This window comes from Mauremys mutica, chromosome 1 (genome assembly GCF_020497125.1).
Source record: "Mauremys mutica isolate MM-2020 ecotype Southern chromosome 1, ASM2049712v1, whole genome shotgun sequence".
Classification (NCBI taxonomy): domain Eukaryota; kingdom Metazoa; phylum Chordata; order Testudines; family Geoemydidae; genus Mauremys; species Mauremys mutica.
Genome location: NC_059072.1, coordinates 60,893,513 through 61,027,102, shown reverse-complemented (window position 1 = coordinate 61,027,102; position 133,590 = coordinate 60,893,513). Strand labels below are relative to the sequence as shown.

General features: G+C 41.2%; 1 long non-coding RNA gene across 1 annotated transcript; it reads left to right on the top strand.

The window, feature by feature from the left end:
* Positions 1–14,689: 14,689 nt before the first annotated feature.
* On the top strand, positions 14,690–97,952 carry LOC123351897. The gene is made up of 3 exons (XR_006574077.1): positions 14,690–14,868; positions 94,267–94,397; positions 97,098–97,952. It is a non-coding gene; the product is annotated as an uncharacterized LOC123351897 (long non-coding RNA).
* Positions 97,953–133,590: the final 35,638 nt, after the last annotated feature.

Sequence of the window (133,590 nt, the reverse complement as noted above, 5' to 3'; positions counted from 1 at the left end):
CACCTTTGTAACTGTTGTTCTTCGAGATGTGTTGCTTATATCCATTCCAGACCCGCCCTCCTTCCCCACTGTCGGAGTAGCCGGCAAGAAGGAACTGAGGAGCGGATGGGTCGGCAGGGGTATATATTCGGCGCTATAGCGGCGCCACTCCAGGGGGCGCCCAGCCGACCCACCGAGTGCTGCTAGGGTAAAAAGTCTTCCGATGAACGTGCACGCGGCGTGCGCACACCTAATTGGAATGGATATGAGCAACACATCTCGAAGAACAACAGTTACAAAGGTGAGTAACCGTCTTTTCTGTTTCTCTGACATCTATAATCAGCCTCTCTTCCTGTGAAATGGTGAATGTTTTGTGCTATCTGTGTAACTCTTTGCTCTCTTCTCTGATATTTGTGCACCTTCTTACTCTCTTTCCCTCTGTTATATATTGCGGAGGAGACATTGTCCATTAAGACTTCCTTGACCAATTTGAAAGCAGTTATTTACACTCCTAGTTCCATTAGTACTTACATCAGTTAAAGTGCCTAGAAGATCAAGATGAACTGTAAACCAAAACCCATACTCTCTTGTTTGAAAAACTACCATGTGTACTCTTTCCTTTTTTTCTAAGGGTAATTTTAGGAAGAGGATCAAATAAATAAGAGGACTGAGCCAGAAGGGTGAGAGCAGCGGCTGCATTGTGCTGTGCTGTTTAGGCAGATCTGTTCAACTATAGAAGAACCCGTCTCAGAAACCTATTTGCCTCTCCTGTGATGAACAAGTCTGTGAGTTATACTATTTTTCAGAGAGGTGTGAGTGCAGATAGAATAAACGGGATTCAAATACTCTGAAAAGGATTGTGCATGTACATGGAAATGCAATTACTTTGTGTGAATGTGACAAGAGGCAACTGAATGTAAAGTATGCTGTACAAAGCCAATATAACTAGTTTCCAGTGGGTTGTACATCTTTTTATAAATCTCCCACAATCTGGAAGAAACCCAGGTGTTTTTGAGGTCTGAGATCCATATACCTCGCCAAAATATAATACTTTTTCTTGAGGAAAAGAAAGACAAGGTTGAAAATATCTAATTAAATCCCCTAGGCCTGCTATCTCTTCCTACCTGCAACACTTCCATCCTCTGCCTGAAAGAATCAAAGTCCCAACGAGTTGTTGAGGCATGAATCCTGATTAGAAACATACAACAAGGAAAGAAGACAATACCAGGTGGCCAACTGTGACCAGTTGCACAGCCCGAAAGTGAATTCCAACTATCAAATACTCCAAGCAATCTTCTCAACCAAGAGTTCGCAAGCAATCCATAGGCTGAAATTTCTCCAGAGAATATTGTTGAACACATTTGAATAATGAACAAATACATTAAAATTATGATTGGCTCACAAGCAATTTAGATATTTGTGAGGATCGCTGGAGATTTTCAAAAGTGCTCAGCATTGGCCTAACTCGGCTCCCCATTGAAGTAAATGGCAAAACTCTCATTGACTTCAGTAAGAACAGTATCAGACCAACATACCTTGGCTTGGTTTGTGCCACAGTTCTGGTTTATCAAAGCACACCTCTCTATACTATATATTTCAAGAAAGTGCCTCCGCTCTACAAGTGAGATAAATGTGCACACTATGCTGTTTATGGTTGTGAAGTTTTTAAGATGAATTTTTTTAAAAAAATGAGGTCCTTTCTGCTTGGAATAGACTCAGAGGGCTTGTGTATATGAACACTTAGTTTGTGGCAAGCTGGAGTGTAAATCTACCCCACGCTAGCCAGTTGTGCGCTACATGTCCATGTAGACCCTGCTGCTATGCACATACAGATCCCTAATGTTCTTTGCTCTACTTCACGTGAGGGCGCGGTTAATGCATGGCAGGCTAGTGCAAGATAGATTTATACCCCAGTTTGCCATTAACTAAATGTTTGTATAGACAGATCCAAATATTCCATTGCATTTTCAGAAGAGGAGGGTTTTCATCCAGTGTATCTGGCCAAAATATCTTCCCACCTCATTTGTCGCACAGTGAGTTGCACTCCAGTTTGTAGACACCCTGAGCCCCAGAGGTAGCTGCATTTCAGGGGTGAAGTAACTATACGTTTGTGAAGTTTTTTGGAATGTTCTCTGTTGAAAGGAGCTTTATAAATGTAAAGTAATAATCTCTCTCTCTATGTGCATTTACCCATGTTCACATGCACTTTTAAAAAATTCTAGACATCGACACTTTTGTGTTCCTATTTAATGAGAAATATTGTGCTACTTTCATTCAGCACCTGGTCTTAACTGTGAGTATTGATAACATCACGCTGGTGGTCATAAATGACTCCAGATAGATATACTCTAGTGGGTTATGAAAATGTGAAATGTCCTCAGAATATTTGGTTCCTGCACACATCACTGGGCTGTCCTTTTAAGTTAGTAATATCCTGTGACTGAAGACCTGGCAAGCATTAGGCTTGCTGCTCCATGTACTGGGAACAGACATCGAATTTTTCCCTTGAATTTCCCTCACAACTGAACTCTGGATTAGGAATATGTATTAGATGTTAAATAATTACTTGGACCAATCCTACTGAAATGTAACTTCCCATTGTAATAATGCATTACCCACTGGCATGAAGAAAAATTGCATTGGGTGTGTGACATGCGGTAGATCAGCAACTAGAAAGATTTACTGTGCTATCACCTGATATATATGTATTGCAGTTGTACCAGGTGGGTCACAGGTATTGGAACAGAACAGTCCCATTAAGAGGTAAATTTCACCCTCAGTACATATGCATATATCCAACTACTATTAGTGTGACTTACGTGCACACAACAAGAGGACAGTACATCTATTACTTTCCCGAAGGGGGAAGTAAGTAGCATTGACAGGGAGCTGGAGTGAGCTTCACTATATTATTAATGCAGTGGTGCTTCCAGGACTGATAGTAAATTCCAATATTCTAGTTTATTTCTAACAGGAATGAATGTAATTATGAACTCTGTTTCTGGCACTGTCTGTTGTAAAGATAGTTCCCTGCCTGTGTGGTGCATATGCTTTTGCATTTTGAATATTCTTTACACAGCTTTTTTGCAAAATAAAATATTTAACAAAATCAATTCACTTTAGTTCAGATATGCCAGTCAGAAAGGATGCAGATATAATCAACATTTCCCCGCTCCGTCCCTGAACAGTGGTAATATGCTGTAGTCATCTTCAGCTAGGGCATAGCTCATTGGTGTCTGACCATTTAAGAATTTAAGAATCTATCTTATCTGATTCAGTACTTTTCTGAGCACTGAAACGGAACCATACCACCACAGTATTATTACTCTCTTCTCTGAATTACTCAGTGTTCAAGCATTATGCAATATATTGTTATGATACTGGAGTTTCAGTTGAGGAAATCAAATGTATATAGCAATTTAATGGGAAACAGAGGTGTTTAAAAATGCTGAAATAGGTCTATTCAGACACAGCTTAGAGTAGAATGAAATGGTAGCAGTTTTCAAAATGGGATTCTCACTCTATTAAAATGCAAATAAACAATGTTTTTTTCTTCAGACACCCCTGTCTATGTATAAAATAATAACAGTAGGAAAAACCTGTGTATTGTCATCTCTGACATTTTTGTATATACTTAATTTGTTCATGAATTAGAACATCCTACCATTGCTGTTACATGTGTGAGGTGAGTCAGATATTGCTTATAAAATATACTTTTAAAGAATTAAGAAATCTGGCAGACATTCAGTGGAATATACAAGAAAGGAAATGGGTGAGGAGAGTATCATTTCATTAATGCGTGGGTGTGCATGTATTTACATATGTATATAGAGAGACTTAAGTGATATAGCACTAGAACAGGTTGAAATGTTTTGAAATACATTTTTTTGAGAAAATTTCATATTTAAACAAAAAACAGATTTTTTTCACATAAATTTCCCCATTTTCCCCCCATCTCTATAGATCACATTCACGTTTTGAGCATATATTTGTAGTTATGTATACATGTGCTGATCCTAATTAAATTTTTATAAAGGGCGCAATTTACCCATGGTGCAGAGTGGCCATTCACAAAAGCCTCTGCACCCCTGTGTGCTAGAAAAGAGGCCTTGAACAAGCTGATACAAAGGGTACCTTTCAGATCCTGAGGTCCCTTTAACCCTGATAGTCTATGATTCTATGAATTCCATGGATCAAACACCCCTAACACCCTGCATACTGGGTATGGGAGATACTATTGCACCCAGGGTAGCTGCTATGAAAGGGATGTCTTCTAGAGCAGCTGCTGGCATAGGAGTTGAGGGACAAATTTGGTTTCATTTCTCCTGTTTAGTGTCACACACAGAGACCTTTTGTATGGGAAGGCAGATGGATTGGCAGCCTCAAAGTCTGAAATTCAGTATTTAGCCATAGAAGCGGTATAGCATTGGTAATGGCAGTATAAGCTTTTCCAACACTGCCCTGTCAATATGCTTCAACCCTCATCTGAGTGAAGCTCAACTCTTCTGTCAAGATTGCCAACAGGGCTAACAATTAGTGTCAATGGTCATAGTGTATAGGAACTGGGTAGTACCCCTTTAAATAATTTGTGAGCCCTCAATTGGGCTTCCTTGTCTTCTGCTGTTGTAGCCACTATAGGTACATCTACACTGCAGCTGGGAATGTGCTTCCCAGCTCAGGAAGCCAGATGGATTAACTCTGCTCTTGCTAGCATTCTAATAAAAGCCGTGTAGCTGGGGGTGGTAAGAAAGAGGGTCAGGCTTGCCATCTAAGTACAAATCCACTCAGACCCCCTGCGTACATAACTGGGTGGCTAGCTTAAGTCGCCACTCATGCCACCACTGACTATACTGGTATTTAGTGTGCTAGCTCAAGCAGACCTAGTGCGTGTCTGTTTTCCCAAGCTGGGAAGCATTCTCCCAGTTTAAGTATATACCATAGATATACCTTATAACCCTGCAGGGTACATATGTATCTAGGCCTGTATATTTGTATATAGTTAGTAAACACTATTATTTAGAACCCAACAGTGTCTGTTTGGTTTCTGATCATTATTAATGTGCAGAAAGCAATAACACAACAATGGAGACTGTATTTTTTACGGATGCTTGCTCACTAGGTAACTAGAAACTGAACTGATACTTCAAACTCCTTTCACTGAGATCAAGAAACCCATCATTTATTTTTAATAAATCAGGGCCTTTCTCAGTGTAATCATAATGAAAATAACTTCTATGAAACTCCAAGAAGCAAAGAGCAAATTACATTTACATGTGTGTATACATGGGCAGCTGGTGACCCAGCTGTTGGGGGAGGCTAGGCCCTGGCTCCTCCCTTTCTGCCAGAGGCCCCTCCTCTTCCCCTGTGGCCCCTCACCCCCACAGGATCCCAGAGCACGCAGCCTCAGCCCCGGTGTGCTGGGCAGCCGGGTGGTATGGCTGGAGTGTCCCCAGTCCTGGAGCACCAGGTGGTCAGGTGGTGTGGTCCAAATGCAGAGAGGCCATAGCGGCAGCCAGGGCAGGGCAGGGCATAGCATCAGGAACTGCAGGTGGGGGCCTCCTGGGGACGGAGCATGGGTGGGGCCACACCAGGCTGTTTGGGGAGGCACAGCCTCCCCTGGCCTATGATACCTCAAGATAGGGCTTATGTGGTGCATGGGCCTTTTTGCCGTCCTTCTGCACAGAGGGGAATTTCACCCCTCTGCACAGAATGGAGTTGTGCTCCATGGGGCTCTATCAGCAATACTGCAAATGGCATTTGGGGAGGCTGCCCAGGAGAAAGGGGTATAGTGACTTAGTGACACTAGCCAAACATCCATGTGGATGAGGCTGTGCAGCGGCTCACAGAGGCTAATGAGTCAAGTTCATTGGCTGTAGTAACAAGCACAGAGTGACTCTGCTAGGGCTCCACAGCCTGGAGACCAGCCTCGGGCCCAGCTGAGAATCACTGCACTGAGTCTGCTTACTCTGGCTTTCCACAGGGAAGGTGGATTTAGCTGTCAGTTACTATCTGTGGCCTTAACTGTTTTGATCTTTCTTACCTTGCCATAGAATGGACATATTAATAAACATTGACATATCCTCAACTTCACCCTTATCACGTGGGCACCATTTTAGACCATACTCTGCCCTGCAGCAGGGAGGAATTGGTTTGTTCAAACTGAAGAAGAGCAAATTTAAGCATAGTTTTGATGCTAGTCTGTGGACAAATGTACTAGTCTGAGTCAATTTAAAGGCCAAATTCAATACCGAAGGTATGAATGAACTATTGATTTAAAGATTCTGGGAAATTACATTGGCAAGATAAACCTAAATGCATCTCCTGACCTTTTGATGTTTGAGACATGGAAGATCCAGATAAGATTTTTATTTTCTTTACATGAAAGCAAGTTTAGACTAATAGTATTGACACCAAGCCTGAAATCTTAATAAAACATTTAAAGTCTGCAGGTGAAATCTTGGCTCCAGTGAAATCAAAGGGACTTTGCCATTTAATTCAAATGGACTAGGATTTCTCTCTGTGTTCCAAGCTAGGTAATAAAAATTTGGCAGCCACGTTCTGACTGGAATTCTGACTGGGTGTCCATCTCTCTAGCTGCATCAATAGCTTCAAAATATAATTTTGGATTTTTCAGTGTGGGCATAATTGTCTATACTTCATACCTATGCTCCATTTAAAATGTGGGCAGGATTCTCTTCTCAGATCTGAACAGTGGTGCTTGAATCCAATATTTTGTTCTCCATTGGGAAATCTGTGCAACGTTGAGACCCACCAGATGGCTCTGAGAAACAAATTTTACCATGCACATTTTTTAGCCCTATAAAACCTGGGTACTGGGTATAAATCTCTCCCAGTATTATTATAACTAAGCCTTAAAATGCCATTTACAAACTAAGTATTAATTGGAGTGCTTAGGAAGATGTATATATCTTCAGTCTCCAGAAGATAGATTAATTTAGTAAGATACAAGCTTGGTTCAAGATGGTTCCTCACTTATATTCAGTTTTCAGAGACTTCAACCCTCCCCCACATATCCCTTTGTTGAAGGATCCATCTTTCTCATCTTGCAAGAGTTCTGTTCCCCTGTCTGCATAGTGATGGAGGCCAAAGATGGCTTCTATCTTTCCTTCTATCTTCCAAAGTTCAATGACTTTGTTTCAAGAGGCAGGATGACCTCATGCTGTTCTTCTCATCCCCATATATGTAACTGGAACTTCTGTTGTTTTTGGTCACAACTTTCTTAATTTACATAGGAGACAGGTAAATAGCTGCTTTCTCTTCTGTCTGGGAGGGAACCTATTTCTCCATGTTTTGCCACAGACTTTAAAACATAATATAATTAAATATCCATATTTCCTCATTTAGCGTTAATACAAGCATTTCACAATGATATTAATCACCAGTGTGTCATTAGATTTCAGAAACAATCTCACTTGATATACCTTTATAATACACTAATATTGTATACAATCAGTTGATTCAATTGGTTATCACTTGAGGTTCAGGATCCCTTGTCTTTGTATACCAGTAAATGTTTGAAAAGGCAAAGTTTATTCAAACTGTGAGGAAGATGACATGGAGTCTGGTTGTGAAGAAAGCTCCATGCTCTTTCTTCTCTCATTTGTTAGTTTAAATGCAAATTGTTCTGTTTCCTGACATCTCTTCCTACTGCTGTCTTGATGGTCCTTTTTACTGCTTACATGCAAATATGGGTCTTCACTGTCTTTGCCTGAAGATGGGGCTGGCCAGAGAATCAAATACACATTTCTTTGTCTAAGGCAGATGTGTTTACCATTGCATAAGAACGGCCATATTGGATCAGACCAAAGGTCCATCTAGCTTAGATACCTGTCTAGCTCAGTCTTCTGACACTGGCCAATTCCAGGTGCCCTAGAAGGAATGAACAGAACAGGTAATCATCAACTGATCCATCCCCTGTCGCCCATTCTCATCTTCTGGCAAACAGAGGCTAGGGACACCATCCCTGCCCATCCTGGCTAAAAGTCATTGATAACCCTATCCTCCATTAATTTATCTAGTTCTTTTTTGAACCCTGTTATAGTCTTTGGTCTTCACAACGTCCTCTGTCAAGGAGTTCCACAGGTTGACTGTGCATTGTGTGAAAAAATACTTCCTTTTGTTTAAACATACTTTAGTCATAATTCTAGTATATATCCATAACTCTTAATATCCATTGTGTACATACATCACACAAGAATGTTAATGATTAGTTATTAGTTTTCAAATGTTACATTACAAGGCATATTTTCTACAAAGATTATTATAGTAGTGTGTAGGGTATGAATATCAGGCTATTTAGTGTCACATTGTCCTCATCCATAACAATTTTACATTCCACATCAAACTTTTTGTCTAAATCATGGGAACAGGATGGCTCCCTAATATCCCAGCCTCTTCATGGGCCACAAAACATGATATTTTTATATCCTCTGGACAGATGACCTAAACTCCCTCATAAATTTGCACCACAACCACCACCTACCCATTAAATTCTAGAAGACTTCCATACTAGCAGCTTCATCAGTGGAATCCTACAAACAACTACGTACAAGAAACCAATGGATAAAATCACATCTAACTTCACAGATCCTATAACTATGCCAAAAACACAGGGAAATTTGTCATCTACAGCCAGGCACTCAGATACCACAGAATATATTCTCAAGGAGAAAGCTGGACACTCCACCAGAGAAGCAGATTGTATCATGGAACAGGCCATGAAACTACCCCAAGAGAACCTGTTTCAATAGTAAAACAATGAGGAATCCTTCTGGCACCTTAGAGACTAACAAATTTATTTGGTCATAAGCTTTCGTGGGCTAAAATCCACTTCATCTGATGCATGGAGTGAAAAATACAGTAGGCAGGTATATATATTACAACACATGAAAAGCACATATTTTCATGGGCTGTAATATATATACCTGCCTATTGTATTTTTCACTTCATGCATCTGATGAAGTGGATTTTAGCCCACAAAAGCTTATGCCCAAATAAATTTGTTAGTCTCTAAGGTGCCACAAGGATTCCTCGTTGTTTTTGCTGATACAGACTAACATGGCTACCCCTCTGAAACCTGCTTCAATACTGATGCAGAAATAAAACTGCCTCTGATCACACACCACTAGTTGTCACCTACTACCCCACACAGGGTATCATTAAACAATTACAACCCATACTCAGGACCACATCCTGAAAAAAAACTTTCCTGAAACCCTCTTCTGGCCCCCATCCAAATTTCACCAAGCTCATCATCAGAAGCAAGCTCCCCATAGACTAGGACACATCAACTTAGGGAATGTCTATACTACCCGCTGGAGCGGTGGGTAGTGTTCGATGTATCGGGGATCGATTTATCGCATCTCGTCTGGACACGATAAATCGATCTGCTAATCGACGCCCGTACTCCACCTCGGCAGGAGGAGTAAGCGGAGTCGACAGGGGAGCCGCAGCAGTTGACTCACTGCCGTGAGATCAGACAGGTAAGTCCAACTAAGATACTTTGACTTCAGCTACGTGAATAGTGTAGCTTAAGTTGCGTATCTTAGTTCGAATCCCCTCCCCCCCGCTAGTGTAGTCCAGGCCTAAGTGGCACCAGACCCTGCCAGAACAACAGATGCAAAACCTGCAAATGTACCTCCACTGCTACAATGATGAACACCCCCCACTTAACACCTTTCATGATGCATGATACTACAGGTGCCTATCACAACCTGTGGTGTAACACATCTAGTGCACTAAATGCCCGAACAATTATGTTGGTGAAAGGAGACAATCAATATGCTCTCCAATGAACTCACACAGAAAAATGATAAAAGACAAAAACACTGTTATCACCTGTAGGTGAACACTTTTCACAAAGCAATCACTCTATATCTAACCTATCAGTCCTTGTCCTCAAGGGAAACTTGCCCAACACCTTCAAAAGACAAGCTTGGAATCTTAAATTCATAACTCTGCTAGACACTAAAAATCATTGACTGAACAGAGACCCTGGATTTATGGCTCATTACAACAATCTATAACCTACTGACCCCCATCCATGCTTTTTTTTCTCTCTTCTTTCCCCACATTATTGGAGAGGTGTTAACTGGCCACTTCAACTTGAATGGTCCCTTGAAATATCAGTTAACTACTTACGTATAACAATCTCCTTCTACCTTGCACTTAGCTGTGTCACTCTAAGGGCAGGTCTACACTGCAAAATTAAGTCAACTTACATTACGTTGACGTTCAGCTACTGCAGTAATTAAATTGGTTTCTGCATGTCCATATTAGCACCTTCTGTTGGTAGTGCGTGTGCTTACCAGGAGCTCTTGAACCAATTTAACTGTGGGGCACTGACAGCCAGAGCCCTACTGCCCGTGACTGATAGCCTGAGCCCCACTGGACTGACAGTTGGTGCCCCGCCACCTGTGGCTGACAGCCAGAGTCCCGCAGGGATGACAGCTGGAGCTCCGCTGCCTGGGGTGACAGCAAAGTTCCCTGGCCTATAGAAGAGCTCTGTGAAAGCTTGTCTCTCTCACAACACTCTCAGCTCGAGGGATCCCAGAACTTGAGCCTGAACCCTGCAAGCCCAAGTAAGCTGACACGGATTAGATGTGTATGTTTTATTGCAGTGTAGATATACCCCTACAAAAAGAAGTTTAGGCCCTGATTCAGGAAAGCACTGAAGAATGTGTTTAACTATAAGCCGGGGTGAAAGTAAGTTAGGCCACTTACCGGTATGGGCTGGGGAGGGGACTCTGGCCCCTGGAAAGAGCAGGGCCTCAGGCAGAAGGGGCAGGGCTGGGGGTCAGCATCCCCCAACCAGCCCTTTCAGGCTGCCCGGGGCTCCTGTGTTGATTTAAAGGTCCCAAGGCTCCGGATGCTGTGGCAGCGGCATCTGGAGCCCCGTGCCCTTTTAAATCGCCGGCCCCTTTGCCCCGCCCCTCCCACCCGTTGGAGGCTGCGGGGGTGGGAGGTCAATGAGGCAGGGACATTAAAGTGCTCCAGGGCCCTTTGCCGTGGCAGCACTTTAATGTTGCTGCGCCCCCCGCTGACCGGGGTGGGGGGATGGGCAGTGACGTTAAAAGTGCTGCCGAGGCAAAGAACCATCCATAAAGTGCTGCCATGGCAGTTCTTTAATGTCCCTGCCCCTTTTGCCTCCCCTGTCGGTACCGACCCTACCGGCAGGGCCGCCGACAGGGGGAAGGGGCAGCAACGTTAAAGCACTGTCACAGCAGCACTTTAAGGAAGGTCCTTTGCCTCGGCAGCACTTTAACGTCGCTGCCCATCTCGCCCCCGCCCCCCCCAGCGGACCTGCCAGTACGGACCCTACCAGCAGGGATCCTGACAGGGGAGGCAAAAGGGCAGGGACATTAAAGCACTGCTGGGTATGGGTCGGTGCGGGTTCTTACCGGTACGGAGTAGCGCCCTGTACCGGCTCACTTTCACCCCAACTATAAGTATGTGCTTTAGACCCAATAAGACTTATGCACATGCTTAAAGTTAAGCACATGCTTCAATGCTGCTCAAAATATGGATGTTTTCCTAAATCAGAGCCTTAATTGTTATGAGCATGCCCACACGCTCTATTTCTTCTTTTTTTCCTGCTGCCTCTCATTCACTCCCATAATCCATTCCAACTCTTCTCTGAATTTACTTTCACTCACCAGAAACACAATTCTAAGAGTTAAATGAATCCACTTAGGGAAGTGAAGGATACCATGTGTCCAATTAAAACTAACTTGTCAGTTAGAATATCAGCCATCAAATACTCATAATATACTAGCTGCAATCAATCTACAGGCCAAGAATTATTTGGTGAAATTATTTTGAGTAATTAATAAACCTAAGGAAATCCTGATTTTCTGGCAGATTTTTTTTTTTTGCAAAGAGAAAATATGGTGAAATTTGTTGGATAAATTATTCAGTGTATTTTATTAATTCAAATCCTTTCTCCACAGGCTTTGAAATAAGTATGAGTACAACTTTCCTTCTCTGAGTTAATAGAAGTAAAATTTCCAAAGATTTGGTGCTTCTATCTTCTCTGTCACTATAAACGTCTTAAAAACAAAAACAAATCGTCACAGCTTCTTCATGTTGCTTTTCAACTGGGCACAGTTCTGTCTCTTTTTTTTCAGATACCTCTTCAACAGAGCACACAAAGAACATCTTTCACTTGAGGATTTCAAAACATTTCTCAAACATCCATTTATCTTCACTATATCCTTGTGAGGTAGGTAAGTGCAGCAGCTAGTGTGAAGAAGGAACCTATGTTACATGTATCACCAACCGCTAATTACGATTTAAATGGTACTGAGATTCTTCTGTGAGGAGCCATAATTATATGGCTGTATCTTTTACACATTAGAAAAGATAATACCAGTGTCCATGACAATCATAGTGCCTGTGACACAGCTTAAGTGTTGGTATCACAATGCTTAGCCACAGCACCCCTGACTTCCCACAGAAACATGCCATCATTCATGTCTGCCAGTCCTCCCACCTGTGCTTCCTGGGGATATCCCCTCTGGTCTCCTGGCTAAGACTTTGGAACTTCTGAAGAATTCCCAACAAAGAATTAATTCCCAGCCTTCACATTGAACTCAGTACACTCTATGGGGGGAAGTCCTGGCTCCATTGACTTCAATGACAAAACTTCCATTGAGTTTCTGGAGACCAGGAGTTCAGGGTTCTCATTCTCTGTTGCTGATCTTACATAATCATTTATGCTTTTGGAAAAGTGGATGTAAAGCACTACATTTCTAACAGTAGCCTTTTAAGGTTGTGTAAACAACTACACAAGGAACAATATTGTATGAATTGTCATCTGTAACAATATAGTGTAGCCTTGATCAACAGAGCTCTTATCTTATTATTTCCCTACTGTGTCACAGCACTTTGATTTAAGGAATTCCTCTGTAACCTGAGACACAGGACTGCCCTCCATATTAGCTGTGCTGGGATGGTCAGGACTAGCAAGTGCTCTTTGGTACCAGTGCTTGGAATTACTGCTGCACCTTAAGATAAGGAACAGGAGGGAGTTTGAACTCCACGTAGCAGTGGTGCAAATTACAGGAGACTGCGGGGGAAGGAGGGTAAATGCCCCCTCCAAGGTTTTTGCACTTACTCAAAGTTCCATAGGCTGTGGAGCCAGGGTGTGTATATTTGGGGGGTGGGGGGAGGAACGATGGAGATGACCTGACCATTTTAAAACATTGTTCCCTTACTAAATCAGAACAGCTGCTTCTGGAGTGGTCCAGAGCATTACCCTGGTGGCATTATCACAGTGCCACTGAGATGTGACCTGGCCGCCCTTTGGTGCACATGGACCGGCATTAGGGCAAAATTTCAGTGAGTGGTGTTGTGACCTGGTGTATGGGGTTGTAACATCATGCAAATTTGGCCCACCTGCCCCTCCGTCCATATGGAGGAGTGGAGGGACTAAATGGTATTGCGACCAGGCAAACGGGGAATCTGTTCCTGTACAGTGGACCACAGGGGAGAACTCGACACCTGGTGGCACCAGCTCATGCTCTATGTGGGTAAGAGAGAAGGGGAGACTCCCCAGACAAGGAGAGGGAGGGTTGGGCAGAAAAACAGGGACTAGATGGGGTCCCTGTTGGGGATGGGGACTCCAAAAAATACCTGAATTGGTGCCTCTGGGGTCAACCTCTTAAATGAAAATAAATGAGAGGTTGTTTACTATGTATTTCATTGGTAACTTGCACTTTTTGATTTGATTAAAAATCACAGGATATTAAATGGGGTAGGGGCAGGAAGGGGAAAGCTATCTGCCATCACATCTTGCCTTTGTGTAAATATATCAGACAAACACAAGGAAAGAAAAAAATTGAAAAGCTACCATTAAACTAAAAAGGTAAATAATCCCTATTAGTTTAACTCTTGATCAAATTCTGTACTATTCTATATAAAAGAAAAATACTTGGCAATCATGTAGAGCCTTTCACCGAGGATATAAATGCACTTTATAAAGATTCATTAAGACCCACAATATATCTTGTATTATTATCCTCATTGTACAGATGTGGAAATGGAGGCACAGAGAGGCCAAAAGTCACATAAGTTGAAAATAGACAATCCTTGATCCCTAGCCAGTGCTCAAACTACTTTACCATGGTCTTTCCCCGTACTACTGCTGTACTATTCTTAGCATTGTCCCTCAAGAGCTCTTGCTAACCTTGTACCTCTAGTGGATGTAAGTAGTCTATGTAAGTAGTTGCAGGGGCTAGGAGTTCACCACTCAAGCACCAAGATGTTTATGTTTTGTTCTACTTCATGATTAATATCTCATGCAGATTTACAGACACACATTGAACGCTTATATAATGACAAATACAATGTTAATGATCATTTCCTAATTCCAGCTGGCTATAGGCTGCTAGCTTCCCTACAAATTCAAAACTAGGACCCTATAAAGGAGTGGCCATGCAGCAAGTAAATATTACCCCGCCAGAACATTACATAGTTTAGTAAAGAAAACAAACATGGGTTATAGTGGTGGTATGCAACACACAGGACAAGCATCTTCACCAGAAGCACCTTCCTTGATAACTGCCTGTTCCCTATAAGCCTTCCTTACTACAGATTATCTGCCTTATACAAATTTTGTAACACAGACATGTTGGGGGCTGGCCCTTTAAATTTGGCAAAGAGCAGCTGCAGCTCTAGAGTAGCCATTTTACAACTGACTGTTGCTTGCTAGATATTCTCTTTCAGTCAGTAAGAAATACTCATAATATTTCCCCCTTGTTTTCCCAGTATTATTCCTGAGGGCATGGCCCTTTCTCTCAGTATGGAAAGTCTGCAGTTAAATAGGGTTTTTATCTACAATCTACAAAACTGAGGAGCAGCACAACTATGGTATGTGTGAAAAATCTATTGAGTGTAAGTCCTATAAATATAGTGTTTGCTTGTGATTATTATTATTATTGCTGAAAAAGATGGGGGAAGGAAATGATAGAGATAAGTCAGAGTTTCATACACATATGAGCTCCCAGCAATAAACAAAACTTGAAAAAAAGTGTGCATAGGGTATTGGATCAACATTTTTCCAGCATTCAGTCACATTTTTTCAATTAATATTCTCTGCTTCTTCCCCAGTGCTTTTATATGAAATGCTGTAAGTGAAACTAATGTGGATAATGGCCTGTTTGTTTTGATGTGTTCCTTGTTGGTATGTCCTGCAGAGGTGAATTATTTCGCTGTATGTCTTGTTACCCTCCTTGTCTTATATTTGTATTAACTGTGCTAATATTCTTTTGCTATTGTTTTCTTTCTACTGGTGTATTATTTTACTTTATAAGAAAGAAATGAAAAGTACCTAACCGTGGTTCTAGGTGATTTAAAATATATTGTTGTATGGTAATTTACAACTCCATCCATTTACCAGACCACTGTGACCAACAATGGCTAGGGAAGAAAAGACTACATCACTCACTAGTGTCATTATTTTCTTCTTTTATAAATGATATCAATTAGAATAATATCACACAAGTGATTTCACCTGAGCAGAAGTTGCTCTAATTGAGAAGTTAATGGGAATACCCATGTAAGTAAGGGTTTTTAGGATCAAACTTGTCTTTGGATAAGCAGGCTTTGGAATTCACACCTAAAAACTGAGTTTGTCACCTCCCTAATATGCAAGTGCAAAGACAGTTTGCATGACAAATCTGGCTGTTTGTATATGCAAAACCTTAGAAGTGAAAACTTGTAGAAGCACAATTTTGAATGTGAAGTTTTAGAGATTGCATTTGACTATATGACAGATAGATTTAACAGAAGAGAAAAAGTGTGCATACAAAAGTCACTGTTTAAACTCCACTACCATAAGTTCCCTCTATTTGCTCACATATCCATCCCTGTTTTATTTCCCTGAAAAACAGAAACAGCTGGAAACACCTGGGTGAAATTATCTGTACATTATCAGTTTCCTGATGTTTATTTCTGTCACTGGGGCTGCCATATCACTTGGTCTTTCTGAGTGACACTTCCCTTTTGTCACTGTCAGCATTGGTACTGGTGCCAGAAACTCTAATGCAGTGCAGCGAGGGAGTGGCATTGCAGTTCAGATAAGAAACTTTTAAATCCTGAGCTGTCAAGTACATCTTGTTTTCCCCCTCTACAGTTTCACTCCCTATGAAATATAATGTTTAGTTCCTTGGCATGTACCAAGAATCACTGACACCAATTCAGTTCTCTGTAAAAACACAAGAAATAAATCAGTGCAATTCATTCTTATTATAAACACAAAATAAGTGTTTCCTAACTTTTTGCTTCCTGAGTTTAACACTTCTTAGTCTTCCACTTCTCTCACTCCTAACATTTCTGTTTTTGTTATTCATTCTTGTATCCATCTTTTTCTAGGCTTCCCTTCATCTTTTTAACATTCTATTTCTCTCTTGTACATTACCTTACATTAGTCTGTTCTTTGCTTGTATACTGCATTCTGAATTTGCCCAACTTTCCCCTGTTAATACTGCTCTCCAGTGAGCAAAAATTAATTAATACCAAATTGATGAGAAAAACAACAACAAACAAATGAGGTCACTTTTATGAGCAGGGAAATAGCTTTCCTTGTGTGGGTGCTCCCAACCTGTTCTTAGATGCTAACAACTCAGTCTTTTGGAAGCACTGTAAGTTAAACAAAATGGGTATAAGTGGCGATATACCAAAAATGAATTGAAATGCAAATTTATTTTACCGCGTGATAAAAATTTAATAAACAGACATAAACATGAAAAAGACTGTTATATTTTTATGCTATTACAGTAGGAATAGTATTTAACATACACCAAGAGGCAGATTTTGCTATCGATTTATCATTTATGGCCTTTCTGTTTAACTTTATTTTTCCTTTTTCTGTTTTTCATTATTTTACCTCTCACATTATCTGATTTCTATTTTTTGTTTAATTTGCTCTCTATCGCTTTCTCTGGCTTTTTTGTTCATTCATTTCTCCATTGCTTCTCTGTTCTTTCTGTTTGTCTGGTGTCTGGTCTGGTCCCAAACTATGCATACTTGATCTATGCAAAGCTCCTGTTGCCTTCAATGGCAGTTTTGTGTGAGTAAGAGGAGCAGGATTTGCCATGGTAGTTGTTCAATTTCTTATTTCAGGAACATAACAGCATGCTTATTTTAACATAACAAGCTAGGAGGAAATGAAAGTAAGGAGATCCTGATTTTAATCAGAATTGTGCCCTTGCCCCTAGTTTATGATACAGACACATTTGTGATGAGAACAAGGTGACTTCTTCCATTTCTGAGAGGATTAATGTTTCAGAAGAACGTATGACTCCCAAGTAGCCATAGATATTAAATTTCCATAACTCCACCTTGATGCTTATATGCTGGAGATCTGAGAGTATAGAATACATTTTCTATGTATATTCAGAGGCCTATGACAGCCAGTCTGGCTGGTACATAAATCTGAGCCCAGTGAAGGGCCCACATCCATGTTTCTAGGTGCCCTTCATTCCAGGAAGGGACCTGCATTTTTGGTTACTGCAAACAACTGTCCTCACTTGTGTATGCCCTTAATCTAGTCAGCAATGACTCCCAATGACATTTTAGGTGGAGCACAATAAATGGTATATATGCTCATTGATGGCATGATCCTCTGAAGTGCTGTGCACCCTCAGCTACAGCTAAAGTCAATGCAAGTTGAAATCATCCACTGACTTGCAGGATTGTACCCTATGCAGGGCACTTATTCATAACTGTCAATGCATCTTGCATGACATACTAGCAGCCCTTTATCTAGTGTTTCCAGCACTTGTGATTTTATTGTGAGAATCATGATATTCAATGGTTTTCTCTGGGAGTCAAGTGGTTTTATGACTCAGCATTCCTTTTTAAAAAAGCAGATTTCTAGCAAGCATGGCTGTGGAGAAAAACTTGTTTAATGTGACTTGGGAGAACCTTGAAAGCTCAGAAACCAGAAGCCAAATAAAAAGAACCTATAATTGATTATTTTTATAAAATCTCATAGAGTTTTAAGACAATCTCCTGATTTGGATTTCTGAATGGTTGGGGTTGGCAATGCTGCCTATCGCACCTCCAGTCTGGATTCTCATGCAGCTAATGGAGCTGCAGGGAAACTTTCCCCCCAGAGTTGCCTCTCAGCCATCAGGGGCTGCTATGATGGGAACTGCAGGAAAGCACAGTCTACCTCTGCTCTTACAGTACTGACAGGTGCAAACTGGAGAGAGCTGGAGGTCATAGGAGACCAGGGGTCAGCAATGTGTCCATACACGGACACAAGTCTCCGTGGTAAAAATTTTGAATTCCGTGGTCATTTAAAAAAAAACATTGAATGACTGAATGACATCCTCCCCCTACCCCGCCCCAAGGCCTGTCACTAACTACGGTACTTTTGTCAAGTGTCTGTCACGCAACATGGTGGTGCCGATCCCTGTAGGAGACAGTGGTCCCTGAACCCTACTTCCCTGATGAGGAGAGAGAGATTGGCCTGAGATAGTACTGGGGAATGAAAAGGACAGGCAGGGGTAGTGAGTTATATGGGCCTGTGGTGCCTAGGCTCCAGCAATATTCAGGGCCCGGCAGCCCAGCTCCACCAATGTTTGGGGCCAGGTCTCTCTTAGGGGCCCTAGGAGCACGTGCAGTGACAGTGGTGTGAGGTGAGTGTGCTGCTGGGGGGGACCCCTCCCACACAGCTCACTGCTGCCGGTGGGGAGATTGCTGAAAGGAGTCCTCCTCTCTGGCCCCAGCCCCAGGGCAGCCTGCCTGCACCCCCAAACTCCTCATCCCCAGCCCACCCCCCCCCCGCACATCAACCCTCTGCCCTAGTCCTGGGCCCCTCCCACACCCCAAACCCTTCATCCCCAGCCAGAGCCCTCATCCCCCCCTCTACCCTTAACCCTCTTAACCCTCTACCCCAGCTCTGAGCCCTCTCCTGCATCGTGAACCCCACAGCCCCACCCCACAGCCCTCACCCCAACCCTCTGCCTGAGCCCCTCCCACACCCCAAATCCCTCATCACCAGCCACACCCCAGAGACCTCACATTTTTACATTATTTAAAAATATATATATCAGCTTACAAGGCAGGTGCCCAGAACAGGACTTGGACCTGTTCTGGGCACCACCAAAAATTATACAAACCTGCCACCCTTGGGGACAGGAACTGAAGGAGGAGAAAAGCACAATGGGCAGAACATAGAAGGCTGCTACAGGCTCTCCTCAAGGCTTCTACATATAAGTCCCTGCCTCAGGGCCCTCTAGTAACTTTCCCACATTAGTCCCTACTACTTACCCCCTCAAGCTTCTTGGTGTTCCATGGCTTCCTTACTCCCTCCACCTTCTTTTAACGGTGCAGACTAAAAGGCTTCTTCCTCCCCTCCCGCCACCCCACTCCACCAGCTGGTTCCCATTGTATGAGGGACACTGAAGCACTGGCAAGAAATGCCACATTCAGAGCTGCACCAGCCAGAGCAGTTATGCTTTTGAAAGTGTCTCTTAGCCTTTGCTGAGGCTGCCATGTCAGTGCTGATGCAGGTTTGGAACTCCCTGGTGAGATATGGATGAAACAATTTGGAGACCTGGTGTCTAGGACCAATTCAGCCCTGGTATAAGAGGTCACATCACAATAGGGCTGTTTGGGAAATGATGGTTATACATGCCAGAAATTTAATCTAAAGCACTATTTGTTTTCATTGTTTTGTCTTAATTTGGTGGCATTTGTTGGAAAACTGGAATAAAAACCTAGCAAAAACAAAATATTTCTTTTTAAAATCAGCAAAATGTCCTAGTAAAAAGTTGAACCATGAGATGAAAAGAAAAACAACTAAAACCCTGTAACCTATAAAGATAAACAAGCAGCGAAGAACCAGAGCAAACAAATTAGTTTAGCTTGTCTTATAATAGCAATAATATTAATAGCATCGAGTGTACTTGCAATTAACAGCTTTTGTAATTCATCAAAAGCCTCAGCTTTGCACTGGCATTTAACGAAATCAAAGAGCCATTTACTGCTATGTATGCTATAATACCATGAACATTATCCCTTACATAATTCTCTTATTAAATCTAAATGGGTATCTGGGAAACTGAATTTAAAGCATTAATGAAAAAGATATTACATTTTTGCTACACAAGTACTTAATTTAATGGGTCTGTAGATTATACTCAGTGGGTTATCTACACTACTTAATAGAGATGTTCCATGGGTATATTAATAAATAGCTAGGTGCTGTCGTGTTCTGTCTCAGACACTGGTGGCAAGATCCCCCATCCCATCCTGCAGAGAGGACTGATGGGGTGAGTCATGGGGGAAATTCAATGACATTCCTCATTGTGAAGTTTTTCTAGGATCAATCTTGTTGAGAGTGTTGAGCTTGCATCTACACTTGGAAACTTGAGAGGTAAGGCCTTGAAACACGTGACACTTTTGAGCCCCACACAGGTCTTGGGATCTATACTTCATGGCTGCCCCTCGGGCACCGACTCCTCCACTTCATCAGCAATGTGCTTCCAAAAAGATGCTGGTGCCAGGGACTCGTTCACCCTTTGATGTCCCTGGAAAACCTCTCTATAATGATGGAAGGATCCATGGTAAAGAATAAGATAGGTTCTATGCAAAAGTGGAATGGCACTACTATCCCAAAAGGCACTGGAAATAAAGGAGTGAGGATGGACCCATCACTCCATTCCTGCTCTTACAAGCAATGCTGGCTGAGAGCAGGGTAGAGTGTGGGAGAGCTGCCACTGTAGCATGTGCTCTCTCATTGCCCCAAGAGCTCAGTCAGCAAATGGGTTTACTCTTTTGGCTCTTGTTACATCATGGACCCTTCAAATACAGGACTGTGCCTTTAAGACACAATTTAGCCCCATTGTAATTAATTCTTTCTCTCTCGCGCACCTTTGTATATGTCTTTCTGTTTGTAATCTATGTCCTTGGTCCTTTTTACCACTGAGGCAGTAAGGAGTGTCATTATTGCTCTTGTTGGAGGAGAGGACAAGTTCTGGTGCTCAGTTCCTGTAATTTTAGTCTGTTTACACACCATGTAAATAGCTCATAAATAAAACTCTTGTAATACATAGTATTTATTAATACCAACAGAAAATAGTGAAAACATTCTGGCTCATTGGAGTTCATATTAATTGCTTAATATAATAATCCAAGTTTACATGAAAAAAACTCTTACTCTATTCTATAGCATTTTGGGTCTAAGACTGTGAGACGCCTCATTCAAGAATTCTACAGTTTGTGTTAGTGCCATTTATTTTGTTTGAAGGTCAGATTACTCAGTGGTTCTACTTAGTCACTTAAACTGACAGACTCGTAATACTTTTTTCTGAAACTAGCTTAAAAACTGTGGGCAACTAATAATGCATTGCAGTCAAATTCCGTTCTGTAAATGGTGGGACATAAAGCTTTTCTCCCCTTTTGATTATAGTTACATCTAAAAAATGAAATTGAATGAGCATTGTAACTAAGAATGATTTTTTGGATGGGTTTTTTGTTATAGACACATTTTTCAAAGGACCTTAATGAACCAACGTCTGCACACATAAAAAATATCATCAGTGAAATGTCACCCAGGAATAATGTGTGAACTAAAAGGATTATGATTGAACTATACCTGTGCTGTTCAGATTGCTGAATTTAAGGTTGTGTCACCATTTCTATTATAAATTTCCATTTTCAGACATTTTAAACTGAGGTGTAAAGAATTCTCTGGCTATAATGTAACATACAGTGTTTAAGCCAAGAGTAGTTTCTCTTTGTGATTTAAGAATTTTCTAAACTGGTTTTACAGGGAACATGTAATGACAGCTTTCTCTTCTATCATTACCGCTAAGCCTCTGCTCTATACTTAATTATTGTTTATGTTGACTAGATCTGAGCTTGAGTCTCCAAGTTCATAACCAGATCTGAATTTCAATATGAAATTTCCCAACATTCAGGGATGTTTGGATTCCAAGTTTTGGTACAGTTCATAATAAAAGTGCAAATCAGATGCAAAAGGCTCAATCCTGCAAAAACTTGCTTTTGAGCACAGTGCTTACTGCAGTCTTTGCCCAGTAGTAAGTATTTTCAGGATTGGGCCCAAAGTTTGTATCTGTATCCACATGTGAACTTTCCCAGGGGAATCAGGATCATGGATTTCGATTAACATTAATCTCTAATCTAATCTATTGCAAACCCAAATTGTTTCCCTACTCTAGTCTATCAGCTATGCTGTTATCAAGATCATCTCTTCTCCTGCCACTCTGACCATATCTTTCTCCTTTTTAAAATCACTTCATTGCCTTCCAATTTCTTTCCACAGGAAGTTCAATGTTGTGCTCTCTCTCCATCTTCTCTTTTTGTTGCCTAACCTTGTCTATCTCATACCTAATTTTAAGGCTTACCATAGCTATCACTGTAGACTCTAAATGCTGCCTGGGTAAGTAAAATCTGAATAATGAGGTCCCTAGTGTACTTCATTAAGTCCCTTACCTGGATTATATAAATATTGTGTTTGTGTCTATATAAATACTACATACACACCATTTCAGTTATGTTGCAAAACCTCTTTCAAAGAGGAGGAAGCTGCAGCATGGTCTAAAAGGGATACTATTCTGGATTAGGTAAATCTCTTCATCATTCCATAGCTGAAATTCCTTGATAGAGAATTATTTATCACTGACATTCATTAATTACTTGCTACATTTTTGTAAACTGCATTGTCTTAGAATCAGGCAGCTGTCTTAGTGGAAGATGGATGAAAATGTGGTCCTTGGGATAGTAAGAGTCTGACCTGATAAAGGCTTTAACATCAGGGCTATGTGAAACCCATAATTTCCTTGTGGGAAAAGAGATCAGGTGCTAACACATCTCTTCATGGTCTATGTAGAAGTTGAGATTGAAAAGAAAGATAAAAATTGGGGGATTTTGATCGTAGGCAGGGCAGGTGGTCCATTAGTTGTTCAAGGATATCAGCATGATCTTCATTTGGAGGTCTGCACGGCCCAGAACTCCCTTATTATTCTTGTTTTCCTCAAAGGAACTGTGATCATGTGTAGTTGTAAGACTAGTTTTATGGTGTATTCTTGGTGGATATCTTCTCATACCATGCATAACTGGGTTTTGAGAGAGTGATCAATATCTGAGGCCTGAGTTTCTTGAAGGGGATGGGTTTCCAATTCTCCAAATTCCAGGCATCTGGCTTTCGTCCAGAGAGTCTGCCTAGTGTTCATGGAAAGGGCAGAGTTGTAGGAGAGTTCTGAATAATTGTGGTGTGGGGGCAGAGGCATGTGTATGTGTTTGCACACATGCAGTAAGAATCAATCATTTCTTTCCATTTTTCCATGTGGAGATGGGAAGGCAGAAGGCAACCTTGTACCTTTCTATCCATGGTTCTGGGATATGGTCACTATGGTGATGGCATTTACCACTCTGTGAATGCTCAACTGCCCTGGTTTGGTTGTGGGTTAGAATCTCTTCGGGAGGATATATTACTTTGATCTCCTTTGTTCACCCTACTTTCATGCTTTCTTTTCATTCCATCTCTCATGCTTTTAAAGTTTGGAGAGTTAGGTACTGTATGTAACTGAAAGGGCATGCCATTCTGTTTTCTGTATACTGCACCTTAAAGAACAGCTGCCATTCTGAGATTCAATTCAGGGCAAAATGTTACAAAGTGAGTCACTTTGCCTTCTCTCATGAAGGCCTCCTACTTTGATTTTCTTTATTACTGTTTTCCTTAATCTCAAAAATCATCTAATCTGTAAATACATTTTGATATTCGTGTATGGGAAAGTGTAACAAAGCTCTTTCCTCAGATCCTGAAAAACTCGCTGTACTGTGAAGCTTTCTAGCTGTGAGATCACACCCTGCTGTGTGTTGCTCTGTATTGTACTCAACTGTTTTACCCATTTGTGTTTTTAGACTGTGAACTCTTTAGGGCATAAAATCATATCCGCTCATAGTACAGCTCTATGTACACTTTTGATGCTATCGATGTATAACTAAATGATAGTGGGATGATAGTTCCCTTAGCACACTTTTGATGCTACTGATGTATGAATAAATGATGATAGGATGATTGTTTCCTCAGCAAACAATTGAAGCTCATATTTGTAATGAGTTGGTTGAAGTGCAAAGATGAAAATAATATATTTTGTTTAAAATATGAAGATATTCTCTCAAGGATTCTTGACTATGAAATTACTTTACAAATGCAACATCTTCTATGACATGAGACAGTGTGAAGTCTCCAGGGAGTAGATGCTGCCTGAGTCAATGGTATGGACACTAAGAAGCATTTAAAGAATTGACCAGAATGATTCCTTTCTTTTCCATTATTTTACATTGAGTCAATAACTACATACCGGTAGTTACATGGTAGCACATCTGGAGTAATGATTATGGTTATTTAGGTCAATAATTAGTGTTTTAAAAAGTCATTAAATAACTATTTATGTGATAGATGGTAATGGATCCTTTGGAGCAGTAACATGTTATTTCTTATGTATAAGTATTACAATAATGGGAAAAAACACTACTTAAATATTATCACAATATTTAAGAGCACCGTTTTGTGTGGCTTGATAGAAAATTAAGTATGTTTAAGGTGGGGATCTGAAATCACCACCCAGATTTCTCACTTAATCCCATTATTGTCATCCTGGATGGCTGGTTGCTTGCATGGAGCTCATGTATTTGAATTTTTTAAAGTTCATTCTTTGGTTGTGCTGAACTATATGCTATTAGTTCACTGAAGTAGTATTTGCTGGGGATTTTTTTAGGGCTGTCAATTAATTGTGGTTAACTCACGCAATTAACTTAAAATTAATCACGATTAAAAAAATGAATCATGATTAATCATAGTTTTAATTTCACTGTTAAATAATAAAATACCAATTGAAATTTATTAAATATTTTGGATGTCTTTCTACATTTTCAGATATTGTATTCTGTGTTGTAATTGAAATCGAAGTGTATATTATTTTATTACAAATATTTGCACTGTAAAATGATAAACAGTATTTTTCAATTCACCTTATACAAGTACTGTAGTGCAATCTCTGTCATGAAAGTGCAACTTACAAATGGAGATTTTTTTTGTGTTACATAACTGCACTTAAAAGCAAAACAATGAAAAACTTCAGAGCCTACAAGTCCACTCAGTCCTACTTCTAATCCAGCCAATCACTATGACAAATAGGTTTGGTGTCATTTAGAGGAGATAATGCTGCCCTCTTATTTACAATGTCACCAGAAAATGAGAACAGGTATTTGCATGACACTTTTGTAGCTGGCATTGCAAAGTATTTATGTACCAGATATGGTAAACATGTGTATGCCCGTTCATGCTTCGGCAACCATTCTGGAGGCCATGCTTCCATGCTGATGATACTCACTAAAAAAAAAAAATGTGTTAATTACATTTGTGACTGAACTCACTGGGGGAGAATTGTATGTCCCCTGCTCTGTTTTACCCACATTCTGCCATGTATTTCATGTTATAGCAGTCTCAGATGATGACTGGCACATGTTGTTCATTTTAAGAACACTTTCACTGCAGATTTCACAAAATGCAAAGAGGGTACCAATGTGAGATTTCTAAAGATAGATACATCACTTGACCCAAGGTTTAAGACTCTGACGTGCCTTTCAAAATTTGAGAGCAATGAGGTGTGGAACATGCTCTCAGAAGTCTTAAAAGAGCAACACTCCAGTGTGGAAACTACAGAACCTGAACCACCAAAAAAGAAAATCAGTCCTCTGCTGGTGGTGTCTGACTCAGATAATTAAAATGAACATGTGTTGGTCTGTACTGCTTTGGATTGTGATCGAGCAGAACCTGTTGTCAGGATGGACATATGTCCCCTGGAATGGTGGTTGAAGCATGAAGGGACATATGAATCTTTAATGCATCTGGCATGTAAATACCTTGCGATGCTGGCTGTAACAGTGCCATGAGAACGTCTGTTCTCACTTTCAGGTGACGTAAACAAGAAGCAGGCAGCATTAACTCCTGCAAATGTAAACAAACTTGTTTGTCTGAGTAATTGGCTGAACAAGAAGTAGGACTGAGTGGACATGCAGGATCTAAAATTTTACATTTTTATTTTTGAATGCATTTTTTTTGTATATAATTCTACATTTGTAAGTTCAACTTTCATGATAAAGAGATTGTACTACAGAACTTATATTAGGTGAATTGAAAAATACTATTTCTTGTCTTTTTTACAGTGCAAATACTTGTAATAAAAAATAAACAAAGTGAGCACTGTACACTTTATATTCTGTGTTGTAACTGAAATCAATATATTTCAAAATGTAGAAAACATCCAAAAATATTTAAATAAATGGTATTCTATTAATGTTTAACAGTGCGATTAATCGCAATTCATTTTTTTAAATCTCCTGACAGCCCTAGTTTTTTCAAATAATAGTAACTTATTAAGTTCCTGACTGAAACTAAGAGATGCAAGAGAACTCAAAGTTAAGGCTAACACTGCATCTCATCTTGTGTTAAGACTTGAAGTAATCACAGATCAATGTGTGGAGTTTGCATTTGTGGATCTAAACTGCTGTTGCAAAGCTGTGCATGCAATTATTTTCAGTGACAATTTCATGCCCACAAAAATGAAGCCTAGTTTATGATAGGGATAAATATTTTATCCTTAAAAAAAAAACCAAGTGATTCTAACTAACCAAATGTGTCAACTATGATGCCAATAATATCAGTAGTTCATTTATTTAGATACATTACCAGTAGATAAGTAATAATAAAGGTGTTGAGATGAGATAATTGATAATTAGTATAATTGCTGGATTTTATTTTTTGTAACAAGATTGTTGCTTTTCAGCCCAGAGTTTTGCAGAAAGTTATTAATGGCCTGTGTTGTTGCTAGGTATAGTATATAATGTAGTAAAGACTTAAGAAGGTTGCAGACTGTATTATATATTCCTTTTTTCATCAGGACTTTGTGACTTAGCAATATTTTTATGAGTAGAAACTTTGTATACAAGGTTTCACTGATTAAACACTTTTCTTAAATTTTCAGAACACTGATTTTTTTTTAAACAATAAAGTTATGCCCAGTGGATGATATTGCCTACATTAAACCTCTAGTTATGCAGGCAGAAATTATACATTCTGAGAACATTCTCAAATGTTGTAGTTAGAGATTATGAGGTATCTGAAACTTTTGACTCAGATATTACAAGAGCTGCAGGCTTGTCTGCAGAATATCTAAACTTCATGGGACCAAACAGGAATAATTCTGCCTGTGAACTCACTGGAGGATCTTATACCCTTAATAGAATCTGAAACAGAAGAATTGGGGAAAACTACAATGTAACTTGCATTAGAGCTGTTGCATCAACAGTTTATAAGGTGTACAGGCATAGAAGTCTAGGCCACTCCAAGGTGTTAAATCTTGGCCATAAAGGTTCTATAATAGTCAGATTGTGGGCATTTCAAAGCCTCTGATCCTTGTAAATGGCCAGAGTAGTAGACACAGATTACAGATAAGTAAGATGAGTCTGCAGGTTTTATATGGGATGATTTGTACCTGCAGACTTTGAGCTCCATAGGAATGACTGCAGACATTAAACAGTGATAAGTCTACAGACTGTGGTCCTGAATCTTCACGCAGTCTGTCGTAACTTCACTGAAGTCAATGGAGGTACACCAGTGTAAATTAGGAAAGACAGACACTGCATCTGCATGCCTTGTTCTATAGCCAATGCCAGTATTGCCTTCTAATTACCTCACAATTTACAAAAAGCTAGAATGCTTTTTTTTAATGGAATTTTTTGTCAGATAGTGCTTACAAATCCTGCCCATTGTGTCTGCAAAACAGATAAGTTCCTTGAACAAGACTATTTACAGATGACGAATATGCTGCAGAGTTTGTGATCTTCTTGAACCAAAGATGTTCAGTGTATGGATGTTAAATACATACACCAGGTGTCTAGAAAGCTTTTAAATATCCTGATCAGGACTATTTGGTTTACAGAGCAGATAATACGGCTATGCCTGTGAGGTTTGTAATCTTCTTTAATCAAAGCTGTTCATCTCAAAGAATCACAAGGAAACCCTGAATGGGTCTGCAAAAATGTTTGTTACTTGAACCATGTACCATGGACTTTGACTTATACATCTTAAAATCACTGCTCTCTACAAAACGCTAAAATCCAATGAATGGAGAATTTTCCATAAAGCATTAATAAAAATGTTCCACTATACTAGCGCTCATTGAAAAATAAAGTATGTAACAAATTAAGCTTTTAGATTATGCCAGTTTTAAGATGTATTTAGACAAAAGAAGTTAGATTTTTCAGAAAGTGACAAATCACTAATTGTCTGGCTATACCAAAACAAGGACAGGAGACACTTGATATGGTTTTAATCAAGCTGCAACTTTATTATTAGATGTCTGGGACTAACCAGGAGATAAAAGTGTACAGTGCAGGTAACTCCATGTCCATTCAATAACTACTTTGGGTCTTCCAAAAGCCTCCTTCTCTTTCCATCCAGTTCCCCCAGTCAACCCATTGCTGGGACCTTACTCTTCCCCCACCCTTGAATGAGGGTTAAGGTGGGCTATAAAAAAATGAGGGTTGTCTGCCTGCCATATCACCAAACCCGGCACCTTCTGTATTCTGCTCCTTAAACCAACACCTCCTTTTAAGTCCTGTACCAAACCATTTATCCAGTTTCTGTATCCCTTCCCTATGGAATACCTGGACTGGACATCCACCCCACACTTATGTAGTGAGTTGCCACATCATAGCCTAACACCTTTTCCTACTCACCATAATAAGCCCTCCCATTCCAAACATAATGTGAGGAAGGCAGAGAAAACTCCACTCCTCCTGGCCAATCTGGTGGTGAGGGAAAAATTCCTTCCCAGCCCCCGTAGAAAGGAGCAGCTAGCGCAATGCCCACAGCATTGTCCTGACCAAACCAGGTATTTTACCATCTCCAGAGGGAGGATGGGTGCTGCTTCACCTGGTCTGGGGAAAAGGGACCATGTTTGCCCCTTTTGAACTCCTCAGCCCTTCCGGTCCCTGGTGTAGCCCGATCTCTAGATTTTTTTTATATATAGGGCTGTCGATTCATCACAGTTAACTCACGTGATTTACTCAAAAAAATTAATCATGATTAATCAGTTTTAATCACAGTGTTAAACAAGAGACTACCAATTGAAATTCATTAAATATTTTGGATGTCTCTCTACATTTTCATATATATCTTGCATTCTGTGTTGTAATTGAAATCAAAGTGTATATTTTGATTACAAATATTTGAACTGTAAAAACGATAAACAGTATATTTCAATTTACCTTATACAAGTACTGTAGTGCAATCTCTTTATCCTGAAAGTGCAACATACAAATGTAGATTTTTTTTTATGTGTTATGTAATTCAAAAGCACTCAAAAGCAAAACAATGTAAAACTTCAGGGGCTACAAATCGCAAGATATTTATGTGCCAGATGTAAATGCTTCAAATATCATTGCAGGGGACATGCAGAATGTGGGTAAAACAGAGCAGGGGACGTACAATTCATCTCCCAAGGAATTCAGTCACAAATTTAATTAACACATTGTTTTTTTAACGAGCATCATCAGCATGAAAGCATGTCCTCTGGAATGGTGGCCAAATAATGAAGGGGCATACGAATGTTTAGCATATCTGGCACATAAATACCTTGCAACCTTGGCTACAAAAGGACCATGCAAATGCCTGTTCTCACTTTCTGGTGACATTGTAAATAAGAAGAGGGCAGCATTATCTCCTGTAAATGCAAACAAACTTATTTGTCTTAGCAATTAGCTGAACAAGAAGTAGGACTGAGTGGACTTGCAAGCTCCAAAATTTACATTGTTTTATTTATGAATGCAGTATTTTTGTACATAATTCTATATTTGTAAGATCAACGTTCATGATAAAGAGATTGCACTACAGTAATCGTATTATGTTAATTGAAAATACTATTTCTTTTGTCTACAGTGCAAACACTTGTGTAATGGGGTGACGACTCACCGCTGCGGCGCCTCCTGATGGTCGTCCAGGGAATTAGCTTTTTCCACTCAGGAGCGCCCTCTGCAGGCTGGTGTCCTGCTTGCTGCTGGCCCCGGTGTCCCTCCCAGATCCCAGTGCCCCTTACCTCAGGGTTCCACCCCATGCAGTATCCCAGTCTTCCCTGGGGATTCCCCAACCCCCTATCCCCACCTCACCTCAGCCTTTGGCTACTGCCAGTCACCATCTAGCCCCCACTCACTGGAGCAGACTGCAGTATAATTGCCACTCATCATTGGCAAGGAGGGTTTGGACCTGCTGCCTTTGCCTACCCTTGGGCTTCCCCTCTTCAACCCCAGTACCTTTCTTGGCTTTTAACAAAGCCTGCAGCCTGGGGGTTTTCCAGGCCAGAGCTCCCCAGCTCCTCTGGCCTTTTCCCAGCCGTGATCCACTTTAGGTGCCCTGCTGAGCTCCCAGCAGCCCGGCCCATCCCTCTCAGCATCTAGAAAGAGACTCTCTCAGCTCCAGCCTAGCGGCCCCTTTAGAGGGCCAGCTGTGGCCTGATTGGGGCGTGGCTCAGCTGCGGCTGCTTCCCCAATCAGCCCAGACTTACTGGTTTCCCGCCACAGCCCTCTCGCAGGGCTGTTTTAAGCCCTTCAGGGCAGGAGCGGGGTTACTGCCCCGCTACAACTTGTAATAAAAAATAAAAATAAAGTGAGCACTGTACAGTTTGTATTCTGTGTTGTAATTGAAATCAATATATTTCCAAATGTAGAAAACATCCAAAAATACTTAAATAAACGGTATTCTATTATTGTTTAACTGTGTGATTAATCATGATTAATTGTTTTAATCACATGATTAATCGCATTAATGTTTTAAATCACTTGACAGCCCTAATATAGATTAGATCAATTATTTAAGAATCCCCAGTTATCACTTTGAGGGTTGACAGGTTCTTGTCCCAAGATCAGGCTCAGTATTTTATTTAAATTATTATATAGGTGGGAACTCCAATGTGCATAGTTGTAACACTCACACTATAGGAACTCTTCTATATGTACAAATAGTTTGTTTAATACGTTTAGCAATCACAAATACCCCAACTCAGTAAGGTAGATAGAGATACTACAGAATGTACATCAGAACATCAATATACTCACACGTTGCCTTGCAGAACAACCTGAAATGTTAGTCATCATTCTCCCTCCTCACCACTAGCCACCATTCTTGCACCTCCCCAAGATTACATCTCCTTCTCCTACTGCCCCTAGCCTGGGATGCAACTTTTATAATATGATATACTGATGACTCTATGTTTGATGCATATTTAGAAGGGGATTTTCCCTTTTTCCTTATTTGTATATCCTTACCTTACTAATTTTGGAGTGTCTGCCTTCTATAGGTTAGTATATCAATCTCAACTTACCATCATATACATCCCTTTGTTACCATGGCTTTTTTATTGCTAGGTATCTGCGGATGTAGCTTATGTACCAGTTATACACATTACTTCATTGCCGTTACACTTCTGTGGTTCGATCATGTATCTGTTGTCAGAACTTACCCTTAAACACACTATATTCAGCTCTCCAATACTTTTTAAAAAATAATTGTGATCCCAGTGCCAACTGACTGAGATATGGAGATTTCTAAATGTCTGCACAAGGTTTTTACACCTGTGCAAAGTGTATCTAAACTGCTGCCATATCAAAACACTGTAGCTATGTAAGTTGCGAGGTAGTTGCGATTCAGATTTTTGTCTTTTCATGAGAAGATACCCCTATAAAAGTATGAGAAGACTGGCTTATCTGTTCAGAAATATGGGGTATAACTAATTGATTGCTCCAAATTTTTCTATAAATTTAATAGCCAAGTACCACCAACACATAGCTATTTAAGACTGATAAAAATAAGCTATTCTTGCCCTTCCTATTGGCTGGCCAACACAAGTCTAATCAGCCAAGAGACAACCAACATATATATTTTGGACTGTGTAAGCAACTATAATTTCTTTGGAAAAAACAATAAAACAACTGATTCAAAAAAAGAAAAGAAAAAGAGAACTGGATAAATTCATGGAGGTTAAGTCCATTAATGGCTATTAGCTAGGATGGATAAGGAATGGTGTCCCTAGCCTCTGTTTGTCAGAGGATGGAGATGGATGGCAGGAGAGAGATCACTTGATCATTGCCTGTTAGGTCCACTCCCTCTGGGGCACCTGGCATTGGCCACTGTCGGTAGACAGGACACTGGGCTAGATGGACCTTTGGTCTGACCTGGTACGGCCGTTCTTATGTTCTTAAAACTAATAGATAGAGCAAGCGAAAATGCACTTCTTGCTTGTGCATGTCCATGCATAGACAATAACTGTGGCTCTTTACTGTAGCTGGTACTCTGATAGCTGAAACATTGTCATGATTAGGGCTGCATGCTGAGACAAATGAGTCATATGTGAGGAACATGTCTTGATGATGAATCACCCATTTACTTCAAAAATGTAAAATATGAGCAGAGTGAATGTGCATTTGAATGAAAGAACAATTTCAGGAATCAAAATATGGGGCACCCTCAGACTTGCAGAAGAAAACAAACTCGCAACTACAATAAACTACAAAGTGCCAAATACTGCAGACTTTTACTCAGGCAAAACTCATATTGTTGGCCACCGGAGTTTTGCCTGGGTAAGGGCTGCAGGACTGGACACAATGAAATTCTGAGCTATGAGAAGCCTTAAAAAAAAAAAAAAAATCTCAAAACAAACAAACAAAACCCCCGAAGTCCAACAATATACCCTAATTTGTGCTGAGGATTAGAAGATTTAGTAAATAAACATTCTATTTTGATTTACATTATGCAGCAGCATTTGTTGAAAACAGGAATTCCCAGCGTAGTTTAGACAATGAGTTGGGATTATAATGGATGTCAAGGTTCAAATAATATATTGAACCATTTTAAAATCAGAAAAAGCCATGTTCAGTACAGCCCAAATTAGAGGTCCTGTTTTGCTGACAGTTTACATTGAGGTTTTCTCTGGATAGAGCATACGGTCTATAAATGAGAATTTACCACTCATCCTTCTCTTTTCTTTCTTATTGATTTTTTTTTTTAATACCATAGAGGTTTCTCATGCTTCTGCCAGTGCATTTCTGGAAAGAACTGCAGAGATCTTTTGAGTAACAAATACTAACAATTCAACCAAAATGGGATTATATGGTCATGAGAAACAGCTTCTAAAAGCTCATTTGTATTTCCTTTGTTTTTTAATACATTTTCTCTTTACTTTTAATTTTTAAATATGTATGAAACTCCAGTCTATTTTCTGTTGTTGTTTTAAAACTCTACAGGCAAAACATTGCAATTGATTCATATTTTCTAATGCAATGTGTCATTTGACTGGAAACATTACTTTTAAGATTATTTTGTATTATTTTGCCCCATTTAGGTGCTCTGGATAACCAGGAGATATCTGTATGTGTGTGTATATTATATATTTGTAGTTTGTTTGTAGATTATATTTTGCATGTACAGGGTATGTGCCTCAGTTTACCTGATTTACAGTATTGCAGGGGTTCTTAAACTGGGGGTCATGAGGTTATTACACTAGGGGCCGGGAGCTGTCAGCCTCCACCCCAAACCCCGCTTCACCTCCAGCATTTATAATGGTGTTAAATATATAAAAATGTGTTTTAAATGTATAAGGGGGGGTTCGCACTCAGAGGGGTCACCAATACAAAAGTTTGAGAACCCTTTCAGTATTGTGATTGACTGCTTGGAGTTAAATCAAAGAAGGCTGTTATGGGAAGCAAGCAGGAAATAAAACAATGACACACACAAGGTATTTCCTGGGAGAATACCTTACACTGTATAACTCTTACAGTTCCGAGTTAGTGACTGGAAAAATCCCTGCCTGCCTGTTACTAGAAGGCCTATTCTGTGAAGGCCAGAGACTATGATCAAAAGAACATTAAATGGTTAAGTGTGGTGGAACTCAGGCAGGGACTGTGCAGGGCTTACCCGAGACAGCAAGCAGCAGTTCTGTGGAACTAAGGCACCTCCGCAGAATGTGCCTGAGACATCTGGGCTTGCCTAAGCTTTGAGAGAGGTGATGAGCTGCAGGTAAGCAAGCTCCAGGTGTGTGGGTCCTTTGGGGATGTAAGCCTCCTCCCTGCTTGCTGTGTGCTTTTGGGAAAATAGTCAATATGCTGGAAGGAACTGTTCTGAGTCATTTTAAGCAGCTGCTGATCACAAGTAGTTGAATAGGGGTGTCTTGCAGGGAACTAGTTGCAGTTGGGCCTGTTGTGTTAAATGTTGAAAATATGATGCTGCTCCTTCCCCCAGAGCCAGTCTGAGTGTTAGAGCCACTCAGACTACCCAGAGAGAGGTGAGGGCAGTGAAAATTGTCACCTGAGGAGGGGCATTTGTGAGGGAGTGCAAGGTTGTATAAGGCACCACTCACTGTGTAACCTTGGCAGGATGGTGGTGATAGGGGTGTTATAGCCTGATCATACAGCCTAGAGTGGAGTGAACTGTGGCATTCCACTCTGCAAAGAGTGCATCTCAAGACAGGTAATAGTAATGGGGGATTCGATCATTAGAAATATGAATATCTGGGTTTGTGATGACTCGGAGAACTACATGGTGAATTACCTGCCGGGTACAAAGATCTCTCAAGACATCTAGACAGGCTTATGTGCAGTGCTGGGGATGCGATGGTTGTCATGGTCATGTAGGAGAGAGGTCCTGGAGGCCAAATTTAGGCTGTTAGATAAGAGATTGAAGTCCAGGACCTCCATGGTAGCATTCTCTGAAATGCTTGCAGTTCCACGCACATGGCCAGTTAGACAGGCAGAACTGCAGCATCTCAACATGTAAATGAGGTGATGGTGTAGGGAGGACGGAATTGGGGAATCTTTTAGGAAAGGAGGAGCCTATACAGGAAGGATGGGCTCCATCTAACTGTAAATGGAACCAGACTGCTGGCATGTAAAATTAAAAATGTTGCAGAGGAGTTTTTAAACTAAGGGCTAGGGGAAAGCTGACAGGTGAGAGGAGCACATTGTTTGGACAGAGACATCCCTTAGATCTACTGATGGGTATTCTCTATATCCAATAAGGAGAAGAGGATGGAAGTTGATAAAGTACTTGTAGAAACTGAAGAGAAACAGTCACATGAAAAAGAGTCCCATTCAATTACATCACATAATGGCAGACAGCTAAAAAGTAACACATTTTATAAGTTCTTATATACAAAAGTTAGAAGTCTAAATACTAAGATGGGTGAACTTGAGTGCCTGGTATTGAATGAGGATATTGATATAGTAGACATCACAGAAACTTGGGTGCAACAATGATAATCAATGGGATATAGGGATATGAGGGTACAAAATATATAGGAATGACAGAGTAGGTCGTGCTGGTGGGAGAGTGGCACTATATGTGAAAGAAAGCATTGAATCAAATATAATAAAAATCTTAAATAAATCAAACTGTACCATCTAGTCTCTATGGATAGAAACTCCATACTTGAATAATAAGAACATAGAAGGAGGGATATACTACCAGCCACCTGACCAGGATGGTGATGGTGATTGCGGAATGCTCCAGGACATGAGAGAGGCTATAAACATAGAAAACTCAATAAAAATGGGGGATTTCAACTATCCCCATGTTGACTACGTATGTGTCACCTCAGGATGGGATGGAGGGATAAAATTTCTTGACATCAGAAATGACTGCTTCTTGGAGAAGCTAGTTCTGGAACACACAAGAGGAGAGAAAATTCTTGATTTAGTCCTAAATGGTGCACAGGATCTGGTCCAAGAGGTGAATATAGTTGAACTACTTGGTAAAAGCAACCATAATATAACTAAATATAACATCCTTGTGGGGGAGGGGCTGTGAAGAAGGCAACCACAGCAGCATTTAACTTCAGAAAGGGGAACCACGCAAAAATGAGGAAGCGAGTTAAATGGAAATTAAAAAATAAAATGCTAACAAGCTGCATGGAAACTCTTTAAACATACCATAATAGTGGCTCAGATTAAATATATACCCCAAAATAAACAGCAAGAGGACAAAAAAAAAGACACAATGGCTATACACCAAAGTAAAAGAAGCAGTTAGAGGCAAAAAGTGGCAGGTTTCAGAGTGGTAGCCAGGGGTCACTACAAAATGAGCCACCTTGATTACATTGGCCTCATTAGCACTACAAAAGTTATTTTTCCTTCCTTGGTATTCACCCCTTCTTGTCAACTGTTGAGAATAGCCCACTTCCACCATAATTGAATTGGCTTGTTAGCATGCCCCCACCCCCCACGTGGTAAGGTAACTCCCATCTTTTCATGTGCTGTGTATTTATACCTACCTACTGTATTTTCCACTCCATGCATCTGATGAAGTGGGTTTTAGCCCACAAAAGCTTATGCTCAAATAAATTTGTTAGTCTCTAAGGTGCTACAAGGACTCCTCATTGTACAGGCAAAAAGGCATCCTTTAAAAATTGGAAATGAATCCAACTGAGGACAATAAACTCTAGCAAGTCAAGTGTAAAAGTATAATTAAGTTGGCCAAAAAAAGAATCTGAAGAGCAACAAACCAAAAACCCAAAACTAACAGCAAAAAAATGTTTAAGTATATCAGAAGCAGGAAGCCTGCCAAACAGTCAGTGGGGCTACTGGATGATGGTGGTGCTAAAAAAGCATTCTAGGAACATAAGGCCATTGCAGAGAAGTTAAATGAATTCTTTGCATCAGTATTCACTGCAGAGGATGTGAGGGAGATTCCCACACCTTAGCTATCCTTTTTTAGGTGACACATCTGAGGAACTGTCCCAGATTGAGGTGTGAATAAATGAAGTTTTAGAACAAATTGATAAATTAAACAGTAATAAGTCACCAGAATCAGATGGTATTAACCCAAGAGTTCTGAAGGAATTCAAATATGAAATTGCAGAACTAAATCAGCTTCTGTGCCAGATGACTGTAGGATAGCTAATGTGATACCAATTTTTTAAAAAGTCTCCAGAGGTGATCTTGGCAATTAAGGTCAGTAAGCCTAACTTCAGTACCAGGCAAATTGGCTGAAACTACAGTAAAGAACAGAATTATCAGACACATAGATGAACACTATTTTTGGGGGAAGAGTAAACATGGCTTTAGTAAAGGGAAACCATACCTCACCAAACTATTAGAATTCTTTGAGGGGGTCAACAAACATGTGGACAAGTATGATCCAGTGGATATAGTGTATTTGTACTTTCAGAAAATCTTTGACAAGGTCCCTCACCAAAGTAAGCAGTCATGGGATAAGAGGGAAGGTCCTCTTATGGATCAGTAATTGTTTAAAAGATGGGGAACAAAGGGTAGGAATAAATGGTCAGTTTCACAATGGAGAAAAGTAAATAATTGTGTCTCCCAGAGATCTGTACTTGGACCACAGCTGTTTAACATATTCATAAATGATCTGGAAAAAGAAGTAAACTGTGAGGTGACAAAATTTGCAGACAATACAGAATTGCTCAAGATAGTTAAATCCAAAGCAGAATGTGAAGAGTTACAAAGGGATCTCACTAAACTGGGCATCTTGGCAACAAAATGGCAGATTAAATTCAATGTTGATACATGCAAAATAAGGCAATTGAAAAACATAATTTCAATTATACCTACAAAATGATGGGGTCTAAATTAGCTGTTACCACTCAAGAAAAAGATCTTGGAATCATCATGGATAGTTCTCTGAAAATATCTGCTCAATGTGCAGCAGCAGTCAAAGAAGCTAACAGAATGTTAGGAACCATTAGGAAAGGGGATAGATATTAAGACAGAAAATATCATAATGCCTCTATATAAATCCATGGTATGCTGGCACCTTGAATACTCTGTGCAGTTCTGGTCACATCACCTCAAAAAGATATATTAGAATTGGAAAAGGTACAGAGAAGGGCAACAAAAATGATTAGGTTTATGGAACAGTTTCCATATGAGGTGAGATTAAAAAAGAGTAGGACTGTTCAGCTTGGAAAAAAGATGACTAAGGGGGAATATGATAGAGGTCTATAAAATCACAAATGGTGTGGAGAAAGTGAATAAGGAAGTGCTATTTACTCCTTCACATAACAGAAGAACCAGTGATCACCCGATGAAATTAATAGGCAGCAGGTTTAAAACAAACCAAAGGAAGTATTTCTTCACACAACACACAGTCAACTTGTGAGGATAGGTCCATCAATGGCTATTAGCCAAAATGGACAGGGATGGTTTCACTAGCCTCTGTTTGCCAGAAGCTGGGAATTGGTGATGGGACGGATCAGATGATTACCTGTTCTGTTCATTCCCTCTGGGGCACCTGGCATTGGCTGCTTTCGGAAGACAGGATACTGGGCTAGATGGACCTTTGGTCTGACCCAATACTGCCGTTCTTATGTTCTTATGAAACTCGTTGCCCAGGGATGTTGTGAAGAGCAAAAGTATAACTGGGTTTGAAAAAGATCTAGATTAGTTCATGGAGGATATGTCCATCGATGGCTATTATCCAAGATGGTCAGGGATACAACCCTGTGGCCTGGATGTCCCTAGCCTCTGATTGCCAGAAGCTAGGAGTGGATGGCAGGGAATAGATCACTTGATAATTGCCTGTTCTGTTCATTCCCTCCGAAGCACCTGCCATTGACGACTGTTGGAAGACAGGATGCTAGGCTAGATGGACCATTGGTCTGACCCAGTACTGCTATTCTGCTATTCTTATATTCTTAAGGGGTGTGGAATAGAAAGGGATAATTTAAATTTTTTGAACATCTAGTACTTTTATTTTAACACCTGCTAAAATATTTAGTTTAGAAAAACAAGAAATAGTAGGTCAACTCTTACTACCTGCCCACTCAGAGGCGTGACTCACTATTTTAATCACGGGAGTTCTTTTACATACCTTAGGGGGCACAATTATTAAGGCCAAATGAAATAATTATTATGGTTAACCATGGCTATTTTAGTAAGAAAAAAAGGAAAAGAAAATATTAAAACAATGCAAATGACAGCTTAGAAAGGATGCACTGATTGAAATGATACACGTTGTCTCAAAAAAGATATATTATATTCGATTTCTTCTGTATATTTCTCTGTGGAAGTTTTTAATAAGATTACACTCTTGAGTGAGTCTGACTTTGTGGGGGTGGGGCACATTTCTCGTGGTAAATTGAGACCAAGGTCCTGTTTCCCAAAATTATCATGAAGCCAGTCTAAATTTATCCTTAGATAACTAAGAATGTTTATGAATGGGCAAAATAATTTTGTTTAAGGAAATGTTTATCCTGTTGTTTGTTAATAATATCCAGACAGTTTATAATTGGCAAAGTAAGCAATTTTAATTAAATATTATGAAGTTGAAGAAAATATATAAATCTGTTACTTAGAAGAGGTCATTTAAGGGGCTGTTTTTAAAAAAGGCTAATTACAGATATTAAGAATCTTAAATCCCACTCGTTCTCTGTTTACCAGAGTTTAGCCCCTGTCTTCTCTCCAGGAATCCCTGGTCTAACCATTTGGTGATTAAACAGGACAAACTGTTAGAGTTTGAAGTTATAAAAGCATTTTCATATCCCTGTGAAATCATTACAAGAGTTTTAGATTTAATCCCTTGGCAGTGTCTTAGTGATCTTTCTCTCACCAATCCGTGTTGAAGTTTTGGAGGAGTTTCCTTGTGTTGGTGTCTTCTTGAGTCTTCTCTGTTCTTAGCTGTCATAGCAATTTGCTTGTGAAGATGGAATGAGTAAGTTGTCTGCTTGTTGTTTACGCAGGGTAGCAGAGGGTGTAGGCATAAGGGGTGATCAGTTTAGGGTTCTTCTCCTTCCTATTTCCATGGAATTATAGGAAAGGACACCTCTTTCAGGACTGTTCAGATTTGAAGTTGGTAGCTGTTTGGATTAGGTAACACCTTCAGCTCCTGAAGAGGCAGTCTGTCTAATGAATATTCGACATTTCCTTAATTGCCTTTGTTGTTCTTGTGGCAGGAAAGTATCAAATAACTTTTAAAGTTAGTTTTAACTCTTTCTTTTTTTTCAGTCCATTTTCGGAGATATGCTTCCATGTTTATTAGAGTTTGACAGGAAATTAAATTTGTTTTTCAAAATGTCCAAACACTCCTGTTCTTTATATAAAAGTTCTCAGTTTTTAAGTCTTTTATTATTAATTCCTAAAGAGAGTCTTTAGCTCAGATAATTGTTGAAGAAGTTGTAAATTCTTTATAACAATATCTGGAAAGTTGAATTTCTGATCTTCCTAGGTTGTGTGAGGGAGTTGTTTGAGTACTTCCAGTAATTAATCAGTTCCCCATTAATATAAATAGTCTGTATTACAATAGTCAGAGAGGTGGCCGTGTTAGTCTGGATCTGTAAAACCAGCACTCCCAGTTATCTCCGTGACACCATTGATTTCCTGAGAAAACTACAATGCATTGGTGACCTTCCAGAAAACACTATCCTAGCCACCATGGATGTAGAGGCTCTCTACACAAACATCCCATGCACAGATGGAATACAAGCTGTCAGGAACAGTATCCCTGATGATGACACAGCACAACTGGTTGCTGAGATCTGTGCCTTTATCCTCACACACAACTATTTCAAATTTGATGACAATATATACCTCCAGATCAGTGGCACCGCTATGGGCACCCGCATGGCCCCACAATATGCCAACATTTTCCTCAGCTCTCGTCCACTCACGCCCCTTCTCTACCTACACTACATTGATGACATCTTCATCATCTGGACCCATGGGAAGGAGACTCTCTGGAAAAATTCCACCATGATTTCAACAGCTTCCACCCCTCCATCAACCTCAGCCTGGACCAATCTACACGGGAGGTCCACTTCCTAGACACCATGGTGCAAATAAGTGATGGTCATGTTAACACCACCTTATACCGAAAACCCACCGACCACTATGCCTACCTTCATGCCTCCAGCTTCCATCCCGGACACACCACATGATCCATTGTCTACAGCCAAGCACTGTGGTACAACCGCATCTGCTCCAACCCCCCAGACAGAGACCAACACCTACAAAATGGAGGGCATGTGACCTCCTCAGTGACCCTCCACATGACTCCTCCCCGCCCCTAGCCCAGGCCCCTCATGCTCTCCCTGTTCTCTCCCAAGATCCACTCCCCTTACTCGGGGGGGTGGGGGGGGGAGCTCTGTCTGCCTCATGCTGTGCCTTCAAAACCACGCCTGGAGCTCCACTGGCGCGGCTGTACTGCCCCAGCCCTTCCATGCAGCGTCTCCCCAGTTTGTACAGCAGCCTGCTGGATGGCGGGGATGGGGGTGGTACAGCTGTGCTGGAGGAGCTGCGGGTCTGGGGCTGCCTGATGTCCCCACATTCTGCTCCTTTCCCCACTGCACTTCCCAGGAGAGCACTGAAGTTCAGGGCTCTCCTGGGAACTGCAGCGGGGAAGGAGCAGAACTCTGGCAGCTCCTTTGGCAGGGCTCTACCACCTCCAGTCCTGTCCTCTGGCAGGGCTGCCGTACAGACGGAGGAGACCCTAGTGGAAGGGCTGGGGGTGCTACAGCTGTGCCAGGGTGGGGCCACTCAGAAACTCTACGCTCTGCTGCTCCTCTTTCTGGTATGCCGTACCAGCTATAAATATCTTGCTGGTACAGTGTACCGGACCGTATCGCCCTACTTGCACTGTTGGCCAATACATTTATTAATCACAATCTATGATTTTTATCATTGTAAGAATAGAACTGAAAAATAAACACACAAAACATGATGAATAGGCAAATGCTCAGAAGTGGATTTACTTAGTCCATTCGTACTTTGTGAGGGGTGTGTTTGAAGCAATACCATTTAAGAATCCAGATGTGAATTAGAACAATTACAACTATTTTTTATTTAACATCTACACTTAAGTGAAACAGCAATAAATGAGCTAGTGGGGACTCTTTAGAGTTCTGGCTATAGCTGGATCTGAAGCAGTGATGAGCTGCCAAAATCTTAACAACGGGTTCCCTATAAAAAGTTCTGATTTAAGGGATGTTCGTCCACAGTATGTATTTTTGTACCTTTTCTCCATAAGAAATGGCAATGCATTGAATCATTGGAAGTCATACTTAAGAAGAATAAAATATTACATTTTTATATAAAAGTTTCATTACACTAGTAACAAAGTATTGCTTTATTACATCAGAATTTAAAATACATTTGAAAAGAATAAAATATATAAAGATGTAGGAGTAAAGCAAACAATAATAAAGGAATTAAATTGCCTTTTCTTGTATTTTAATAATATTACATGTTGAACTACTTAAAGTTACTCAAAACACTAGCTCTGATCTGGCACACACACTACTACCACGGAGGTGCGTCCCACTACAGCACACCCCCTAACTAAAAAATGCACAATGCTCTGAGCATGGGGGTTGGGGATGGGGAGAAGGTTGGAGGTCAAGGGGGGGGGGTAGGGGGACATCCTCTTGGGGGCAGGGGCGCACCTAGTAGGGCCTGGGGCAAAATTGCCCCACTCACTCTCTCCAACCCCAGGTGGGCCCCCGAAGCTCGCAAGCAGGCCCCAACTTACCCTTACTTGGTGGCCCGCTCCAAAGCTGCAAGGACACAAAGCTGGTGCTCCACTGAGCTTCCCAGATGCCAGACGGGCTTGCCACTGCGGCTCTTCGGGGGGAGTGGGCAGGGGGGGCATCCTCGTGGGGCAGGGGGCCCCTGCAGAGGGCTGGGGCAATTGTCCCACTCTTGCCCCTCGCGGCGGACCCTGGAGCTCGCAGGCCCCCCCCTTTTTGCCAGCGCTTCAAAGCAGCACCAAGGGGACGAGCTTGGAGCTCCGCATCTATCCTTAATCATATTCATTCCCGGCTGCCTGGTGGCTGGCCTCTGCGGCGGGTGGGGGCAGGGCGGGGGTGGCATCTCCTGGGACAGGGGGCCCAAAAAAATGCAACAAAAAAATATATATATAATAATATAAATAAAAAAAAAAAAAGGGGGGGGGCCTGGGGACAAATATGCCCACTTGCCCCACCGGGCGACCCTGGAGCTCGCAGCCCCCACTTTGCCAGCCGTCAACCGCAGCATAGACAAGCTGGAGCTCTGCTGATGGTGCCCAGCTGCCCGTGGCGGTGATGGGGGCCTCTCGCTGGGGGGAGGGGCGTGGGCGGGGCGCATCCTCATGGGACCAGGGGGGGCCCCTTGCAGGGCCTGGGCGGCAAATTGCCTCCCACTTGCCCCCCGGGCGGCCTCTGGAGCTCCCAGACTCCCCCCTTACCTTGGCGGCCGCTCAAAGCAGGCAAGGACTGGAAGCTCCTGCTGCAGGTGCCCCTGGCTGCCTGCGGCTGGCCTCTGCGGGGGGAGGGGGGAGGGGGCTGGGGCGGGGCGGCATCCTCATGGGACAGGGGGCCCAGGAGGGCCTGGGGCAAAATTGCCACACTTGCACCCAGGCGGCCCTGGAGCTCCCAGCTCCCCCCTTACCTTGGCGGCGATGCAGCAGAGAGGACAAAGTTCGGCTGGTCACTGCGGCTCTGCGGGGGCCCTTGCTAATGGGGCGGGGGGCCCCTGCAGGGCCGGGGCAAATTGCACACTTGCCCGCGGCGGACCATGAAGAGCACCAGTCCACCCTCTTACCTTTTGGCGGCCGCTCAAATCTTCAGCATGAAAATGGAGCTCAGCGGAAGCTGGCGGATGCGGGCTGACCACCTTGCGGCTCTGTGGGGAGGTAGTGGGCAAGGGGGAATCCTGTGGAGAGCTGCTCAGAGTGGGAGAACAGTGGCCATCATCCCGGCCAGACAGACACAGTGTTGTTTTCCTTACTCTGCCTGGCTCTTTAGCATCCGGTTCTCTGTCCAGCGTCTAATTTTAGCAAACGGTTCGTGCGAACCGTTGCGAACCGTCTGCAGCTCACCCCTGATCTGAAGCTTCTCCAAAGTTCAGGGGTGTTTGGACCTGGTGTTTTGGCTAAGCCCAATAATCTTGTTTTGATGGTTCCAGTGAAACCCAAAACACACAAACGTGTCTCAGTACAACATGGAATGGCACTGAACTCAACAACTCAATGAGATGTAAAACAAAAGTATCACATCATTAGAATGTTCTTATTGACAGAATTTATCTTGAGAGCAGGATATTGTTATGCAAGAAAGAGCTGGCTTCACAAATTGTTTTTCATGAGTAGTGCATATTTGTGGGTGCATTAGCCATAGTACCACTTCTTAAAAGTACATGATGATACCTTGAACTAAATCCAGTGATACTTCAACAGAAATTCCATTGAGGCTCTTAGAAATTTTACTTCTGCAAGACTAAAAACTGCAGAATTTGATATTAAAAAAAGGAAAGGTTAAAATCTGTAAAATTATTTTTCTTGTGTCTTAGAAGTGTGGTGGTCCAATTATATAAATGTGTTTTCAACCAGGGAATAAGTTTAAAGTGTCTCTTTGTTTTGTTTTTCTCCCCAGTGAATTGAAAAGTTGAGTTATATACTCAAGAAATTCTTTTGAAACTGAAAATAATCTTGATATGGATTTCTGTTATGTTGGAATTTCCTGACAGTCTCTCATTTTCACAGGCCTACCAAACCCCATTATAGTGGGTCAGAAATGACTCTGAGGGAAAAAATGGCTCATTTAAAACTTCCATCCAGGCAAGGGTCCGCCTGCCTGTGTCACTTAGAGTCTGCTAATGAGCTCATTAATAATAAAGTAGTCTCTCTATTTTTATCATCTAATAAAGAAATGAAACGATTTCATGCGTCTGATGAAGAAAAAAGTACAGAGGGGGTTCACTTGCTTTCCGCCATGACTATTTTTGTTCTTCAGAATAAAACATCTATATTGCTTGCATTAACTTAGGTTCTTTTTTTAACTCATTACAGATACACCAAATTAGAGCAGCAAATAGAATGAAGCTAAATAAGAATTAGTAAATGGATGAAATTTGCTTAATTAATCTGCAAAGTTGTAATTAACCTCTCTAGTGGTCCAATTAAAGTGCAGGAGATATAACTGAAGATATTCTTAAAATGGAACTAAAATTACTTTAAATTGCTGTTTATTCCACCAAGCAATTAGTTTCATTGCTGGTTTAACCAGCTAAATTAGAAACATCAAATATGAGGGGGGGGGAACTCAAAATATTGTGAAAGCAGCTTTGAATAGATGAATATATGCACAAATGGCTCCAGCTGGAAGGAAGTTCCATTGCAAGGCTATTATAAAGAGATAAAAGTACTTTAAATGAGGCTAACAGCTAGTCATTCAAATCCTTCACTGCAGCCACACTGTTACCATGCTGAGAGATACTTGGTTACACCACAGTCCCAAGACTAAATTTTAAAATACGGCTTGATTTGTCACAAAAGTAAACCATGTTTCAACAATGCATCTGAATTGTGCTATAGCTTTGGGATCAAATTCTGCTCTGTTTCACTAGTGTAATCTGAAATAATTCCAGTGGAGTTATTTTGGATTTACACTAGTTCAATTAAACAGAAATTGGCCCTTTAATTTTATCAGAGCTACAGTATGTTTTGGGAACAGAGGTAAAATAGAATTACAGAAGGTAAGACTGTAGCTGTTCTGATTGCTAAATTAGTCTTGAAAAGATTAACTCAGTGTAAGTGAAGCAGAGAGTTGGAATTTGTTTAAATCAAATAGTCAACACTGAAAGTTTCAATTCAGGCAAATTCTGATGAAAAATTATTTCATCTGAATTTTTATGGCCACATCTAAACAATTTTCCTATTTATCAAAGCATGGTAGCAAAGAGAAGGAGGATCATGTTATGAAGAGCTGCAGAATCTTCAATGACTGACTTCTCTTCTGTCCCCACAAAAGAGTGGGCTGGAGGAGTACTGCCCACAGTCCTGCATCAAGAAGCAGCCAGGCTCAGGGAGCCTACCAGAACTCAGAGTAAAGGGAAAACCAAGCTCAAAAAGTAAGCAGGCCATATGAGCTTCATGAGAGGAAGCCAACCCTGAGGAGCCCAGTAGAGCCCATGAATGTATTCAGACTGCACTGAGGGAAACCAAGACCAAAGAGCATTTGTGATCAGGTTTTGAAAATCTGCACAACTACCGCAAATGGCATTCCATGTGGGCAGAGATTATTTTGTGAGCAGAACTTGGATGAATACCATGGTCTTTATATTTTCTTATCTGATTTTGAATGAGGAGGAGAGCAGGCAGACTTGGTGCCTGGGATTGGGACATTCTTTCTCACATAAAGGGTATCAGGTAGAAAATAGGTGTAACAGGGGTTAAAAAATAGAGAACTCATTAATCAAGTGGACAAAGGCATAATAACATATAATGGCCTGAAGCTAGATAAATTCAGGCTAGAAATAAGGTGCACATTTTTATTGGTGAAGGCATTCAACCATTGGAACAAATTACCTGTTGATGCTGCGGATTCTCAATGACTTGATGTCATTAAATCAACATGAGGCTTCTAAAAGGCTTCAACTGGAAACTATGGGTTTGATGCAGGTGAGGTTCTATGGCCTGTTATGCAGGTCACTCTGGGTGATTATAATGGTCCCTTCTGACATTAACATCTATTAAAGAAATGGCGGGGGAGGGTAAGGTTAGCATTCTTGGAGAAGAGAATGGTGAGACTGGAGATAGGGAACGTGATTTGAGACATAGGGGCCAAGGTTTTCAAAAATAGAACGTCAATGGGAGCTTCTTGGTGTTCAGAATTTCTGAAAATCAGGTCTCTAATTTATGTACCTAAATATTGATTAAGCTCCTGTTGCAGTACATTATTGACAGGCTGGGCAAAGTTGTTCAGGGCCTCAAGGATGAGAATGAGAAGTTTAATCTTGGCATGATGAGTGTAGTATCTTCCCAATGAGCAGACCAGTATCAAGATAAACCCTTTACTTGACACAAAACTATGTACAGAAATAAGGAAACAAACTGTCTGCTCTTGCACTATTTTGGGCTTCTTTTTTTCTACCTCAGCAAGAAGTGTGTCTTAGAAAAACAAAGTCTGAACCTAGAGTGTACAGGAAGAGTGGCATCTCTACATTTCCTGGAAGATTTATTCTATAGCACATCTTCCCTTTTTTAGATCTCTTCCAGAATTTCTTTGCTGAACTAAAACACTATTAAATTAAACTATTACAATACAGTAACTGATTTAACAACCCTTTAAGTTGTTCTAGCACAACACTGTGTTTTTCGGCAATCTTCCTGATCTACCCTATTGCAAACTCTTTTTAGGTAATTCCTTGTCCTTTCCCCTTTTGTATTTAAGTGTCCGTGTGCACTCTCCCAACACTGGAATGGTTCCTCCATTATAGTCTTTCACAGATACTTTTGACTTGTTGAATTGTTATGTGCTCCTTACAACTCTCTCTTTCAGTTTATTACATTTACTTGGATCCCACTATCTATCTTGTATGTCACATAAGCACCATTTGTGCACATATTAATTAGCCGATCTTTTCGGTATTCAACCTTCTCCATTATTGTGCTTAAGAACAGCTCTTCCTCTTCACTTTAAGAATCAATTTTGGCACATAATACGTGCACATTCCTACTTTCTCTGCACATTTTTGCATAATGGTTAGGTTTATGGATGTTTCTACATATTTGCCTAAATACTGGGCATTTCCTGTACTCATGATGGTTGTCATATCACTAGCATTGTTTCTTGCTTTCCCATTTTTTGGTCCCTGGCCAATCTAATTTCTGTGAACTTTTCCCTCGCTGGTTTAGCTATAGTACTGAGTCACAGCTCTGTGCCTTTCTCTAGGCATTTTATGTGTATTTGTTTGTTCTGCTGCTTGGCATATACATATTGCCCTTTCTAGTGTGAGATCCATCTCCCTTAGTAACTGTTCATAGACTCTTTTATTGTTACATCCCAGGACAATCTGGTCTTTAATGACAGAGTCTTTTAATATTTCATATTTACAGGACTGACTTGTTAATTTTAAGTCTCTGACAAAATCCTCCATTGTTTCCCCTTCATTCTGTGCTCTCATCCTGATTGTATCTCTCGTAAGTAACGTTATTTCTATGGACTCAGTGATCCTTAAACATTTTAATTATTTCTGGAAAGCTTTCCTCTCTTTCCCCACCATCATTTGAATGGAGTGCATTGTATACATCTAGGGTGTCTGTGCCTGCCACTGTTAGGAGTAGAGCAATCTTTTGCTCATCCTCTAGTTTATTTGCCCAAGTGGTTTTCATATACAGCTCAAATTGAACTGTTTCTAGGCATATTCAGCATTTCCCCTGAATCTCAGAGCTGGTGAGGGGAGTCACTTGCAGTTGCGCAGGCTTTGTAGCAGCCATTGCAATCTGATCTCTCATTGGGTCTTCCGGCACATTGTGCCTTCAGCTCTTGGTACCAGGTAGTATCTTACTGATGAGGAGAACAGCATCAAGAAAAATGTTTACTATGAACATTACTATGTATAGGAATAAGGTAACAAACTTCCTATCACTCTGTGTAGCTACAGCCTGTGACTGCCATGTCCAGGGCTTCTTTGTTTCTGCTCCCAGCAGGACATGTCACGGGAAAACCAAAGACTGCATCTCTACACTTCCTGGAGGACTTATGTAGTGGGCAAGGAGAAGCCAGTGAAGGGGAAGTGATGTGCTCTGCAGTAAGTAATTTGGAACCTGTGTTGGATGTTCTGGATGCTCCATTAATAATAGAGCTGGTTTTAAAAAAAAAAACTACAGAACAGTTTTCTATCAGGAATGTACTTCTACTGAAATTGAAACATTTCACAGGAACATGCAGCCTTCAACAACATTTTCAACAGATGGAAATCCATTTCGACATTCTTATTTCAAATTTCTTGTTTTGTTTTGATAACATTTTGTTTTGTTTTGACTTTACTATTTTGTTTTATTTCATTTCAATTTTTATTTTTTCATTTTAATATCATATTATGTGTATTTAATATTTTATGCTATACTATAATATTTTATGTTATCAAAACAAAGTACACCTCCACCCCGCTATAACGCGACCCAATAAAACACAGGTTCACATATAGCGTGGTAGCAGCGGGGCTCCGGCAGCGCTTTAAAGGGTCCGGGGTTCCGGTTGCTGCAGGGAGCCCCAGGCCCTTTAAATCCCACTGGAGCCCTGCCACCACTACCCCGTGGCTGCAGCAGCGGGGCTCCCTGGTGATTTAACGGGCCCGGGCTCCCCGCAGCAGACGGAGCCTGGAGCTCTTTAAATCACCGCCGGAGCCCTGCCACTGCTACCTCGATATAACGGGGTTTCAGCTATAACACGGTAGGGATTTTTGCCTCCCCACCACCGCATTATAGTGGGGTAGAGGTGTATTTCAATAGTTCCAAATAGACTTTTTAAAAAAATTTCTTCTGTCAGAAATTCTGACAGAATCCTGTTTTTTTGTTCTAATTTGGAACAAAAACACATTCCAAAATATTGACACTTCACATGGAACAGAAATTCCATTTTCCAACCATCTCTAATAGTAGCCCACAATCTATCTTAATACATACACTCACAAATCCCATTAAAGTCAATTGGAATTGTGCACATGTGTCTGAGTTAATTATTTAAATACACACACTTTTGCTACAGGGCCATTCACAGTTACATTGATTTGTGGGGACATAGCAGGGCATTCTTTTATGCTTTTTACTCAGTCTTTAAATCAAGTGTTTTAAAATGGAATATTAATTGTAGACTTAGAGTCATAACCTGATATAATAAAACAAATGCTTATTAAATATATGTACAGCTATAATATAATGAATAATAAGTACATTACGCAGATTTTTAATTTACTTTTCTATCATTTAATGTAAATAATATTAAATAGGATGATGGTTTCTAACAATTATTATGGCATTTTCTGAATGGTTAAAACTGGTTATTTATTCCTCATTCTTAGCATGTGGTAGATAAATCCTAAATATTCAGTTTACTGCAGTTGCCAGAGGTGGGAACAGGATAGGCATGGTGGAACTCTATTGTTCTATCTTCTGTGTTTCTTTCCTTGTTTCATTATGTGCTGGTTTAAAACTTGAACTGTATCAAGAGAGGAAGAAAAGTCCTTTTCTTGTCAATGTTTTGACTGAAGCCTTTTCCTTACCCTCTTATTCTCTTCATTGCTAGGGAATAGACAGCACTAATGAATATGTCAACATATGTCTCAGCAGCACTCTAAAATGCTATTATTATCCCTGAATTATACACTTTTCTTTTTACAATATACAACAAAATTTAATTACAATACAAATTATATGGTTCAGCCATGAAGCAGTAAACAAAGAACTAATTTGTGTTCCTTCTGCACTTATCATTCGTTGACTAATTAGTTTCTCTATGAGACTCCAAGTGACTCTTATAAAGAAGAACCTCCTGAGGACACAAAGGTTAATTTTGAAGTGATTACAAATATTCTGCTAACATTATAATTAATAGTCATGCTTAAAACACAGCAGTCATATGCAGCACCAATAAGTAGCCTCTGTTAATTAGCCCAGAGTATTGGACTCATTCAGGATTCTTTAACTTTTCACTGTTCAATCAAATGGACTTTGAAGCGGAATAATACTGGTTTAAACAATGAAGCTGATAGTTGCTTTAGTATTTGAAGAGGTTTAACCTTTCTAGCTAAATACATCTTACATTTAAATAGTGCTTTTCATCCCGATAGATCCCCAAACACTCTATAAATGTCAGGCCACCTCCTGCTGTCATTTACATGGATGTAAATAGATCTTACACAGATGTACTTAAAATACTTCCTCCACCACTGAAATGCAGCTAACTTGGGAGGGAAATGTAGGAGCTGATTAATCAGAGCAGAAAGGATAGATTACAAAGGGTAAAGTTATATTGGTATTAGGCACAATTTGTTAAAAAATGCTACAATCGTTTAGTTTGCAGTGATGTTGCAGCTGTGCTGGTCCCAGCATATGACAGAGACAAGGTGGGTGATAGAATATCTTTTATTTGGACACCTTCTGTTGGTGGAAGGGACAAACTTTCAAGCTTCAGAGAACTGGTCTTCAGGTCTAGGAAAGGTAATCATCATCAGCGATCCCTCGGGGTTGAGGATGATCTCTTTCACAGGTTTTATTTTTCATGGGTATTTCAATGGCTGAGGAGTCCAATCCTTGAGCCACAGGCTCATTGGCAGACCTTGCAGGTGGTGTTGGAATATAGAGTTGGGCTGCGATTGCTGTGTGACTGTTGTCTTTCCTTTCTTTTCTGGTGTTTTTCTGCGACCAGGGCAAGGCAATTTTCCTCAAAAGTGGATGTTCCCTTTCTGACAAGTCTTTACCAGTTATCCCTATCCTGGGCTGCTGTCTCCCAGTGTGCGCTGTCGATGCCACTTCTCATGATGTTTATCTTGAGGGTATCTTTAAAGCGTTTCTTTTGGCCTCCTCGTTTCCTTTCTCCTTTGGTGAGCTGAGCATACAGCAGTTGTTTTGGTAAGCATATATCAGGCATCCACACAGAGTGACTGTTCCACCTCAGCTGGTGCTGGAAAATCAGGGCCTCAACACTGAAGATGTTGGCCTCTGTGAGGACACTGACATTAGTGTGTTGAGGATCCCACTTTATGTTGAGGATCTTTTGAAGAAAGTGCTGGTGCTGACATTCCAGGTTTTCCAGGTTTTTTCTGCAGTCACCCAAGTCTCACAGCCATAGAGGAGAGCTGGGATTACCACTGCTTTATAAACTAAAAGTCTAGTATGTGTTCTGATGTTGTGACTGTTGTACACCCCGTGAGACAGTCTGCCAAAGGCGAGGCTGGCATGGCGAATTCTGTGCTGAATCTCCCTCTGTGAGAGGTGGCTGCCAAGATAGGCAAAGTATTCTACATTTTCCAGTTCTTCTTTGTCGATGTAAATCTTCCTTGCTGGGTCTGATGATTGACCAGGGACTGGCTGGTGAACTTTTGTTTTGCTGATGTGCAGAGTTAGCCCTAGGCTTTTGTAAGCTTCAGAGAAGCAATTAAGGGCTGTTTGAATATCCTCCTTTGAATGTGCAACTACAGCACAATCATCTGTGTACTGGAGTTCAGTTATTGTTGCTGATATTACTTTAGCTCTGGTATGGAGACAAGAAAGGTTGAAGAGGTTGCTGTCAATCTGATATTGGAAGCCAATGCCCTTTGGCAGGTGGCCTTGGGTTAATGTTTTCATAGCTGCTAAGAAAATGGAGGAAAGGTTGGGTACCCAGCTTACAGCCTTGTTTTCTGCCAGTTTGGATGACAAAGGGCTCAGAGGTAGAGCCACTGCACAGGATGGAGGCAGCCATCTGACTTGGAGGAGTCTTACGATGGTGATAAATTTGCTTGAGCAGCCAAACATTGACATGATTTTTCACAGAGCCTCACAGTTGACAGAGTCAAAGGTTTTGGTTGGATAAATAAAGGCCATATACAGTTCCTGGTGTTGTTTTTGACATTTTTTCTGGATCTGCCTGGCTGCATAAATCATGTCGGTTGTGCCTTCTGATGATCTGAAGCCACACTGCGACTCTGGAAGTACTTCCTCTGCAAGAGGGAGCAGGCAATTCAGTAAGATTCTAGCAAAGATCTTCCCAGCAATGGAGAGGAGAGCAATACCTCCATAGTTGCCACAATCCACCCTGTTTCCCTTTTTAAAAATGGTGATGATGATAGCATTACGTAAGTCAGCAGCGATTTCTTCAGTGTGCCAGATTTTGAGGAGCAGCAAATGAAGCTTGTTAGTCAGTGTTTCTCCCCCCACTTTCAGTACTGCAGAAAAGGACCTAGGGGTTACAATGGATGAGAAGCTGGATATGAGTCAACAGTGTGCCCTTGTTGCCAAGAAGGCTAACGGCATTTGGGCTGTATAAGTAGGAGCATTGCCAGCAGATCGAGGAACGTGTTCATGCCTCACCAATGCCAAATAGAGAGGACTCATTTGGAGTACTGTGTCCAACTTTGGGCCCCACACTAAAAGAAGGATGTGGAAAAATTGGAAAGAGTCCAGCAGAGGGCAATAAAAATTATTAGGAGGCTGGAACACATGACTTATGAGGAAAGGCTGAGAGAACTGGGATTATTTAGTTTGCAGAAGAGAAGAATGAAGGGGGATTTGATAGCTGCTTACAACTACCTGAAAGGGGGTTCCAAAGAGGATGGATCTAGACTGTTCTCAATGGTGGCAGATGACAGAAAAAGGAGTAATGGTCTCAAGTTGCAGTGGGGGAGGTTTAGGTTGGATATTAGGAAAAACTTTTTCACTAGGAGGGTGGTGAAGCACTGGAATAGGTTACCTAGGGAGGTGGTAAAATCTCCTTCCGTAGTGGTTTTTAAGGCCCGGCTTGACAAAGCCTTGGCTGGGATGATTTATTTGGGGATTGGTCCTGCTTTGAGCAGGGGGTTGGACTAGATGACCTCCTGAGGTCCCTTCCAGCCCTGATATTCTATGATTTTATGATACTTCAGCTGGTATGCCATCAGGACCTGGTGCTTTATTATTGTTCATTTGTTTAATTGCTTTGCAGACCTCCTCGGGTGTCAGTGGTTTGGCAAGAGTTTCTCAGATTGGGTGCTGAGGGATGGAGTCAATGGTGTTGTCAGTCACCATCAATTTTTGATTTAGAAGTTTTTGGTAGTGTTCCTTCCAGTGCTTTTTGATGGATTCGTTTTCTTTAAGAAGGTTACTACCATCTTCAGATCTCAGAGGTGTGAGGCTGCATGAACTTGGTCCATACATGGTCTTTGTCTCACAAAACAATCTCAAATCAGACATTAGGAATGGCAATATACAAAAACCTGTAGGAGAACACTTCAACCTCCCTGGCCACACAATAGCAGATTTTAAGGTGGCCGTCCTACAGCAAAAAAACTTTAGGACCAGACTTCAAAGAGAAACTGCTGAGCTCCAGTTCATCTGCAAATTTAACACCATCAGCTCAGGACTAAACAAAGACTGTGAATGGCTTGCCAATTACAGAACCAGTTTCTCCTCCCTTGGTTTTCACACCTCAGCTGCTGGAACAGGGCCTCATCCTCCCTGATTGATCTAACCTCATTATCTCTAGCTTGCTTCTTGCTTGCTTATATATACACCTGCCCCTGGAAATTTCCACTGCTTGCATCCGAAGAAGTGAGTATTCACCCACGAAAGCTCATGCTGCAAAATGTCTGTTAGTCTATAAGGCGCCACAGGATTCTTTGTTGCAAAACAATCTCCGCATATCATGTCGGTCAGCGAATGTTTGGATTTCTTTGGCTTTGTCCTCCCACCATTTGTTTTTAATTTCTCGGATCCTCCTTTGAACTTCCGCTTTGAGCTGATGGAAAGACATCTGCTTCTGACTGGATAGTGGTTTTGCCAGTCGCAGAAAGCTTTATAATCCAAAAGGGCTGTAATCTCAATGTTGTTGTTGTCAAACCAGTCCTGATGGCGTCAGGTAGCAAGGCTAATGGATTCTTTGCAAACCTCATGGATGGTCTGTTTTAGGGCTTCCCAGTCTTGTGTTGCCATTTCCATGTGTGTATATGGCCAGTTTTTCACTGAGGAGTGTTTGGAAGTTCTCTTGGTGCACTGAGGATTGAAGTCTATGGATGTTGTATTGCCATCTGTGTGATTTGGATTGCTTTCTATGTTTTGGTGCAATCCTGATGGACATGATTGACCTCACCAAGTGGTGATCAGTTCAGCAGTCATCTCACATGACATGGGTGATTTGGACATCTTTTAGATCCTGTGTTCTTACAATGACGTAGTCTAGGCAGTGCCACTGTTTTGAGCAGGGATGTTGCCAAATTGTTTTGTATTTGTTGCTTTGTCTGAAGATTGTGTTTGTGATCACAAGGTCATCCTCTGCACATTTGCTGATTAGAAGGATACCACTGGAATTAGTCTTGCCTGCTCCTTCCTTCCCAATGGTGCTACTCCATACATTAGAATCTCAGCCAACTCTTGCGGTAAAGTCCCCTAAAAGGATTATCTTATCTGTTTTTGGAATCGATGGCAAAATTTAATCTAAGTCAGTGTAGAAGGATTCTTTCTGTTCTTCAGCATCAAGAGTTGGTGCCTATGCACTGATGATAGTGGCAAATGACTTATTGACCAATTGGATGCAGAGGGTCATTGATGCCAACAGGGAGCTCAGTCAGGCAGTTGACTAGAAGGTTTTTGATTGCAAAGCTAATACCATGTATTTGTCTGTTGCTTGCTGGTTTTCCTTTCCAGAAAAAAGTGTACCCACTGCCCTCTTCCCTCAAGAGGCCTTCATCTGCATGTCTTGTTTCACTGAGAGCAGCAGGATCAATGTTGTATCCTGAGAGTTCTCGGGCAACAATTGCTGTTTTGTGTTTGGGTCTTTCACTTTTTGATTCATCTAGTAGGATATGGATATTCCAAGTTGCAAGAAACATTTTTGTTTTTCGACTGCATTGGGAGTGATCCCTCTGGACATGGTTATCCAGTCAGGTATGGTGGGATAGCCTATGTTTGGGGTACCTTTTCTAGCCCCTTCCCCATATGGGGTGAGCAGAGGGGTTCCTAAAAAGGCCTGCTCAGTCATGACTGGTGCTGCAGAAAATGCCCCCCTATCCCAGTCCAGGGGCACATGACGACCATCTTGTGGATCTGTGACTAGGGACTCTTGGTGATCACTTCACCTATCCCCATCGCCACTTGCCTTTTGCCGCAGGACTTTTATGAGTGGGGTGGGGAAAAAGTTCTTCCTGTGAAAGAAGCCTGCATGTGAGTAGTTTAATGTAGGGGGAGCTGTTGTGCACCAGTGTCCATACAAATCTTGGTGGAAGAGGCACCTATGTCTGGTGGCAAAGAGGTCCAAGATGACCGGGGGTTCTCCTCCTTTGCCACCTTCATCTGCCTTCACAGCCATTGAGAGGTGATCCTGCTTCATCCACCTGTTCTGCCACTGAAGTCTTATAATGGGTTGTATTGTGCTGGGCTGCACTTTGTCTGGTACCTTGCCTTTGACCTTACTGCCATGGGTGACCCTACCAGGAGTACAGGACTCCAGATGGCATCTCTCTTAGGGTCTTAAGTATACACAAGCTTCTTTACCACATCAAAGTGGCAGCCCAAGGAGAGGTAACCAAAGTGCCACAGCAAAATACAAGATGGAACACAATCTTAAGCATAAGGAGTTCACAAGTGTTGTAGGAGACCACTTAAAATCAAGTGGGTAATTAATACCTCTGCAGTTATAGGACAAAGAATGGTTAGTAGGTAGTAGGGTGTCTTACAAATTGTTGTAATGAGCCATAAAACCAGTGTTTCTGTTAAATACATATTTTTTGGTGTCCAGTAGAATTACGAATCCCTCTAATCCTTCACCATAACTTCAACAAGTACCACCCATCCATCAAACTCTCAACATCAGCATCTGCTTCCTGGATATCATGATCAGCTTCAACAATGGAATACTACAAAGAACTATATGGAAGAAAACACGGATCACCACATTTACCTCCACAGATCCAGATATCACCCCAGACAAACCCAAAAAAGTATCTACAGCCAGGTACTCGGACACCACAGAATATGCTCTAAAGAGAAAGTCTGGGAGACGCATCTTAACACATTGAAAAGTGCCGTCACCATAAAAAGCAGATCAGATTCTGCAATGGGCTAACCCAATAATATCCAAGAGAACCTGCTTCAATACTGAAAAAAACTCCCACCAATTGCACACCCCTAGTAGTCACCTACCTCCCCACACTGGAACCCATATGGGATATTATCAAGCAGTTACAACTCATACTAGATGTGGATCACATCCTGAAAGAAGTTTTCCCCAACCCACCTCTTCTGGCCTTCAAACACCCCCCAATCTCACCAAGCTCCTCATCAGAAGCAAGCTCCCCACAGACCAGGACACACCAATTAAAAGCAGTGTTCCCAGAACAACAGATGCAAAATGTGCAGACATATCTCCACTGGACCAATAAAAGATCTTCCATGACTTACCTTGTGTGAGAGAGACAATAATTTAGGACAGAAAATGAAGAATACTGCATCCAATTGAAACTCTCTGTAGGAAAATGAAGAGGAAGAATGTAAATATTCAAGCTGGAACTTACCCAAGATAATAGTTTTAATCATATCAAATTTTTGAAAAGTGTCATGGAATCTCTGATTACAAACTGTTCAATTTTTATGTACTCTGGGTCTCAAATTCTGCTCTCAGTTATGCTTGTGTAAAACTGAAATAATTCCATTGCCTGTATTTAACAGCTTGGTTATTGTGCTTATGGCACTAAAGAAAATACATTGTGGGTTATCCAGTTTGGTTTACAATGTGAACTGAAGCTCTAATTCTGACTGTTAGCTCTTAATATTGTCCTTCAGTGCTGGCTATTGAATATTCAGTTCTTGGATGCTGAGAAAAAATCTTTGGCAATTTAAGCTGTTTAAAATTATTGTTCCTTAAACGAGCAGTGGGCGTTCACCATAGTTATGCATCAGAGGGGTAGCCGTGTTAGTCTGGATCTGTAAAAGCAGCAAAGAGTCCTGTGGCACTTTATAGACTAACAGATGTATTGGAGCATGAGCTTTCGTGAGTGAATACCCACTTGCATCCGACGAAGTGGGTATTCACCCACGAAAGCTCATGCTCCAATACGTCTGTTAGTCTTTAAGGTGCCACAGGACTCTTTGCTGCTTTTACATAGTTATGCAGTTATTCAGGCCATTGTAGTGAAAAGGCTTATCCTGCACCTGCACGGAATTAGAGGCACATTACAGTAAAACAGTCAGTCAGCAGATGTGTCCACAGTTTGCAGCTACTTTCTCTATTAACATCTGTCATGTGTGCATTTTGCTGATATCTTGAATATTTAACTCTGTTCATGAGAACTGCTTAGTTCCTCTTATTTACTGTCATCATCTAGCTAACAAGGAGGCTTGAACTAGAGAATCTTTAATGTGCCATTTTCTTAGTCAGCTGTGAAATCATGAGAAAAGGAGGTGCCAAAGGTCACTTGCAATGGTATTTTTTCCCTTTTATGTCCCTTGCAGTATAAGAAACAGGTACGGATGGTATGCATGCAGGACTAATATGAATGTTACTGTAACCTTTGAGTGGATAGGTCCTTTTCTGATTAAAAGCAAATCAATTTGAAAAGGTAATAATCTTTCTTAATGTCACATAAAAAGATTAAACTCCTAACACACAGTATTTTTCTGTAATGTTTTAAAGTTCAACGACAAACTGTAATCAATTTCATAGAAGGGCATTAGTTTCAAAATTCAGTTTCAAAATCTTTTCCAGGTTTTTATCTAATATGTATATGTATTTTCAATGTGACTATGAATGCTTGAGAAATGATTGAATACTTGTATAATTAGGAAACAGAAATCAGATCAGCTACTTTAAGAATAATGGAATAATTAAGGTACTCATATGTTAATTATTTTGGTGATTAAAAATGTATGCAAGCCATATGCCAGTAGTTGCCCTTTTTAAAATAAAATGTGTTTTGTGTTACATTTGAATCATGTTGAATTGTTTGTTAATGCTAAAAATAGAAGAGTGGCTATTTCCATTAGGGGATTAATTATTTATTCCAGCATCCATATACATTCATTTATAATCCAAAGATTTATGTATTTGTTCTAGCCTTTTGGAATTACTGTCTTGTATCTCTGTCTTGGCATACAGGAACAGCTGTTGGGTCTGGAGATTTGATTTTTTTTTCAGGATGTTCAGCTTTGGAGAAAGAGAGTGAGATGTTTTGCAAAAGTGCATGTAGCAGGTGTTCAGCACAGCTACACAATCTGATAGGGCAATAGGAAACACTTCCCTCTTCCTCGCTCCCCGTGCTATCCCCCCATCTAATGGACCTTACCAGCTTGGCATATTTTAATAAGTTTCATGGAAATTACAGTGCCTTCTATTATACACAGTGAAAAGTTTGATATAAAACATCTTTATAGTGATACAACTTACATGCTCACTGAGGTAGTTGTACCACTTTAACTGTACAGTCATAAGTTAAAGTGGTAACACTTTTGTGTGTAGACAAGGCTTAGGCATTATGTCAGAAATAATACTAAAGATTAGACACTCTGTTTTGATAAATGCAGAATTTGGTGAAACCTGGGACAAGTTTGTAACCTCTTATGCCCACTGGTGACGCCCTGAGTGGTCCCATTTGTTTTTATAAGACTAATTGCTCAAGGATAAAAGTAAGAGGTTCATAATCTGTTTTTTGATAAAATGAGCATAAAATTAATACAGGTTCTCAATTTGCTTTTAGCAGACATATATTCAGGATGCCATTATATCAAAACAGAGTGTCATCCTGGCCCTCCATGAATTGCACCGGGAAGGCAGAAAATGTTATAAATGTGGCTCTTCAGATAACATTGAGATGATGTCTGTTCAGCAGTTCTTCTGCAGAAGCAGAGAACATCCATAATCAGTCAAATGTGGCCTTCTTTATAGGTAGATCAAAGCAAGTTCGATATAACGCGGTTTCACCTATAACGCGGTAAGATTTTTTGGCTCCCGAGGACAGCGTTAGATCGACGTAGAGGTGTATTACCTTACAAGTGGAGAACCAGTGTTGAAAGCCAATTCAGTCAGGGTGGATGTGGTCCACTCCCAATAATTGATGAGGAGGTGTCAATACCAAGAGAGGGAAAATTGCTTTTGTAGTGAGCCAGCCATTCCCAGTCCCTATTCAAGCCCAAGTTGATGGTGTTAAGTTTGCAAATGAATTGTAGCTCTGCAGTTTCTCTTTGAAGTCTGTTTTTGAAGTTTTGTTGTTGAAGCATGGCTACTTTTAAATCTGTTATTGAATGTCCAGGGAGATTGAAGTGTTCTCCTACTGGCTTTTGTATGTTACCATTCCTGATGTCTGATTTGTGCCCATTTATCCTTTTGCTCTACGTAAAGAGCTACAATTCATTTGCAAACTTAACACCGTCAATAATAAATCTGTTAGTCTTTAAGGTGCCACCAGACTCTTTGTTGTTGTTTTTGTGGATACAGACTAACACAGCTACCCCTCTGATACTTGAAATCAACTCTTAATCACTAAACAACATAATCTGCCAGTATCCAGATAAATCTAGTCTGATGCCAAAGTTATACCAATTGTAAGTATCAAGGTCTGAACAATTAGCGATTTGGGATAAAATCAGCTGAGGTGGTATTCACAAGGAGGACTTACCTTTCAGAACCCTGCTGTCTAGAGGATTTCACAACCTTAAGATAGGCACCCAGGCACTCTCTACAATTAATGGGGAGAATTACTCCTCAGAATGGGATTCACAAAAGCCAGCAAGCTGAGTGGGGAGCTGTCCCAGATCCTAGCATGCACCCCTTTCTCACCACACACAAAGACCACTAAGAGGGGAATTCAAGCTTTTGTGTTCTGGATCCCCAGGGTGTTTCAAGCTTCTGGAGCTTGAACTAAGTCCAGCCACTGCCACAATCTTGGAGTCCCTAGGCATACCCTTAGGGCACAGAGCTGCTTTCTGCCCCCACTCCCTGAGCGTTGGAACCTGCTGTCCAGCCACCTAGCCCTTCTGTGTGCAGGGCTGACTCTGAACTCTCCAGTACTTAAACACATCTCTCCCTCAGAACTCCACCCCGGGTTTACAGTCTCACTCTTGCAGCGGTATGCAGCAGTTGTGAAGCAGGCAACATATATGCACTTTGTACAGTCTAACACCTTTATGCTCTTGACTTCACAATAAAGCACAGGAGAGTACAGATCATACAAAACATCCTAAATGCAATGTCCCTTACTTGCTCACCCTTCCTTTGGGTTGTCCTTGGGGATCATCCATGTTCCATCAGGGGCAGGCAGACAGGCAGGGTCCTCTGCCCCCTTGCCTACCCTGCCCCTGCAGGAATCTCCCTCATCTTAATCTGGTGCAAAATGTCTGTTGCCTGCCATCCCTCAGGAGTCCATTTATAGTTTCCTGCTGGTGTACAGGGAGACTTTGGCAAAACACTAAAGTGCTTGAAATCACTATGGCTTATTGTTAAAGACAGCCTAGTCAGCAAGCTGTAAATTGGCTATTCAGCAATCTCAGCTAAACCAAGGCAGGAGGTGAGGGGGTTTTGGGGTGCCACAGAAAGGGCAACTTGATCCCATGTCCTTCCTGATAAGAATTGTGTTGAATTTGTTGATACATGCATTGTAAAAGAGCAGGATGTGCCCCAGGAATGTCTCTTGGGGTCTCAAGGCTGCAAACTCTGGAAAAACCCACACCTGGTTAATCAATAATCAGAAGGAACCTCTTGCTTGATCATTGAAACTGCTTACTTAACAAGGTTTCTTTAAGGGACATGCCATTCTATTACTAATGTATAAATAAGGGGGGAAAGTTTGAGGTAGCGGGGACTCTTCGGGACTGGTCTCTCCCTCTGGATGCATCTTTTGTTCTCCACTAGCAGACAGGCTGCCACTGTGCCACTCGAGAGCCACACTCAGCTTCGGTAATTATCAAGGGTTGGAGGTGTGTTACTAACCTGTTGCGGATGTGTGTAAGTGATTGAGACTAAGTAAAGTTTAGCTTTAAGTGAAAGAACTCTTGTGTTGTCCCATTTGTGCCAGCCATCTATCAGTCAGACGGCTGTGTCTCCCCTGATTTATTTCCTGACACCACCTCACACAGAATAAAAGTTACCAAGAGCTTTGGGTTTCAAGAACCTCGGGTAACACTGGTTTCACCTATTTCTTAAGTTCTGCCTTTAGTAATTTTCTGTTCCTGTCAAACTGCCTCCTCTTCAGACAAGAAGAGGAAGAAGTGTCTTCTGATCACTCACCATTCTCTCGGGCTTGGCAAAGACATGACACAATTCTGTAAATTCAATGGGGGATCCACATACATAACTTTCTGTGACACAATGGTTTCATGATACAATTTCATTTACAATTCTGAAGTGGTACAGACAGAACTCCCAATTTATCACACAAGACTGCTTGGTTCTATGCCTGATTCTTTTATATTGTGTGATCTTAAGCAAGTCACTTCACTGGACCTCAATTTATGTGTCTATAAAATGAGTGTAATAATACATATGTATCTCAAAAGGCTGTGAGGGTTAATGGTTTGTAAAGTGCTTTGAGATCTTCCTATGAATAGTGCTTTATAAGAGCCAAGTATTATGATTCATACATTGTCTTCTGAAGGACTTAACATGAGGATATTATCATTTGATTGCTACTGGTTATATACATTAATGGAACTCAGAACACTTGAATGTTCCATGGAAATTATAGTGCTTTCTATTCTACTGGGTGGTTTTACTTTTGTAAATTCCATCAGTTTTTCAGTCAGTTAGAAAGAGAAAAATGTAAATGCTATCAGAAGGGAGAAGCTAAATATGTTGTAAAATTAGAATATTCTGTATTCTACAGGTGTGTGAACCCACCTGAGTCTGACTCATCCACCATTGTGGAAAGTTTCCCATCAGTCTAGTTCTCATTCAGACTGTATGCTGTAAATTTCTAAATGGCTTATGTTCATACAAATGGAAAACTCACTGCCTTTTTCTCTTCCCTTGTCCTATCCTTTAGTCTGATGGCATAATTGAACTCAGATAATCAAGGGAATTTCTCCTTGGGTAAGCAGAGGACAATTACATCTTGCAAAATATTAATTGATAATGCTAGGTCAAATTCCCACTAACTAGGGGATAAGCAGGCAACAGTGTGTGCTGTGGGTGGCTGTTCAGGAATAATACATTACGTCTTAGTTTGAGGGCACAAGAGAATTCAGATTCCAGCGAAACAATAAATTTCCTTTTGTAAAAGAAGGAAACATTTATGTTAGGCCAACTTTAAATGGTAAGAATACTAAGATACTTCCCTCTGATTGGGGATTTGCAGGAGTAGCTGACTGTGTGTCAGCTTCTGTCCGGGAATGATACAGTGTAACAATCAGGCTGCTGCCACAAGATAACTTAGATATCAGTGAAACAAATAAATTTATCCTTGTAAAATTGGGAGATGCTCATCTCAAGGTAAATAGAAAATAAAATAAGTTCTCAAAGGAATTGCAGAAGGTAATAAATGTAGCAGGCAATTGCCTGCTGGAGTCGGACACAATGCTTTTATTTTTTCCTAGGTTTTTCTAGCTGACCAGAGAGATCAGTTTAAATGCAGCCTGCCTCTCTTGAGAAATGATCTCTGAAAATGGCTTCTGCAGAGCTGAACTGTACCGCCTCATCATAAGGGTTAGACTCACCCAGTTAGGAATATGAGAAATGCTTTGTGACTTGCCCCATTTGACACATCCCAATGAACAAGTTTCAAAGGCAAAACACACTATGAATATCAGCCTAAAAATGTTTGGCATGATCTGAGAGAGAGAGAGAGAGAAGAGATGCAGAAAGTTCCTATAAACAGTTTGGCAGAGAAAACAATTGATCGTGTTATTTGGGTGGGATTCAAGGTTGGACCATGGCTAATTTTGAAGACTTCTGAGGTTCATAACTGTTGATACCTTGCTAGTAGATTCTTTGGTTAATCTGCTTTTGCTGTGGAGGAGAGAAAGTGTATTGTGTATAATACAGACAATTCAGTGTGCGTACTTTCCTGCTGTTCACCATAATCCGCAAGAAAGCAAAATGTCACTCATGCTAAAAATAACATGAACTAGATGTACTTCACTTGGGACCACCTACAAAACACTACTGCTTAGTTGCTTAAGCCCTTCCAGGTCATTGGTATAGAGGGGCCAGATACGATGTTTCTGCTTATCACCAGCTCTTCTATTTATATTCTGATTTTATCTCTTCGCTTTCCCCTTTTCTTTTCTTTTTTTATTGTTTACATCCTCTTTATTTAATTTTCCTTTTATGGTATTTCTTCTTTCAACGAATTTGCCCCATATGAATAGTTTCATGTAGTTGAGAAAGAAAACTGGTATTTTTCTAGGGCAAGAAAAAATGCTATGTGCTCTTCGTTAAGCTTTACATGCAAGGATTTGCTTGTGTGTATTTCTGTATTGTACTCAGTTCTTGTAAAAATAAATGACGCTTTGGGGGAAGGATGGAATGAAACCTTGCATCTCATGAGGTTAGTCAGCTGAGGAATAAATATATTAGATTCTGCTCTTAAATTTCTCTTTTGGAGATAGGCCAATGCATTAAAAATGAATTACTATGGTTTAAAGGGAAAGTGGGGTTTAAAAAGGAGAAAGAACCTAGTTGTCCTCTTCATGGCATCTTTTCCACAATAGCAGGTATTAGCCCCCAGTGTTTTGGCAAACTTAAAAAATGGATAATTATATCCTGCCTTCTCAAATTCCCCTCCAGCTTCTATTTTTCTCTTTCTCACCTGAACTATTATGCAGATGATGATATACAACTCATAGAATTTAAGGCCAGAAGGGATCATCATGATCATCTAGTCTGACCTCTTGCACATTGCAGGTCACAGAAGCTCATCCTCCCTCTCTTGTAATAGACCCATAACCTCTGGCTGAGTTACTGAAGTCCTCAAATCATGGTTTAAAGACTTCAGGTTACAGAGCATCCGCCATTTACGCTAGTGTAAACCTGCAAGTGACCTTTGCTCAATGTGTCAGAAGAAGGCAACCCCTCCTCCCCCCAGGATTTCTGACAATCTGACCTCAGGGAAAAGTCCTTCTGAACCCCAAATATGGCAATCAGTTGAACCCTGAGCATTTCAGCAAGACCCACAAGCCAGATATCAGGAAAGAATTCTCTGTAGTAACTCGGAGCCCTCCCCATCTAGTGTCCCATCTCCAGCCGTTGGGGATATTTGCTACTGGCAGTCACAGATTGGCTACATGCCATTGTAGGCATTCTCATCATACCATCATCTCCAAAAACTTATCAAGCTCAGTCTGAAGCCAGTTACATTTTTTGGCCCCATTGCTCCCCTGAGCTGTTTCAGAATTTCACTCCTCTAATGGTTAGAAACCTTCACCTACTTTCAAGCCTAAACTTGTCGATGGCCAGTTTATATCCATTTGTTTTTGTGTTGTTTTTCCATGCATAATTTTCATAAACCATTTGAAGTCTTCCATTGTGTAGAATGCTGCAGCTGGCTGGTATTTCAATTCCCAGCTTTTGTGTAAATCCAGCTGCAAGTTCGTGAATTAACACATTGGCAGCAGGTAGGCCAAGGGCTCATGAATTAGTGCTAATGAATTTCACCTGAATTTTTCAAGGAATTCCCTTCCAGCTCCCAGTGCCAGAATTAAATGGGCAGCTGCATGCACGAATTCTTTTCTAGCCATTGCTGCATGTGTGGTGCTGTGGCCTTACACATGATAAAGGAGTGGATGGAAAGAGATGGAATAATGACTTGGCACTTATAATGAAGTGTTCTCTACATTTATTAAAAATACTTCTGTGTGTATGCACAGGCCTGTTACCCAGTCTTTCTGTTCTGAGACTGTGCAGAAACCCAACAAGTAATAGGGAAACATGGGTTTTGTAATATCAGACAAATAAACACTTGTCTGGGGAACAAATTGTGTTAGCAAAAGCTCAGATAGTTTAGAAATAATAATGATTCTGACTATGAGATTAAGACTAATGACATTTGGGGTTCAGATCAATTAATTAAAGTTCCAGAGGAGACAGTGTGCTTCTAAGTATCTCCTGGGATTGAATGTTGTGCATCACTATATGGTACATGCAAGATAAATGCCATCCAGGACTCCACTCACTGAAAACTGATAACCAGTTGTGAATAAGATACCATTCTGTGGCCTTTTAAAATCACTGCACAGAGCAAACAAAAGCTAAGGAGGCACAATGAAGTCAGATAATATCAGAATATGTTGTCTACATAGGTGACTGTAGTAAATCTAAATCAAGTTTAGGTACAACAGAAATATTATTATTTTAAATCTAACTAAATAAGACACCTATCCCAGGGCCTAAGCACCCTACCATGGGATCATGGAATAAATACAATTAAATTAAATCTCAGCAGCACTGAATTCAGTTCTACTGGAACTCAACTAGCCAGCCAGTCAGTCACCTATTTCCTCCACAATCTAATAAACATACCCTCAGCTCTCTATCGGGTGTCTCTTTCAGCATGTCTGGAAAGTCACCAAATTCAGGCTATTTGGACCAATGGGTTGAGATGCATCAAATACCTGAATTTATCAATTTAAATGCTCAGAGGTCTTCCCTGGTCCTGCTTTTAAGCGAGGAGGTGTTTCTATTCAGAGTGAAGCTGAATACAGGTTGAGTTGAACAAGCTGAACTTTATTAAACCCTGTGGACTTCTCTGTCTTCCTCTGATCATGATAAAGAGGTTCTGTACATGACCTAGGCCTAGCAGCAGTCAGTCTGCAGCCAGACAGCCTAAGTAAGGTGGGGTGAGTTGTGCCTCTCAGTTTGAGGGAGCAGCCTGCTTTGTCTCTCTCTGTGTTTGGTTCCTGTGTGTTATTGTTCTGAATTATATGAAATAAAGTAGTGTTACATTGCTACCTTCCAGCAAGAGTATTTATAATTTTTTTAATCTGCGTGTATGCTATGAACATAACATGGGAGCAAGTTTCAGAATCTTGGGTTTGTCACAGGGATCACACAGCCACTCCCCACTCCCATCATTATAGTGTGGAGATCCGGCTTAAGTGTGTCTGCTGACTGCAGCTGTGGAAGTATGGCATGGGAAGAGAGGCCCAGATCATTCAGGGCTTTATAGGTCATAACCAACACCTTAAACTTCATCCAGAGACCAATGGACAGACAATGCAGATCCCAGAGCACTGGGGCCATGTGCTCCCAGAGAGCTGCTGTGCTCTCAATAAGTGAGATGCTACATTCTTCACCAGCTTCAGTCTCTCAACAGTTTTAAGGTATAACCCCATGAAGAGCACATTGCAATGTAGTCTAATATTGAGGTGATAAAAGCATGGATAATGGTGGTAAGGTCCACATCCAAATGGAAAGGTTGTGACCTCTTAGCCCAGACATAAATGACAAAAAGCTGACTAGTTTACTGCTGTAGCATCATCAAACAGAAGAGGTCTAAAATCAAATCTAAGTTGTGGCAAATACATTTCCTCAACTGAAGGGGCTTGTACTATTTCTACCATCTCCTCTGACTGCCTCCAGCCACCATTGTCACCTCAGTTTTATCTAGGCTGAGCCTCAGTCAGCTGAGATGCTGAACTGCATCATCCAAATCCAATGAGTTAGGGATGTGCATTTGGGTGTCATCAACATCCTGAAAAGATCTCTTCCCATGCCTACGTAATAACTCTTCTAATGACCCCGTACACATTGTGAACAGGAGTGGTGACAAATTGGGACACTATAACTCTTTGGGAAGAGGAGCAATTGCCTGTAACTACCCACTGAGATCTCTGAGAAAAATAGCAATGGCTGAAAACAGCTGGCAGGCTGGCTATGGTGTCTGAAATAAGTAAAATTTTGAGACAGTTCTTATTCTGGCATCTGATAGATCAACATACAAGGCACTGATTTATGAATTAACAAATGACGCCTTCAGTTACATCCAATATGGGTTCAGTTGTGACCTCGGTAAGGAGTGGTGCAAAGACACGCTAGTGGCTGAGCAGAAGTTTCTGCCTGAGGTATAGAACCTCAGGCAGGCACAATGAGTCTGGGGGTGAAATTCTGGTCTCGTTGCAGTCAGTGATATTCCCATAAGCTTCAGTCCCAGGATTTTACTTTCGGAATTCAAAGGGAGCATAGCCACCTTGTCTTCCTGGGAGAGAGGATGTAGTATCCACTGTTTCTGCTGCCGGCCAGATCTGCTTGGTTTTGTGGAGATGGGACAGGACCATTGTATCTAACATAACGTTATCTAGGTTGTAATACTGCAACAATCACCATGGTATATGAGCAGCTCACAAGTTCCATAAAAATATTCATAATTCTTACTTGTTACCTTCCTCCATAAAATGAGTAATCTGCATGTCATTTTTGGATTTTTAAATATTATTTATAACTGAGCCAGAAGGATTATCTTGGTTCTAGACTCTGTACCAGAAATGAGAGAATAATAACAAGGCCTATATTCTAACAACTGTACATGCATTAATTAGTTGTAAATCTTCCTGGTTTTACTTCTTGTGGTGTCTTTGTTTTGGTTTAATATATCGATATACTGTGGAACCCTGTTTGTCTGATCTAATTGGGTCTGGGGCCAGATCAGATAATCAAAAACCTGGATAATCCAGAGAATGGGCAAAGACCTGTCAGCCCTGGGTGGTGGAGCTCGGGCTGTTAACCCTGGCCTGTGGGGCTCGGGCTTCATCTGAATTCCAAGCCCCACTGCCTGGGGCTGACAGCTTGAGCTCCAGTTCAGTTAATAGGGAGAGCCAGATAATGGAGGCTCAGTTAAACGGGGTTCTACTGTATTTTTAACATCTAGGCTAGTATTCATGGCTGTTGTAGAAAGTAATGGCTGTACAGCTGGCAGGCCAATGCTTTCTACATCAGGTATAATTGTCTAATTGTTCCAACAGATGGGAGGAACACAAGGTATTGGTTTGTGTCTCATTATATACTTAGATTGTAAATTCTTTGGGGCAGAGACCATCTTTCAGGGACTGTGACAGGGCCTCTAGGTGCTAGCCCAATACTACTACTAAGTACTCTTCTGTCACATGATGAATGGGAAGGTAATGCCCCTTGAAAGGCACTTGGGTATTACAGTGTCACGGCAGAGTCACTATAGTTAAGGTTGCATCACGACTTCTGTTTAAAGGTTGATCTTTCTAAATCCTCTCAAATTGACATGCTAAGTCAGATTCCTTTGAAATTTAGCGTGCCTCAGGAGGGTGCAGCATAGGGTTAGTGACCCAAATGTAGGGTCATTTGAACCAGGAGTTCCAGAGATATAAGCCCTGAAATAATAACCATTTTCCAAAAAGTTTCTAGATGGATATTGTGTGTGCATGTGCAGAGCTAGAGATCAACCTATTGCTGTGATGCAGGTCAAAATGGTCTCAATCAGTCAATTTTATCCAGGGTAGTGCATGGCACTCACTAAATCTTTGGAGGACCCAAATTGTGAACATTATTTAAGAAAATACTCACTTCTTTGCTTGCATAGATGTGCAGTCTGGAGGGAATGCTGTGAAGATGTGCCAATAAAGAAGAAATCCATGAGAGGGTTTCTGTGCAGCCCCTTATGCTTATTTGTGTTGCTTGAGGGAATGTGCCAACACCCTGCCACTGACTTTTCTAGTCTGACCCTTTGAACACCTGCACAATAGATTTAATAACTGATGTTGCTTACTACAAGTGGTTTCTGTTATAGTATGGTTTTATTTTATGAGGAGCTTTACTGTAGACACAGCAGAATAGTCAGTAGGCAGTCTAACCAAATGTTGTGTTGTATTGGGTGGGGAGGAGCTGGAGACAGACTGTGTGTGTGTGTGTGTTTTGAGAGGTCAGGACAAGGAAACAAGGAGAGGGGCTGTGGCTGTGGAAGGGGCGGGTAATGAAGATGGGTGGTAGGCAATGCTTGGTTCGGTTGTTTAAGAAAATCTGTATTGTAATAGCCTCTCAGGGAACGGGGCAGGGTTGTGGCAAGAGGTTCCTTCTTGATTTCAGCGCACATTAATGTGGTGTTTCAAAAGACCCATAGTGTGCAGCTCATGTACCTTGACCACTGAAGGAAAAGAAATATGCACACTGCCATAGGTGGTTAGGGTCACATTATAAGGTGTTGCCAATGTGTGGATTCTGGATGATTCCTGGCACAAGGTTGTAGAACAGCAAGTAGTACACCATGACCTGGGGATTGCTGACTACAGGCTAATTTGGATTGAGGAGATGGCCTGCACTGGCACCATGTTGTGCACACTTTGCAAAGTCTAACTAGTGACTATGGTATATTGTGGTGATGCACTTGGGTGGAAATGATCTGGCCTCATTCCTTTTTTTAGACCTCATGCAATGTATGAGCGCAGATTTGGACTAGCTCAGAGATTTATATCCAGGAGCTGTGATTAGTTTTCTTTGATTTGGCTGGGTGTCTGGATAATTGCTACAGTGACAATATGAATGCTATTAATAAGAGTCAGAAGAACATTAATGAGAAAATTGGAAGTTTCATGGCTGACCAGGAAATGTGTATTGTATAGCAAGCTGACACCTTGCTGTTTCTCAGAGATGGGGTATGGGTAAGAGGATCTTTCTCTCAAATGTAAAACTATCAGTATTTTGGAACAGAAATCCTGTCTGTGATTTTTCTTGTTGGCCCTGCCATAAACTCCACCTGCCAACCATTCTGAAGCATGGTCCAGGCACTGCATGTGAGTTGGATTATAGCATGGGGGTGGAACGTTTATAGAAACATTTATATACCAGAGAGTGAAGACTTCATTTCCTGCTTGTGATGAATGGGGGTGGGGGTGGGGGTGGGGTTGGGTACAGTAGTGGTGATGTGGCCAGGTTGGAGTAGGGAATGCAGTGAATGGGTTGGAATGGTATGGCTGGAGAGGTGTTTCAAAGCAGGGCTGCTGGGGGAGGGGAGAGCTGTCTGGCCTGATATGCAAACTGTGGGACAGGATCTGTACAGCTGCCTAACCTCCTACCAACAACATAGTTTTTTCCTGTTATAAAAAAATAGGAAACTCAATGGCAAAAACTACATTAATGCAGAGTTAAGGTTGCTTATTGGTATGTCATCCCCTTGCAGAACACTGAATTGAGTAAAACTTAAACTTGTGAAAGCCAGGAAAAGACCAGTTAACTGCTCTTTTCCAGCAGTGCTCCAATATCCCCCATTAGCACACATACCTTTACTCTGCTAATCCTATGGATGCTAAAATGTACAAGCTCTTCACCACCTTTTACAACCCATTCACTCTCACCCCCAGGATTTCATCTAACACTCTTAAAGGACAAAAGGGGGAGCACCTTACCACCTTCCCTGTACCCTCTTCCAGCAATGCCTCACTATGCACATAGCACACACTTGCCCTGGCCTTTGGCACTATAAGATTCAAGAGGTTCCAGATCCTGCCATATAGTCACACATTTATCCAAATCTGCAGAAAGAATATTAGACATGTATAACTTCAGAACCACTTCACACCCTTTTACAATCCCTTACCCTTCCTCACAGAATACCACCTCAACCTACACTTTCACTTAACCATCATTAAAGTATTAGAATATTCTTGCATCCCAGCTTCCTATTGACAATACCCTTTGAAATAAAACCCCGTGCCTACCAAATATATAATGCAATCAGTTCTTCATTGAAATGATGCATATTGTATCCTGAACCTTCAGCACATGCAGCAATTCCCTTTGGTGTCTCACATCAGGGGATGCAAAACATAGATCTCCTCATCCTCATCTCCTTTACCAAGAAGGCCCAGCTTCTGCCTCCAACTTTTACTGTCTCCAACTCACACTGACTGCACCTGGAGTGTATGCAAATATTTCCCATTGGCTACTGCCAGCTTCAGTGGAACAGAGAGAAGGTGGCCTGGGCAATCTTTTTTTCTTCCCCTCCTTTTCATCCTTTAATAGTGTTGGATGGAATCCTGTAGATGAGAATAAATGGGTTTTAAAAGGAGGTGAACAACTTGTACATTTCAGCAGCTGTGGGGCTGGTCGAATAAAAGTCTGTGTGTTAATGACCATTGCTGAAGAAGGTCAGAGTTAAGGTTGCATGATCAACTTTAACTGTGTATTTCCTAATTTTCAGAAGTTTGAGTTTTGCTCAACTCAGCGTTCTGCAAGGGGACAACATACCAGCAAGAAACCTTAACTCTGTGTTAATATAAGTTTTTCACCGTTGCTTTTCCTGTGTAGTTTGGAACCTGCAGAGCTTCTCCCCATTATAATACAACCCTAACTACCTCTTTTTCCAAAATATGCCATCAATTGCCTTTTAAACAACCATTTAAAAAAAGTTTTATGAAACAGTGAAATAATTTGAAGTATTATGTGCCCTATTTTAATAGGATTTTTAGTTTTGTTTAGTTGGTGGGGCACAGTTTGGAGAAGGGAACATCTTGTTAAGGCCTGTCAACATTTGGAACACAAGTGTTAGCACCTGTTCATATCTTTTGTAAACATGTTGGATATAATTACAATGCCATATGTTACCAATGGTTGACATAATATGATTAATATACAGTACTAGTGCCAGTCTTCTCACACCACTCAAGTGTTATGTAGCACTTAGCAACATTTCACTAAACATTGACAGCCTGCTTATTGCCTCTAGGACATTTAAAACTGAAAAAGAAAATATATGATCATTTGGTAAGATGATCTTTTTACTATTTCTTATTTTTTACATAACTAGGGTCAAGAACAGCAATTATTTTCCCTCTACTGAATTCCCCCACCCTGTTTTTAGAATCCAAGAATAAGTAAGCACAAACTGTCAATGATTTGATCCCACAAATCACTTCTGTCTGGTATCAGTCAGACTGCTGGCTCCTAGTGACTATTTGATCACTAAAATTACTCATGTAAATGTACTTATCTTTATGATTACCATTCCCTCACCCAACCTGTGCGTGTGCTTATCCACCTGTGGCATCTTGTCAAAATCCTATGCTGTGAACTCTCTGGGGCAGAGACTATCTTTGTTTAACATCCCACCTAAGATAAAGGGGTGCTGATTGTGATTGGGGCCTCTGCATTACTACAGATTATAAATAAGTTTCTAAACACAGTAGATAGTATGAAAAAGGCATGACGATGAGACTAACATGATTTAAAAGGAGCAATTAAGTTAGATAAAGAGTACAGGGAGAAGCATGTTGGAAAGGAAGGTACAACAAAATTCTGAGAGTCATCTGGTGGACCAAGAAACCCATGTAAGGTCAAGTGTATTTTTTGTGACTGTCTGATTCATTTAGAACTCATGTGTCTCATGGAAAACCTATGGTTGTTGCTAGGCATGTATAGGAATTTATGAGAGTTGGGTCAGCTGTGAATTAAAGGCTCTTTGGATATTTTTGAAGCTGAAACTTTGGCCCTATTTCTTATTTTATGCTGGAAATAGCACTCCTCAAAGCACTACTTCTTGAAATGATTTTGCGATTTCAGTAGAACTAATTGGATGGTATTGTGCAACAGCTGTTAAGTGTATCTGCAAGGATACACATAGCATTGGGTTGTGTCAAGGCCTGGTAAGGTAGTGACTATTTCACTCCTGCAACATCTCTAACCATAAATCCCGATTAATGTGAATATCCTGAGTGAGAATACTGATACGAAAATAAAAAAATCCCCTAGCTTTTATCTTGACATAAAACTCAAGTTTTCACTGAAAGCTTTTTATCTGTCATCTTTTTCTCATTCATAGCCGTGATCTTTGAAGAACTGTCTCTGTAGTGAAATGCTACAGCACAGAGTGAGAGTTATCAAAAAGCAATGTTTGTTTATTGAAATCCTTATTAACAGAACTTTGGAGAAAGAAACATTTTCACTCTGAATTCTATGTCTGAGCAAACAATTCATATTAGATTTGGAAGTGATGAATAATGTCTACTATAATAGGTGTTCATCTGCACACTTCTCCCCCACCCCAACTCCCTAAAGGATAGAGAACTCCACCTAAACCAGAAAATAAAACTGCCAGCTACCTCTAGCAACTAAGTCTCATTGTTTAAGAAAATATCTCCTACATAGTTAAGTCCCACTTGTTTTTGCTGGGGAGAAAGATATCTTTAGCCTATTAAAATGAAGATTATTTAAACAAGTGGTCATCCCCTAGACCATGTTAAGATTATATGTTAAGAGTCATACGAGCATGAAACACTGTTGCTAAAAGGAATCATCTCCTTCTAACTGTTGCTCAGAAGATAAAATGTCTCACCATCTGGTTGCTTTTTTTTTGTGAACTGTCTCTATACAAACCCTTGCAGGAGGTGTCAACGTTTGGAATGTTTTCACTTGACAGAAGCTGCTTAGGGACACAAACAGCTGGAACTGGCTTTGCCACCTTGACAAGCAAAAAAAAAAGTTTGAGTTTTTATATGCAGAACATTTGATGAAATAATTATTTATTTTGACATACATCTTAGGTCAAGGACAGCAATTTTCTCAGAGCACTGAAAAATCAAGGACATCTTCTAAGAATAAAACACAGTGCCCATTTTTATTCCTCTGTCTAATTTCAGTATTAGTAGCTCTTCTTGCTTACTGATGTGAGTGATCTTACTGCCTTCTACTGGCTACTCATGTGAGCTACTCTCCTGGGGATACCCAGGCAGATGGAGACCTTGTACTTCCTTCAATATATTGGGAAGATCTTCCTAAAAGTCCTTTAAATTATAATCTCTGCTCAGTAGGCAGTTGCTCTAAAGTTGTCCCCACAGAGCTTTGAAGCGAGTGGCCTGTTCAGAACTTGTACAACAAGCTTCAATTAGAAAAGAAAGATAATTTCCAAAGGTTCCTGAAATTATTTACCGTACCTGAAATTCTCATTCCAGTGTCAGAACTAAGTAAGAAGCACCTCCCGCTTAACAAATGGTGTTTCTGAATCAGTTTCAATTAATTCCTTGAGCAATAATGAGGGCTTTCAGTAGTTGAAGACATCTTCATTTTTCAAGAACACTGCTAAATCTTTTGCCACAAAAATGGATAATTTTGGCTTATTACTCATCAAAGTGTATCACATGGGTGCTGTGACTAGTGTGTCCAGAGTCTTTTGTAATGGAGGAAAAAGAAAAGAGCTATACAGGATAAATACATTTGATAATTTTCATTTTTTACTACACTGTATAACATGTACTAAACCATTGGGGTATCAATGTCCATCTTTCCTGTTAAAACTCAATAATTGTACTAAGCAAATTGTCCCACTATAACACTTTTGTTTATGGCCTTCAGCATTCTTTCCTACTTTTTGTTTGTTGTTTTTGCTTTCCAAATATAAATCATAGTCCTGAAGTCAGCAGGAATTTTACATAAGTAGGAAGGGCTAAGAAAAGATTACAGGACTGGGAATTTATTGCATTAATTCCTTAGCATCCACAACTTTGTACAGAAGGAAGTAGCACAAATTTCAAAATGTAAAGACAAAGGGAACTCCCAGAATAAAATAGAGTTGCGTGAACTGGCTCAAATAAAGGCAAAACAGATTCAGATCTATTCCCCAAGCTGAAATTGTGTTTGAACTTTACTGACATAAAAAAAAATTGGCTACCATGTTTTTAAAAGGTTTATTTTAGGTTGTCCCATTTCTGACAATGTGGTTAAAGCACTGCACTAGGTCTTAGGAGCTCTGGGTTCAGTTCCTAGCTCTGCTACTTGACCTACTGTGTGATCTGTGGCAAGATGCTTAATCTCCCAATACCCCAGTTCCTCATTTCACACATCTGGAACCCAAAATAAAACATGGATCACCTATTTCACAGGGGTAATTCATTTTGAGTTTATGAAATGTTCAGATGCCAAGGGGATGGGGACCATATAAGAATGCAGAGAGATTCATTGGTTCCCGTTGGGACTGGATTCAGAAAAGAAAGATATTGTGTGAAATATTTTGCAGGATTTTAAGTGCAACTGCAGCAAACCTCTCTCTCCCACCAGTAAAATAATGCACCACAACTGAAAATGCTGAAGCCTGAGAGTGCAGCTTGACCATAACCAGAAGAAATGGTAGGTCTGTATTTGCAACCTATTTGTTTCAAGAAATCATTCTGGAGTCATTGACACTATTGTAATTTCTGAGAATTGTAGTGCAACTCTGTCCTGAATAATAGACCGTTGGCCTAAATGATCTTCTTGGATGCTTCACTAGCCCAAATTGAGAAACCTCTTGAAAGACAAATTAGGACCTGAGAGATGGAAGAATACAACCCTAAATTTGAATGATTTCATGAAGTATAATGGAGAAAGGTTTTGTAGGTCTGCTTCTAAAAACACAAATCCCACTAAGCACAGATATTCATATTTTGTCATGCGTGAGAAAATGTGGGGGAGTGGGGAGAAGGGAGAGTATGTGCAAAATTGCAATATTTTCAAAGCAAATATGTGGTGTTCTATGCAAGGTGGGAAAAATTGATGGTTCATTTTAATGTCCATGTATTTCTACATTTTTTAATCTAGGTATTCTCCTAAGCAATCTTCATCTGTTTTGGGGCAGAAGTCGGAGAGGGGGATGGGGTGGGTGGGAAATGAGAACATATTAGTTCATTGTCTATTGTTTTTACCTGTGTATAAGTTGCGGTCTCTGTCCCAGGAATTTTATGGGATCATGAGGATCCTAAGGAGCATGAATAAATACCAGAATATTTTGCGTAGAATACACTGTGATTAGACACTATAAATACAGAGAGAGATCATTAATCTTTATTTGGCTCAGGTTTGTCTTCTCTTTCTGTGGGGTTCTATATATGCACGTATTGCATATTGTCCCAATAAATCTACCTGAATTTTTTTAAATGGTAAAATGGCTTTTTGAACCATGTGAACCTTTTTCTGGAAAAATCTTTGGTGAAAACTTTTGTTTCCGTTAAAATATTATTGGTTTATGAAAACAAAAAATTGTTATCAAAAGCATGGATTTACTGTTGGGGGTAATTTGGAAATAAAATTATGAAAATTTCCATAAAAATAATTAACAATTTTCTACCAGCATTAATCCCCAACAAACTGATTTTACTATCTTTTAATGACAGCACAGTATTTCCTCCAAGGCAACAGCATGATAAATCTAGTTCCCAAAGTATTTGTGTTTCTGATTTTCCAGTCATCCGGTCACTTCTTAAGTCACCTCAAGTCACCTTCTTAAGAAGTAACCTTCTTAATATCCGAGTACTTTGATTTGGACACAGCAGTGAAATGAGGACAGACACATGCAAGGAATCAAGTGGCAAGCTGCAACTTTTATTAAACTTTAGCACAGGCCAGAGGCACTACCTGGCCATCATCCATACTTTCTTATATCAGCCATTTAATTGGTTCCAGTGAGTGGGTTACAAAGCTCCTTACCATATAACCCATCTCAGCCTACCCATTCCCCACCCCCGCAGGACTCAGCAGTCTCTGAGCCCTAGCTCCCTCCCTGTTGCAAGGAGGACAGAGGGTGCAGAAGGGTGAGGACCTCAACCTGTGAGGGCCACAAGGTCTGACCTCGGCCCATGAAGGCCACATGGTCTCACCCTACCTCATGGGCCCAAGGCCCATCCCCATGCTCTTGGAGAGCAGTTTCAGTATCTTCCTGTTACTTTATTTAATTGCTTAATTCACTGCTTTAGATTAGTTTTGCTGCCATGTTACACTGTGCTTATCTCTGTTTCCTCCTGTTCCTATTCTCCACCCTTTCTTCTCCCCTTCCTTTTTCTCTTTGGGACTTTAAAAGCCATCACATCAAACCATGTCACTTGGGACTGGATGGGGTGCTCTCTGCCTTTGCAGGTTGAGGAGATGCCACATTTCCCAAGTCCTGCACACACAGAGCAACAAATTTAGAAAACTCTGGCTTTTCAGTGTTGTTTTTTAGCCTTGAAAGTTTTTCAACAATCCCACTGCTCGAGAAATTCATCAAGAGTCTTCAAAAGACCTGCAGACAACGAAATATAAAAATAGAATTAAGCTCAGGAAGTTCCACAGAATGCATTTTTCCCTCAGGTTGATGGGGAAAGTTCATTTGTTTTTTTTTCATAATTATCTTTTTTTCCCCTAGTTTTATGTTCAGTTGTCATTGAGCTTTCATTGGGCATTAGCTAATTCTTATCTTTGAGTTCCTTGACATCTTAACTCATGAACCATTTGGCAGTCAAAATAGTCATTTTTTTATTTGATAAATCAGGCTACTCCATGTCCATTTGCTGACACATTATGATAGTTTTCTCTAGCCTTCAGTCTTTCATTGTCAGGTAATTTCAGAACTGTATCTCTTCTATTATTTCTCTGCTCTTGGTTGAGGCAATCTATTGTTTTTTTTCTTCTCAACATTTAAGTTTCCTGTGATGTTTATTTGAAGTAAGCTCTTTCATCATGAATTTTTTCTTTTGGTCTAAAAGTTATTTTTGTTATTTTTTAAAAAAAGTTTATAATTTTACCTGTTCCTTCACATTTTAGAACACTGATCAGTATGCTCATCTTTACTAAAGCTACCTAGAAATACCAAAAATGAATAATAGAACTGGTCAAATTTTTTTCCTGATTTTTTTTCAGTTGAAGTTGAAATTCAAAACAATTTTTGAAATTTTTGCTAAACTTGGCCCCCATTTTCAACCATCCTATAAAGTTGCTAGAAAACATTCAAACTTCAGAATTTTGTTGAAATTTTTTTTAATGGAATTTTGCCCCTCTTTTTTTTTTTTTTTTAACTAGTGGTGGATATATTCAGCAGTGCAATGGCTACTTCCACAAGCACTCAACTTCTCCCCTCCCTCCACAATCCTAGCTGCTTAAACTGCTTGTAATTCCTCATGCACCTCAACCACTCTCTCAGCTGCTCAACCACCATGTCACCCCTCAGCAAGAGACCCCATGTTGACTCCCTATCAGCTGCAGAACCTTTCTGCTATTCCTCCTTAACAAGTGCCCAGAACTAATATACTTCTCACCCAGCTTGCCAACATCCAAATCCCAGTTCTCAGCTGCCAACAATTCACAGTACCGCTCCCCATCCCTAAAGAGTCTGGTCACCCTAACTGCCCTCCTTCCTAGTTGCCCTCCTTCCTCTTACTCATAAGAAGTATCCAAACCCAATTAACTTCTCTAGGGCTAATCCCTTATGATTTCAGATAAGCACATGGTCCCAACCTTCCTCCTACTGCTCACCAACTTCCTGTTCACCAGCTCCCCATTTACAATCCTGATTTCCTAGCCCTTGCCTGGTGAACAAATGGTCCATCTATCTCAAAATCCTTAAGAGTGGGAGCTAAGTATTAATTTGTATGTTCTAATAGTGTTTACAATATTTTATATGGTATTTTCAGGTGAAAATTTCAAAATGCTTTACATCTCCCCACTTGTATTATTTTTCTTTATTTTTCTACAGCAATGGACATTTCATTGTCTTGATCTTAACACTACCCGGTATCATACTCGCCTTTGCAGGTGGAAAAATGTCACGCTGATTACAGTCAGTCAAGTAGCATTATATTATCTTACACACACCATGACACTCAATCTAAATAATACAGGGGATGTGATGTCCTAGAGCAAAATGTGCATTTTGAAAATCTTTGTCACAGAAACTAATTTCAACCAACTCTCCCTCTGTCACATACATCTATAATTAGTGTTCTATTAGAAACCGTGGTTAACTAATGTGACACAAAGCAGAAAAATCAAGGGAAGTGACAGTTAAAGTATCCATAAGAACATAAGAATGGCCACACTGGGTCAGACAAAAGGTTCATCTAGCCCAGTATCCTGTCTACCGACAGTGGCCAATGCCAGGTGCCCCAGAGGGAGTGAACACAACAGGCAATGATCAGGTAATCTTTCTCCTGCCATCCATCTCCACCCTCTGACAAACAGAGGCTAGGGAACCTTTCCTTACCCATCCTGGCTAATATCCATTAACGGACTTAACCTCCATGAATTTATCCAGTTCTCTTTTAAATGCTGTTATAGTCCTAGCCTTTACAACCTCCTCAGGTAAGGAGTTCCACAAGTTGACTGTGCGCTGCGTGAAGAACTTCCTTTTATTTGTTTTAAACCTGCTGCCCTTTAATTTCATTTGGTGGTTCCCAGTTTTTGTATTATGGGAACAAGTAAATAACTTTTCCTTATTTACTTTCTCTACATCACTCATGACTTTATATACCTCTATTATATCCCCCCTTAGTCTCCTCTTTTCCAAGCTGAAATGTCCTAGCCTCTTTAATCTCTCCTCATATGGGACCCATTTCAAACACCTAATCATTTTAGTTGCCTTTCTCTGAACCTTTTCTAATGCCAGTATATCTTTTTTGAGATGAGGAGACTGTTGTGTAGTTGGTTGTCATGGTTTTTGTTGCTATGGCAACTGAGTTAGATTATTATGGGTTAGCTCAGCCAGCTTCAGCCGGCTGAGTAATCTCTCTGTGTCTGTAAATAAAATGGTGGTTTTGTTAGCTGTCAGCTCTCTGGCCTCAAGTGATTTCTTCCTAAACCGGCTGCCCCCAAGGATATAACAAGTATTCATATGCCATTTTGTTGCCCAATCACTTAGTTTTGTGAGATCTTTTTAAAATTGTTCACAGTCTGCTTTGTTCTTAACTATCTTGAGCACTTTAGTATCATCTGCAAACTTTGCCACCTCACTTTTTACCCCCTTCTCCAGATCATTTACAAATAAGTTGAATAGGAGGGAGGGATAGCTCAGTGGTTTGAGCATTGGCCTGGTTGTGAGCTCAATCCTTGAGGGGGCCACTTAGGGATCTGGGGCAAAATCAGTACTTGATCCTGCTAGAGAAGGCAGGGGGCTGGACTCAATGACCCTTCAGGGTCCCTTCCAGTTCTAGGAGATAGGTATATCCATTATTTTTATTTAGGATTGGTCCTAGGACTGACCCTTGGGGGTCACCACTTGTTACCCCTCTCCATTCTGAGAATTTACCAATTATTCCTACCCTTTGTTCCCTATCTTTTAACCAGCTCTCAGTCCATGAAAGGACCTTCCCTTTTATCCCATGACAACTTTATTTACGTAAGAGCCTTTGGTGAGGGACCTTGTCAAAGGCTTTCTGGAAATCTAAGTACAGTATGTCCACTGGATCCCCCTTGTCCACATGTTTGTTGACCCCTTCAAAGAACTCTAATAGATCCGTCCTCCCTTAACTGCTATTATTACTCTTAACTACTATGGGAGACAGACAAACGTCTGAAATAATTTCTGAAGGGTGCATGCAGATATGTGAGTGGTGGGCAGACTGGTTCTGAGCCATTCTGCTCCTCTGAATGGTTGGCATTGTTTGTGGTGGTTGCATTTTGTTTACTCAATATCTTCCTGGAATAGTTTTGTTTTTGACATGGGAGGAAAGGTGAAGCTGTTGGTCACTGCAAACACCTAACAATTTTTAGCTATCTTCCAAAGAGGCTTTTATAGGGTTTGTGCTGAAAGCTGGAGGCTGTTGCTGCTGTTAGTACTTCAAGCTCGGATAAGGCACTGCTTGATTGAAAACAAGCAATTATGCAAAAAATGGATTTCTTTCATAAAACTAGAATCTCTACAAGAATCTGTTTCCACTATATATAAAATGTTGCCTCTTTCCCCCAGAGATTAGAAGGAGTTTGGAAATAAAGTAATTGAGCTGCAAACTTCCTGTGCTGGATACAGTGGAACATTCTAATTCAAGAGGAAAAAAACCCAGCATAGTAAAGATAGATGAGCTGGTTTAAAAATTTAGGGTTAGGAGTTTGAAAATGGTTGGTTCCCCGACAATATAGAAACTGAGAAGATTGTTGTTTTCCTTCTGCTGTGGCAACAGTGTTCACAATTGTCAGGACAAATGGGGATTGCTTTCCTTATTTCTGCAAGGACCTTTCTGGGGAGAAAACCTAATAAATCTAACTGAGGACTATCCTGATGGTATGTGAATCGCTGATGGTGAGAAACAAGCTCCTTGCCATTGCAAAAATCCATTACCCACTTGTGAAATTTTTCAAAAAGCACCTTTGTGCTTGCCCCTCAAGCTTGGGGATGAGCTCCCCACAAAGCTACTTCATTATCTTTCTTGAAATCCCGCCTTAAAACTCCTTTACCACGATGCCTGAAAAAACTTGACAGTGGGTAGGCTGCTGCTGGGCACTGATATCACTATCTATCACCCTAACCAATATTGTCTTATTGTTTCTGGTAGCCAGCCCCTCATTTGTCTGACTGAATATCCAACTGTTGTACTTTGTCTTATATGTCGATTGTAGACTCTTTGGGTCAGGGACCATATTTTTGTTCTATGCTTGTAAAGCACCTAGCACAATGGGGTTTTGGCCAATGACTAGGTGCTAAGGTAATACAAATAATAAGTATATTAGTATGTAATTAAGTTAGCTTTGTGTTTGCAGACAGAACTTCCGCTTGTCACAAAATGCCATACACAGAGAAGTCTTTGAGCTTAGCTCACATGGGATTGGCAAGGCCAGCACCACAAAGCTTGTTAATCAACAGTCCTTCACCATATCTAGCATTGCCTGGTTAGTGCCTCAGTTGCAGCAGCAACCCTCCCCCTAGGCCCTAGCCTCCATTTCCACTTCTCTATTACTTAGCAATAGTCTATCTTTCAAAAGGCAGTGGTTTAGTAGGCTCCAAGACTAATAGAGCTGATCAGAGGTGGCTGGAATAAACACACATGTGTAGTTAAAGGTGATTTTGTTACCCATTACCTTTCTCTACTTCCTGTGACTAGGCCTGTTGACAAATTCAGCTGGAAATCCTACACAATTGCAGTGGGTTGCTCAGCATCAAGAAGGTGGCCTAATTCACTACTTTGTTATTTTGAATAATCTCAATACAGTGACACCAGTATAAAACTGGAGTTATGCTGTGGTGAGGCAGGACACAGGCTTTGTCTATACTTAAAACACTACAGATATGCTGCTGTAGCACTTCTGTGTAGACACTCACTACAGCAATGGGGGAGGGGGAGTTCTCCTGTTGCTGTAGTTAACCTATCTCCCGAGTGATGGTAGCTAGGTTGATGGAAGAATTTTTCCATCAGCCTCGTGCTCTCTACACCATAGTTTAGGTCTCTCAGGGGTGTGGATTTTTCACACCCTGAGATAAGTAGCTATGCCAATGTACGTTTTCAGGGTAGACCAGCCCAGAGGGATGTGCAATGGTTGATTAGAATTCTAAACACATATAATCTGGAGTAGGCTTTTTCTTATGTATCACTAATATTATTTTAAAATATAAAATATTATTTTATTATCTTACAGGCTAATGTGGAAATCCTTACTGTTGCCGGCCCAAAAGGCCTGAGGCAGCAAACAGTGATTCGTTGCCCGGAGTGCCTCGCTCCAATTAGACACACCAGGGTGGAGAAGCAAAAAAAAAGTTTATTTGAGATCTCAAAGCGCGTGCTCGGAGACACAGTCAGGTCTCAGATCAAGCACACCCCAGAAAAGCAGCTCTCTGTCTTTATACATGATCTTAGCTAAGCATGTCTATTACCCCCAATGCCCAGCTCCTCCCTTCCCCCCCCTCTTCTCCCTCCTTTTTAGTTCCCATACAGCAAATACATTATGAAGCAGCAATTACTCTAAACAGGTTAGATCATTCTTGGCAAAAAACATATTATCTCGTTAGTAACTTTTCTTGACCGGTCATTCTGTTTCACTCCCTTTAGCCAGGTGCAAGCAGGCTGTATAATTGCCTCCTGGTACTGATAACTAGTTGCCACACATTCCATTCTTTCCATCTAGCCTGTGGGGTTAATTAAAGTTTAAACATGGAAGCGGTTCAGACAAGCAGAGGCCTAATACAGGGAGCCTTCATTGGCACTGTCATTTTCCACCCCTCTGTCAACACTGGGTCATGCCTGGTGCCACCAACAATTCCCTCCTTTGAGAATACTCAACAAACCTTTGGCTGAGTGTTCTCATATACTGTGGACAAAACGTAATTGAGTTCTATGGAGCTGGGGCTGTCAATGAGAGGGTACATAGGGACCTTCGGGACACGGGGGGTACAAAGATTACGGAGGAGCAGTTTAAAACAAGCAAGCAGGAGGAGGGTGACCAGGCACAGTATCACACCTGTGAGGAGGAGACGCACAAGGCCACTTCCCAGTCCTCCTAGGTTGGGCAACCAACTCCAAAGGGAATCAAAAATTGTGGGTTTCCTTTCCTGGGCCTTCCACTCCTCGAAAGCCTGTTCGGCTGACAGGATGTGTTTGCATAGCAAAGAGTAACATTGTGGCACACCCTAGGCCTGGATCCATACTGGGCAAGTGATCCTAAGGCCTAACAATTACAATTCCCCAAATACCCACAAAATTACTACTACTAACAAGCAGATTAAAAACAAAAGGGACCAGGCCCACAGGTTAGGCTGGCCCTGTGAAAATAAACACAGCCAACGCTCAGAGTGTTCACGGGGAGTGCGCTGTAACTGTCCAAAGGGGTCACAGGGCATTCCCAGCAGGCCTTACTGTCGCCTGAATAACAGCTTAAGTCCCAGATTGTCGTTGGCAGTCTTCTCCGCAGGTTGGACGGTCCACCGTTCAGGAGCTGGCACTGCTTTCAGACGGGAGTAGTGGATCCAGTTCTTGTATCCCTCAACCTTTGCTGCTGTGTGGGTGATCAGCAGGACGGTGTGAGGTCCCTTCCACTTCTCTTGGAGAGGCTCGTCCTTCCAGGTACGAACGAGAACGGAGTCACCAGGCTGCAGGGAGTGGACAGGGGCATCCAGCGGGAGAGGCTGCAAATCTTTGGTATACCTGTGGAGAGAACAGAGAACAGCAGACAGAGAGCACATGTACTGAGATAAAAAACCGCAGCCTACCTCCCACTCCCCTAACAGAACCGGTGTACCATTCATAGGCCATGCCCTCCCAAACATAATCTCGAAGGGACTAAGCCCTAACCTGCCCTTTGGGAGAGCACGAACTCGGAGCAAAACAAGGGGTAAGGCATCAGGCCACCGAAGAGAAGCCTCTTGGCAGACCTTTGAGAGATGCCGCTTGAGTGTCTGATTAGTACGTTCCACTACTCCACTGGCCTGTGGTCGCCATGGAGTGTGGAGCTTCCAGGTGATTTGTAGAACATCCGAAATCCCCTGAATGACTTGCGATGTGAAGTGTGTTCCATTGTCAGATTCCATCCACTGGGGGAGTCCAAAGCGAGGAATGATCTCCTTGACAAACTTGAGAGCCACAGTTCTGGCAGTGTTGTTTCGGCATGGGAAGGCTTCAGGCCATCCGCTGAATCGATCCACCATGACAAGGAGGTACCTGAACCCTTGGGTCGGGGGAATTCAGTGAAGTCTACTTGCCACACCAATCCTGGCCCTGGGGTAGGTTCCAGAGTGGCTGGTGGCACTGACACTCCTGGTCGAGGGTTGTTCTTTTGACAGACTAAACACTTAGCCTGTACCTGGGAAGCCAGGGGTCTTAATCCAGAGGTTAGAAAATACTTATTCATAAGCTGGGTGAGAGCCTCCCTTCCAGCGTGAGTGGTCTGATGTAGTTTCTGTAGTACTGGCCGTATTAGGCTTTTAGGTAGGAGGATTTTTCCTTCTGTGGAGTGGAGCCATCCCTCCTTTTCCTGGAGCCCAAGGGAGTCGGCCAGATTCCTTTCTTCACGAGAGTACCGAGGGGCTGGGAGCTCACCCACTGATGGGATGAGGGCATGCACATGGGCCTCCTCAGCTTCCAATGGTTCCAGGGTGGCAGCCCGCTTGGCTTCCCTGTCGGCCCTGGCGTTGCCCTTGGCTACGTCCTGGTCTTCTCGTTGATGAGCTTTGCAGTGCACCACTGCTACCTCTGAGGGGAGCTGCACCGCTTCCAGAAGCCGGAGAATCTGTGTCCCATGCTTGACCGGGGACCCCTGAGCTGTAAGCATTCCCCTTTGTTTCCACAGACCAGCGTGAGCATGCAATACCCCAAAAGCATATTTTGAGTTAGTAAAAATATTAACCCGTTTGTCTTTTGCCAGTTCAAGTGCACGGGTTAATGCTACAAGTTCAGCAAGCTGGGCAGATGTTCCAGCAGGTAAACTCTCCGCTTCCACTGTATCGTAGAGGGTCACAACAGCATAGCCCGCCCTCCTTTGCCCATCTATGACAGCACTGCTCCCATCAGTATACCACTCACAGTCTGCATTTGAGAGCGGTTGATCTTTTAAATCTGGACGGCTGGAGTACTGGGCATCTATGATTTCTAAACAGTCATGTTCCTGCTCCTCTGTTTCTGGTAACATAGTGGCTGGGTTGAGGGAGGGGCAGGTCTGCAGGGTAACTTCAGGATTTTCTAGGAGTTTAGCCTGGTACCGAGCTACCCGAGCCTGTGTGAGCCAAAGACCACCCTTAGTGTCCAGCAGGGCTTGAACCATATGAGGGGTATACACCTGCACAGTCCCCCCCAAAGTCAGTTTTTCTGCTTCACCAAGCACTAGGGCAGTTGCCGCGACAGCTCGCAAGCAAGCTGGCCACCCCTTGGCAACTTGATCCAGTTGTTTAGAGAAATATGCCACAGGACGTTTCCAAGTGCCTAATAATTGAGTAAGCACCCCTAGAGCCACTTCCTTCCTTTTATGCACATACAGTTGAAACGGCTTAAAGATGTCTGGGAGACCGAGTGCTGGAGCTTCCATTAGCTTTCTCTTTAACACTTTAAATGCCTTGTCAGCTTCTGAGGACCAGTGAAAGGGATCGTGATCCATTCCCTTAACACATTCATACAAGGGCTTAGCCCACAGTCCGAACTCTGGGATCCATATTCTGCAAAAGCCTGCCATGCCCAGAAAAGCCCTGAGCTGTTTACGATTGCTTGGGATAGGAATTTGACAGATGGCTTCCTTCCTCTCGTTTGAAAGCTGTCTCTCCCCCTGTCTTATGTGAAATCCTAAGTACTGTACTTCTGAGAGGGCAATTTGAGCCTTGCTCTGAGCTACCCGGTATCCTCTGAGTCCAACAAAGTTCAGGAGGCTCACAGTGGCGTGGAGGCAAGGGGTTAATCCCACCGCCCCTATTAACAGGTCGTCCACATACTGCAGGAGGAGAATCCCGTCCGGAGTATTCCACTCCTCCAGGTCTTTGGCCAGAGCCTGGCCGAACAGCGTGGGGGAGTTCTTAAATCCCTGTGCTAACACAGTCCAGCAAAGTTGCTTCTTAACTCTTCGGTCGTCTTCCCACTCGAAGGAGAAAATCTCCTGAGATTGTGTGTCGACCGGAATTGTGAAGAAAGCATCTTTCAGGTCTAGGACTGAAAAGTGGGTGTACTGCCCCCCTATAGATGCCAACAGTGTATATGGGTTTGGAACAAGGGGGTGCAGAGTCTTAACCCGTTCATTAACTGCCCTCAGGTCCTGGACCAGCCGATAGGTGCCATTGGGCTTTCGAACAGGCAGGATGGGGGTGTTCCAGGCTGACTGGCATTCTCGCAGTACCCCGTACTTCAGAAACTGATTTATAGTTTCCTGCAGCCCTTCTCTGGCCTCCCTCTTTATCGGATACTGCTTGATCCGCACCGGACTTTTTCCTGGCAGGAGCTGAACTTTAATGGGGGTGTGATGTACTGCCTTTCCTGGGACCCCTGATGCCCATACTAGAGGAAAAACCTGGTCCTCCCACTGGCTCCACTCTGGGGCTTGCATGGCTGAGGGCTCAACTGCAAGAGTCATTATCCAGGCATTCTCTGGGGGCAAGGTAAGGGTGATTTCATCTTGGGTGAAGTGCAGGGTGGCACCTAAGCGACAAAGCAGATCCCGTCCCAGTAGAGGCGTTGGGCAGTCGGGGAGGTAAACCAGCTTGTGGGAGAGAGTTCTGTCTCCCAAAGCACATTCTGCTGGGGCATACACTGGACATTTGATTCCTTTTCCTGTAGCGCCGACCACAGTGAGGGAATCTGCCACAGGCAGCTGGAGGGGTTGATTTACAGCGGTTCGAGCCGCTCCAGAGTCTACTAAAAAGTCTATTTCAGAATTTCCCACCCGCATTTTTACTCGGGGTTCCGGGGGCAGGATAGTCCGTCTCCCCTGACACCCCTAGTCTTGATTCTCTGCTGCCATCATAGGGGTATCTTCCCTCTCGGGGCACTCATTTTTCCAGTGTCCCTCCTTCCGGCATATGGCACACTGATTGCGACCCAAACGCCTTTCCTGTGAGCCAGGGCGCCCACGTCCACGACCTCTCATCCCCCGGCCCCTTCCACCACCTTCCTGAAACTTCCTCTTGTCACTGGCCTGTACTGCTGCAACCATCATCTTCACTTGCCTTTTTTCCTTCTCTCCCTCTCTAAGGCTGTAAACCTTGTTTGCAGTTTCCAAAATCTGTGCCACAGACATGCCCATCAAATCCTCCTTTTTCTGCAATTTCCTTTTAATGTCAGGGGCAGCACGGCTGGTAAAGATACCTTTTATAATTGCCTCAGTTGCTGCATTATCAGGGTCTGCGTTAGTGTTTTGCCGAATGGTATCCCGGATGCGCTGCAGAAAAGCGACCGGACTTTCCTTAGGCTCCTGTATGAGCTCATAAGGCTTGGCCCAATTGTTATGGCGAACAGCTGAGCGTCGGAGTCCTAGCAAGAGCAGCTCCTTGTACACAGTGAGGCGGGTCTGACCATTAGGCTCATTAGGATTCCACCTAGGATCTGCTAGGGGGACCATATTGGCAGGAGTGGCAACATTAGCTGGATCCCGATCATGCCTTAGTTGTGCTTCTTCTCTTGCCTTAGCTATAACCTGATTCCTCTCCACTTCAGACAACAGGGTCCTCATAAGGATATTACAGTCATCCCAGTCAGGCTTGTGACTGGCAAAACATCCCTCAAAAACCGAAATAAACTTGCTGGGATTCGTGGAGAATTCCCCTGCCTGTGCCTTAAAGGCTGCTAAGTCCACTGGGTTAAAAGGCACATGTGAGTAAACTAGCATAGTAGTGGCCCGGCGCCCCTCTGCTCCCGGGCGAGCCACCACAGTCTCAGTAATCAACGGATAAAATCCCACTGAAGGAGCAATCTCTGAAACCTGAGGCACCTGGTCTTTATACAGTGGGGGTGTAGGAGCCGAAGGGGACACCGACTCTGCCATTACAACCGGGGAGGGGTTCGGGGAACTAACAACAGTGACTGCCGAGCCTGTCGGAGTCAGATTACACTCTTGCAACAGATCTGACCTATCTCTCAACAACATAAACAACTGTGCATACATAAATTCATTCCACTTATTCATTCGCTGACAAAACAAAGCTAATTGAAGGATCGTGTTGTAATTAAGTGATCCCTCCGGTGGCCACCTTTCCTGGCCCTCTAGCTGATACTGAGGCCAGTTTACTGTACAGAATCTTTTCAGTTTACTTTTAGTCAATGGATCTTTTTCAAACACTTTCCAATTCATCAGAATGCATTCTAAGGGTGTACACCGTACCCTGCCTGTACTCTGTCCCTGCCCCATACCTATGGGAAGACACTGGGCGTCCCCAGGTCTTAACAGGCAAACAAAAGGTTAACAGCACTGGACTGTTCCTACCTTATCCACGAGACCGGTTCCCCACCGTCGCCCGTAGCTGCTTCTCCACTATCTGAGCGCGTTGCACCGTAGTGCCCTCCGGGGTCGACCACACCGCGTCTCCGCCGAGGCCCCCGATGAAGTCACCGGTGCGCGCTAGGCATCGGTCGTCGCCGCAATCCGTCGACCTCCAGGAGGGGTCCGGGCAAGGCTAAATTTAGCCTCAAGCCCACCCAGGGACGCCAAAACTGTTGCCGGCCCAAAAGGCCTGAGGCAGCAAACAGTGATTCGTTGCCCGGAGTGCCTCGCTCCAATTAGACACACCAGGGTGGAGAAGCAAAAAAAAAGTTTATTTGAGATCTCAAAGCGCGTGCTCGGAGACACAGTCAGGTCTCAGATCAAGCACACCCCAGAAAAGCAGCTCTCTGTCTTTATACATGATCTTAGCTAAGCATGTCTATTACCCCCAATGCCCAGCTCCTCCCTTCCCCCCCCTCTTCTCCCTCCTTTTTAGTTCCCATACAGCAAATACATTATGAAGCAGCAATTACTCTAAACAGGTTAGATCATTCTTGGCAAAAAACATATTATCTCGTTAGTAACTTTTCTTGACCGGTCATTCTGTTTCACTCCCTTTAGCCAGGTGCAAGCAGGCTGTATAATTGCCTCCTGGTACTGATAACTAGTTGCCACACATTCCATTCTTTCCATCTAGCCTGTGGGGTTAATTAAAGTTTAAACATGGAAGCGGTTCAGACAAGCAGAGGCCTAATACAGGGAGCCTTCATTGGCACTGTCATTTTCCACCCCTCTGTCAACACTGGGTCATGCCTGGTGCCACCAACATTACTAAGAAAACAAAATCAGTCACTTAGGTAAGGATGTGAAGATTGGACCCTCAGACTTTAAAACTAGTAACTGTCTTCTAGGAAATGGGTTTGGACTGTAGCAACAACAGCAGCTCCAGCCCATCTCAACTAACTTCAATTTCCCCCCAAAAGGACAGATATTACCATCTAAGTCTGTCACACAGATAGAAATTAAAAGGGTTAGAAGCACTGTTCCCTCAAAGCCATGCAGTGCTCCAGCAAGTATTGCTCAGCCACGCACATCCTCAGCGACGGTGGGAGGGCAGTGCCCGGGAGTGGGAGTGAGGCTGGAGGTAGGGCTGGCCTTACCATGAGGCAAACTGAGGCGGTCGCCTCAGGTGCCAAACTGTTGGGGGGGGCGCCACTAGGACCCAGAGTGTAGAAAACTGCTCTAGATGCACAGAGATGGTGAAGTGCTTTGCTGGAGGAAGGAGGGCACAAGAGACATAACAGGCAGGCAGGAGAAACGGTGAGAGGGAATAACAGAAAGCAGCAGGAGCTGCAGGGAGAGAGAGGAGGAGGAACATCTTATGTACCTCTCTAGCACTCCCAGGAGCCTGGACTGATTAACATCAGCTTCTCAGGGATCTTCCTGTTTCCTGCTACTACCCTGAACCCACTTGAGGAGAACAGGCAGTCAACTGAAGTAGTAGGAGCCAGTTAGGCCCTTAAGACACGGATATCTTCCCTCACTCAGGCCCTGCTACCGGTCTCTTTATTTGTCCCCTTCAATTGAGTGTTGAGAGACACTATAGCTGACACAGAACAGCAGTCATGAGTGAAAGAAGAAAATGCCCCTCTGGGGCAGCATTCAGAAAAAGCAAGCAAGCAAAGGAAGCTTTTCTATCTAAGCAGGAAGGAGCTCTCCTGAGATATATGACACAAATGTTCACAGTGAGCTTTCCGACCACAGTGAGGATGTGGGTGGTGAGGAGATGCCTGATCTTCCAGTTAGTTAGAGTGCAGGTCACCTGGCAGCTACTGCAGCATCCATATCTCCATCTCAAATCGATGTAACCATGTACATTCCTGAAGAAAAGTGTAGATCAGAGAAGAGTGTGGTGGAGGTGCAAGAAACAGCTGCTGCTGCTGAGTTTAGTTCCTTAAGTCTAGATGATCCAGGACTGTGGATCCACTTGAGCAGTAGCCTGAGGGACTTCCTTGTACTGCATGGGCCACAGCAAGTGAAAAACTTCATGTTCCCCAAAGACAATGACCATAGAAGTTTCTATCCAACGCATTACTGGCGTGAAATCCCCAATGGTGGCAAAGTGGAAAGGCCATGGCTTATGTACTCAAAAACCCAGAATGCTGCATACTTTTTTTGTCGCAAACTCTTCCAGTCTAATGTTCCAGCCACATTGGGTTCTATGGGAACAAAGGACTGGAAAAATCTGGCTAGAAATCTGACATGCCATGAGAAGACAGCAAATCACCAGAGAGCATTCCATAGGTGGAAAGAGCTTGAGAGGCGACTAAGGTTAAAGGCCACCATAGATGATTAGAATCAAGAGAAGATTGCATCAGAGTCTCTTTACTCACAAAATGTTCTGAAAAGGCTCATTGCCATTGTGAGAATGCTTGCTACCCAAAACCTAGCACCGTGTGGCACTTCAGATCAGCTGTATGTGCCAAACAATGGAAACTTCCTTAAAATTGTGGAGCTGATGGCTGAGTTTGATGCTGTACTCCCAGAGCATCTAAGAAGAGTCACCACCGAAGAAATGTGTACACTCCACCACCTTGGAAAAACAATTCAAAATAAGATCATACAGTTACTGGCAACAAAAGTCAAACAGAAGATTGTGGCAGATCTGAAGTCAGCAAGATATTACTCTGTTATTCTGGACTGCTCACCTGACATCAGCCACACAGAACAAATTACTTCAATGGTGCATTTTGTAACAACAACAGAACCTAGTGAAAATGTCCCTGCAATGGTGACTGACAGAAAGCATTTTCTAGAATTTATTGACATTGATGATATTACAGGAGCTGGTATGACAAATGTGCTTCTTAAAAAGCTGGAAGATACGGGAATTGTGATAGCTGACATGAGAGGTCAAGGCTACGATAATGGTGCCAACATGAGAGGAAAGAACAGAGGAGTGCAGACACGGATTTAAGAGTTAAACCCTCAAGCTTTTTTTTGTCCTATGCATTCTCATTCATTGAACTTGGTGGTCAGTGATGCAGGGTCAGCTTCTAGTGAGGCTGCTGATTTTTAAAATATAATTCAAAGCATCTATGTATTTTAAAGCAACATCTGGGAACATCCTCTCTGACACTGAAACCACTGAGTACAACACAATGGGAAAGTCGAGTGGAGGCAATAAAGCCTATCAAACACCAGATTGGGAAGATAGATGATGCCACAGTTGTCGTTATGGAGGATAATGCTATGACAGGAACTGTTCATGAGAGAACAGGGACAGAGGGAAATGGAATCATTAGAAACATACACAAGTTCACATTTCTGTGTGGCTTAGTGTTGTGGCATGACATACTGTTGTAAGCAAGAGACTCCAAGGTGTTGACCTTGATATATCTGGAGCAATGGAACAGCTAGACAAAGCACAGTCATACCTACAGTCTTACCAGTCAGATGAGGGATTTCAAAATGTTCTGAAGAGTGCACAGAAGTTGGCAGAGGAACTTCACACTGAAGCTATTTTCCCACCCATTCAAGAATACAAGAGTCACCGAAGAAGATGACATTTTGATTATGAGGCATGGAATAATCCCATAAGAGACCCCAAACAACAATTCAAAGTTGAATTCTTTAACCAGGTGCTAGATTGTGCAATACAGTCAGTTGAAGAACCTTTCATGCAGCTCAAGAAAGACAGCAGCATAGTTGGGATGTTGTATGATATTCCCAAACTCCTCGCTATACCTGAAGAAGACCTAGACCAGCAATGAAGGGACTAGAGCCAGTGTTGACACATGATGACATGCGCGATATTGATGCGAGTGATTTAGGTGATGATGCTAGGTGGGGGGGGGTGCCAGAATAGGAATATGCGTCCCATCTATTGCCCCTCCACAGTTAGGGAAACCCATTTGTGCAAAGCCATCCACAATGTCCTGCACGTTCCCCAGAGTCACGGTCCTTCTTAGCAGGATGCGATTAATTGCCCTGCAAACTTGCATCAACACGATTCCAACGGTCGACTTTCCCACTCCAAACTGGTTCCCGACCGACCGGTAGCTGTCTGGAGTTGCCAGCTTCCAGATTGCAATAGCCACCCGCTTTTCCACCGTCAGGGCAGCTCTCAATCTTGTGTCCTTGCGCCGCAGGGTGGGGGCGAGCTCAGCACACAGTCCCATGAAAGTGGCTTTTCTCATACGAAAGTTCTGCAGCCACTGCTCGTCATCCCAGACTTCCATGACAATGTGATCCCACCACTCAGTGCTTGTTTTCCGAGCCCAAAAGCGGAGTTCAATGGTGCTGAGCATTTCCGTGAATGCCACAAGCACTGTAGTGTCACATGCGGCAGGCGACTCGATATCATCGATATCATCGTCGGACTCCTCACTGTCACTTTGGAGCTGAAGGAATAGCTCAACTGCCAAACGTGTTGTGCTGACGACACTCATCATCACAGTCCTCAGCAGCTCGGGCTCCATTTCCAACAGAAATCGCGATTCACAGACAGAGAGTAAAACAGAAAGAGACTCACAATGGTCGGAAAGACTGTGAATGCTGGGATGTGAAGCGATGCAACACGGGGTGTTGGCACAGGAAGCGGAATGAGCCACACACTTCCTTCCCCTTCCCACAATACTCAGCGCCAAAATGGGACGAGGTGCTCTGTGGGATAGCTGCCCACAATGCACCTCTCAATACAGCGCTGGAAATGCTGCAAGTGTGGCCACACTGCAGTGTTGGTAGCTGTCAGTGTGGCCACACTCCAGCGCTGGCCCTACACAGCTGCATGACCAGCGCTGTAACTCCCAGCGCTGCAACTTGTAAGTGTAGCCAAGCCCTGAGCAACTTTTCTGGGCACAAAGGCATGGAACTGATTCTGGATTACCGATGCTGTTTGCACTCTGCAGAAGTGGAGGGAGGGAGCTGAAATAGCTTGGGATGATTTTTCTAAAGGAAAATTTTAATTGCACTTCATTTCTGGACACTGCATCTTTCTTTCTTTGTTGCTTTCTTTCTTATGCAATTCTTTAGAGAGACATCCTAGTTGTTATCAAGAGCTTTTAAAAATATGTTGCTATAAATCAATCAATCCACTCTATCAGGAGTTCAGCTGCAATATAGTCTAAAAAAGAAATGATTAATCAACTGTTACTTCTCCAAAAAAACAGCAGTTATTTTCTGTGTAGATTTTAGTGGCACAAGTCTGTGCTTTTTTTAAATCATGGTTTTAAAATTAGATGATTTTTTGTTTTGTTTTTTTTAGAGATGAAGAATTAAAAGGAAAAAAAGAAACTGAAGATGCCCTTTGCTGTATAGTTGCAAGTTTCCACTTGAAAACTAATTAAGGGCTACCTGTAGATGTTGTTTATCTAGACTCTTGAAGATTATCTACAGGTACGTTTAAACAGTTATTTGCCTGTACAGGCAAAAACGGATAAAATAATCAATTTTTATCAATCAAAACATATACAGAAATGCTGTGAAACATTTTAAAAGAAGCACATACTAATGGAATAAAAGTGTGAAAGCCAAGCATTTTTCAAAGTATAACAATAGAAGAAAGGCTTTGGAGTCTTGTGGATGAGATCTGGCAATCTATGTCAGAGAGATGTTCTTGCTAATGGTGAGCCCTCCACGTATTGCTGAATGGATCAGTTTGGTCAGCTAAGAAGTTGGACTGAGCAGAATTGTGCTGCTGGTGAAGCTGGAGTTTTTGCAACAACAGAAATGTTCTGAAATATGTTTACAGGATTGGGATGCAATTTGAATGGAAATTGACTACAATTTCATCTAGGACACAAAGATTTCATGCAGATGCAGCTCTGAACCAGAACCCCCCGTCCCAAGCTTTTGCCAGCAATCCTGTCCCTGTGCCAGCCTAGCAGTGGTGAAATGGACAGGGAAAGAAAGAGGCACACCACACTTCATTAGGTTTCAGCTCAGCACCCCAAGTCTTCCCCGCAGGCAACTGGAAAAGGACATTGCAGTGTTTTTACCCAACTGCCAGTCTGGATCCTTCTTCCAACCCTGCTTTCTCCCACTTTTGGGGCCTGGCACTGTGCGGGGAGAGGGCAGACACCTGGGAAAGAGATTGTAAAGACTTTGCAATCTTCCAAGGGAGAAAAGACCACAGTAACTAACCTCACTCCCCACCCCTCCCATCCCTTGTGGCTTAAGTTTGCAAAGGCACAGGAAGATCAGGGAGTCCACTTCCAAAGGAGAAAGGACTGCTGGAACTAACTTTGCTACCTGACGGCTGATGAGAAATGCACAGTGGCTCACTGAATTTTTCTGCATAAAATGTTTTTTAAGGAAGTAGCTGTAGAACCCAAATGCATAATTGTGGTTCATCAGAAATAAATATAATCATTGATTTAGAATTCTGTCTTGCTCGAGGACCATTTCAGGGAGGAGCAGAGTGGTGGCTGGGGAGGGAGTGGGGAAAGTTGGAAGAGTTTGGTAATGGAATGGGGCGTGACAATGCTGTGGCTTCAGCACTGCAGTTCAAACACACAGAGACATAGCAATGCATGGCACATTATCCAGGGAGCAAAAGTCAATGCACTCTACTTCAAATGCTCTGGATCTTCAAAGGGAGAATTTAACACCAGAGCAAGAGGGGATGTTGGCGAGGAGGGAGCAGATCCATTGTAACTTTCCAGACTTGGGTTCTGGTTCCTGCCTTGGCTCAGAGTCCTCATTGGGTTCATTGGCAGGGGGCAGAGGAGGCTTCCTCAGCTGGCTTCTCTGGGTAGAGGTGCAGAATCACATACTCCTCATCCTCCAGGTCTTCCTCCTGCTGCCTGTCACCCTGGCCCTCACCAGCATCCTGTCAGACAAAGAGGCCAACTCATGAGCCCCTTCAGGCAGCCCCCATTTCAAGTGCTTGTGTTTACACTGACAGCTGCAAGCGCACTGGAATGGCCACATTAGCAGCTCTGGCAATGCCACAGAGAGCAGTGTGACTGTTGGAGTCTTTTGCCTTCCAGTACAGGAGCTCCAGGTGCTTGATGCATTCCCAACACTGGGCCAGAGTCTGCTGAATGCCCAGCTGCTCCTGCCTGTATGAAATTTCCCAGTACAGGAGAAGTGGTGGAGGGTGATGTACTCTGATCACACATTGATCATCACCTGGGTGTGGTCAGCTGGCCACGTCACTGCTCTCTGAGCAGGATTCACATTCACCTGTATTGATCTAAAGAGTGCAGTGGAAAGCTGTTCTGACTGGGTCACTACAACTCACTACTGTTGTTGAGAATGGAGGAAGAGGGAATTTCATAGATTGGTCAGTCAGAAAAGGGTTCCATGCATTGTGGCAAGGGGTGGAGTTCTATTGAAACTCAAGACCTGGTACACGCCCCTGACTGCTGTCCAGACAGCACAGTGGCATAGTTTCAGGGCTGTACCACAGCCCAAAGCATGTACTTGCCAACACCCCTGATGCCTACTAGTTTACTCACCCTCTTCTCTCCTTCAGAGATTTCCTTCGAGGAGTTAAGTGTTGACAATAGGGAGGTTATGGCCCAAGCCCAACCAAGGACATGTGCTCAGTCACTAGCGTAGATGTACCTGTAAACATCTAACTACATGGTTACAATGGCAAATCAGGTTTGTGGTCATCAAAATGACATCAATTCTGCCACATTTATATATGCCTACAAAACTGACCTGCATTTATTTGTGTCAGAATAATAACAGGCATAAAGTGGGAGGTTGAGGTCAGTCCTTCCAAAATCAAGTCAAAAAAGTGAATCTGATTTCTACATTTGATCTGATAGTAATTAGTTTTTCTTCGTACTTTTTAGTCCTGAATCTGTCAAGTTTAGTGATATTTGTTAGTTAAGAGAGTTGGGTTTGGGCTATATCCAAAAGAAACAGGATTCAAGCACATTTCACCTAAAAGTCTTCAGAGAGGGAATGATTTGTAGCCATTCATCATGACAATTTAAGTGCGGTGTTTGCAAAGCTCTGGGAAGGTTTATATAGAATTCTCTGTGGGACAATATCAGAACCAGGCAGCAGTAGACTTCATCTTGATAACCTTTGTTTTGCCTGTTGCAAGCAGATCTAAAATTTCATTTTCCTGTTTTTCAGGTATTTGTCATTTGATCAAAAACATGAGCGTCATCTCAGATTCTGTGACAGCAGGACCATTTTAGGACTGAAAATGTTTTGAAATAACTCCTTAAAATTCCATATTTTGGTTGAAAATATTGACTAGTATTGGAACATAAGAATACAAGAAAGAAGATGAAATAGCCTTTACTGATATGTGTAATAACAATTGAGAATATAAGTTAAATAAAATTAGGTTTTACTGGACTGGCATTGTAAATTAAATCTAATCAGTGGTGCTGGCAATGCCAATCAATATTATCTGTTAACTTTGTATAATACTACTTTAAATACAAAGCAATCTAGATGCTAGTCTTTATTATTAAGCAACGAAAAAGAGCTGAGCCCCATTAAAAGGCTTCCATTGAGATATGCTGGTAAATTTGTAAAATTGCCTTTGTTCTGTATAATTTAGAATAGACAAGTTTGACCAAATCTTTTCTCAGTAATGCTCACTATTTAATGTTAGTGTCAGCATTACAATTGCATTAAATGGCTCATTATCAAAGAAGTCTGGTTTATGATTCTTTGACAAAATCATAAACAAACGTGTAGATGTTCAAAAAGATATAATATAGATGCCATGAAAGAAAAAAACACTCATAAATATGTATTTTGATTAAATAATGCATTCTGATTCCCAGAAGATTTTACTGTTAAAGTATTTGAGTATATAGTGTAAACCATTATGTTTTATCTGCTGTTAGTTGTCTTTACTATAAATGAGTTGAGGAACTTTGAGGGTAAATGCTCATTGTCTTTGAATTGTCTGGCACTCATAGAACCCCTAATTCAATGTGAACTCATATAGGACTTCTTATCATTTGACAAACCATACAAAAAATAATTTTATCATTCAAACTGGATTTTGTATTTTACTTATGTGCCAAGTAACAAGACAGGAAAAATAATCAGTTCAGAGGGTTCAAGCAGAAAAGAATAATTTGCAGAGAATCATTTAGATGTAATGAGTAGCAAAGTTGCCTCAAGGCAAACTCTGCCGTAGGGAACTCAGATTTTCACAGCAAAACTAACAGTACCCAGAAATTGAGTCAGGTGCAAAAAGAGAAGCTGTTTTCCAGAACCTTTCAGAAAACTGATTTCACACAGAAAGAAGTTTGCTAACACACAGGCTGGCCTGAACTATGAATGAAAAGAGGTGCAGAGGTGGGGAGGGAAAGTGACCCTGAACATATTTTAAAAAAACCAGGACTATAAAGTAACTGCTCCACAATATTGGTGATCGATCAATCCTGATGCATCAACTTGTTTCAAGTATTTAGTCCAGATTTAGGGGTGTTGGAAATCAAGTTGCATTTTTGTTTTGTAATGTAATCCCATTTATGATCAGGAGTAGTTCAAATATCCAGTGTTTACCATTTATAGATCTGCTACTGCACAAACCCTTACTCATGTAAATAATCCTAAATCATGAGTTGTTTCAGTTAAATCAATAACACTATTCAACTGAGTGTAGATTACTCATGGAAGTAAAAAACAAACCAACCCAAGCTTCCTGGGAGTTGGCTTTATTAACAAACAAATTAACAATGATTTAATTAATAATTAAAATGTTATCTCATATTTTCTCCAGTCTTGAGTGCTGCCTGATTTCCATTTCCAGTTCTGTTCAGTCTATATCCTATATCCACTCTCCCCCAAAAAACACTCTCATCTCTCATCTATCCAGATTAGGTAATAAGCTTCCTGCCTTAGTGAATCCGCAGAACCCACTCAGGCCTTGACCAGAAGGATCAACCCATGCTAATAGAGTTGGATGTTTTGCAACGGTTACACTTGGCTTTATTTCTCATCTGAAAGGCCGCACCTCTAACATCAAAGCACCCTCTAATACTTTGCTATAGCATTGGTTCAATACTGACTCAATGGGAAAAGCATGACCTGCTAGTGGTGCAAAATTCCCACAGAACTAGGTGTCTTTGGGCAGTCTCCCATTCAATTCCAGCTGCAGCCTAATCCTGCTTTGCTATTAAATTTGGATAGGACAACATTAGGAGGATATATGGCAATAAACCAGCATACAAACATATTCTGTGCTAATCTATTCCACCATCTTTCTCCTCACCCTCTGCCGGTTTCTAGCCTCTTTTCTTGCATGTCCTGCCAGCATCTCAAGCTCATTTTTTCCGAACATGAGCTTCTCATCTTTTTTCACCGTCACTACTGATAGTGCACTATTTTTCCAAGCTTGCAGTCATGATGTTATCCTTGAATTCCCTCTCTCCCCTTCTCCTTTTCCCCTCCGTCCAAGTACAGAGTTTTTCCCCTTCCTCTATCCCTGGGTAAACTTCTTCTCTTCCCCACTCCTGTTTATACTAAACACGTCTTCTCCCAGCCCTCTCCCATATAACCATGTTCCTTGAATCCTTTCACTGGCTTCCTCTCTCTTATTATATTAAATGTATTCCACTTGTTCTCCCCATACGGCTCTACTTTAGAATCAAACTCCTGCTTATATATCCTTACTGCTCCCTTTGCTTTCTACTCTGCTCTCTGACTTTTATCAAGTTACTGCTATGTTAGAAATAATCTCCCACTTCCTGTCCAGCAGTAGCCCTCTTTCTCCGTCTTCATTCCCCTCCTTAAAACCCACTTCTTTTGTCAATTATTCTTATTACACTGGTTGCCATTAAATGTCAGTATTTGCCAACAGCTACCACACAATGGTAACTGAGATACCACAAAAAGAACAGGAGTACTTGTGGCACCTTAGAGACTAACAAATTTATTTGAGCATAAGTTTTCGTGGGCTAAAACCCACTTTATCAGATGCATGCAATGAAAAATACAGTAGGAATATATATATATATACAGAGAACATGAAAAAATGGTTGCCATACGAACTCTAACGAGACTAATCAATTAAGATGGGCTATTATCAGCAGGAGAAAAAAAACTTTTGTAGTGATAATCAGGATAGCCCATTTCAAACAGTTGATAAGAAGGTGTGAGTAACAGTAGGGGAAAAAGTGACATGGGGAAATAGTTTTTAGTTTGTGTAATGACTCATCCACTCCCAGTCTTTATTCAAGCCTAGTTTAATGGTGTCCATTTTGCTAATTAATTCCAATTCTGCACTTTCGCATTGGAGCCTGTTTTTGAAGTTTTTTTTGTTGGAGTATTGCGACTTTTAGGTCTGTAATTGAGTGACCAGGGAGGTTGAAGTGTTCTCCGACTGGTTTTTGAATGTTATAATTCTTGATGTCTGATTTGTGTCCACTTATTCTTTTGTGTAGAGACTATCCGGTTTGGCCAATGTACATGGCAGAGGGGCATTGCTGGCACATGATGGCATATATCACATTGGTAGATGTGCAGGTGAACGAGCCCCTGATGGTGTGGCTGATGTGATCAGGTCCTATGATGGTGTCCCTTGAATAGATATGTGGACAGAGTTGGCAATGGGCTTTGTTGCAAGTATAGGTTCCTGGGCTGGTGTTTTTGTTGTGTGGTATGTGGTTGCTGGTGAGTATTTGCTTCAGGTTGGGGGGCTGTCCGTAAGTGAGGACTGGTCTGTCTCCCAAGATCTGTGAGAGTGAGGGATTGTCCTTCAGGATAGGTTGTAGATCCTTGATGATGTGCTGGAGAGGTTTTAGTTGGGGGCTGAATGTGACGTCTAGTGGCATTCTGTTATTTTCTTTGTAGGGCCTGTCCTGTAGTAGGTGACTTCTGGGTACTCTTCTGGCTCTATCAATCTGTTTCTTCACTTCAGCAGTTGGATATTGTAGTTTTAAGAATGCTTGATAGAGATCATGTAGGTGTTTATCTCTGTTTGAGGGATTGGAGCAAATGCGGTTGTATCTTAGAGCTTGGCTGTAGACAATGGATCATGTGATGTGGTCTAGATGAAAGCTGGAGGCATATAGGTAAGTATAGTGGTCAGTAGGTTTCCGGTATAGGGTGGAGTTTATGTGACCATCGCTTACTAACACTGTAGTGTGTTCAGGAAGTGGATCTCTTGTGTGGACTGGTCCAGGCTGAGGTTGATGGTGGGATGGAAATTGTTGAAATCATGGTGGAATTCCTTAAGGGCTCCTTTTCCATGGGTCCAGATGATGAAGATGTCATCAATGAAATGCAAGTAGAGTAGGGGCATTAGTCTTGTTAGGCAACCCCCATTTTTTCATGTTCTCTGTGTGTGTGTATATATATATATTCCTACTGTATTTTCCACTGCATTCATCTGATGAAGTGGGTTTTAGACCATGAAAGCTTATGCCCAAATAAATTTGTTAGTCTCTAAGGTGCCACAAGTACTCCTCGTTCTTTTTGCTGATACAGACTAACAGGGCTACCACTCTGAAACCTGAGATACCACAGCAATTTCTTATTCTGGATGCAGGAAATAACTGTGATTTGTAAAGTGCCATATAAATGCATATTAATAAATAATTAATACTATTGCTAGTTATTGCGTTATTTTATAACCCCACATTATGCTAAAATAATTTCCATGTTGTTCTATAGGGACATCATTCCTGGATGACTGAAAGGGGTCTCTGTCTAACAGGTTATTAAATTAATAATAAAATTGAATGTTGATTTCACTTCTGTGATATTAGCAACTCAGTGAGGGTGGGGAATGGGTGGTCAGAATTCCCAAAATTATCAACCTTAGGTTTCCTGCAGTGAACCTGCCTATTTGAAATGAATAGTATCTGAGTTACCTATGGGACATGCCTGGCTTATTATTTACATTAAAATAAAAACAAAAATTTCTCTCTCAAACACTCAGAATGTCATCTACTCACAATTGTATAAAGAATGGGAAAGAGACAGAGAGGAGAGATTAAGTACTTGAAGGTGGTAGCCAGAGAGAAAAGGCAAATGAAGAGAGATTGGCGAACAAAGAAAACAATCCTGGAAACGTGTCTTTTAAAACTTACAGTTTCTTCAATTTTTGAAGCTCTCTCCTCTTCTTCCCCCATTTAATTGTTTTGTTTTTATTGTTGCTACTAAATTAAATCAAGTGTGTCTGACAACTGTGGACTTTGCCAGATACCAGCAGTCTTTCCTTCAGCAAACGTGATGCATGACCTTAATTAAAGCAATTGGTTAAGATATTGTTCCTTGACCTTTTAAGTTGTGAGTGTCGGAGGGGGCAGAACTGCAATTAAAGCGAACTGTGTAACTGTTGCAGAGAGTGGGAGAGTGAGCATATGTGTCTATTACATAATTACATCAGTTTCTGATTGCATAGCTATGTGTATGGCTATGCTTATTTTCATTGTTCTATATGGATGAAGATTATGCATATTGTGTTACACACTGACTTATTAAGCATAGGTCAGTTAAAAGACTGAGTTTTGCTTTTCTGTGTTTTGGTTCTTTGCTGTCTGTCTTTCACACTTTATTCACAAAGCAGTTTATTAAGAGGCAATTTCTAAAAATCCCTAGACACATTTTAAAAACCAACTGATTGTATAGAAGGTGGTGGTGGTGTACTATACTACCCTGCTGAAATATGAATATTTTACATTTAAAATTACCATTATTAATTACATTTTGAGCACCCAGTATTGGACTGGTACCTCATAAATGAGACCTGTTTTCTGGCTGAAGAGCTTGCAATGTAAAATGACAAGCTGAAACAGGTTAGAAAGAGTAATAATGGGGAAAGGCTGGGGGTTACAAATATAAACACACATGACTGTACTACATCATGTGTGACTCTTAAAGTTATCGAGACAGCTAAACCTTTGTTCCAATTACATTTTACAGTGATTTATTTTTGGTATTTTTTTTAGAGGGGAATAAAGCTGGGGTGACAGAAGCATGGGAAGTGACAGAGGGAGGCAGGACGAGGAAGAAAGGCATGAGGAAGATGAGGATTGGGTAAAGGGAGAAGTTTACTTTAGGATCAGAAGGATGAACAGAGGTCATAGTGGAACAGGGCAAAGGGAGGGGGTCATACAGAATCATTGGCTGTTGTGACTGGAGTTCTGGGATGTTGGTGTTCTGCTGGAATTGATAGAATGTAGGTTCTGATGTGACTAGGATGGGGGAGAGGCTGTGAAGGGGCTGCTGGTGCTGTGGCTGCTGCTGGGGGAAACTGGAGCTTTGGAACTCCACCACAGAGTCCCTGCAGAGGAGATGCCTGGGGATGGTGGTGGCAGCTGCTGCTGCTGTTGTCATTAGGGGTGTTAAGAACACTTAAAAAAACCCAACCAAACAAAAAAAACCTTCTTGTTCTCCAATTTCTTTGGGATAATTCCTTCAGGCACCACTGTGGTAAGAATCAAGTAGTGAGGACAATATGCACATTACTGTAGTGGTCCGTGGGCAATGCTTACCCTCATAATAAACACAGGTTGGTAGTTTCTTTTAAAGGTGGCAGTAGTTGCCTTGTTGTCAGTGATCACTGTTCCTTCTCTCTAGTACAATAGACCAAATGATAGAAGCCTCTTTTCCTGGATTCTTTACTTCCCCTGCTTCGAAGCTGCTCCTGCTTTGCCACTTGCCTCCCTCTTTCCCACTTTACTATTTGCTATTGAATACCCTCGAGTAGGAAAGATTTAATTTTTATTTGGGTTTGGTCTTTCGAGCCCAAGATGCAATGTCAATAAGCATGAACTAGTCTAAGAATTAAATTTGCCAAACAACTGCGGGGCCCTTTGTAGGCCTTACAGACACAAGCCCTGGGGTGCCCAAAGAGATGTTAGGGGGCAGGACACCTCTCATCTTTGTTTTTGTTTTACATGTGGGGAGCTTCTGAATGCAAAGGAAATACCCAGAGACCCAAACAATATCTTGTATTTTTTAAGTGGAAACATATTTTATGCAGGCCTTGTTTGGACATTGTCATTAATTTGCAGCAGATGGGAGGGTAGTTTGAAGAATTTTTCGGGGATTCAAACTGCCTTTCTTCTGATTTTGTATTTGGTTCTGTATCTCTCTCTATTGGAATAATATATTCAGGTATAAAATGCTTCTTGCAGTCACAGATGTGTTGGTTTTATGTGCAGGATTGATTTTTGTTTTCATCATGGGTTGGTAATGGCCCCAGGTATCTTTTAAACACTTTGGAATGATCAGATTTCAAATTTATCTCCCTCACACTGACCTGTGATGTGTGTCTTTGTGACATCAGGTTGGATTCCTGCAATGCACTTAATTGTGGACTGCCAAAAAGACTCACTTATCAGTTGCACCTAATGTTGATTGCAGCAGTGTGTGTGTTTTTGGGTATAGACATAGGAGATTCTACCTCCCTTCTGCTTCGACCTGTGAACTGACTATTTACTGAGTAAATTGAGTTTAGACTTTTGGGTTTAGCATTATGTCTTCCAAATATTTTAAAGAACTGTTCCCTTGCTGCTACTGTAATGCTAAGGCAGCAGGACCAGCCCTCACGGCTGTAGAATTCAGCAAAGGAGTTTGGTAGGTGAATCTGCATAGTCCTGGTTCTACTGACTCTGTTCCTCCCTTGGCCCTAGCCACGATCTCTCTTCCAACAGGTGGCAATCCACTGGAGACAGCTGCAGACACTGCATGAGCATTCTATATCTTACCAATTTCTCCCAGATGGGAACCATACCAGATCTGCTCTATTTAAGGCATTATGGAGACTTAGGTTTGTAGCATGTCTTTCCTTCTGATCTACTGAAAAAAATTCCAAACCGAAACAAAAAACAAACAAACTACAGGATTGCCTCTTTATAATAGGCTTTCAGGAATGTTTTTCCCTCCCCCCACCCAGTATTTTTAGGGGCTTTTGTCATGGCATGTTGATATTTTAAGATTATCAGCTTTGATTTACTTGTGTAGTATGTTAAAAAGCTTGTTAAATTGATGAATTACTATTTTTAAATGTTCTTGTTAGCACAAATAATGTGTCTGATGAAAAGGTGAAATAAAATAAAGACAGTAATAAATGTGTAACTAATTGTGGTCATTATTAACAATACTATTTGAACACACCTTCTCAGTTTGTGATGATTGTACTGAGTTTATCTGAATACCTTTTGGCAGTTCCATTCCAAACCACCTCCCTCAGTTTACCAACAAAAACATAACTCCTATCTAATTGGTGTAAAGTGAAAATTTTCATATGTTGTGTTGCCAAAGCATCTGTGAAGTTTAGGTCAAAGGGCAGCTATTAGTGAAATTAGTTGACAATGTCCATTTTGTTTTTAATCCACAAAAGTCTTCCCCCACTCTGTAAAAATCATTTTAATGTAGTCTTTTTTGTGAAGCAAAACCTAAGTTTTATCTATAAACATTAGCAGTAAATATCACAAAAGTTAATGACAGTTGGCTGTGTAAGTTCTGGCCTGACCTGCACCCTGTGTAATAGACTGAAGCAAATTTATTAGTAGTATACTACACACTCCATTGACTTCAGTGGAATTATCCGCTTAGGCCAATAGTGAGTTTAGCCCATTGACTTCAATGGAGTTTCACTGCATGGGAATTAGGACTAATTTGGCTCAAGTCAAAAAGCTTGTAAAGATTTGTTCCCAGGAATTCATGGGCCAAATTCAACTCTGTTGTAAAAGTTACACATAGTGTAAGTAGGGTCTGCATGAGCTCTACCCTGACAACTAGTGATGAGCTGGGAGAGAAGACTTCATGAATTGATCTTGTTTGCATAGACATGCCCAAATGCTTTGCTCAAATGATCACTTTTGACTTGTGTTGGATCCCCATTCACTTTGTTATTGGGGGCAGGGGTAAGAAAGTGTAGTTATCCTTGTCATGTGAATCAAGAAGAGCAGAACTGTGCTTGGCATACCATGATTGAGGGACTCACCCTCAACTAAACTGCACTTGCTAGACAGGGGTGCCAAAGAGAGAAGTTGGGGACAGGTCCTTGTATTTGGTGCTGTGGGCTCTGCTTAAGGGTCATAGACATCTTTGACCCTTCCTCTCTCCACTGTGTAATAACAGAGCTGATCGAGGCTTAATTGAGAATCTTTTATTGTACACCAATAGAGCGGAAATCACTGATAACTGGGTCTAAGCCTTAGATCTGCTTTGGGATGAAAGAGACTGAGCCTGCACTGGCACTAATAGCTGAAATCACTGAAAACTATGTTAAGTGATGGGACCTGAAGACATTCCAGAGGGTGCAGAGTAGCCAGCAGAGTGGCAGGAGCAGTGAGCAGCCAGCAGAGAGTGCTGATGCCAGAACTTGTGACTGGACAGCAGAGACAGCAGGGTGCCTTTCCTCGCCCCAGGATGGGAGGCGAACTCATGCCAATGCACCTTTGAACTCTAGGTCTTCTGTTTGTGATGTTTTCCCAAGTAAATGCTGGGTTACATTCCTCCTTTTTATTAAAAGTTTCTTTTATATACTCAGACTCCATGCTTGTGAAAAGGGAAGTATTGCCTCTTAGATGAATGCAGGGGGTGGTATGCAATTTTCCCAGGTTACTGGGTCAGGGCTCATGCTGGTTTTGAGTTGTATTGTTGAAAAGGAACCCCTAGATATTGAACCTAGCCCTTGTCGCTGCCGAATCCGCCTGGCAGAAGGGTTACATAAGTATGAGATGGTCAGGAAATGAATGTAACTTACAAATGGTAACATGAAGTGTAACTTTACAAGGGGATAAGGCTTGGGAGGCAGAGCAACTAACAGAAGGTGTAAGATAAAGTGAGTGTGCGGGAAGTAGCTAGCATTATCTTATGTCCTTCTAGTTGCTTTTCCATTTCATCCCAAAATGTGCAAGTTACACTCTATCTACACTGTCATATAATGCTCACCTGGTATTAGGTGTGTGCTACTTTACCACTTCCACAATTTTTTTAACAGTTTACCCTTAGTATAAAATCCATTTACATTACTACTGAATTTGGACCTCAGGGTTCTGTGAGAGTTGCACTGACTTATTCCAGACTGTTTTGGACCCTAAGAAGCAACTTCAGAAGTTACATAAATGGATTAGTAAATTATACAATCCTGCTGGACACAATAATAGGTGTGAGTGTAAGATGGTATAATTTAGAGTACATGTTGAAAGAATAGAAGTGCAGGATAGCAGCAGGAAAAATAACGAGTAAGTAAAAATGTGTAAGATAAGTTGAGAGGTTTTATAAGATACGGTTTTATGTAGCATCCTTCTCTTGCTTGCTTATAAAATGGTATGTAATTAATATCAGTCCAACCTTGATCTACCTAGAAACAATTAATCTAAGTTCAAATAAACTCATACAGTTTTCTATTAGACTAATATTGGGGAGACTCTATGGCTGAAATAGATTAGAGAGAGACCTTGTGCTAAATTTAGTTGAGCTAAGGTTAAATGGTATTGATCAAGCATTATGGCTTGAGGGAGTAATTCTGAAAAGCTTTCATATAATTAGTATTATATAAACTTAGTAGGTAGGAAGAAACGTTAGTCCCATGAAAATGAAGATACCAGAAGTAATGTTAGCCTGGCAAATGTTGTGCAGATCTTTGATTTGCCTTTGGATTACTTTGCCTACCTCTGCAAGAGTTTTCTGGGGCCAAGCGATGGGTATTACAAGATCCTTCCTTATTAGTTCGGGACGTGTTTTGAAAAAATACTTGCAAATATTACATATCCATAAATCACCATTCATGGATAGCACTATATAACTAATCATAAATAATAGTAGATGTTTTTAAGACTATGTCTAGGCTCTAGTTGGAGGAAACCTTAGGTTCAACAATCAAAGAACAATCAAAGAAAGTAACAGTTTCTATATGGTATTTCTGAAAAGCTGTGCTATAAATGGAATGTAGAATGGGACTATCTAATTAGCACTGAATCAGCAGGTGGAGTGTAGGTGTAGTGCAATTATGTATTTACATTTGAGCTAAAACTTTTAGAGTTACTATGTAATGGCTGCCTATATGAACTAGAGCTGGTGATTTTGATGGAACAGTTTCCCACCAGAAAATACCGTTTTAAATAAAATCTAAACATTTGCAGGAACATGTCAATTTAGACAATTTTGGTGGGAAAATGTCAAAATTATTTTTGAAATTGAAATGGGGTATTTTGTTTTGACTTTCTTGTTTTGTTTCCTTCTGACTTTATTATTTATTTCAGCTTTAAATTTTTAACTTTTAATATATTGTGTAATGTGTTATAAAACTGCCATATGTGTGTATTTCATATTTTATATTGTTCTGACATTATCAAAATGAAGCATTTTGATAAAGTCATTTAGATGTTTCTGAAATATTTTGATTCAGAACTTCCATTCCACAAAATATTTGGACAATCCAACTTTTCATACCAATTCAGGATGATTTTTTTCAAAGTGTTGGAATTTCCAGTGGGACAGAAATCTTGTTTTCTGATCAGCTCTACATAGAACAAATTGCCTTGTGGTATTACAAATTGAATGGCTACTATATCTTTGAATAAGCACAACAGTGTGTTCTGTAAACAAATACAAAATAAATGTTTCCTTAAACATAATCAGTGATTTAGCTAGAACTGGATTTTATAATCCAAAATTTCCTCAAGCTTTATATCTACTGTAGTTTGTCTCTGAATAATACCTTACATTCAGCACAGTCATCATTTGTTATCATAGAATCATATATCCAGAAATGGAAAGTGCCCCTTTAATAATCTAATCCATCTCCCTGCTAATACAGGATTACTGTTGCACATTTTGTAGCATTTTGTCCAGTCAAGTGTTAGTTAGGCATAGGACTTTCACCACTCTTTTGGGGGTGGGTGGCAGGGTTATTCCTTAACCTAATAAATGGTCATGAAGTGTTTCCTGGTATTCATCATAAATTTTCCATTCTTAATTTCTTCCCATTACTCCTTATTGCATCATACCACCTTAATACTGTCCTAAATAATTTCTGAGACTCCTTAGTCAAATATATTTGTGCTGTTATCATGTCCTTTACTTAGATGTATTCCAGCTACTATTAAGAATGTAAGTGTTCCACTATGTCCTCTAATCTCCCAATGCTGTGAAGGATTTTCCTGTAGGCAGGAGAGATGGATGGATGGTGTGGAAACATGGAAACACTTGACTTCCCTGTGTGCTCATAGTTGTTTCAAAAGTACTGAAAAGTAAGTGGGGGACTTTATCTGGTTGGAACCAAAAGGGAAGATACTAGGTCAAATTCTGCTGGGTGAAACTCTCAAGCAAATTAACCAATGTCAGAAGAGTTATTGCAGAGAAGTATTTCCATGCAACTGTCCTGTTAGGTTCCATATACATTTGAATCTTCCCAAGTTAAACAGAAAGGGTCCACACCCTTCCGAAGTTGATATTATACCTCATTGAAAAATGCAATGTTGTCATTCATCTGCAATAATGAGTTGCTGTCTTTTCATTGTGAATCTTCTGGGGAGTTCAATAAAGAAGGAAGTGACAGTCTGGAGAGTATAATAATGAAAGGCCTCCAAAATATTCCCAATGGAAAACTAAAACTTCTATTGGCAGATATTAGTCTCTCTCTCATTTGTGTAGCTCTCAACCTTATGTGCTATGTCACATAAACTTTCTTGGAGATATGGATCAAAATAATTTAAAGCAAATCATCATAGGATGTTGGCAGTTGTAATTATGCAGCACACTTATCATAGATGTAGATATCATCCATATAATCAAGTGTCTTTTAAAATAAGGAATGATAGCCAATATGGATCAAATGAATGAGGAAAACTGCATGCTCAGTTATTAAATTAAAAGACATCAGAGCCCAAACAAATCACACTGTACCTGAACAGCTAATTTAAATGAACCTTCCAGATGTGGAATTTGTTTCTATATGTCAAAGAAGTGATCATCTAATCAAGGTGGAAATGATGTACCAATGGTTTCTCAGTGGTAGTGTCAGAAAAGGTACAGAACAGCATTCCTCCCTGAAATGACAAAGGACAGTACAGTACGGGGTGGACAAGAAAATGTCCTCTATTCTTATGCTCAGAGGCAAGGAAACTGCAGAAAATTAAGAAATGCAGCCCCAATTTTGTCAAAGGGGGTGTGGGGTTGTTGCCAATTTCATTGATGTCTCTCCTCGTGGAGCTGTGCATTTTTTTTTTGTGGGAGGAAAGATGTGTGGAGAAGGTGAAGAGATTGGAGTGAGTTGATCTCTGAGGGATCATTTACCTCACTGGTTATTTCTCAGAAAAATTAATGCTGACTCTATTGTCATTAGTTTTTTGGACTCCACTCTGTGCAGTCCAACCTTTCATCATCAAAAGGGTTTGGCCCAGGTATTGGTGGGGAACTAAAGAGGGTAGAGGAAATATTTTATTGTTTCTGAGCTTAAAGATGAGCCTGAATCAAAAATCCAAATTCACACACTCCCGGACATTGAAGTTCAGATCCAGATTTTAAAAAGTGCAGTTCAGGTCCATTTCTGCTAGGGTGACCAGATGTCTTGATTTTATAGGGACAGTCCTGATATTTAGGGCTTTTTTTAATATGGGCTCCTATTACCCCCTCACCCCGTCCCGATTTTTCACACTTGCTATCTGGTCACCCTAATTTCTGCAGTGGAGATTTTGTCTTTTCTTAGAATCTCTCTGCATAAACCCTAACCCTAATATTACAAGAACACTCTTTTCCATAGAGTAACAATGCATTTGATAGTTTTTTTAAAAAATTGTTTCTAGAAATAAATTATTTCATTAATTTTATTGAAAAATTAAAGCATTCTCTAGCCCAGTAAAAATTTATTCTGCTTGAGACCACAGTGTTTATGGTAAGTACCGGTACTTGTTTTTAAATCTGACATTTCAAATTTAGTGCAAACCCAGGTGCCACTAACAAGCACACCGTTTCCATTTCTAAAACCTACAGTAGAAGTTGCTACTGACTCCAGAGATATTGCCTAGGAAAGAACTGTAGTGATCACCTGGTGCCTATCTTTTAAGTGGACTTTGTTTTCTTCATGTAGTGCTCAGGAGAAGTTTAAGGACTTCCTGTAGTGGTACCTTCTTGTTGTCAATTTTGGGAGGTGTCTACTCCATTATTAGGCAGGCAGCCCACATGTCCTAGACATGATTGTCCTAATCCTAAACATTAAAATCTACGTTTTCTATCCTTATCCTGTACGAGACTCCCAAGAATACACTTAGTTAATAGATTTTTGGGAAAGTATTCAAATATTTTATTCTCAAGTTTTATATTAGATAACCAATATATGAAGCTTTTTCTACCCTAGGGAGATTTTTGCTATAATTGCCCCGCTGTTGATGTTACCTATTTACTATTATTTATTATTTATTAATAATTTGTAATACAGTAAAACCTCCGAGTCCCAGTCATGGAGCCTGTTGTGCTAGCTGCTGTACAAAATGGAACAAAAAGACTTTCTCTGCCCCAAAGAGCTTACAATCTACTTCAGCTGCATTGGTGGTAGTAACACTGGGTTGCCGACAGCTGCTCAAAGTGCCATGGCTGGATTTTTTAAGAATTCATCATCTATGATAGGGCCAGCTTGTTAAGAGCTCAGCTCCTAGATAGACTCCAAAATAAGTGGCCAGATTGTTAAAGGAGCTCAGCACAATGGAAAAATCTGGCCATAAGTGTTACAATGATAACTGGTGGTTGTCATGTAAAATCTGGTCCTTATTCTGGTGTCTAAATAAGAGCTGAGGACTTTGAAAAATGTGGCCACAATTGTGGGTGCTGAGCACTTGAAAATGTGACTGAACTCTGTTGAAAATCTGGTCTCATGTCATCTAATCCTGCTCAGCTCTAGCTGAGACAACACCCAAAATCTTGGGTTGGCAATGGGGAGTGTTGATCAAGCTTTTTGCAGTGAGCTGCTTCCTAGTAATGTACAGGCTGGGCAGTAAAGTTTTCCCACAGTGCATTACAGTCCTTGGGCTTGATGGGCCACATTTCAGGAGGGGCGCTAGAGACTCTGGGATAGGGTTACTTTGACTTGGGTCTGCGCACTGCAGTGTGAACGCCAGAGCTCTAGGTTTGACCATGGGTTAGGAAAGTGTTAACATAGGGTTAAAATACAATGTAGATGCTCAAGCCCAGGGTTCCCTAACATGGGTCAGCAGACTCAAGTCCCACTAACCCTGGGTTAACGTTGCAGTGTAGACATACCCTTAGATCCCAAGTGAGTTTAGGCATGTCCAGAGTTGGGTGTCAGCCAAGTAGGAGTTTTGTGGATCACAGAGGTGCCTAAATATCTAAGTCTGAGATGAGGTGCCTAAGTAGCTTTGTGGAGCTAGGCGCAATAGTCTAGTGAGTGCACTCTGTTGTCATTGCTTTTATACTATATTTAAATAAAGTAGTCCTGTGGGTTCTAAGGCAGCACATGATCTATAAAATGATCTGGGCCTCCTAAGTATTCTACACTACACTACGAGTCTTGCCCGAAATGGGATTCAGTGTAGCATGGTTACCAAATCATTGAAGACTTTTTATTTAAAGGGAGTACTGGTAGAAAGATCCTTTCCTAGAGAGAGCACAGAAATTGACTTTCAGCAACTAATGTGTGAACTCTCAGGATTTCTTGGATTGTTTAATCTCTGTCACATTCTAGTTAATTTAGTATATCAAGGGCATAAAGAGAAGAGAGGCAGCTGACGATGTTATTAATGCCTAGAAACCTATCAACCCAATTCTCAAGAGAGTTTGTTCTTCATGTTCATTTAGAACTTAGAGATAATTGAAGGTAACCTTTGAGCTTTTTAATCACATAATACCTTGCATTTTCAGTACAATTTGGAAAGACTTAGAGACTTATTAAATATTCTGATTCTAGAGGGAACCTTTATTAAAACCTGTCTTGTTCTTTTCAGAAAAAGTAAAGTAAATGGGATGGAATAAAGAATCTTTGAAACGTGGATTACATAGAAATGTATACTGATATAAAGTTACTCAGTGTAAGCACATTGTTAAAATGCCTTTTACTGCCTTTCCCTTTTTTACCTGAGCCCCCTCTTTCTCCTTTCTTGCTCTATGCTAGTGTAAATGAGATACTCTTGTTCACAGCAACCTCCTGGCCCCTGCTATCATTTCTATGGAAGAATGTCACTGTAACTCTTCTTTCTGCTTTCCTCTCTGTCTTTTGGCACTTCAGAGAATTACCCAATGGGTCTCCCTGTTGTGCAGAAATCCTGAAGTGGACCGTTTGTACTGAAGTCAAAATTATTCTTGATAAAAACAGCAGTCTTCAAACTGAGCACAGTAGGACCAGCAGAACATCATTTTCCAAAAAGGTTAGCTGAAAAAAAAAGTTGCTGATATATTTAACAACAAAAAAGAAAAATTCTGGCTGATTGAATGAATTCTGAAAATAAGATAGTTCTGCTTCCTAAATAATCTGTGTGACCAATCTTTTGCCTGATTCCTTCCACAGTGTGAGGATATGTTTACCAGTTCTTCATCCTCAATCCCAATTTTGGCTTTCTTAGCTTTTTTCAGTACTTCTACATCTACAAAGGCAAATCAAATATGCCTTCTAAAGGACCCTTGATATTCTTGGGAGGTCAGCACCAAGAACTAAAAACAGCATCCATGAAAAAGCATCTTTTACATTAGAGTTTGCATTAGGGAATCTTTTATCAAAGATTCTTTGTATTTATTTTTAGCACGTGATATTAAAAGAGTCATATTTTGACCAGATATATGGTATAACCTTTGATATATATTTTTTAAAAAGACATTAAATGAATGTTAAGGTTGCAAAGTCAAACACTCAAAAATTAGGAAATTTCAGAATTAAGAAAGCCTTTGCAACCATAATTTGTCTCCTTTGTGTACATGCACTATGACACGATCACATTCAGCCAGTGGGTTTCACAGAAATTTGCTGTCAGCAGAGGAATATAGAGACTCAGTACTCCTAAGTTAACTTCCAGATTTTGGTTATAGACCCTTCTGCCTAGGGGGACCATATTTCCCAAAGGGAAAACAGGACATTGTCTGGGTCTAGCCCGAGCCCTCCCCTCCCCCATCTGCAGCATGGGACTGGCCTGAGCCACTCGCCCTAGTCCTGCCTGCCCCCCCCCCCCACGAGACTGGGGCTGGTGTTACTGCTTGGCTGAGCCCTGCCTCCTCCCCTATGAGGATGGGGCTGTCATCGCTGCTCACCCCCCACCCCCACACGCACATTCCTCTACAGGTTCACTTTTGCCAAAAAAGTTGGGACGGCCGGGACAGGGTTTAAAAAAGGGACTGTCCCGACCAAAATAGGATGTATGGTTTTGACAGGTTGGGCCACCCTTCTGGGATGCCACCTGATGTGCTGGGGTCCCACTCAGCCCTCTGGCCCTGCCAGCCTGGGTTTCCCCCGCACTGGGTTGCTGTGCCAGGCTCTCAAGTCTGTCTGGACTCACCCCTGCCTTTGCCCTTGGCTTAGTTCCTTTTTCTCTTCAGGTACTTTCAGCAGTCTTTCTTCTTGGCTAGGCAATGGAGGAGAGTCCTGTTTGTCTTATTCCCCAGGCTTAAATAAGGTTTACATAAGGTGGGAAGCCTTTGTTTCCACTGGAAAAGTACCAGCAGTGTCCAAGGTGGTATTTTGCATCAGGTGACATTATCACCTCACCTTCTAGTGTCAATGCAGCATCCTAGGAAATTCCTCAGGTAGGTGGGAGATTGGTATCTTCAAAGTCCTATTGTCCTCCTTAAGTGGCTCATTCAGGATGATTGCTTGCTGTCTGGTGGGCATTTCCCCAAGCACACACACAGTTGTAATTGTTACATAGTCAATATTCTTAACTTCAGATACAGAAATGTTACATGCATACAAATTGGATAATCACATTCAGTAAATCATAACCTTTGCAATTATATCTGACATGAGCCATCTTGCATAAAGTATATCATAGTTATGCCATATTAATATCTTAAGCATATTTCTATGAAGAATATGGAGTGTCATGCCACAGTGGTCACCTACTTCTGCCTCTGTGCCTCTAGCCTACCTCTGCTTCTATCCATCTCCTACTTGACTTATGTCCCTATCTTCTTCTTTATGCTTTACCTTGGCTCCTGCTCCCTTGTCCTTCTGATCATATCCACCACCTTCTACTGTGGCTCAAAGCCTTATATACAGGTCTTCTTTTCAACTGTGTAAGGGAATTAGGAAACTCTAGAGACAGATGGGGTCATTAGCTGATAACTGGGGAGAAGCTGGATTTTCTGCAGAATCCCAAAGATTCAGGTTGTGTGTTTGTGAGGCCCAATAATTGAAGTAGAACATTCCAAGAAGTTATTTCAATTATGTTGTCTAATTAAAATAATTAAATATTAAATAATTAAAATAAAATAATAAAAAATGTCAGGATCGGGCTTTGAAGGTTGTAATTATGGGTGAAGTTCTGAAATATAATGGCAGTCTTAGCTAAAGGTAATGAAGTTGTACAGTACCTGATTTTGTTAGTGCATCCTATGTCTCGCTTGATTTCTTTCAGGCTTGTTTCTTTGAAGGGGGCTTTCCTCATTATTTCCTGTGTGTTCCTGTTCTTTTCTCATCAGCACTTTTTGTTTAGTCTGTAAGTCTATCTGCATATATGTTTTATATTTTGGCCTTCATCTGTCATATATGGTATAACCTTATAGCCAAGCACTTCTTTGCTTCAGACCTCATAAGTTGAGCATACACAATGTATCTGATCCCACTTTGTTTGCCTTCTCCATTTCTCTTATTCCTTGAAGTTGACTCTGTTCGACCTTGAAGTGTCCTTCCATGTAGTCTTAATTGTGACCCCATATTTTGTTTATGTTAGTATCAGCTATATTCCCTGGGTGCTAATCTGGAGTTCCTTTCATTCATCTCCAGTGTATTTAACTTGTCCAGAAGGCTTTTCTGGGTACTACCTCTTTCTAAGTTCCCATTATGTATAGTGAAATGAGTGACTGAATATATGCTCTTACATCTGGAAATGCGCTAAACTGACACTTGGCTTTGTGTAAAGCCCATTGTTTTACTTTCTATGAACTCACTCTCCAACTGGAACTTTGAGGCTATGTAGTTACTGCCAGAGAAGTTAGTGGTTTATAATGAGATAACTAACATGTGATAGTTCTCCCACTGTAAAAGCCGAGTGGAGAACAAGGCACTGGGAGTTTTACCAGGAGGTATCTAGAGCAGGTCAGAATTATATCCTCATTTGTGGTTGAACCCTCCTAGTTTTTCTCACAGTAAAACTACAGGTGCCTTGTGTCCAACAGACTTTTACAGTGGGGTAGCTAACATGAGTTAATTAACCTGTACTACAAGTGAGGAAGAGAACTCATCCTTTGTCACTACATTCTTTGTCATTACAGGTCTGTGGTTAGCCCAGAGTCGTGTATAGGTGTGAGGGAGAGGCGAGACAGTATGAGGAGCCATCCCTCTCCTCTTCCTTACATAGCTGTACAGAGGGCATTGTAATCTCAGTACTTGCAGACTCTAAGCATAAGAAATGAGGGAATGTTAGCACTGCCACTTTTGTCAAACTTCCCAAAGGGACAAGACATTAGACCGAAGCCTGCTTCCTCCTATATATCCTCCCTTACTAGAGGGTAGCATGCAACCAGCCCTAGCAAGCACACACCAAACCCCCAACGGGATGCTTGAGAGTGACATCAATATGTTGGACTGAGGGTCACTCTGTTTGCCTGCATCCTTGGTAGGCAGAATGCTTCTGGAGATTAGTACTAGTGTGATGCCTCTCTGTCCTCACTCCCTGACCTAGCACCATGGCTGTGCCTTATAAAGGCATGGTAGAGACCTAAAAGTGCCAACTTTTTTCTGGTTTAGGACGAAACAGTGCAAAATCATTTTCACCTCACTTCCACCTCAAACCACAAAGACCCGGTACTAAAATGCGGCCTACATTCTCTTGAAATTCTTCCCAAACTCTCCTAAAACTCAGCTAATCTTCATCAAAACACGCACAAACGCTTAATCTGGGCCACAGTTTGCACAGTTTTAGTTGTAATGTAGCCTATCACAATTTTTTCATTGGGCAAATCTTGCTTGCCTTATGCACTTATTGATAGCAGCACAGCTTTACTCCTTCTGAAGACTACTCTGATGAGTAAGTCAGGCAAGATTTAGCCATTCTTTGTGATCATCGAAGGTGGAAGGAGCCATTTACATTTATAAATAAGATTAGGCACATATTCAAAACATTAGAAAAATACAGGGTTTTTTTTTTCCATGCCCATATTTCTGATGTAAATCTCTATGAGGTCTACTCAGGTTAAGGAGTGGTTGTCGTCTCTTTCATGAATCAGCAGTACAATGGAAACTTTCTTTGTTAGCTTTTCTTTTTCTTTTTGTGAGGAGCATGGGGGTTATACTACCAATATGTTTTTAAGCTACAAAAAATTGCTCCCAACCCACTGTAAAGCCTGGCACAACAGGACAATATTTATGACCTGCCACAATAAAAGCCACTGTTTTATGCGACCCAACAGGAGTCCAAGTATTTTGCAAGTGCCTATAAAAAATTGGAAAGGACAGGTTAGGGATAATATATTTAAATGTCACATTACTGCATCATTAAATATAACTTTTTCTGGTCTGGATTTTCTACTCACAAGTTTAGCTGCATGACTTTCCTGCAGGTTGCTGAAGTGGAATTTTCTCTTTCTATTTCTCTACAACGTACTATTTTCTAAACAAAATTTTCATCCTACATCACATTATTTAAAGGGACTATTAACCTTAACCACACGTATCAAAGGGTGCTTCACAAAATATCACCAACTTAGCATTTGTTTTTGAAGATTTAAAAAATGCAATCCATCTCATAGTGTTACATAAACTTCCAATAAATCGTCATGCAACAAATGGTTGCTCTGGGTATATTGAAATGAAAAAGCATTCACAACTTCTAAAAATAAGACAGGCATTAAAATGCCACAACATGTGTAGTAGATTGAATGTTAGAGAAGACTCGTCAGTTTACAGCAGAACTGTTTCAAAATGTCACAAACAAACATCACTGCATTAAAAGTACCATACGTAATTTCAGTGTACTTTAATTAAGGTTTTAAAACACTCATAACATCACTTCTCCACCTGCAGTACCCACTCCATCCCCCCTTTAAGGAGTGTGAACAAGCTAAACAATCAAAATTGTAAATAAATAAATTATGGAGTGTAATAAAATGTGCTAAATTTCTTATCTCTTTCACTTTGTTCTGGTGCTGCATCCCTTCCTCTGTGTCTCAGCTGTTGGCACTCTTGTCAAGATTTTTAAAAGTTATTTCTTGGTGCCTCCATTTTTGGGTACCCATGTTGAGACACCTTATTGAGGCCTGATTTTCAAAAACTGGTGAGCACCCATGCTTTAAAAATCAGGCTTCTTTGAGGTGTCTCAAACTGGGCAGTCAAGATAACTAGTCACTTTTGAAAATCATGGGTTCTATGAATAGGGCCCTACCAAATTCATGGTCCATTTTGGTCAATTTTATTGCCAGGGGATTTTAAAATTGATACATTTCATGTTTTCACTGTTTACATTTGAAATGTCATGATGTTGTAACTGTGGGTGTCCCAACTCAAAAGGTACCCAGAGGTGGGTGTGATTCTCCCCTCCTCTCCCACCCCCAGAGCTTCCATGCAAGGGAAGGACTAGTCATGTCCCTCCCCAGCCCATCAGGGACTTGCAGCTAGGAGCCCGCAAGCTGGGGCACTCCCAGGAGCAGGAGGAGATCGGACCCACCTCGACAAGACTCCTCCAGCTGCAGGAATCTCTGGGGCTTGAGCTTCCTGTAGCAGGGGCAGGCACTCCGAGGTGGATCTGATGTCCCCTTGAGAGAGAGAGCGGCCATGCAGGGGAAAGACAAGTCCTGTCCCTCCCTAGCCCAGCTGGAACTTGCAGCTAGGAGCCCCCTGGCTGAGATGCTCCCAGCAGGAAGGGGGAGATCAGATTTAATGGAGAAGGGCTTATTTCATGGTCCATGACACGTTTTTCACAGCCATGAAATTGGTAGGGCCCTATTGATGCATAACTATAAGAATACATCATAGTTGTCTAGTTATCATGTGAATCATAACTGCTTCTGATTACTTTTGTCTGAAATCTGTCGTCCTCATGCTTAATACCACGACTTCAGCATTCAGCATATATATTATGATGCATTATATTCTATAGTTTACCCCGGCTGTCTGTGGTTTAAAACTGATCAGGAAAACGTCTTGCAATGATTTCTAATTCACATGGAGATAAAATATCCATTAATGATTCCATCTCAGCAGACTAGCAAGTTTGGATCAATGTCAGATGTCCCTTGAGTAATTATATGCATAAGGCATATAATTGTCCACCTTCTCTATTAGTATCTGTGCATATTCCTCACAATTAGTTACAGTCACTCAAAGGCTTCATATGATGAAGTCAGCAAAATGATTTTTACCAGAGAACTAAATAGTGGGCAGGACAAACAAGGTTTATTTAGTGTAATATCCATGAGAGAATTGCTGAAAGTAGCATAATTTTTTATTTAAAAAACCCTTATTTCATGAGTTTATGTAGTTGGGAGAAGTGGCTACCCTTTTAAAAATTGAATTCAATTATTTTTGTTATTAATGATTTTGACCTTTTTCTCTTGTCACTACCTCGTTAATAACACTTTCTCATCTCTTTCTCATTACACATGAATATTTAATTTAACAATTTAGGATTGAAAATTGTATTATTATTTTATTTATTTTGCAATATCAGGCATTTATTTGTACTTTGTGCCTTTACCCTTATATCAGTGAGACCTCAGTGGTTCAGAAGTCAAATTAACGATCAATGTTACCCAAAAGACCCACAGTAATGTGAATTAATTGTTGAATTTACTATAGTATTATATACTCATATTTAAACAGTATGATGGGAAATATTTAGTTTATATCGCTCTATAGTTGATAAAATAATAATGTGAGAAAATATATATAGGTAGATAGCAAAATAACTGAACAAGTACTATTTTATCAACTACAATTGCCTAATAATACAGTAAAAGCATCCTGATTGGTTAATAACTTAGATTGATTAATAATTAAATCACATAGTATTTTAATATCATGTGCTGCAAAGAACCGCAGGAGAAATATTAAAGAGCCACTTGCAGCTCTCGAGCCTCAGTATGAGTATCGCTGTCTCAGATACTGAATTCATGTGTAATGCCAGTACATAGCATCTGTTCTTCTGGTACAAAATAATTTGTATAACATTTTACAATTCATGTCACACTGGTCCGTGGTAACCAGAAGCTACAATAGTGGCAAGTAGTATCTTGGAAGGAGGTTAATACAGTGGAGTCGCATCTTACGCAGGGGTTAGGTTCTAATGTCAGCACGTAAGGCGAAAATCGTGTATAGTCAAAATTACCCTTGAAAATCCCTTAAATTGCCCATAAAGTACAGTATACTGTACATGGTTTTGTGTATACAACCCTGTACACTAATATGTATAATGTTTACAGTAAAGTACAGTATATAATAAAGAGTACATATGCAAAATATAATTTTACAGTACTGAATTTTTAATTACAGGGGGTTGTCAGGGCTTGATGTCAATCCAGGAAACAGAGGTGATGGAGAGCTTGGGTGACGGAGAGAGAGTCATAGATGAAGTGGTTGGCTCTGGTTCAGCTTGAGAAGTTGATTGCATAGGCTCATCTGCTGCTGGCTGTTTTTCCTTGAAAAACATGGTGATCGGCAACTGTTGCTGTTGTCTCTTGAGCAGCTCAAGAGACATTTCTTGATACGGTCTCAAATCATCCAGGGCCGCCCAGAGGGGGGGGCAAAGGGGGCAATTTGCCCCGGGCCCCGGGCTCCGCAGGGGCCCCCAAGAGAACAGCGGAGACTCCCGCCTCCGCCCCTCTCCTGGAGCCTCAGCGCATCAAGCGCCGAGTCTCCGGCGGGGCCCCTGAGCCCCGCCCCACTCAGAGCCGCGTGGGGAGGGGGCGGGGCTGGGAGCTCCGGGCTGAGCTCAGCTCCCTCCGCTTGGCATGGAGCTCCCAGCCCCGCCCCCTCACCACGCGGCTCTGAGCGGGACGGAGCTCAGGCCCCGCGGGAGAGACGCTGCGGCTGTTCCGGCGAGGCGCTGAGACTCCGGGTGAGGAGGGAGCCGGGGGTAAGAGGCTGGGGCCGGGGCGGAAGCGGGACCCGCCGCCGAAGCGCAGCCTGGTCTTCGGCGGTAGTTCGGCGGCGGGGGGCCCTTCCGTTCCGGGACCCGCCGCCGAAGTGCCCCGAAGACCCGCGGCGGGGACCCCCCCCGCCGAATTACCGCCGAAGACCGGGCTGCGCTTCGGCGGCAGGTCCCGCTTCGGCGGTAATTCGGCGGCGGGGGGCTCCCGCCGTGGGTCTTCGGGGCACTTCAGCAGCGGGTCCCGGAACGGAAGGGCCCCCCCGCCGCCGAAGACCCCGGGCCCCCGGAATCCTCTGGGCGGCCCTGAAATCATCCATAATACTACATGTGATTTTGAGGCTTCATTCCATAGAGGGATTGTATTCAGAAATTAAATCATTCAAGTGTTTTGCTGTTTGGAACACTTTAGCAAATTTATGAAGATTCCAACTTGCTGGCTCTTCCTGTTCGTCGTCATCATCTTTGTCTTCTGTAGACGATTTTATCAGTTCCTCTAACTCTTTGTTAGTCAATGTTTCTCTATGGCTCTCAATTAATTCTTCAGTTTCTTCCTCAAGGATGTCGATGAAGCCATCACCACCCACTTGCCTGGCCACCTGAACAATGCATTTCACTTCTTTGTCAATGGTCGGGAAACCCTTAAAATCATGCACACATTCTTTCCATAGGTTTCACCAACATGCACTGACTGTTTCAGGCTTGATTGCATCCATTGCCTGTTTAATATAAGTGATTCAATTGGCAATGTTGAAAATATTGTACAAATTCTACAAATTTAAAAAGATTAATAACATCAGCATACTTATTTCTTGTAACTGCAAACTAATCAAGCCCATGACTTTGGGAAGGTTGTTGCCTCTTTAAATGGGGAATTTTAGAAATGTGTTGAAACAAAGGAAAATGAAACGTGGGGTCAAAAATGCAAGTAGTGCAGAATGTGAGATGCACACATGTTTGCAGAAGGGGTGTTTCAAGCTGCTCAGCTGTACCTAAAAAATGGTGAAAGAAGAATGAATGAGGGAATTGGGAAAGAGCTTTGCTACCATGAAGCCACTCTCACTAAGGATGAACAAGGAGGGAACATGCATAACCGAAACCAGAGAAGGGAACCAGAGTATGCACTGAGACAGCAGGGTGTGTTTGAAGCCAGCTGAAAATAAAGAATTTCTGAATCCAGGTAAAATCAAGAAATCTACCCCTTGAGCAGAACTAGTTGTTAATACTTGATTGTGAAGGATACCACAACTTGTACTATTTAGATTAGAGAAGAAACAAATCAGAGGCATCCTGATAGAAGTATATTTACATAATAAATGGGGTCAGAAAGGCCAGTTAGGGGGTCCATTTTTACCATTTCTAATAATACAGGAAAAAGCAAATAAGCCATGAAATTAAAGCCATATAAAATGGTAATAATTTTATGCACAAAACCCAGTCATTCTAGAGAAGTTCCTGCCAAGTGCTTACTGAGGGCCATGAGTTTAAAAAAGGATTAGGCACTTGTATGAATAAAGATAGCAGCAGCAGTTATATTAGCCAGGAAAAAATGCATAAGGGATATGAACAAAGCCAACCATTAAGGGTATGTCTTCACTACACAGTTAATCCAGATGTGAGTATCCAGGTTAGCCTAGACTGTGTGAGAACATCTCCACAGAAAATCCCTACCATGTTACTGTGTCCTTGATGTTTCTGCACTTGCCCATGTATGTCTGGGAGTGTATCTTGTGGTTCTTTATACTGAGAAGCTCTACGATTCTTTCCCAGTCGACTGTGTCAAGAGGGAATTGTGGAAAGAGCACTGGAGGCCTATCAGCACTCAAGTGATTTTGCCTGCATCCTCAGTGGACAGGTTCCAGACTGAGTGAAAAAGAAGCCTGGATTCTAATCCACACCCCTATACTGGTTAACTATGCAGGGCTTAAAGTATCTCCAAATCTGGTCAGAGGTTTTTCTCTATGGAAGGAAGTGGGGTTTGGGCTAAAACCCAGGTAAAAGCCTGGGTTAACTTTGCAGGGAAGAAGTACCCAAATGAGGTTAGGAAGCAACTTCTTCCATAGACTCTGGCAAAAATTCCCATTGTGAGAATTATGGGTTTTTATTGGAAGCATTGGGTGCTGTTAGATGCTGAACTAGAAGGACTATCAATGATTCGACAATTCCTATATGAACAATAACTGCCACGACACTATGAGAACAAGCTGTGACTGTGATGTTTGGAGATAATACCACTCTGCTATATTTCGAGATGGTTAAACAGAAGCAGTATGTATACAAGTAATCTTTTACTAGTAGGCAACAAACACTTGCTTTTCCTTTGCAAATTTTGTGATTTCAACAAAAAAAATCCAGTCGGATGTGGACTGAAATAGAATGATGATTATTGCAGTATTTTTATAGTCAATCCTGCAACAGCTACAGGCGTGTTGGCATTTGAGTTTAGAAACCCTTACCTTAAAATGAGTAACAACTCACAATTTAATTCTTCTGTTTGAATGCTAATGCTACTGTCTGTTTTTAAGACACAAACGCCTCTGCATTATTTTAACATTGTTTGTTACCATGTAACTTATTAAAATATGTTTCTTGGCTTTAGATCTTTTCCTTGAATCATAAACTGACCTTTTATTTTTTTTAAGTCAGTGCTATCCAAAACCTCTGTGTTCAAACAATGTGTGTATAAACCCTTTATAGAACCATGAAAAAGTATATATTTCTACAATATCCTTGCTTTTGAAAATTACAGTTTTGCTACAAACGCTGACAAATAATTTGAAAGCTTTTCCTAACACTGATATTCTTGCTTTGCAGGCTCGATTGTTTTATGAACAGATAACAGTGGTTTGAAAAACTAAAGCTCTTAAATCAAATTTTTCCAGCAGTGATTTGTACATGCACTTTAAAATTTTATTCCTCACAATGGATACTGAAGCTTTAAATATTAATGTGATTTTAATATTGCATAGAAAAAGACAGAAGGTTGAGACCTTCTTATATTTTAATATAATTCCTACAAAGTAAGTACCAGTTATGCATTATCAAGGCTTGATTCAGCTAGTGGCACATCAATGAAAAATAACAAATCTGAGCTTCGTGCCATGAAGAATGCTGATCTACTCTTTCATTATTCACTCCAATCTCATAACTTTGGTGGCATACAAGGCGTGAAATGCATTGTCAAAAATATATAGTTCAGAATACAGTGCCATTAAATACTTTATCCAATTGGCCACAATACTGCCAAAAGGATTGAACCTTAAACTGAGCCCTGTTCTTAAAAAAAAATGACACTTCAATGTGCTTTCCAGCTGTTTCTGCTGCTAAGTTTTTTTTTGTCAGCATTTTTTTAAGTCCAATGAAACAAGGCTGTTTTTTCAGTGAGGGTACAACGCATTGGTTTACTACCATCTTATAAAGAGATTTAAAAAAACAAACCCACCAATGATGGCATCTCTGAAACTATTGTTGAACAGTTAAAGCTGGGGATTGTCTGATGCCCTCCTTTTTGGCCTAAAAGGAACCCTGCAGTTAGCTCCTCTTAAGGCAAGTTTAATGTTTTTATATCACACATTTACTGTCTGATTTTGAATTAAAAAAAATCTTGTATGATTTTAATCATTTGGGGGGAATTCTTCTCCTTGGGGTGGGGTGGGGGTGTGTTAGGATTGATAGTGTGTTAGGAACTGGAGGCCTACTCAAGGAAAGCACTATGTAGGAATTACCTGTGCAGGAAAGTATAGGGAGGAGGTGATGATGGAACAAGGGTGGGATGGGGCCAAAGGATGTGCATGAAACGGCTTCTGCTGAGTGGCTGTATGAATGGTCTGCAAATTGGGGGTGGGGGAGACAGGAGTCAGTTATTCAGACTGGCTGCTGACATGAGTATTTAGCCTGCAATTAATTATTGTTTTATGGTGAAGCATCTAGGATATTTACATAGGCATGATGACTGAAATTCTCCCCCCCCCCTCCCTCCGCCAGAAAGGGTGCGTGAATGAGCTTTGTGCTAAGGAATTATGTGGGGTCTGGGTGGATATGAAATCCTCCCAACAATCCATAGCGAGGATAAGGAGACACTAATGTCATCTGTCCATGAATGCTAAGCTGCTGCCCTGTCCACATGTGGTTTGGGATCATTGGATCAGCACAGTTTATGCACTCACTGCTCATATCCCTGATTTATCTACAATCTCCACTTTGTTCTCTTTTAGATAAGCCGTAGCAGTGATTGGCTTCATGGCCACAGGTGGCTGCAAAGGTGACTCCACTTGACCTTACTATAGCATGTCCTCTGCTCCACCATCCACTGCAATGCATGGTGATTCCACTACATTTTGGACCCTCTGTTACTACAGTGGGGAATGGGCAGCATTAACTTTCTCTCTGGTCTGCAACTATTGTTTTATTATCTACAGACGTAGCAAACTTCAGTTCCGGACCTGAAGGGCATCTGCTGTGAATTATTATTATTTGCTTTGTGGCAGTGTTTAGAAGCCCCAGTCGTGGACCAGGACACGATTATACTAAATGTTGTACAAAGAGAGAACTAAAGGGTGGTCCCTGCTCCAAAGACCTTATAGTCTAAGTATGAGACAAGTGATGACAAGTGGAGACAAATATATAAACAATATTGGTCAGCATGATAGGTGATGATCTCAGTACACCAGCTACCTAACTGTTGTCAAGATTTTTGTAGGCATCATAGCAGTTTGAAGGAGAACAATGAGATAATTTTGCAGAGGTTTATGGGGCGCTTCTCCCAAGCGTGAGGGACAGCAAGGGAGAAAGCATGAAGGTTGTCTTCTTTCATATGCATCACAAATCGATGTAGATTGTTCAGCCATCTAACTGCTACATCATCAAGGGTTGGAAGGTGATGCTGCCTGCCCTCCAATCAGCTGTGTGCAGTCCTCCACTGCATGTTTGACCATCTGTATTGCTGCCCTGCAGTCACATTGTGGCAGCCAATCTGGCTGTTCAGCAGCCTGTTAAGCTTAATCCAGGACCTGCTTCTTAGGTTGCAAACAGGTGGATGTAAATTAGGGCTTCTGAGGATCATCAGCATGTCTATCTCTCTAATCCAGACTTGCTGACACTCTGCCAGGACATAGCTGCCGGCCTTGATAGACCATTGTTCTTCCGAGACTGGCACTGGGCCGGCAGCACAGGACATAAGTGCATGAACAGCTACTGCAAAAGGATGTTGCAAAGTCACTCAGGGCAAGTCAGCAGAAACTCCAGGTGTAGGCTTTTCCTTCTGGAGGTGGGCACCTCTTCTTGTGGGAAGTGTGCATTCTTTAGCTGCATGAAAGGTGGCTTGTTTGAAAATCTAACAAGTAGGTGGTGGAGGCAGCATGGAGAATTCCCCGCCTCAGTTCCCTGCATGTTCAAACCTGGGATTCCATTCAAACACAACTGCTATAGTGGAATATAGAGTGAGAAGCAGTCTCCTTAGACAGCTAGGTGCTAGCTCCTTTGTAGCTTTAAGGAGAAAGACTAGCATCTTGAAATGGTGATCTCTTCAGACTGTCCTACTTAGCAGCAGTTATAGATTCCAGATAGCCTTCAGAGTTAGCCCAAAGTAAGTAGTACACATAGCAATAGTCAGGAAAAGTGGCTACTGTTGCCATCCAACCTCTCAGGCAGAGTCCAGCTGTGCCATTTTTTATAAAACAAATATTCAAATAAAGTTGATTTGTTTGTTAGCAGCTTGCTCTGGTGACCAATAGCAGCTGGAATCATACTAATGAACTTCCTCTCAGGAACTGATTCCCTAGAGGAGTGGATGGTCCCATCTAGAAATTTATATATTCTGGGCCTCCAGAGCAACACTATGTTGCCATGCAAGTTTAATGGGGGCTAGGTATCAAATTATGATCCAGGAAATGGAAACTTTTTCAGAGTAGATTTTTATTTGTTTGTATGTTTGGGTGGGGGTGTCATTTGGAATGCTGATAAGGCTGGAGCTTTGTGCAATCTTTTTGCCAGGTCAGGATAGGGCAAGAGAGATTACAGAAGGCTGATATTTGTATTTATAGCTGGATGAAAACTGGCTAAAAGTCAAAACTATGACGTCCAAACACAAATCTATTGTCTATGTAGACACCTTCGGTGCAGTAGGCAAGGATTTCATTTCACTACAACAGAAGTTACTAACAATACCTTGTCATTGCAATTTTTCACACGTTTTCAAGTTTTTCTGTTTTCAATATCTGAGTAAACACATCTCTCCAACCCACTGCCATAGGCTACTAGGCTGGAACAGCGGAGTCTCAGCTGCGACTCAAACATAATGAAAAAAATGAAAACATAAAAAGAGCGAGTTAATGGCCACAGCCATTCCAATAGGTCCTAGTCCCACAGGCATTGCAAGTTTTGTAACAACCTGGAGAGAGTGACATGATATTGCTTTTACTTCTTTTGTTGCTGGTGCTACCATCTCTAGTGTCCCTGGGGAATTGTCCAGCAAAAGCACTTCTGAAAATAGTATGACTTTCAGTGTTCAAAGACACTTTGAGAAAATCAGTGATACTTTTGAACAACACAAAATCCACAATTCTTTTCCTTCCCCTTTTTCCAGCCAATAAGCTATTAAAAGACTTCTGTATTAAGGGAGTTGGTTAAGGTAAATAGTAAATGGAGGGTATGAGTTCCAAGGTATTTAGAGCTGGGCAAGTAACTGCATCCATTTTTCTACCCAGGTGTTTTCAAATATTTAAACAAATTCACTCAATCCATTTGTGCCACTTCTGAGTTCCGTTTCTGCCGTCATTCTTGCAGTTGAATTTACTACTCAGAACACCTGCACAGTGAATTTTAAGGTCACTTGTGTTCAAACACTTTTTGAAAGTAATTTTTTAAATCATCTTTTGTGGTCATTTGCACTTAGAAACATGATTATGAGAGTTCTGTTCATCCAGTCTGGGAACAGAAAGGATATTGTGTAATTTATTTGACAAGCAGAGCTCATAACAACAACTTGAACAGCAAGGCATAGCGGAAACGAAATTCATAAAAAAGTCATTGGATAATTTCAGCTAACAAATTCAAGAAAATAGCAATCTCTTTGAAGGAATAAAACTCCCTTTGATTTCAGTGAAATCAAAATTAGGCCAATGCTGATTACTTTTGAAAATCCCACCCTATGGGTATGTTCTTCCCTTACAAATATGTCCATGAACTTCATTCAGCTTTAGCTGAATATGCAAAAATTCCGGCAGCAGCCTACCCATAGGCTACTATGAAAACATGCAGCTAACCATTACAACACTACGATTTTACCCTTGATTTACAGAATTTAAATGGGGGGAAAACACTTTAAGACAAAGAACAGCTGAGTAAATATTTTTCCATCCAGCTTCTGCTGATGTCCACAGAGTACAAGAGCAGGTGATCATTATTTTTATGATATATTTTCATTACTAATATAATAACTGTAGTACTTAAATATAATGCCATTCTCAGGGGACGGTGGGCACATGGGTGTTAGAAGAAAGAAAGCGGTTACCCTTTCAACCTTATGCCGCTAAATCCAATAAAATGAAATTAGAGGTGTGGGAGGATAACAGGATTATTGTAGCATCATCATTTCCTTCAGAATTTATCCCTTAAATTTGACCTTTGCAAGAGTTCATTATGCCAGCATTGATAGATCATGCTCATAGGAAAAAGTCATCCTGAATACCTGAGGGCTGCTGAGTTAACCGAATAAACAACTGCAGTGTGTAAGTAAATGTATGTTTAAAGTGTGTGTAATTTCAAGGAGAAATGCCAGAGTTTTCCTAGTGAATTTCTTTTTTGATTGTGTGTGTTCGTAGACATATAAAATTAGGTGAAGGTGCTAGGAGATACTGTAAGATGGCATGGGCTAAAAAGATAGCAATAAATTTTCCATGTAGCCATCTCTACATTTTCACATTAGGGAGAAACCTCCACAGTTTCCCAGCTTTCCAAGTTCCCAGCCAAGATCAGCAACTAGATTAAGGTCAGCTGGCTGCAACTTTATTCATGAAAGATTGAGGTGATGTTTGTGGGGAGACTGAGCCACTCACCATCTCCATACGTCAGCTCCGCTGAGGGAGTTGCTTTTGAGTAATTAAGGAGATTGTCATTAAATCTCGTCTCAATTGCTGAGATTGCTTCTGGAAGAGATCAGAATGGCCATGAAAGTCAGTGCCCTCAAATAAAATGTAATACTCATTTCCTCTAACCTAGCCTTCCCTCAACTGCCCCACCAAAATCAGATTTAAAATCCCAAACCTAATCTCCAACTCCCATCTTGAAGCACCCAAACTCCCTACAGAATGGGGGAAGAAGCAAAAGATATTGAGTTCTTGGCTCAGATCCTCAACTGGTGTAAATTAGCATAGTGCTGTTGACTTCAGTGGAGCTGGACTGATCTATACTAGCTGAGGATCTTGCCCCTGGTGTTCATTTTAACAAATGTGTAATGCACTCAAATCTCATGATGATGGATGAGTTCTGAGAAGCTAGATGGACACTCACCTTTGTAAGGCACTGGGAGATCCTCAGATGAAGAGTTCTATGTTAAGAATTATTATTATTATTTTATTTATTATTAATGTGTTGCTTTCAGGTGCAACTTTTGGTTCTGAGGGTGGAATGACAACATAAAGATGCACCATAATCCATACATTGTTGTTAAAGGATATAATCAGGCTGTGGTTGATGGAAAAAATATTCTGAGAAAAATGCAACTCTTGCAACATGTTCAATCATCAAAATATTCATTATTGGCTTAAAAATGAGGGACCAGACTCTGCATCTTCTGTGAGTAGAGGGTAGCGAAAGCATTCTCGGGAGTGAACTGTGAATGGGGAGAATACTGGCTCCAGTGAAAGCCCACTCTTTCCCCAATCCCATGGAAGCCCTTTTAAGAGTGCTTTGTGAAGACTGACCACCAAGGAGGGGACAAGAGGAACTGGTAACATTAAGTTCTCATTATATTCCTCCCACCTTAGCAACATGTGGAGTCCCAGGTTAAGTTAAGGATGATCTGTCACCATTAACTCATGCCAATTCTCCCACAGCTATGTGAAATAATCTTCTCCCCTGATTATTTGAGGCAGTGACCTGCAGAGAGCCAATGGGATCATTACAGAAATCAGGCCACCCTGTGGAGTACAATGGCCAGGAAGCTGTGAAGGTGCAGGAACTCTAAGATGAGCCTAAACTCTTTGCTTGTTCCATACTAGGCAAACTTTACCCACCTGAAGGACTTATCAGGCATGTAGTCGACTGCACTTATGCATACGACTTGAAAAAAAATACCAAGCTACACCACATCTTATGACTCATAGAAGTAAGTATGTGCAGCATCAAACTTCACACACCAGAGGAATTCATAGCACCCGTGGTATGTTACGGCATGATACATGTTTGCAATTACAGGGTACCTTCCATCCACTGGAGGCACTGGGAAAATAAGTGATTTATTCAGGGTCATACAGGAAATCTGTGTCAGAATCAGTCATAGAAGCCTGGACTCTTGATCCTGACCTGTGAGTTAACCACAAAACCATCCTTCTGCTTAAGAAGTTACATGGATTTCCTAAGGAAAGGTGCTTCAATGGTAGCAGAAGCAAGTCATTGTTTGGGTGCTGCTGTGTGTTATGAATTGGTGGTGACATCAGGGAATCAAAATTAAATTGAGAATATTAAGAGTAAGATGAACTCTGCTGTTACAATACACAGATTAGTGCTCTACAAATAGACATGATAGGTAAACTATGCTAAATGCCCATCTGCCCCTCACTAATTGGGGTATTCAGGACATGATCCTACAGTTACTTTATTTTTATTAAAATATATGTTGGTCACCTGTAAACATGATTAATTGTTGTTCATTATGAAAAATATTATTCTTTCACTTTTTGGAAGATAAATAACTTACAAATCCACAATTTACTGATTCATTATGTAGTAAGTACAGTAGTTCATAATTCCCTTTTTAAAGGGATTTTCCAAAAAAGGAATCAGATAATACTGATTTAGATTTTAACAGTTTAATACAAATCTGCTTTTATGTTTCATATTTTCTCCTGGGCACATACATATTGTACTGCAAGGGAAGAGTTCTCTTCATTAATATTTGTGGAGTCGACCTTCCAACCCCTTATTTGCATGTGTAAGGATAAATCTCATGAATAAGGGTTTACAGAATTGGGGCCTCTGATAGTTCCATTTCCTCTTTAGAAAGAATTGGATGTCTTGCAAATTTCATGCATTCAAATTAGCCAGCCTAAAATTGGTGCTGTCTGATTTGCATTTTTTGTGGACTTCATTATAAAATTCAGATGGAAATCTCTTTCAGTAACCTTAAAAGTCCTTTCTTTGGGAACTTACTCTAAGATTCTTTTAATTTGAGACGTCTGTTTTCCTTCATTTTTCTGTAATAAAAAAAACAATTCAAACTGAATTTGATTAAAATTAAGGATGGTTTAAAACTAAGATGGATGAAGATTAAAGCAAAAATTGAGGGCAGCGAATATTAATTATGACTCGAGATGGTACTCATTGGAAGCCAGATCTTGTCTACACTTCTTACAGCTTGGAGTATGGGGGTGTGAATAGCAGTGAGCCCTGAAGTGCTGTGCTGCAACTTCCCCCATGTGGATACTAAGGCCATGAACTGAAAGGTTACTAGTAAAAAATAACTAACTTCAGTCTAGTAATGCAAGAAGCAATTATTTATTTGCTCCTGATCATAAGTGTTACTTTCATACTGCAAAAATGTAACCGTATGTTTTTTCATGCATCACAGCACTGTAAAGTACTGATCCTGCAAACACGCATCCTTGGGAGTCCAATTAAATTCAACAGAACTACTCAAGTGAGTAAAGTTACTTGCATGTGTGAGGGTTCACAAGATCCACCTTGATTTGAATGTTTCCATATCTTTGGTTATCATAATACTGTATAGGTTATACTATAATGGATTAATTAAGGGCAATCAAAATAATTTAAAAAAAATCAAAATCTCACCTCATTAGCAAAAACAGATGTAAATTTAACAGCATTTACAAATAAATATATTTGAAAAAAAATCTTTACCTATCTGTCCAGACATAAGCTTAGGGCTCTGCTTCTTCTACTGTAGTCAGTAAGGGAAATGATTATCTCAGTTACAATGGCTCAACATCACTGAAATCATAAGGGTGCATGGATGTCAATTAGAGGAGAATGTATCTTGATTATATCACTTTGCAGTGCAGAGTGGGGATCCAGGGAATACACCTCCCAGGACAATTTTAAGTGATTCTGCTCACATTGAAGTCAATGGAAAAGTTCCTATTGACTCCAAAGGTTCAATACTGGGCCCTTAGCATTATAATGAACTGTTAAAAGAAAAATGCAGAACCATGAACTCAGGCCTTGGCAGGTAAAAAATCTTTTGGTCCATCTTTTGTGAGCATTGAGGCTCACTCCTGCCAGGTGACTTCAATAGGAGATGGATCACATGTGTAAGGTTAAGCAGGTGCTTCAGTGTTTTGCTGGATTGGAGACAGACTGCTCAGACCTTTGCAGGATTGAGCCCTTGGAGATAAAGCTTTGTGTGATGTAACCTCTGTTCATTGGCACCCTCTCTTCTACATTTCCTTTGTATTTTCCTTCCCTCCTAACACAAGTAGCATTTTTCTCTCCAAGGAAGACTACTAGTAAACATAGGTTACTAAACTGTTAACAGAGACAAGGAACAGCATAACATTTATCACAGATATGCCTAGCCAAAAACAGCTATGGTTTGTGTTCTCTATTCATATGCAGTGTGGTAATTTATTTGAAATTACCTTCTTTTTTTCCTGTGGCTGGTAGCCCTAAAGATTTCCATGTGTTCTGAAATTACTTTTAGTCCCTTACTTATTATTTCACTTTAAGGAATGCAGCAACCTTCCTTCAGTAATGGGAAGAAATAAATCGATTAGAGAAAAAGTTAACGTTGAACTGAATATGCGCTACAGGGGAGAGCTAAAAGAGATATTCTCACATGATTTGGTACACAGGTGTCCTAACACAGCTCTGAAAGCTTCAAAACAAAAGGAGAAGATATGCTCCTATGTATACCTCGGATAAACATAAAGGATTCAGCTGTCTATGTCGTATTTTGCAGTTGAGATGAAAAGCAGTGCCTTTGTTTTACTGATGCTGGGTTATGCATAACTGTGTGTTTGAAGCTTACAGGAGCCATTTTGTAGTCACTTGGTTGTCCTGTTCTATGTTTCCTTTGTTTCTAGACCTTTTATGTCAATTTTCGCCCCCCATATCCTGTGTTGGTTGAGATTTGCAAACCTGACTAATCAGATTCGGTTTAATTGGAGTTGCTCATTTAAATTCCCTAGTCAATCACTAAAATCTCAAATGATCTTTTGTCCATGTTTTGATAAACAATATTTTGTTTGTTTCTCTCTTTAGTTATGGTTGAGTTTTGCCTTGAC